Source organism: Dermacentor andersoni, chromosome 1, assembly GCF_023375885.2.
Source record: "Dermacentor andersoni chromosome 1, qqDerAnde1_hic_scaffold, whole genome shotgun sequence".
NCBI lineage: Eukaryota > Metazoa > Arthropoda > Arachnida > Ixodida > Ixodidae > Dermacentor > Dermacentor andersoni.
The window spans coordinates 331,592,371-331,736,549 of NC_092814.1; the positions used below are offsets into that span (position 1 = coordinate 331,592,371).

General features: G+C 44.6%; 2 protein-coding genes and 1 long non-coding RNA gene across 4 annotated transcripts; 2 read left to right on the forward strand and 1 right to left on the reverse strand.

The window, feature by feature from the left end:
• The first annotated feature begins 20,420 nt into the window (after window positions 1-20,420).
• LOC126516800 (uncharacterized) lies at window positions 20,421-88,891 on the forward strand. The gene is made up of 9 exons (XM_050166905.3): window positions 20,421-21,162; window positions 26,333-26,497; window positions 33,952-34,167; window positions 39,511-39,673; window positions 51,091-51,222; window positions 59,277-59,396; window positions 63,710-63,760; window positions 65,024-65,204; window positions 79,280-88,891. Exons 2-9 carry the CDS (start codon window positions 26,460-26,462, stop codon window positions 79,480-79,482), a joined length of 1,104 nt encoding a protein of 367 aa, XP_050022862.1. The 5' UTR covers window positions 20,421-21,162; window positions 26,333-26,459; the 3' UTR covers window positions 79,483-88,891.
• A 13,848-nt stretch (window positions 88,892-102,739) lies between these two features.
• Thor (eukaryotic translation initiation factor 4E binding protein thor) lies at window positions 102,740-135,913 on the reverse strand. 2 transcript variants are annotated; one of them, XM_050166913.3, is made up of 3 exons: window positions 135,595-135,913; window positions 110,647-110,844; window positions 102,740-104,364 (listed from the first exon to the last, which is right to left on the reverse strand). In XM_050166913.3, exons 1-3 carry the CDS (start codon window positions 135,734-135,736, stop codon window positions 104,327-104,329), a joined length of 378 nt encoding a protein of 125 aa, XP_050022870.1. In that variant the 5' UTR covers window positions 135,737-135,913; the 3' UTR covers window positions 102,740-104,326. The 2 variants fall into 2 exon arrangements, with proteins under 2 accessions (XP_050022870.1, XP_050022869.1); XM_050166912.3 differs by having other exon boundaries at window positions 102,740-104,367; window positions 135,595-135,910.
• Window positions 135,914-136,415: 502 nt separating this feature from the next.
• On the forward strand, window positions 136,416-139,802 carry LOC140214242 (uncharacterized). The gene is made up of 2 exons (XR_011891197.1): window positions 136,416-136,587; window positions 139,636-139,802. It is a non-coding gene; the product is annotated as an uncharacterized lncRNA (long non-coding RNA).
• Window positions 139,803-144,179: the final 4,377 nt, after the last annotated feature.

The following is a 144,179-nucleotide window of genomic DNA, read 5'->3' on the forward strand; positions in this document are numbered from 1 at the left end:
CTTAGCGGAGAGACGAGAACTAGGAGTCGGATTCCTGATTATTAAGGATATAGCTGGTAACATACAGGAATTATTTCTATAGTATTAACGAGAGGGTGGCCGGTCTTGTTGTGAAACTTAATAAGGGGTACAAATTGAAGGTCGTACAGGTCTACGCCCCTACATCCAGTCATGATGACCAGGATGTCGAAAGCTTCTATGAAGACGTGGAATCGGCGATGGGTAAAGTCAAAACGAAATACACTATATATATACTGATGGGCGACTTCAATGCCAGGGTAGGCAAGAAGCAGGCTGGAGACAAGTCAGTGAGGGAATATGGCATACGCTCTAGGAATATTAGGGGAGAGTTATTAGTAGAGTTTGCAGAGCAGAATAATATGCGTATAATGAATACCTTTTTCCGCAAGCGGGTTAGCCGAAAGTGGACGTGGAGGAGCCCGAATGGCGAGACTAGAAATGAAATCGACTTCATACTCTGCGCGAACCCTGGCATCATACAAGATGTGGACGTGCTCGGCAAGGTGCGCTGCAGTGACCATACGATGGTAAGGTCTCGAATTAGCCTGTACTTGAGTAGGGAACGGAAGAAACTGGTACATAAGAAGCCGATCAAAGAGTTAGCGGTAAGAGGGAAAATAGAGGAATTCCGGATCAAGCAACAGAACACGTATTCGGCCTTAAGTCAGGAAGAGGACCTTAGTGTTGAAGATATGAACGACAATCTTATGGGCATCATTAGGGAGTGTGCAATAGAAGTCGGTGGCAACGCCGTTAGACAGGATGCTAGTAAGCTATCGCAGGAGACGAAAGATCTGATCATGAAACGCCAATGTATGAAAGCCTCTAACCCTACAGCTAGAATAGAACTGGCGGAACTTTCGAAATTAATCAACGAGCGTAAAACAGCTGACATAAGGAAGTATAACATGGATAAAAATGAACAAGCTCTCAGGAACGGAGGAAGCCTAAAAGCAGAGCAGAAGAAACTAGGAATTCGCAAGAATCAGATGTATGCGTTAAGAGACAAAGCCGGCAATATGATTACTAATATGGATGAGATAGTTCAGGTGGCTGAGAAGTTCTATAGAGATTTATACAGTACGAGTGGCACCCACGATGATAATGGAAGAGAGAATAATCTAGAGGAATTTGAAATCCCACACGTAACGCCAGAAGAAGTAAAGAAAGCCTTGGGAGCTAAGCAAAGAGGGAAGGCAGCTGGGGAGGATCAGGTAACAGCAGATTTGTGCAAGGATGGTGGGCAGATCGTTGTAGAAAAACTGGCCACCCTGTATACGCAATGCCTCATGACCTCGAACGTACCGGAATCTTGGAAGAGCGCTAACATAATCCTAATCCATAAGAAAGGGGACGCCAAATACTTGAAAAATTATAGACCGATCAGCTTACTGTCTGTTGCCTACAAAGTATTTACTAAGGTAATCGCAAATAGAATCAGGAACACCTTAGACTTCTGTCAACCAAGGGCCAGGCAGAATTCCGTAAAGGTTACTCAACAATAGACCATATTTACACTATCAATCAGGTGATAGAGAAATGTGCGGAATATAACCAACCCTTATATATGGCTTTCTTTGATTACGAGAAAGCGTTTGATTCAGTCGAAATCTGAGCAGTCATGGAGGCATTACGGAATCAGGGTGTAGACGAGCCGTATGTAAACATACTGAAAGATATCTATAGCGGCTCCACAGCCACCTTAGTCCTCCATAAAAAAAGCAACAAAATCTCAATAAAGAAAGGCGTCAGGCAGAGAGATACGATCTCTCCAATGCTATTCACAGCGTGTTTACAGGAGGCATTCAAAGACCTGGATTGGGAAGAATTGGGGATAAGGGTTAATTGAGAATACCTTAGTAACTTGCTATTCGCTGATGATATTGCCTTGCTTAGTAACTCAGGGTGCCAATTGCAATGCATGGTCACTGACCTGCAGACGCAAATCAGAAGAGTGGGTCTAAAAATTGATCTGCAGAAAAATAAAGTAATGTTTAACAGTCTCGCAAGAGAACAGCACTTTACGATAGGTAGCGAGGCACTGGAAGTGGTACGGGAATACATCTACTTAGGACAGCTAGTGACTGCGGATCCGGATCATTAGACTGAAGTAATCAGAAGAATAAGAATGGGCTGGGGTGCATTTGGCAGGCATTCTATAATCATGAACAGCAGGTTTCCATTAGCCCTCAAGAGAGAAGTGTATAACAGCTGTGTCTTACCAGTACTCTAGTACGGGGCAGAAACGTGGAGGCTTACGAAAAGGGTTCTGCTGAAATTGAGGACGACGCAACGAGCTATGGAAAGAAGAATGATAGGTGTAACGTTAAGGGATAAGAAAAGAGCAGATTGGGTGAAGGAACAAACGCGAGTTAATGACATCTTGGTTGAAATCAAAAAAAAGAAATGGCCATGGGCAAGACATGTAATGACGAGGGAAGATAACCGATGGTCATTAAAGGTTACGGACTGGAGTCCAAGAGAAGGGAAGCGTAGCAGCGGGCGGCAGAAAGTTAGGTGGGCGGATGAGATTAAGAAGTTTGCAGGGACAACATGGCCACAATTAGTACATGACCGGGGTAGTTGGAGAAGTATGGGAGAGGCCTTTGCCCTGCAGTGGGCGTAACCAGGCTGATGATGATGATGATGATGATGATGATGATGATGATGATCATGATGATGATGATGATGATGACTGAATACTGAACAGGTTTACAGTAGCCGTAGCCATTCCCGCACCCACGTATGCTTGAACCAAGGTGCGCATGAATACGCCACGTTCTAAGTAGGATGCAATACCTAGCGATCTGTGGCTTCATGATATTAGGGGTAAGCATCCAAGCAGACGGCGCATTCTGATTGCGCGCGTGTCTGTGCGTGTGCGTGTGTGTCTGTGTTATGCGTGTGTGTGTTTACTCGATTTACTTCACTACGCATGAATTATCTGCCCAGGCGGACACCATCTGCAACAAAAACCTAAACAATTTATTTAGGATAGGATAGGGATAACTTTAATAAAGTGCCGGCAAACGACGGTTTAACGCGTCGTGACGCTACCCGAGCTTCGACCCGGGGTTATACCCTACTCTGCACTGCCCCAGTTGGGCCCGTTTGTAGTGGGCCATGAGGCTTGTGCTTTTCGAGCGCACCCCGGGCCTGCTGGACGGCCCATAGTTGTGTGTCGTTGTCTGCAGAGTGCAGTGCACCTTGAAGTTCGGGCGGGTAAGTCCTGGAGGTATAACTGCCGTCGGGAAACTGGCACAGTCCCACATGATGTGCCATTGGTCCGCCGTACCCGCTGCACACACACCGCACAGCCCACTCGGATAGAGTTCTGGGTGAAGCACGTGCAGCATTGCGGGGGTGAGGAGTGACGCGGTCTGTATTTGCCTTAGGATTACGGCCTCCTCCCGACTGAGTGCCGGGTGGGGAGGCGGCATTGTCCGTCGAGCTAAGCGGTAGCACTTGGTTACTTCGGCATAACTGGTCAATATGTCCTTGGTTTCGAACCACCACACGGAACGGACACTCTCGGGGGCGCGGAAGGTAAGCGCTCGCGCCGGGCCGTCTCGTTGTGGTTCGGTGAGGATTCACACACGCCGGCGTGCGCCGGGAACCACTTGATACGGACGGTGCTGCCGCGGTCTTGAAGTTGGAGCTTGCCGATGATGGCGGCCGCCGGCGCGCATATTCGCCCCTTCGCAAAGTTGCGCACGGCATTCCTCGAGTCGCTCAGCACGGCGCGACACTCGGCCTCGGTGATCGCCCGAGCAATGGCAACCTCCTCGGCGTCTGTAGCTTCCGTGCACCGCACGCTCGCTGCCGTTGTCTTGGTGCCGGTAGCCGCCGCAACGACCACTGCCGCGAAGCCTTCCCGCTTGTATTCCGCGGCGTCCACGTACCGGGCGTGCGGGTCTTGGGCGTGTTGTTCGGTGAGAGCCTTGGCGCGCGCCTGCCGCCGTTCTTGGTTGTACTCTGGGTGCATGTTCTTCGGGATGGGGTCCACGTGAATGTGTGCCCGCGCCTCATCTGTGATTATTTATTGTGACAATTTATTTAATATCAAGCGAATTGCCATAATTAACTTTCTATTTACCTATGTACGGAACAACTTGTTCAGGAAAATTATCATGAAACGCTAATTACATTTTTCTACATTTCAAAAGGGGCTTTGTAGAACGGAAATAACTGCCGCCAAATTATTTGTTCAATTTACCGGATTGCTCACACTCGGATCCGCAAAACACGACTCACTCCAGTCCCTGTGTGACGTAAAAGCGTGGCGTAAAATGAAGCTGCCGTTGCACTTGCTTCTTCCTACGGTCTTACTTCAATTGGCACTGCACGCAATTTCTGATTGGATGCATAGTCACTTAAGCAGCAGGGCCTAAACGGAGCACTTCTTTATCAGGCTTTTTACATGGGCTTTATTTTACGCAGGGAGGTTCCATTGCAAGCCACGCTTCGCAGTGATGCGTGTTTAATCAGGTAATTTGAACAAATAATTGCGTAGATAGTTATTTCGGTTTACATGGCCGTTTTGAAATGTATAAGCGCGGAACTAGACTTTCATGACGAACCCCTTAAGATCAAACCAACAGGGACGTGCAGGGACGACGCCATTGGATTGGACTGTAGCCAACTTTATTTATGCCTGCTGTTGGGCGCTCGCGCGCCCCAACGAGGGCCTACGTCATCCTCGAAGTCGCCATTACTCGGCGCGGGTCTCCGCTCGCCGTTGCCGGCTCGCTGGGTCCGTGCCTTTCGAGCGCCTCGAGGACCTGCTGGACGACGCCAGGAAAAACTCCAGGGCAGACAAGCTACGCCAAAAGCACAAGCAAGACCAAACCGCGATCTTCGTCGATGCCGTCAACCAGGGACACAACACATACACCCCGAGCGCCGTGGATGGAGAACTTAAAATCGTAAATGCGCCCTCAACTAGAGCGGCGTCAATCGGAGAGGCCGAAGAAGCGGCCATAGCGCTGGCCATCATGAACCCAACTATACCCACACTGTCTTTAGCGACTCTATAAGCGCTCTATTCTCAACTTTATGAGGGGCAGTGTGGGACGCAATACAGCCAAGATCGTGAGAAATTTCAATCAGCAAGATAGAACCGAACTCAATCTAGTGTAGGGGCCCTATAACGTAAACCAATTCCAATATGTTTTTATTCTTATCTCCTGACGTCAAATTTGCGTAACCGCCTAAGCAAGCATCTGGCGGTGACCCTCAGGGTTGCCTGAAGAGACCAATTAAACGCTGTCCTGATTTATAGGAGGTCACTTTTGTTGGCTTCAAAAACGAATAACGTTAGCTTCACTGAGCGGCTTGTCTTAGCTAATTGGCTGACAAGGCGCGAGGAGCACGCTATACTGTAGAGGTATTCGATGGGGCCGAGCCAGCGCACTGAAAATCGATAACCGAATGCAGAGGGTGGTTCCGGCATCTGCGATTGGTCCGCTTTTCCTCACTTAGCTTGCGGTGACTGGTCGAAAATCTTGGCGGCATGCAACGGAAGGTTAAGAATGACGCTAAAACGGATCCTCAGCAAATAAGAGTTGGCAGAGCAAGGTCGTAAACGTGCCGAAAGTGCTCGAAAACGTTACGCGGCCACGCAAAAAGTTTTATTGCACGCAAAATAAACCCATGCTCTCCGGCCAGTGCGAGTAGCCAGTGTGTGAGCGACCGGCGGCAGCCATCTTTTATTCCTTTGGAAAGGGGGCTATTGAGAAAAAAAACTTCCGTTTTGTTCGGCATTTTAATGCATCTTTAACTCGTACACGTCACTCTGAAGCGGTGAGTTTTCGCGGTTTTGTGACGTCGCGTGGCAGGCAGGTGAAGTGGGCGCCGACGTCTAATGGTGAAACGGCGTCAAATCATAAATACCTTTTCTTTCGGTCCAGTCATGCATAATAAGTGTATACGCGTCATATCAGATGGGTTATCGCGGTTTTCGTGACGTCGCCTGACAGACAGGCGAAGTAGGGATGGTTCAAAAAAGTTCGTGACCAATCGCGGAAGGCTGATTGCACAATTGGAATAGAAAAGTTGGAAACAGCTTTACGTTATAGCGCCCTAGGTCTCCGCTCACTCGGGAAATCCCGGGACCGAGGAAGCGCATTAAGTGGCCCGAGCTTCCACAAAAAGGGTCGCGCTCTCCTTGGAACCGGACCCCCCGATACGAGAGGCAGTGGCTTCCTAAAACGAACCTACTAACTTATACGCTGAATTCAAAATAACACCATTACCACTCCTCACCGCTTCGCGATCTTCACAAGTGGAGAGCTTGACCCAATTTGCAAGAACTACAATAAAAACGCCATAGCAAACAAAAGTCATATCATCTGGGGATGTGAGGGCCTTCCCCCGCCCAGAGAGCTTCTGCCGACTCGCTCAGGACATGGGAGACCCTATTACGGTCTCCCGAATAAAAAGACAAAAAGCAATCATTGCCTGGGCGGAAAAGGTCGCCGCAAACAAGCGGCCTGAAATTTCTATTGAATAAAGTTGTTTCCTCCTGCAACTTTTCTGCCGTAAATATTCTGTTAATTGTGCAGTTCTTATTTATTTATTTATTTATTTATTTATTTATTTATTTATTTATTTATTTATTTATTTATTTATTTATTTATTTATTTATTTATTTATTTATTTATTTATTTGTTTATTCTAGTTTACGTTAGACACTCTTTCACTTGTCTTCGTGTTGCCTACACAATTACTATAGGGCACAAGAGAGGAAGCTATGACCCGTATCAACACTACCGTGCTTCATAACATTCACGTCGCCTGTTTAGTTAACTTTAATTGAATAGCGAAAAAATCGCACCCCCGGGAACCTTTCCTACAGAGAGCGATTGAGCAACAGTAACAACAGTAGAGTGCATCGATAGTGAAATTTATTTGACGTTGTCGTCCTGTTGCGCGGGCCAAGTTTTATTCATTGACGGCCGGCATCTCCCCGTTTCATTCCTCGATCGTGAATGGTAGGCAAGGCTGAGGCCAAGTGTAGATTTTCTCTGTATCCGGGCCACTTGTTATCCCGGTCACTGCGGTCTTCTTTATTTGCGCTTGCCTCTCTTGGTAGCCTTGCCAGCAGTCCCCTTGGCCCGACGAGACCTCGACGAGGAGCTGCTCGCCGCCTTCTTCGGTTTGCCCCGCTTTCCTCCGCGGCTTGACGACGAACGCGTGCTACGGGCGTGGCGGCGCCGTCTCGCGCCACTCCTGGTACTCGCGCTCGCCGCAGAGGTGCTGCTCGTGGAATGGCGTCGGCGGCGGCTCTTCCTCTTTGTTCCGCGGCTGCTCTGCGAGGTGGTGGTGGACCCTCCACGGCGGCTGCCCTTCCGCTTGCGGCCACCGTGACCGCTGCGGGACGAGTGCGTGGATTTCGCGCGGCTCCTGCCCCTCTTGGCGCGATGACTGCTGCCGCCGTGGGAGCGACTCCGCGAGCGGTGCCGACGCTTCGGTGCCTTGGCCGCAGCAGTGTGAGCGTCGCTCGGGGAGGAGCTCCTCGAGCGCGTCTTCCGGCTCACCCTGTGCAACGTGGGTCCCTTGCTGGTGGACGGGACATTCGCATCGGCGCCGGGTGTCGGTGCCTCAGCGGCCTTTCTCGTCTTTCCGGAAGCCGTTGCGGCGATGGAACGGGTCCTCTCATTAGATGAAGACTGGTCCTTGGCGGTCCTTCCACGTGCTCGCTTCACAATCGGGGCCTCTTGAGAAGGACTGCCGTCATCGTCGGTAGCCGGCGGTTGCCGCTTCGTCGTTCTGGTCCTGCTCTTGGGCGTGGCCGCTCCCTTCTTGGCGGGCTCCTCCCCCATGGTGGTCCCCGCTCGGTCCTCGGGCCTCCGTCCGCACTCGCCGCGAACCAACCTGTCGCTGTCGTCTGCCTAGGAGCGGACAGCCAAACGGTGTCCCGGGCGAGCTTTCTGGAGGAGCCGCGCCAGCGGTGGGAGCACGGCCTCCTGCCGGGGTCCGAGCCACCGCCGCTCTGATAGACGTTCGACCCGCGCGCTCGAGGCCCGTGCAATGGCTCGTGGAGTGCCGGGCTTCTTTTTCCTCGGTCGAGCCCATTATCTGGGTTTGTGCCATCAATTGAAGCTTCACCATATTCTCCGCAAAAGAGCTAGGCCTTCTATAGAATTCCAGTGTTTGGCTCTCAGTTATTGATGTACATAAGTGTACCGCAAATAATAGGCCAAATCTATTTTTGAGAGTATGTTTCTGAACGAATGCCTTCTTTGTTAACTCCCGTCAGTTTGGTGTGCGTAAATAATATTTCTCGAGAAATAAACAACCACTTGGGCTGCTGGGTATCTGAAACCATAGGTATGTGCCCATTCTGTACCATTCCCTCAGATTTGGTACGTGCTGCTTGCTGTGACACAAAGTGTGTGATATTATGCCTTAGATGAACTCGCATATCTGTCATAATTCGCTGTTCACGTACGCATCTCATCAACGCTCTTCCCTCGACAAGCAGCATACATCGCCATTGTCCTCGTGGCACAGTTGCCTATATAACCGCTACAGGCGACGAGACTGTGCGCGTGTAATGCGATACTGCACAGTACACCTCGCTAACGCAGACTTGGTTCGCGACGTCTAGATTGTAACACTGCGTTGCATCTGCGTGTTTTAATGCGTCAGCATTCTTTAGGTATATCACGCACTTTCCCGGGGGTATCTATCTATCTATCTATCTATCTATCTATCTATCTATCTATCTATCTATATTTGTATCTAACCATTTTCCGGCCTATACCTGCGTCACTGGGTAGATCGTGAGCGGACGAGTCGCTCATGGGCTGATGGGCTGAGTTAACTTGGCTTGAAAACAACCATAGAACAAGCTTGGGTCACCGAGCATGTGGCGGTGTGAACATTCGTGGCGCTCTTCAACGAACCTCTTACACGCCAGCATGTGTCACCGTACACGCGGGACTGGGTAGGTGCAGCTGTTCGAAAGAACTTTTTGACGACGCCTCAATGAAGCACTCGGTATGCGCTACTTGGTCTGTGATGGTCTGCAATCAACCTCTTTGATGCCAACTTGGGTAACTGGGCATGTGCCACTGGGAAGGTGCCGCTCTAAAGTGACGAAAAAAAAGATGCCTTAAATGTCCGCGATGCTGAGAGGATTCGAACTCGCGTCACAGAGGTTGCTGCAGAACAGAATCCCGGCGCTTTTGCAGGCTGCGCGACAACTGCACTGGGAATTCGCCGCATTTCATGAACTCCTTTCACGCCGACGCTTTGCCGAGCTGCGCTATGAATGCACAGAGTATGTGCTGCTCTTGAATGAAGCCCTCGCCAAGTTGTATCACCATGTGCCACTGAGCAAGCGATGAAACAGTTACCAGCGTCCACACGTACCAGAGGGCCACGCTTCTCGTCTCGGAGGCCAGACTCGGACGTCTGGGCAGTGCCGCTAGATAGTGCAGTGTCTCCAGAAAGAATCTCGAGAGAGACATCCCCGTTGCCGCATGACGCGTTTCTTAGTCTTCGCACCCACCGGAGCACCATGCCTTTCGGAGACCACGTGCAGGCTTCACGGTGGCAGCCACAGATGGCGCCGAGTGTTTTTAGGGAAGCGCGAAGGAGAAACTACGTTGCAGTACACGCCTCGTGCATAACTCGCTTCGACGATGGCAATACGTCGTGCCGCTATATTATTTCAAATCCAGGGCCGGTTCATCTAACTCGGCTAGACGCCAGCCGAGCAGATGCGCCCAGACCGGGGAAAGAATGCATAGAAACCTTCGCTTTATGAAAGAAATAATGAGCTTCAAGGAGCATATTTTTTGCGCTTATATTTAGGCTACATTTATTAATGCGGTAGGACTTTATGCCCCATCAGGCGAAAATCTGTCGGCGACGGCGTGAGCGAAATATGGTACCAAACATGGCCGACAGCGCAAAGAGTAAAATCACGCAAAAGATACTCGGATAGGCATCAAGTTTCTCAGGGAGATTCCTGTAAACAAGGTAAAGTAATGGCTTTGAAAATAAAAAAAAATCACCGATGATTACGAGACTCCCAGATGCGAAAGTTGAGCGTAGCTGTATACGTGTTTTCATTTTGCGATACATTGGCTGGCGCTGACAATCTTTCTCGTGCGGCACGTTGCAAGCGGAGAGAAGTGTGGCGCGACTGCCTTGCTAATCAGGAGATCGCGAGAGGCAGCGCGTGGGTGACGCGTGGGCGACGCCTGGGCGCGGTTCACAACAGCCGCCGCAGACAGAACTCCGCCCATGCAGCACTTTGTTTCCATATATGGTATCGGTGGCGTCATCGATGAACAGACGACGCACTAAAACTCCTGAAAATTGGTAAAATTAGGGACTCTCTTTGAAGGAATACCGCCCCCTCCTCGCGCGCCCGTGCCGAGGCCGACAAAGCGTCGCTATTGGCCAACTGGCTTCACGCGGGCGCTCAAGAGAGCTTCGTTTGTTCATAGTCGTTCTCCACCATCATTTATGCTTGACAAGCGTCTACCAAGTGGCGAGAAGCACATGTTTGCGCCGTTGCTATTCCGTGTTGTGTTGGTTTGCGAACGCCTTGAACCAAGTTTTGTGGCAAGTGCGACGTCAGTTAACGGCATGTTCCATCACAATGACCTGCTGCGCCTTCGGATGCCAAAATAGTTTCAGCGAACGCAAGAAGCTCCTCGCGATACCGTCCAATAAGCGCAACGGGTTAAGATGAAACACATGTATTCATCGAATTGGGAGGGATATCACTTTCTTTCTTTCTTTCTTTCTTTCTTTCTTTCTTTCTTTCTTTCTTTCTTTCTTTCTTTCTTTCTTTCTTTCTTTCTTTCTTTCTTTCTTTATTGTTTCCTCAGACACAGTCTAAGAGGGGGCCGAGGCTAAAGGCGACAGAGCGCCTGACAAGGGCCCCGGCCCCCTTGCACAATATACACAGACAAAATACATCAACAAAGTTCAGCCAGACAGACATCATAGGTTCAGACAGTGGGCAATATTAAAAAGGGAGACTAGTCACTGCTCGAATATGAAGTCAGCAAATAATTGGAACAAAATATTTACATGCGCAACCTAATGTCTGCAACGCAAATACAGAACACAGCAATTCAGTTATCAGTCAGCACGTTCAACAACATCATTCATAGCCATGGCACTCATCACAAAAACTAAGACACAGAAACCAAGCACAATTTCACAGCCGTGTATCAAAATTGCAGTAGCTGAGAGGAGCATGGCAAGGGAGAACAAAGCGCACTTTTTGAGGTAATTTACACAAATGAAAACATAATGTCACTGTTCACAAGAAACTTCCTACAGTATTTCTTAAATGTATGTACACCTTTATTAAAGTCGACTTGCATATCTCTTCTGTTTAGAGCATTGGTTATTTGAAAAGATAATGCTTGCCTTCCATAGTTGGTTCTAACTTGCGGCATTTTTCGTTTTGGGTTTCGGGTACTGTATGAACTTGAGCTGGGCACTGCGGAAATATGTAACTTGTACTTATTGATCCATTGCAATAGCTTAAAGTAGTACACCTGGTCAGCCTTCAACATGTTATATTTGATAAATAACGGCTGTGTTCTCAATAACTGCTTGTTGCCTTTAAAATTTTCCAGTATGCGCAAAATTTGCTTTTGTAATACATTAAGTTTGTAGTAGTTAGTAGCTGTTGTTGTTCCCCAAGTCAAGATTCCATAGCTCATTCTAGAGTAAACCAGTGAATAGTATAGTGCCTGCTTTAAACGTTTGGGTATTAGATGTTGTACTTTGTAAATGCACCCAATGGTGCGAGTAAGGCTTGATTTTAGTTGAATAACGTGAGTATTCCATGAGAGGTTGTGGTTAAACCAGACACCTAAAAACTTTTGTTCAGTAACCTGCTCCAGCAAGCGTCCTTCAAATCTAATGTTAACCGGGTAGCAGTCATGTTTATTAATTGGCTTAAAAATGACGTACTTTGTTTTATTTATATTTAAACTCAAGCGATTTCTTTGAAGCCGTCAAGATAACTATAATAAGTAGTCATTAACAGACGTCTCTAAACATTGCATACATGTATGCATACATTATTCGTCTGCATACATTATTAATTGCGGGGTCCATGTATTGCTATAATATCATTTCTGTAGATAAGAAAAAGTAGGGGTCCCAGAATAGAGCCCTGGGCAACGCCCTGTTGTACTTCGAGTTTGCTGGAGGACCAATTGTTAACACGTACATATTGATAACGTTTCTCTAGATAACTCCGGATTAGTTTTATTGCTACTCCTCTAATACCATATTTTTCTAATTTTCTTAACAATATATTATGTTGAACAGTGTCGAAGGAAATCGGACTAACATCCTCCAAACAAGTATGCGAGGTTAGTTGCGAGTTTCTCATATTTGTGAGTATTGCGTAACTTTTGCGGGACATAACGTAGTAGATATTGCACAGTTAACTGAGCATGTTGCCATTTAAGTGGACGTTCTAACGCGACAGCGTTAAGGACCCCGTGTCGTAGAAGATCCGGTGTCGGTGCCGGTGGAGTTCTCCGTAAGCGAAAATTTCCCTACATATTTAGCCATGTGTATAAGCCACGCCTTGCTTATGACATGTAGTATGTAGGGGCTATATTCCCACACATATTATATCACTAATTTTGCACGGACCTTGTCTTACATTCTAGACAAAGCTATTCCTCGGAATTTTGAGAATGACAGCCCACAAGCAAATGTCATGAAGCAAAGGACAGACAGAGCATGCCTTTTAGGTTAAATCTTCTCAGACCTAAATATTAAAAGTAAGAAACAATAACAGAAACCTCAAAATGACGCTATTCTTCTGACGCGGTTCCAGCTGCCCAACCGCCGGGATCGGTCCACGCAAATGGCAGCGTTTCTACCGGAAAGCTGGCCTTCGTGCATTACACTACGGTTACTTATAAGCTGCACTTGCCAGATTCTGCAGATTCTGCACCGTCAATTTTTCAGTACTGAACAGTCCATGCTGAGCGACTGACAAAGACCGTCTTTTAAGCATGAAATGCTTTTAGCTCCCGTTCTAATCTTAAAAAATACTAAATTATGGGGTTTTACGTGCCAAAACCACGATCTGATCATGAGGCACGCCGTATTGGAGGACTCCGGAAATTTTGACCACCACCTAGGTTTCTTTAACGTGCGCATAAATCTAAGTACCCGGGTGTTTTTGCATTTTGCCCCCATCGAAATGTGGCCGCCGTGGCCGGGATTCGGTCCCGCGGCCTTGTGCTCAGCAGCCCAACACCATAGCCACTTAGCAACCACGACGAGTACATCCTGCTCTCGGCACCTACAAGTGAACTTGAGCCAAAAGCCAGAGCCGTTATCAGGGCACTCAAGCGAGAACATCCTGGCATCGATTACTGCCACTCTTTTAGCAAGAAAGTGGCAGCTCTCCAACAATTTATACAAAAACTCTGCAGTCGCTCTGGATGTGATATGCCTGCAGGAGGTGGGTGCTAAACCGGCCAACCTGAAAGGGTATTGCACCCTGAGCGATCCCCAAAATCTATAGGTCGCGACACTGGTGAGCAAATTATTCTCACGGCAACTAACGCACAGCTATAGCCTACCGATTGACAGAGCAATTATAAGCTGATCAGCGTGATTCCGAATAAAACAGGAAAGACTCACATGCTGATAATGAACATATGCAGCCAACTAAAAGCAAGAGAGAAGGCATTCCCAGCTTTCTGCGCGAACTAAATTCCTCGCGGGCACCAGAGACAGACTAGTCGTAGAAGGCAAATTCAGCCCTCCCAACACAGGATACGGTTACGCTAAGGATTCACTCAAGGATCGACTGATGGAGTCCGCGATCGATGAACTTGGTCTGAGACTCGTCACACACCCGGCGACTCCCACTAGAAGAGGGAATACTGTGAGCAAGGACACAAAACGTGACTTGACACTAACCTACAACATCAAGAGAGTCATGTGGTCCAACCTACGCGAGAATCTAGGCAGTGACCACGACATAATCAGCCGGCCAGTACCCTCCCCCAATATCCCCAGGATCCCCCTGACGGACTGGACAAACTACAGGAAACACCAGGTACTAAAAGGCGAAGGCACCCCGACGGACATACAGACCCTGATTTTGTAAGGCAAGCACACGAGTTGTCGTCCGAAAAGGTGACGAGGACAGCCGAAACACCGGCAGTGGACAGGCACCACGTCAACCTATGGGACGAATGGCAGGAATTGGTTAAAAGATGGGAGCGACAAAGATATAACAAAGCGCTCTGAAATCGCATAGCCCATTTGACCAGAGAAGCCAACGAATATGTAGCAAAGCTGTCTCATGAGGGCTTGGTACAGTTTTGCGGCTCTCTACAGGACACTCTTGGAATAGTGTACTATCTTGTTTACCGAGTATTTAGGACCAGATTACCTTGAGGTACGTACTCTAACCAAATTTCCTCGCTGAAACTGGGGAAATTTGGTTGCGCGACGATGACCTACATACTTTTTGGTGTTTTCCTGTTTTTGACGTACTCTACTCTGCACTTCCTGGCGCAGCTTCGGAGAAGCAAATTCAGGATGAATCGGAGGCATGTTTGTGACGACCAGACGAGTTCGCGATTGACGACTATGGAGCAGCATAGCTGGAGACACACCGGTAGTCATGTGTGAAGTAAACCTGTAAATTGCCACGTATTCTAAGACCGACAGCCTGAGGTCACGCCGTTCCAAAACAGCAGTCTGTATGAACTCTTTAAGGACACGGTTAAATCTCTCTACCTGGCCATTGGCCTGTGGGTAGTAAAGAGAAGACAAGAAATGCTTAATGCCTCTCTCTTCAGGAAGTTCTGAAAATCTGCAGAAACAAATTGTGGTCCATTGCCACGGACACTATAGCATCAGAAAATCCCTCTCTACTGAATATGGACATAAGACGGCGTATGATGGCTTGGGATGTGGCAGAAGGCATAAACGCAACTTCAGGCCACTTGTAATGATAGTCAACAATTGCTAAAGCAAAACGTGCATACTGTGGAGCACGATCAAGAGGGGCTATTATGTCTATGGTTAATTTTTCCAATGGTCTCAACGTCCATTCGACAGGTTGTAATGGAGCAACCGGTTTGGCAGATTTATCTGCTTGTTGACACACAAAGCAGTTTCCCACAACTTCCTCAACTTGACTGTCCATGTGAGGCCACCAGTAGTCCGCTCAGTCGGAGCTTTGTTTTGGTGATGTCTAGATGACCCTCATGAGCAATAAACAGGAGCTTCTGACGCAAGGAAGCAGGAGGAACGATACGTTCACCTCGGAGAAGCAGATTATCCACGTGGGACAATTCGGATGGTACGGCAGGATATATGCCTGTAATACTAGTGGAAGATCCGCAGGATTCCTCCATCCTTTGACCATGTCTTTCTTTTAATCTTGGCAAACAGGACCTGCCTGTGTAGTGGCTTGGAAGTCTTCCTTTGTAATGCATACCGAAACCAAAGGCACCACTTCCTCATCTAATGCTGGTTCAGATTCGGGAGGAACAGGTAGGCGCGATAATGCGTCTGCAATGACATTTTGGTCACCTTTACAGTACTCAATGGTGAAATTGTAATATAGTAATCTTGCACTCCACCTTGAAATCCTTAATGGACGCTGTCCAGAAACATTTGAAGACAGTAATGTATCAGAGCTTGGTGACCAGTTTGTAGTGTGAACTGTCTACCCCACAAGTAAATATGCCAATGTTCACATGCAAATAGACATGCCAATGCTTCCCGTTCGCCCGCGGAGTACCGTCGTTCTGCGGGAGATAACGTACGAGATGCAAAGGCTACTGTAAAGAGCTCATTTCCACATTTTTGCTGGAGGATGGCTCCGAGACCAACGTCAGAAGCATCAACCGTTACGAAGAAGATTCGGTTGAAACATGTGTACCACCGGGCGGGATGCAAGTACGTCTTTAATCGCCTGAAAGCTGTGTTCAGTATCCCGATCCCAGACAAAGGCTTGTGCTTGCCTTAGGAGTTTCCTTAGCGGTTCCACTAAGTCGGAATACTGCGGGATGAATTTAGCGTAATATCCCGTGAAGCCCAGAAATGAATGTAGAGCCTGTTTGTACTTAGGCTGTGATGCCTCCACGACTGCCTGGATTTTGCTATCCATCGGCGAAATGCCGTTTGCAGAAATTTTATGTCCTAGGAAAGTTAATTCTGGGACACTGAATATGCACTTATGGTTAAGCTGCATGGCTGCATTACTTATGTATTCTGGGCAATACAATTTGCAAGTTTCCATCGTGGACACGTTGAGTGTGACTCCACACAAGAACATCAAGGTAGCACAAGGTGCCTGCACAATCTTTCAAAACAGAAGACATTATTTGCTGAAAAGCGGAAGGCGCAGATGCCAATCCGAAACACACACGCTTAAAGTGAAAGAGACCGCCGTGAGTGATGAATGTAGTAAGCTCACGGCTTTTCTCGGACAATAAAACCTTATGATAAGCGGACTGCAAATCCAACTTACTGACAGTATCATCAGCGAGTCGACGCTACTGTTCGTTAGCCCTCGGTAGTGGAAAGGCATCGATGATGACAGCCTTGTTAGGCTTTCCAAGATCGACGCAAAGTCGAATGGAATTGTTTTTCTTCCGAACCACGACGAGCGCAGAAATCCACTCGGACCCTGAGACTCGTTCGATGATATCAGCTGATTCCAGCCGTTGCAGCTCGGCGGAGACTTTTACTCACGGAGAACAAAGGGTAGAGGACGCAGTTTCGCTGAGACTGGTTGCACTGAAGCTCGAAGACGAACGTCGTGGATGAAGCCCTTTACAAATCCCAATTGTCCTGAGAACAGATGGGCGAACTCTAGTGGAGCGTTGTGTGGTAGAGACGAAAGCTGAACGCTTGGGTCAACTGTAACTCCTGATACTTGTTGACATGCGCGCGAAGACCCTTGAATGTCAATGCCCAAAGCTTGAATGGCGTCTAAGCCTTTCAAGGGAGAGGTGATGTAATATCCCATTTCGGTTTCGAATGGTTATGACCGCTGGCGCCACTCCGCGCCTAGCGCTGTAAGTGTGCCCTGATGTATTTACCCTCACAGGAATAAACGTATTCTTTGTCTGGTCCCCCGGGTCCCCCCGACTCGGGCAGTCCGGCCCTTCATTGCGGCGCTTCGCGCCAGGCCGTTAGGCTTCACGTCGTAGGTCCCGCGTCCGGCTGTCCCGTCGAAGCTACTACAAATATCCCAAATGTGGGCGATCCCCAGAAGTTTGCTGGATCCGGACAACACCATAACCGCAGACACCAACGGATAGCGGACGACTTCACAAGCACAGATCGAGGAGCTAATTAGCAAACTTAAAGGGCGCTGTCGGCATAAAAGACAACGGCAGTAGCAACAACATTACACGGCAACAACAAGAACCACAACAATAACATTCCAAAGATAACCATAGAGAGATAACCAAGAACTCTGCTCCAGGGGCAGACAAAATAACAAATGCCGTGATCCGTTCTCGATGGCAAAGTTTTGGACCAAATCACGGAAATATTAAACTCCAAGTATACTTGGAGAATGGATCCGCTCCGTTGGAATGGAAGGATGCCAAAATCATCACGAACCCTAAACATGGAAAAACCCCATCTCTCGAGGCGCTGAGACCCATCTCGCTCACGTCCTGCAAGGCCAAGCTCTCGAGAAAGTGATAGAAACCAGGCTCCAAAACTGCATGTATAAACACAGTTCCTTCCCAAAAACAATCATCGGCTTCAGAGTAGGACTGTCGACACAGGATGCTTTTCTCTTGGTTAAGGTGGAGGTCCTGGAAGTGATAGCCCGGGAAAACGTGAACCTAATACTGGCGCTCGAACTCAAGGGTGCCTTTGACAATGTTTCGCACGAGGCAGTCCTGCAAAAATTGGAAAATTCCCTTTGCGGAAAACGCGTATTCAACTATGTGAAATCCTTCTTAACAGACAGAACTGCAATGATCGGCATCGGCCAAACGAGATCGAGCCGATTCCTAATGCCCAACGAAGGAACACCGCAGGAAGCGATAATTTCGCTACTCCTCTTCAACCTAGCGATGTGCAGCCTGGCCAGGAGACTGGATGCCATTCCGCTGTTGGGTTACACCCTCTACGCGGACGACATATCACTCTCTGGGTCACGCATGGATCGCTAGGGAAAAAGTAAGAAACACTACAGGACGCAGCAGACGTCGTATCGGATTTCGCCAGGACGAGCGGGCTTACTTGCGCACCGGAGAAATCGTCATACGCGTCCACTCCATTGCAAATACTGAAAGAACAGAGGTGAAGTAAGTCTAAAAGTGGACAGACACGCAGTCTCGGAAGTCTCCAAAACCCGAATACTAGGGCTTTGGGTCCAAAACAACTGCAAGGCATCACACACAGTCAAAACGCTATGAGTCACTACAAAGAACATAGCGAAAATGATCCACAGAATCCCACATCACAGTCAGGGGTTGAACACACTCCGACTCGTTCAAGCCATAGTCATGGTCAAAGTGACGTACCGCTTGTACCACTCACTCGACCAGAACGAAGACAAACAAGTAAACTTCCTAATAAGGAGTGCTTATAAGGCTGCTTTAGAGTTACGCAAGTGCCCGTCAACCGAAAAGTCGATGGCACTTGGATTACGCAACACTTACGCCGAACTCAAGGAATCAGTTCTCATCTCGCAGAGGGAACAGCTAAACCCACATGTGCAGGGCAGTTCTCGCGAGAGTGGGAATTCCTCACTATCCCCAACACTTGAGAGAAGTGTTGGTCTGTTTGAGGAAGTGTCGACCGAGACCAAGAAAATAATTTCGGTGGCACCTATACCAAAAAACATGCATGGCTCGACGTCAAGCCAGAGTCAAGTGGCTCAGGAAACAGCATGACAAACCACAAGATGAGGGAACACTACGTGGAAGAGAGCGTGCGTCTCCTCTATCCCGGCCGTGGCTGCGCATGGCTGTAAGCCCGGCTGAGTGCGTACGAGACGCGCCAGTCCTACTTGGAAGGTAATCTACAGTGGGTGCAAATAGATTGGGTGAGCTGATATCGCCGTTGTTTCAGGGTTCTGTCTTCCCGCTCGTTTAGTGTTAGAGGTCGCATAATCTAGTGTGTCAGAGACGCGTTGAAGCAAGAGACAGACGAAGCGGTCGCTCCCCTCCTGCCGGCGCTCGTCGTCCTACTGCGGGTGACACTATCAGTCGCCGCGGCAGAGTGGACGCGAAAGCGTCGCAGTCTTCTGGCTTTGTACTGCCGATTTGAAGATATCGTCGACACGGCAGGAAAACGTATCTTTGGCCGCCGACTCTCGAATTCAACAAAATGTTTTCTTTCGCACTGATATTCGTTTTTTTTTTTTAGATTGCCCGATAAATTGAAAAATTTTACGACCCGTCCCGCGTAAGAGAAATTCGATGGCGTCTGTACTTATAGCATTGAAGGTCGAATTTCCATGTAACGAAATTTCGATATAACGAAGTAAGGTACCGATTTTACCAACTTCTTTATATCGAGGTTTGACTGTTAGTCGCCACAATGATCAGGTTGCGTTAACCCGCTGCAGTTGCAACATATGTGTGTCTGTCTATTTGTTTGCGTTGGGGGGTTGGGATGTTCCAGGCTATTAAGTATTGTGAAGATAATGTTGTTTCAGTAATGCTTCCTAACAGTTGTGGTGAACGGTTGTAACGTATAGAATTGCCTGCACAGTTTGGTGCAAAATCTAGCAGGTTACATATCGCTAAATTTTGAGATTTAATACACGCGATTCCGTTGTTCCCATGTCCTCACTCAGGTTAAGTGGTTCCGACGGACACCCGCTTGTAGGTACACCTACAAGCCCCGTCTGTAGTTTTGTGGACTTCAAAACGCAAAAATCACATGGAGTTCAGACATATTTCAACATACTCAGACTCACCGGCACCCGTTCGTGACCCGCCACAGTAGCCCAGTGGCCACGACGGCTTCATTTCGATGGTGGCGAAATGCAATATCGCTCGCGTAATTAGGTGCACGCTAAAGAATCCCAGGAGGTCGAGATTTATCCAGAGTTCCTCACTACGATGTGCCTCATGATCGGATCGCGGTTCTGGCCCGTAAAACTCCAGAATTTAGTTTTAAATGTAACATTTCGACTCACTCGGGCTCACACCCACTTCTACTCGCCTTGACTCGTAATTCACAACTACGCAGATTCATCACGACTCAGACTGAGACTCGCGCCCACTCGAACTCTCTCGGACTCGCACACACAGAGACTCACGGGTGTCTCTGGAATAATTTTAATCATCTGCTATCCTTTAGCGTTCATCGAAATGTCAGCACCCACAAGCGCCTTCGCACTACGTACTTTCACGAGCATTGTGAATGCAGCTGTTGCACCCACAAGCGCCATCGCACTACGTACTTTCACGAGCATTGTGAATGCAGCTGTTGCGGTCTAGGAGTTCTTTCAGTACAGATCAGACAAACGAAGTTTTCAAACTTTTCCCGCCAAAATATGATTATGTCACATAGGTTCCAATTGGTTCTAATGCGCTGCTTACGCGTACAACTACAGTCCTACGGTTTAGAGTAACATAAACATATCTCAAGGATGTAATCTTTTGTTACTTGAGCTTCAAACCTTCAAACACGAAGCTTCCTTGGCAGCTTGTTGGCAGCTATCCAAACCGTACGAAATGTTCTTTAACAACTTCTATCTTTTCTTTTTTTTTTTTGACGAACAAATATCTACAGAAGACGCGTATGCAAATTTTCAAAAATATTGAAAACACTGATGATGATAATGATGAATGTAGATGTTGCTGCCTTCTGGTGTGCGTAAAAGAAACAGCGCAACAAATTGCATGTGCTCCGAGATTGAATGCCATTGCTGCTCTCGTACGTAGCATTGCCATGGCGGGAGCTGCGCTTGGGCTGCGTGCAGTGTCGCCGCCACGGTCGCCGCTCTCGTCTGTGCATTTGTCGCCAGCTGCTCCAAAGGCCTTATTCTGAATGCAGCTGCGGTGGCTCAATTACCATGGGGCCTCGCTGCAGAAGCCGAGGGAGGGGCTGCTGGCTCCAGGACGCTGCGACATTGAGGACGGCAGCGAGTCTCCCATCCCAAAGCGAAACGGCGCTGCTCAGGTGAGTGCTGGAAAAATCGCTTAGGCAAGGTTTTTTCAATCCGCGGCTTATATATTATTGCACATAAAATAAATACTGCAAGACGTTATCGATCACTGCACGAGGCATCTGACGTATTTGCAGAGCTTCCCACTCCCTTGTCGCTTGGTGCATCACCAGCAGCGTCCAAGTATTTTGTTGACGCCGCGCTTTTGCGTGAGTGCCAGCGCGTTCGTATGCGAATGCGTGTTTACGCAGTTGGCACAGTTGACACATTTGATGCGTGTATGTGTCCTACCCACAGTTTCGTTATTATGAAGGACAAATATTCAACTACAGCTTCGTGCGCCGACTCAGAAATCTGCATGTTGTTTCTGTGGCAGCATGTTCTTTCAAAATCAGAGTGCAGATTTGTGAAGGCCACTGAAACTCATACACTGTATTCACTACGCTAAGCAGTTCCGCGCTCTTCACAACCTGGAAACGTGTGCGCCTTCTTTATTAATAATATTTACTCTTTATTTTGCTGTGGAGTAAGTTTTTTCTTGATACAGGATATTCATCAGTGTAGAAACTACAAGATCATGCAAGCAAATTGCCAATCCTTCCTGGGCAAAGCATACGTTTCTATATCAAGGAGATCTGTTATAATACAGCTTGGCGCAGGAGATGATGAAAGTTCAAGACAAACCGAGAATGCTTTTTAAATCTAGAAGGGGGCCCGCGCTTACTAGAGACGATAATTTCGCAAAACAATTGCTGCTTCTCATTTCATTTTTTGTGGTAACTGTAGACTGAAGCAGCCTAGACTTGTCTTAGTTGCGAAAAAAAAAAAAGGAACGTGGCTGGTTGCTACTGTACAGACGTGCTACTTTATTCTGCTGCTATTTGTCATGTAAGCTACTTGTTTGCCTAGGAGTTGCACAGCAGGTCAGTCACTCACTGAGGTCATCTGGTGGCATATGTGTCACATGAACCATATCAAATAGAAACTTGATATGCTCCTAAGAGCCACACACAGCTATGGGACATAACTTTTTCAGCTACTTTATATTGTCAGCTGGTATGCTACGAACGTGAAAGTTTCGTTTTATTATTATTATTTAAATACCACAGTTAGATGCCAAAAGCTGCATCTCCATGTACATGGAAGAAGTAACCATCGCCTCATGTTAGCTATGTTAAAAACTGTATTTCATTGCCGAAATGCAGAGATGAAGATAGAGCTAATGTAGTGCATTGCCATGTTGCTGCTGCATTCTGGATTTTTATGCGATCTCGAATAATTCGAAACCCACTTCAAGGTTGCTTTCCACCGTCTGTGACAACACAGAGGTTTAAATCAATTTATTGTCAAAGTTCTCGAAAGCAGCTGACAAGGATATGAGTAAACCTCTTCCATACGGTCCCATATGCACTGGACTTCATATCCAGAACGAATATTTTGAGTAATCGCTTCCGAGTGAATTTTGAAAAATAAAATTGAAGGCAATGTGCTATATATTATGCAAGGGAAATATGTGAGCCAGATGGGCTATGATGGTCATTTCATGTCACAGGAACCAAATACATACAGGAAGAGGACCTAGGTGTACGCTTCTATTATAGGTCATTCATTTTATTTGTTCGCATGTACCAATTTATTTGTAAGTTGGGGATAGTGACATGGTTTTTGCCAGTTATGAAACTTTCATTTAATCATTTCACTTCAAAACACAGTTATAAAATGATCGCAACAATGAATAAGGCTCAAAAGTAGCTATATCTCATGCTGATTTTACCTGATGAACACAAGTTAGTTGTTTTTAGCCATTCTGTATATATCAGATTACTCTTAAGCAGCTTACATCTCAACCAACTGAAATTCAGGCAGTAGATGTTGGAAGGGCATAAGCATCTACTTGGGAATCAAATATGTGTGCCTCCAGGTGAGCAACGATTGACAAACCAATCATGTGGCTTGCATGATAGGAGAGAAATCAGTGCTCAATATACATTATTATGTTTATGCTCAATTTGCCCACACTGCATGTGTGCCTGTATTCTCTCTCTTATGTGACATAAAAAGCTCCACTTAGACTACTGAACTATCACAGGTTTTAGATTGTGCTGTACAGCATACTTTATTTTGGACTTGTTAGCACAGATAGAGAGAGAGATCATTTAATTGAAAGAAGGCAGAGAGGTCGGCCTGAGCTAACGCGCTCTAGCCTGCTACTCTGCACAGGGGGAGGGGCAACGGGGACATAAAGGTGTGATGAGGGATGATGATGACCTAGAAAGAGGGATGTGCAACGGTGAAAGCAAGTTCAACATTATGATGATAAACATTCAGAAATCTCATCCATGAAGCCACTATCGGGTTCCGTATTGGGTCTGTAGTCACCAATTCAAGTGAACTTAAAGATAAAGGCGCTAGGACAAAGCTGGTGTGTGGGCATCCCCTGCGTGATCAGCACAAGCGCCAAACAAAAGCTTTATAGCATGTAAAGAGCTGCGATAAGCGGCTCCAGCACGGCGAGCACCTGCAGGGCACTTTTAGCGGCCGTATTCTCGAGACCACCGAGAATCATGTGAATTGACTCTACCAGGTGCATCAGCATTTTCTGTACGCTCTCCTTTTCATTGTGTCCAACTCCTTGCTTGCCCGTACTGTCACCGGTTTCATTGGCCCTATAATTCTTGGCTTCATGGCGCAGAGGACCACTAGGGCCCGCTGGCATGGCCGTGGGCCTAGAGGGCAGCAAAGGCCATTCCGTGTCTGTATCAGCTGGTAGAGGTGAATGTTTGCTGCGTGCTGTCATCGACCTTGAATTAGCACTAGGCGCCGTTACCGTCCTCGATGCACGCACAGGCAGAGGTGGTCGTGGCGCTTGTGCCCCGCCATGTACTTCTTCTGAAATAGTTTTGCCACACTTCTTTCGCGAGTGTTGGTCTATTTGGCGAACAGATTGAGCAGCCTCTTTACGTGAAGATTGATCTCTTGCCATTTTTTGAAGAATACGAACTTCTTGTTTCATCTTCGGGCATTCCTTTGAAGTCGTAAGAGCCAGTACAGTTGGGGCATTGAAATGAAAACGCTTCACAATCAGTGGTATTATGCTCTCCGCCGCAGCGTGAGCAGGCGGCTTTACTTCTACAAACAGCGCTCACATGTCCTATCTTGAGACATTTCCGGCACTGAACAGGCCTCGGAACGTATGGTCGTACACAATGTATCATGTAGCCCACTTTGACAGACGCTGGTAATGTCGAAGAAGCAAATATTAACTTGATACATCGGGAGTGCCCCAAGCGGTGAATCTCAAGAATGCGCACCGATGACCTCAAAAGACTCTTGAGGTCCGCATGCTTGATTTCAAGCTCCTTGTTAGCACAAGTGCGTACAGGTACACATAGACAGTTAAGCATGTTCAATTGCATTGTTTTCTATAAACAGCTGCTATGTTAAGATTGATAGGAGTACTAGTGTTATCGTCTAATTTTTTTTTTGTTTTGCAGATAAAGATTGTTAAACACATGAGCACTGAAAATCATGGTCATGTGTTCAACTGTGGTATAAATGTGGAGTTATACCTGCGTGTAACCATTAAGTGTAGTGACCTGTTTGCTGTTCCTCTTCAGCTTTCTTTTTTGCTGTTTCCTTAAAGGGACACTAAAGAGGAATAATAAGCTGTATTATTCAGTTATGGTGCTGCAATATAAAAATGGGCGCTCTTACTGTCAGAAGAGGCTAGGTAATCCTGAAAAAATGCAAGAATGGAGATGGGTGACTCTGAAGTTCCTGCACCAGCTGGCTATGTCATGAATTTCGACAGTTTCGACACCATCCTGTTGGGTCTAGTTAATTTATTGTGGGTAAGAAGGACGAAACAGCATTCTTAAGGAACCAACAACACAATTTAGCAAGGTTCCAGAATGCCTAAGCTAAAGCAGCCTAAATATAAACTACTCTGAAATCTATGATGTCACACTGATGCACTGGCACTGTAGTATCAACATCAACTTCAAAAAAAAGGAAATTTTGCCTTCATTTGGTTCACTGGCAATCAAATTTTTTACTGGTAATTGAATGAAAACTTATTTAGTGTTGCTCTTTAGTGGCCCTTAACTGTTATCATAATTACACTGTGACAAGAATTCATCAGAAGCACTCCAGAACATAGTCTCGAGACATGCTGATATTGTCGTTCACTTCTGCCATGACGTCATGAAAACGAGTGAATATAATCGATTGGCACATCTGTACACATTGTTGTAAAGTTGGACAGTGGTGTATTTGTCACTTAATTCTTAAATTGTCATTGACTGCAGTAAAAATTTATTGGTCCTTCAAAAATATGTGCACTAGTTGCAAAGCCCAATTCAACCCATACATCACGTGATTGCTAAAAATTATGTTTACATTGAAATAGATTACCTGGTTGTATTATTTTGTCATAAAATTTGTGCTTTTACTTCCTTTATCGGAAAGGTATGTCATTCCATTTTGTTGACAGATCAGTAGTCTGCTAGGTGAAATGGCAGCAAATCTACCAGTAAATGGGGAATAATTGGCCATGCTGAAGAACAGTATTAGAGCTTTGTGTTGGGCTCTGCGATCAGGAATGCAGCAAAAGCGTTCACTTTTTTCTGTCTTGTTCCTGCGGCAGTCACTGGAGTGCAATGCCCCGTCATGGCTATGGCATTGCATTGCTAAACTGAAGGTCGCGGGTTTGATCCTGGCCATGGTGACTGCATTTCAATGAGGGCGAAATGCAAAAATACTTGTGTGCTTAAATTTAGGTGCACATTAAAGCACCCCAGGGGGTCAAAATTAATCTGGAGTTCCCCACTACAACATGCCCCATAATAAGATTGTAGTTTTAGCATGTAAGACCCTAGAATTTATTAATTGTTTAATGCCCCACAACATCTGATAATGTAATGGCATTCCATTAGCTTGACACTTCTCTCTCTCCCTTGTTCTCTATCTCTACTTCTCAACATGCCTCCTCTTTACGCTGTGCTCTTTTTTCTCTTCTTGCATGTGCCTGCATTATCTTCTTTTTGTTGTTGTTGGTGGTGGTGATGGGGCTACCAACAAATGAAGAACAGTTGGTTGCTTTCGTTGACTCATTTGCATAGCTCAAAGACCACATTTGTCATTCTGATAAAGCCTGGATGTGACACCTTCCTTCTTCCTTTGCAGGCCCTGCAACAATGCAGTGAGACAAGTGGGAACATGTAAGGCCAATGGTGCAAGGTCACCAAGACAGGCTGCAGCATTTGGGAGATGCATTTGCATGAACTTTGCCTGACTAGCGTAATGAAGAAGCATGGACAAGCCCACTCTTAGGAGAGACGCTGCAAGGAGGTTGGACTCGTTTACTAACTCATTAATCGCTGGCATGAAATGTTTATCCCTCCTTTAGATGGGCCACTGATGTCTGCACTGTAGTGCCAATCCTTGCTTAGTTAACTGCGGGTGCTGGATCTCAGCACACTTTGTGATGCCCAGATGGTATTGAACGCTGTGTCACTGCTTGTTAACTGTAGCTGCCTAATAAGTTTTTTTATCTTGCGAAGCTTGGTTTTATCCTTTTAGGCTTGCTTAATACTGTGCAGGTTTTCTGCATGCTGCTCTTTGGTTGTGATGGCTGTGTTGTTGAGTGATTTTCATGTGTGGCAGCCAGCGCAAGAAAAGTGCAAAAGCCGTTTTGTTTGTGAGCAAAAACAAAGTCATAAATATTCACTTTGAAGTGATTGAAATTGTCATAATATCTTGAGTCATTGCCTATTCCATCACCCACCCTCCTTTATTGGCAGAATATCAATTTCACAATATGTGCCACATCCACAAAATGCCCTGCAGACTGCAAACATTTATAAAAAATGTTGGTTAATGGCCGTTTTCAATAATTGTTCATGTTCAGTTCATGAGTTTTTTTTTTTTTCTTTTTTCATACTCAAACATAACCTCATCGTGCTTTTCATGCTGAATTATGTGGGGGGCAGTCACCCAGTAGATTACAGTTATGAAAAAAAGTTTTTGTTACTGGCCTCCAGCAATGAAAACTGCCACAATTTACGAAATTGTATTACGAAAGGTTTTATCCAAGGTATTTTCTGTAGTAGTTGTCTATGCGTCTCGGCACAGGGAAGCATGTTTTTGTTGTGAGGAAGTACACTGACTTAGAATTACCAAGACAGAAAAAAAGATTGGTGACTCATTTTCATATTCTCCAGTAGAGTCATAGTGCCTGATTTATGTGTTACCAAATTGTCAACTTATGACCGATCTCATTATAATGTGACAATGGCAGCATCCTTATGCACTTTGCAACCACAGTTGTTAGATGACACGCAGGCTCTGTTTAGGACTCTGGGGAAAAGGCATTGTACAGCTGTTCTTCCAAAAGACCTCCTTGTTCATGCAGACAAGTATTTTACCTTTGCTTCAGTTGGCTACATTCCTGCATACCATTACAATATCAAATGGGTATTTCTGCTTTGTCCTATAATTTACCCATTTATTGTAGTACTAGAAAGAAAGTTATTCACAGGCAAGCGTATGCCAGATTGTAATGTTTTTTATGGCGGATATGATGTAGGACTCGGCTTAGCTGTACAGAATGTGCCATGTGTCGTACCAGCGTTTCGTATATGTTGTTTCCTCATTCATTTGTGATCCATAGCCACTGCAGTGTCTCTGTTGGGGAGTCGCTGTTTAAAGGGACAGACAGCTAGAACATGAATCGAGATAACCCCGCTGATGGAATGATTCCCTATCATAGTGGCCATAACGAGCCATCTTTTTCTCATTAAACGTGGATTTGTATTTTTAATTCATCACTAAAAGTCACAAAAAAATTGCCTTTGGCACCCCACACGACGAAAACATGATGTTGCATGCGACCCACCACGTGACCTTCTATTAGCATACACAGTTCCTGGTCTTTTTATTAGTATTGAAAGGCAGTATGCTTTTTATTTTAAGGTTTTCTTGACTTACAGTGTGCAGATAAGCCTTCGTTTGTAGTAAGCAGAAAAGTGGCGTCTTTGCCTTCATTTTCGATGAGTTGGCTTGGCTCGTGTATCGACAGAACAACTATGACGGGGTCCAGCCAGCCATGACGTAAGCGTGTACTTTGGGAAAAACACGGTACAAATATGAGAAATGTCTGTACAACAATGCAAACTTATTGCACCAGCTTTTTATTTTCAAAAGTGGTTGAAAAAGTTAAAATGTAGGTGGTTAACCACAGTTACACTCACTTCTGTGAAAGCAGAATGATGGGCAGCTTTCACAATTTGCGAGGCAGGCTATCGACATCACTCTCACTTCTCAGCATTGCTGGAGGAGGGAATTTTACTTTTTTAGAGGCTGCTCAGATCGAAAAATTCTGCTTACTAAATATCCACGGGCTTTTGAAAGTAACCACTGCAGATGTAAATACTACCAAAGATGAGCTTTCCATTGCACCATAAAAAACTAGGTCCTTAAAAATTGGTTGTCAGTCCCTTTAAGTAATACATGCTTTGTACACTTAGTTGATTTCCAGGGCAAGGAAGAAGTACTTGATTACACTACTTGTCTTATGGCATCCTCGACAAACTGCACTGGTGCACACAAAGGCACCCTGGTGCGCCATTTCGTCTAATAATCCTTGCACCAGGGCGTCTCAGTGCACACTGGTGTAGTTGGTCATGGATACCATTAAAGAATAAAAAAACTTCTTTATTTCTGTCTTTCTTTTTCTTTTCTTTTTCATTTTAAATAGGTAGTTGCCAGATGATTATCCTTGAAAAGCTCCCATTTCTCCAGCTTGTGTCAAATAAAAGTTGTGTTTTTTTTTTTTTTTGTGCAGTTCAAAATGAATGCAAAGTGGAGTGGAGTTTTGTGGGTTGAAGGCATAGTCATAATAGCAATTGCAGCTTATAATTAAACATGGTGTCGCAAGCTGCTGAACACACAGGTTGACCCAGTTGTATGGGTATTGGGACTCCCCATGCTGCCAAAAATTTAGTGTGTCGCACCATCCTGCACAGCACAATCTATTCTCTGTACACAGGATAAGCTTTGATTAGAGAGGTCGTGGCTGTCGTCTCTCTGGAAATATGGAGCATCCTTCTCACCCTTCCCTGTGGCCTTTCTTATCCTATGTCAAAATGTGAGGAAGCACTGAGTGAGCAAGAATGGAAGGCTGTATTTGGTGGCAGAAGAGATTGTTCAACACGTAAAACCCCAGAAATCAATCAGTCAGTCTTCAGCAGCACCAGATTGAGGAGGGTGCAGCCCTAAACCCCATTTCTTTTGGATAATTTGATGTTGGGCTAGTTGGTACATAGTTCTAAAATCAAAAACATTGCAAGGAATGGGACAAGAAAGTGAGACAAAGAGTATAGAGACAATATAGAAAAGCAACCACTATTAACTCTCTAGCTGTGGGAGAATGGGCTTCTCATAGGGGCCAGTAGCTCTGGGCACGCAAGTTCATTAATCTGGACCTGGTGGGTGGCTTGTGATGCCGCATGAACACCTCTGCAGCTGCCATGACATTTCTTTGACCCACTAAGCCACACTGTAGTTGACGTTTATTTTGAAAGCGTCATAAAAAATTAGTCTCATATGCTGAGATTTTATACCATGATTATCAGGCTGTTAACTGCCTCGTTGCTTCAAAAAAGAAAAAGGGAGATCTTGTGTCAATACTTCTTTCAATAAGTGCTTTATTATTTTAATCAAAAGGCACCTTGTTCTTTTTTTTTTTCATTATAGTTTATTTTCAAACTTCACACCATTGAAAACCCTTCTAAAGCTTTTTCAACCAATTCGCTTCATGTTTTAAGCATGAAAACACTGCACCACTGTCGAGCCAAGTCAATGTTGTTTTTGCTTTCCAAATCATTACTTTCGGGAGAAGAAGCAATGTGAACACTATCATCATCTTCTTAGCTCGACGAACGAAACTCCAGTGCATCACTTTCACTCTCACTTTCACTGTCAGAGTCTAGCAGCAGCTTATGTTGGCACACGCAATTCACATGCGAGCTGTCAGTGGCAGAGGCCATCATTCCAAATCTGCCAAAAGGCGCAAGAAGTGCACAATTCCAAAAAATGTGGTCTTTGACTGTTATCCTCCTCAAAGTGCTGCTGCCATCTATTTAGTAGCAAACAAATACTGCAATAAATGCGCCCCTCTAGTGCTGATGAAATGGCTGCCATCTATGTTGTAGAACGTGAAGGTTGAATCAATGCGGCCTTCGAGACGCTGAAAAAGTTCTGACATCTTTGTAGTAAAACAAAAAAGAGCAAAATAAACACGGATTTCAAATGCTTGCACCGCAGCAGTCTGTTTAGTAGAAGGAAGAAAAAGACTAAGTGGATGTGCTTAGTTTGTTCAAATCGCTTTGAAAATGGGATTATTGCTGTTGACAAGCTGAGCTTGTCTAAAGCAAAATTAAACAGTGTTGCATTGATGAGCCAAGCTAATCCAAAGCACTTAAGGGGTTAAAGGTACCCTCACCAGGTTTTAGCATTGCAAACAAACAAGTGCAATGCATAGATCATGCTCTGGCGATCGTGCATGCAAAGTATTAAACGGGCCTGTGGAATGAAAGCGGTTGAAAGTTCGAAAGGAAGGCTGCATATGGGAGAAGGCAGGGAAGGAACGCTGCTTACAGACTCTAGCCAAGGCAAAGAGGGAGGGAGTCTCTGTTGAGAGTAATGCTCACCTCCTGACGGCATGGTAGCAGGACAGTTCAATTTCTTCTATCTCCTCCAATTATGAACAGATTTTAAAAATTATTTCTGTAAAATTCTCCCTAGATGGCACCATACAGCCTCCTGTGTATAACAAAAATTTGCAATGGGGCCTGGTGAGGGGCTCTTTAAAGAAACACAAAAGGCAAATATGGAGTCGGGCTAAAGTGTTACATTGGAGCTGCAAGATTTCCAATGCATGACTTCTTTGTAGAACATAGCTTTTGTAATAGAGAAAATTACATATACCCAAGGCAGGATTAGCTTCGCCTTTGTGAAAATAAGCTACCATCTCTTATGATGTGTGATGCCCCATTGATAATTGGTAAATTGTACACAGCCACTAGTAAGGAAAAAGATAACTACATTGCATTTTTGGAAAAAATGCAGTTTAACCGGTTTTATAATTGCAATAGCAATTATATGGACACTCCAGGCAAATTTTTGCCACTAGTACCATATAAAGGCCAAATGCAGTAAGAATGAGCGGCCCAAACACCTTATGCTGGCAGCACATTGGCAAGCATGCGAGGGTTAGCCAAGAAGGATGGTGGCTTGATGTGCACTTTATGTTCAATGTCACATGATCAAGCATGCGCCTTTCTCCAGCCTGGTCATGGCTACACATGGCTGTCTGCACAACTGAGCACATATGTGGCCTGCGTGCCATATCTTGGAGATAGTCTGTGCACTGGTGGGTACAAAGATTAATGGTGAGCCAAGATGGCTAGTGGCTTCATGCGTGCCCAGTGTTGTAAGTCACATAATCTCAAGTTTTAGAGATCCAGTGAAGTAACAGGCAGCACAAAAAATTCGCTCCTCGCTGCCGGTGCTCTTCATCATGCCAGCGTTGTGACAGCAACTGCTCACAGTCATTGAGTGAGCTATGTTTGTTTGTCTATGCACATGTAGCACCAGCTTGCTTAGTTCGTAAACAAATGTTCACTGCACTTTATATGGCCTATAAAGCTACGAACCTTACTTCATGTAGTTGGCTAATACTTTGCTATCGCTATCTATGCTTCGAAGAATGACAGAAACTCAGAATGGACACAGGTATTTGCATAATTGAGAACAGAAAAAGCATTTACCATATATACTCGTGTATATGCTGCATTTTCTTTTCATCAACTTTTCTTGGGTGCAGGTTATACACGAATCAGGCCTATAGCTACACATTAACACACTGTAGTGTAACTGTGTCAGATAATTAAAAAAACTACTGCTGATAATTAAAAACTACTGTCAGATAATTAAAAAAAACTGGTGACCGATATCCACATTTTGTTTCACTATTTATCACCGCTTTCAAGCTAATCACTCTCGGACGAGCTCAGCTTATCGGCACTCTCACCACTGTCGGACGAGCTCGCCTCATCGGCGTGCTCCCAAAGCCAGTTGTCCTCTGTGCCATCCATGGCATTTGATACCCCCGTGACTCTAAAGCTCTTTGCAATGGTGCCCACCTACATGGAATGCCACGCATCCAGAATCCAACTGCACACTTGCTGAAGAGACGCTCACTTCAGTCGCCCTGTTGGAGTTGTTTTGTGGTTGCCTGTGGCCATCCACTTGGTGTAGCACTGCCGAAATTCTGTCTTGAATGGCCAGTTTACGCAAACATCGAGTGGTTGCAGCACGCTTGTCAAGCCACCAGGAATCATGGCCAAGTCCGTTCGGCAGTTGGCCAGCTGAGCCTTCAGCTGAGCTTCTGTTGGGTCTATGTGCAACGATGATTATAATAGTATGCAGTGAGTAGGAAAAACTAACTGGGGCCATCTTGTAGCACTTTGTGGGACTAGGCACGTTTTTGGCGTGGGTATTTTGGCATTCGAAAGCAGGGGGTGCGAGCTATACACGGGTGCAGCTTATGCGCGAGTATTTACGGTGATTAAATAAAACAGAGCGAGATCTATAAACAAAGGAAGAGATAGAAATGCACTCTACATAAGAGAAAGAAAATAAAGACAAAATATTCTACGAGATGGAAGGCAGTGAATTACATGTATGAAAGAGAAAAAAAATTTGGCTTTATAGAAGTCTAAGAAAGGGTTACCTGCACCACGTGGAGAAGCAGGACTAGGCCTACGTATGGTGCGATGCAGCTTTCACTATTCTAGTCAAAATTATACATGAAAAACAGAACAAAAGAAGAAGTTCTGCATGGACCATCAAATTGTCCGTCCGCTAATTCTTGCATACAGGAGCTGACTCGATGTTGAAGGTGGACTGGGGACTTGGGTCGACGACAATGATAAACCTGTGAAACGGGTGACCACACTCCTCGTGGATACTGACCCACTGCTGTCGCTGCTGCGAGCACGCATACCCCTTCAACGACCGCACCTATTGAGGTCCAAAGGTCAACTGCCAGCACAGCCAAAAAGTTCCTTCACACTTCTGTACTGACATCACATACTAGCATCCTATTGCATTCCGTAGTCGCAAGAAAAGAACACCCCGATAGCACCAGTGTTGTGAATGGGGGGGTGGCAGGAAAAAGAAAAAAAGGAAGGTATGCGCCAAAGATATGCCAAGAAAGGGGCCGTAGGACAGGTTCTTGAGCCAAATGTCTTCCTCGTGGGATGGAGGGCACTTAGGGACATCAGCCGTTTGTGACAAAATGTAACACTTGCAGAAACCTGTCAGCATAGCTAACCTGCTGTCGTAGCAAAGCAGCATGTGGTACAACGTAAGGAAATCAACTCAGGAATCAAATGACTGTGGAAGCTAAGGCACTGAAAATCTCTATTTTGCCAATAAAGTTTTTATACCGTACACCAAAACAAGATAAACATTTACTGATACTGTTATCTTTTCTCCTCTCTATCGTGCACGGGCTATGGTATTTAAAAACAATTGACTTTCTTATTCAGGGCAACAGGTTGGTAGCTTATACAATTTATGCTTGCACATGCTATTTCAACTGCACATGAATGACCAACAATCCTAGGTCACATTCTTTGGGCAACTTTCTTGTGTCAGTGAGCCCCCCTCCCCGTACTGCTTGTCATTTCGTGAACTGCTCTTGACTATTGTGCCGCACGCGGGGCTGGGTGGTACAGGCGCCGTTGCAGAGTGGCCCTGTTTCTGCTGCTGGGCTATGCATTAATTGTCGAGTGGCTCGTGTACTTGGTGGCACCTTACTGGAACTGGCCCTACCTCCCGCTGACTGCTGGGATCGGCACCAGGCTCCTGTTGGTGGCAGACCCACAGTTGCTGGGGCGTGTCAACACTGCACCTGGATTGTTCGGCATCATTGAGCGCTGGGATGCTGATAGGTGAGTCGCACATTGGGTTTAAGCCTGCAGGGCCAAGCACACTCCACAACACTGGCTGTTGTTTTCTTTTTTGTCAAGATGAGGCACTAATGCACCCGTTTTAAGGTGAAGCGTTCTTTGTGAACCCTCCTGGACTTTCCTTATCATGGCTTACCATGGCTGCTGTCCTGCCAAATATACTTGTGGATATGTATACAAAGACTATGTGAAGGTACCCACGAAGTAACTCGTATAAGCTTTGTATGCTGACCATGCACATCCAGCTCTCCTGCATAAAACTTCCTGCATAAAACCTGCACAGGTAATGTCGGCTCACAGGCATCTAAAACACACCGATCTGTTAATGGAATGGTGAATTGTATTTTACGGTTTCCTTGATTTAGCAACTTAGTATGTGCCTCTGGGTTCTGGGCCAATCCTCCAGAATCTGCATGTCCCACTGTGGCACAAGACGTCCAGAATCCCTATTTGTTTCTTGATGCATGTCGTACTTTTCTGTGCATACGCCTATCTTTACCAAATTGTATGCATCATCATTAGTTGTAAAGCATATAATTAACCGCTTTACTTAAGCTTCTCTTCACATGTATTCCAACATGTGTACTGGATCTGCCCGAGTTTTTTTTTAATGAAAATTCGAGTAGCTTTATAGCTTCTGTCTGCAGATAATCATACCTGTACTATGATTTACTAGGGAGGCATCAGCAGTACCAGAGCCACTTGATATAGTGTAAAATCATACATTGTAGTGTTTTTGAGTTTTGCAGTAGTGCAGAGCTTAATGCTCTGTTTACTGCATTAAACACAGTGAGTATAGTACGTCAAAAAAGAAAAACAAATTACACACTGCCATTACTGTTTCACACAATCACCACATGCCGCCTAACTCCACTCCGCTTGTTTGTCCCACCTTTCTCTTCATGAAGTGTGCCTTCTGCATTCTAAATAGGCTTATTTCATTTGTGTGGTGTTACATATCAACCTGCTGATGCTGCTTCTAAAAAATGACAACTTATAGGAGTGGCATGCTGTTTACTACCGTATAGACTTGTGTAAGGGCTGCAATTTTTTTTTCCACAATTTTGAAGAGGTGTTGCCCTTACACGTGTGGGAACGCTTGACTCTCACACATCCCCTGATGTTGTTCTCCCCGCATGGCCATGGCTCTTGCATCTCCTGTAATCTCTCTTGCCCACATAGCTGAGCACAGCCGGTGGTTGGTGTAGTTGCAGATTAGTACGAAAGATGGCACGAGTGTTGCTGCTAATGCCACCTAACGGCAGGGTTACTCGAGTGCAAAAGGAAGTATAGCCTGTGCCTCTTTGGCTTGGGGCCGGCGGCATGCACAGTCGTCTCGCACCTTGGCCAACACACTTCGCGGAACCGTCCCAAGAAAGGCTTTGAAGCGGGACACCAGGATGGACGAACATCATCGTTCGAATGCACCACCGTTTGCGTGACTGTACAGTCAATCAACTCTAACAGAACTGCGTGAGCGTCGACTGGCCGGCCGATCAGCGCCTTCTAACAGCACGAAGCGACGAAATCAGCAAGAGTAGCACATGCACAGTAGTACACTGGAAGCATAAGTTTCATCTGCTAGGCTCTTCCCACCAGCACGACACAGCCCCTGGCACGATTAACTTGGTGCAAGCTCCCCGGCTTATCGGAGATAACAGCTTCCAGTGAACGTGGTGCGCAAGCGCTACTCTTGCTGATCTCATTGCTCCGCGCGGTTAGAAGGCGCTGACCGGCCGGCCCGTCACCGCTCGTGCGTTACTGTTAAAGAAGGGGTCGACTGTACACATGAACATTGAGGCATTGGTGTCCAGCATGGGGGTGAACATATTCACTCAATATCCTGTCGTGGTGAGTTGGACTTCCTCGATTTGTCCGTGCCTGTCAGCATGTCCTATTGGTGGTAATTCTACTAGCTGGCATTGGTGTATGAAAGGTACACTAAATGCCCTTGTGATAGTCTGCATTGCTGTGTTGTCATTCCTTTTTCCCAAGAGCACATTTGAGACCCCACACAAGGGACTGAAGCTTTTGGTCAAAATTGTGCACAGCCCAGATCCCCGGATGTACCATTGCATCAGAGGTTGATGCGCAGCTCTCGCCATCTAGTGGCGGCACGCAGAAGTATGCAGTGAACGAAAATTCTCCGATGTGCATGTAACATTCGTGCACTGAACATGCTTGCTTTTCAGTTGGAAATTTGTTTTTCGAAATGTTGGGCTGGCAATTTGGCCGTGCAGCCCTTACACGAGTCTATACAGTAATCTTTGCTCACTGAGGCCAGGCTGTTGCAGAAGAAGCCATACTATTTAATTATTCGTTAATTCTTCCATCCTTTTCGTCCGTCAGCATTAGATCACACTGTGCTACATTGTTGTTGTTGCCAAAATCAGCCACTCAACACGGAGGATGATGAGAAATTAATAGACCAGTTTCTGGGTTATCAGATGCACAAACTTGCCTTGTCACAGCCAGCTGTTGCCTGTGATCAATATCTATAGAAGTTCTGTGTGAAAGATGTAGACAGAGGAAGGCAATGTAACAAAAGAAAAGAGCATGAAAGGGAAAAAATTTTTGTCATTCGCCTGAATCGTAGAACAAAGCTCCAAAGGAAAGCCAAACAAGTTTCCCAGAAACCCACTTGGGTTTCTGTTGTAGTTACGTGCTGCAATTCAGGTGCATGACAATTTTTACTCTGTCATGTACTTTCCTCCACCTTGCAGCCCGCAAGGTGGAGGAAAGTACATGACAGAGTTCGTGTTTAGTTCTGCAGAACTAAAAGCTAAGAGATTGAAGAAATTCCTTCATTTTGGACTGCCAGTGTGCAGTACAACAGTGGGTGGTGTTCGGTGCCTGCTTGCATTTGGTTGCATTTGGAGAGTCACTGCACCAGTGTTCTTTAGTACAGAGTTCACACTTTTGTTTGCATTTTGTGCTTTCTGTGTCACAACTGAAGAGCACTTTTTGTCCAAGCAACATTTTTAGGAAAACTATAGTTTCCGAACTCCTTTGCCAAAAGCTGCTTTCAATATGCTTTCTAGAGTGAAATTTTGCCAAGAACAAGGTAAGGTACATTTTAGGTTTCTTTATTTCTTCTAACACAATGAAAATATCAGATATTGACATATGCTGACTACCCAACAAGAAAAGCTTGGTTTTTAAGTGGCAGGATCTTTACAGAAGTAGAATTAAAAAAAAAAAAAAAAAAAGAGTGGCTGCCCATAATATACATTATAGAACACCTAGAAGATTTCTGTTCAAAAATAATTATTATATGTCAATTATTTTGGAAATGATAGTTTTTTAAAAGGGCCCTGAACCACTTTTCCTCAAAGTCGAGAAATGCATTTGAAGTTAAAATAGACTGTTTCAGCAATACTTTGCCGTGAAATTTACTTCAATGCATTCAGAAGAAGCGGAGTTATTGGCAATCAAAGGTCGAATATGAGACCTTCCTTCAATGCTTTGCACTGCGAAGGCTACAGTTCAGTGGGGCATGCCCACAACGTTCTGCCTACTGCACATCACCATGGCGTGCAGTTCAAATTTGATTTTGGATGTTCATGTAGAGGCCACTACTTCTGATTCTGGTGCCTACAATGCGCCAAACATAGCCAAACGCAGTTGTCCTCAGCAAGCCGCCGTCCACTCAGCCAGCAGACTGGTCGCGACCCCCGGCAACGACCGCAGTATCTACGCTACGCAGCTGACCGCAGCTACATGCAACTGTAGTGCATATGTGCAGCATTTGCATTGTGTGCGACAGGGCCTCGATGCACACTCATACTCATATGCTCCAGTCCGGCTGTGCTTCGTAGTGCGGGCATGCTTTTTCCTGCACCAACTTGACCGACGCATAGTTGGCACATCCAACTTGTGCAATTTTGAAGTGCCATCAATAACTCATTATGAAGCAAAGCCTGCCAAGGCATCTAACCAGGAGCGGCCAGGAGTGAGCACGCACTGGCAAGCGTGCATGTTGTCTGAACTTAAGTTTCCCGTGGTTTGAGGCTAGTTGGGTATTCAATAATAGTCGAAATTAGCTTTGCCTGATGGCTACAACACTGATAAGCAAGGTGGCAAAAGTTTAATTCCTACACGGGCAGCTGCGGCTAAACCTGAGAAGATGATAGTCCACTTTTTCTGGAAGTACGTGATTATCAAAATTTGAAAACAGATTTTCTCTTACAGTCTGTTTACTAAACTGCATCAATGAATATATGCAGTAACAGTAGGAAGAAGTACACTGATCCAAACAACCTTCTTGATCTATGTCAGCTATTGGCCAATACCAACCACGTATGGGAATCTGCTCTATTACGAAATGAAGCATCCAGAAAATAGTGAGGAGCGGGCTTCTGTTGAAAAGAGAGTGTTTGAGAGAAAATTTTGCAGTCACCTTGCGCACAGCTGCAAAATTTGGCTGAGATGTTCACAGCAGTGTATGCTATCTGTGGACTGCGTTTCTTCACGCAAGCTCGAGGGGTGGTTCAGGACCACTTTAATTGTTCAGAGGAAAATAACATAGAAGCAATCTATTACTTTTGAGTAATTTTTTCATTACATTCTTGAGACAGTAACTTGTAACTGTAATCAATTGCATCATCACCAACTAGCCCTACTCTCTTCATTAATTACGCTGACCTTCAGGACCCCTTTAAGCTGACACACTCAACTGCTCAATATGATGACCATAACTTTCCTTCTGTTTGTGTCAAAGTAATGAAATTTAAAACGTATTCTAACGACAAGAAGGTAAATCATCCTACAAAATTTTGTTATGATTGGCTGAACAGTGCAAAAGCTCACCCTTCAGCACTGCATCGAGACTTTTGGTTCTTTCACTGGTGCCACGCATGAGTGTGCATTGGCCAGTCATTGCTAATTCAGTGTTCATGCTGAGTTTTGTTCTTTATTTTAGCTTGTGGACATGCGCTTGTAGGTTTGCTTTGAGCAGAGAGGTTGTATGATTAATCACTTTCAATATTTTCTATTACTTGTGCCTGTAGTGTTACGAGCACTATATTTTTACTTCTTAGCATGTATCTGTGATACTTTGAACCCCTCAGGGCTCCTCAGAATCCTTTTTTTTTTTGGGCGGGGGAGGGGGGGGGGGGGTTCATGGTCAAGAAATGTGACTAAAGCATTGATTTTAGCCAAGCCTTGGTTTTGCCTAAAAGCAGTGATATTTTTATAATTACATAATTGTGATTATAACTGACTTGTACATAGGCTGATATGTACTTGTGGCTTTCAGCAGTGTATATTAGGAGTAGTTAACGTAAGTCACTAGAAACTTTGAATGTCTTGGCTTTGCAATTGCAGGTACATCAGCAAAACATTTGCCCTGGCCAATGACTACTTCAAGCCACATGTGGTCATATTTCTTGGAGACCTCTCTGATGAGGGCGAGTTTGCCACTGATGATGACTTCCGGTCATATGTAGAGCGCTTCTTTGACATCTTCACACACATTGACTACAAACAGGTACAGTATGAGTAGAGCACGAGCATTTTGTTTTACTGATTAACATTTTTGTCTTGAGATTTTCATAATGTAATATGTCTATGTGTAAATTTACGCTTTATTGGGAAGGAAAGTTATTGTAAATTGTCATGATTTTGTTTAAAGCCTTGTCTCGTGCACGCTTTATGTATAACAAGAAACTGACATTGTCTTGTATTGCAGAATAACCGTATGTTGCACAGCACATGCTAGATCCTTGTCAACATACTCCATTCAGTACCTTTTTTTTGTTTGTTCCTCAGTTGTTCTCAAACTAGGCAGTATATTTAGTATATTTTGGCAGCACCATAATTCACAAGTATATTTAAGCCTTGATTTTAAGTTATTACAGTAGAACCTCATTGGTATGATCCCATTTCGTATGATTTCCCAGTGCAGTGTTCGCAATCAAGAAAGCAAAAAATTCCCTTATACAGTTACGCTTCTTTTTTACCAGTTAATATATTCTTAGAAAACAAGATCTTTCGGCACCACCATTCAGTATGCCACCAAACTGCGATCGTATGACACATTTTCCGGATGTTAGACCCCATGTAAAGAAGAAAAGATGCGAGGCATGCACGATTGAGAACAGTAGGTGCCCGCAGTGTCAGCTTCATCGCAGAACTCACCTGCTCGTGTCATGTTAAAATGGCACCACGCACTCAGTTTCTTATTTCGGTACCAGCAAGTCTCCTTGGGAGTCGTCGCATGTCGCCATTCACAGATTTTGCTGCCAACCCAGTGCACTAGGCATCTTCACCTATCTGTCGCAGCGCATGTGAAGTAAGAAGCGTATTGCATTGTGATGACCCACTTATGGGGGCAAAGGTTCGTGTTCTCAATGTTTTAACGGTTCTCTTAGGCGGAGCCTCCGACAACCCAATTGAGGACAAAGCCGTTGGTTTGAACACACACACAAAGACTTTTAATCAAACTAAAGAGGCATAAAGCAATTAGAAAGAAATAGAAAGCATGCATAAAATAAACACTCAAGCGGACATTGCAGTAAGGAACACACATAGGGCTTTAACGAGGGCGCGAGTCCGGGCTGGGACGCGTCCCCGGGCGGGGACGCGTCGCAGTCTCGACGCGGCAACGCGGTGAGAAGCTGGCAGAAGGAGTGGCGCCGGTCTCACCAAAGGTTGCGGCGTAAGCTGACCGACCGGGCGCCGGGAGCGCACCAGCTCTGGCGAGGCGAGGTAACGCTGGCGGCTGGGTGGCAGGAGCAGGCGGCGTCGACGTTCTGGCCAGGCAGCTGGCGTAGAACTCGGGCCCGTAGCCCGACTGTTCCCGTCTCGCCCACGGGCACGGAAGCTCGAACGCCGGCCTCGGGCAGCAGGCGGCACGGCAGACGGGGGTGGCGTTCTGGCCGGGCAGCTGGCGTAGAACTCGGGCCCGAAGCCAGACTGTTCTCGTCCTGCCCACTGGCGCAAAAGCTCACCGGCCTTGAGGAGCTGACGGCACGCTCAGGTAGACGGGCGACGCACAGGAACAGGTTGGCAGGAGGCCCCGGTCGGGTGAAGTCCTGGTGGGCTCGGGTCCGGAACCCGACGGCCCGTCTTCAACGCCCGCTCCGGTGGTTGACCTCCTCCTGCCGTTGCTTCCTGGGACTCTCCTGGCATCTCCCCGGCGTCTCCCTGCGTGTCCTCTTGCGTGTCCCCCTTGCGTGTCCCCCCCTTCTGCCAGCACACCACGCTTTTTCTTTTGGTCTGGCCGATTTGGCATTTTCGGATTGGCTGCCCGACGCTCCGTGGTCTTTCTTGATTGGTGAGGCTTTTCTTCTTTTAGTTGTCTTTCATGCGCCGCGCGTTCTCGTGCCGGACACTCTTCGTCGTCGTTGTTTTCCTTCTTCCACCTCGACGCGCGTGCACTCAGTGTCGTCTGCTCTTGACCGTCGCGATCGCCGCACCATGTCGCGCACCACACATCACATGCATGCTTTTAATAGGCAATAACCCAAATGTGCTACTGTTCCCTGCTGCAGACATTACTAAGTGAGTGTCATGTTTCATTCTGGTGGCATCGTATTCCGGCGTTACCCACCAGCTCGATTTTGTTTAATTCCCATCGCTGAACAATAACATGCATCAGGGGTCGCTTGAGCCCCACGAACTCTATGTGCATTGGCAGCTCATGCTGCAGTGAATCTCATAGAGTGGGCACGTCAAAACTTCCCGCCAAAATGCTCTGCCCAAACAAGTCCCTTAGCCAGGCCAAATTCGAGGAGCATGAACATAAGCTTGCCGAAGCTGCAAAATGTGTGTTTCATCAATCTACCTGTCACCGCTTGGGCTCCACGAGATAGGCACGTGTTGATGTCTCGTGCTGCAATAATTCACACACTTCGCATTATGTAGTACTAACTACAGTTCTGTGTCGAATTTTTTGGTAACTTTGGATCGTATGTATTCCCAGTTAGTAAGGTTTTCTTGTTTTTTTTTCCCTATAATGTATTAATGAGGTTACACTGTACTTCTTTCTGTAACATTAGTGTGTGAAAAATTTCCTAGCTACTTTCATTGTGAGTATAGCTGAACACCGTTATAATGGAGTGATTGGGCCTCCAAAATCCTTCATTGTACAGGTCACTTCATTGTAAAGATTGTGCAACATACTGCTCACATAAGAACTGGCTAAGCACATTCAACAAAAAGAACCCTTTATCTCACATGAATTTTAGAATGACTTAGTGAAATAATCCGTTAATAATTTTGGCCACACTTCATCTCACAAAATGTGCGTCTACGACTGACCTATTGCGCCCAGGTATACTGCATGCTCTGTTGCGAAATGCAGGAGTGACGCAAGTTAAAGCTGCAGTTTGTGGAACATTCAAACATCTTATTTGGACAGAAAGAAGCACAGTCGAACCCACTCACAGCATTACCAGTTTTAATACAAGAATGTAACAACATGCCACTATCTTACCCTTAATGCTTGTGTATGTTTTATGGTAACATAAATCTTACTACAATGTTCCCATGCCACATTATTGGATATTGGGGGCGATGAGTTACGGAGTCGCCATCTGTCAGAAGCGGGCTCCTAATAGGTTTCGCTTACAGCGCTCAATAAAAACACCACGCGGCCGCCCTCCTGGACATTTATGTAGGTACTCTCAAAACGAGGGAAGTTTTTGACTGTCAATATAATAATCGTGGGCAAACTTAAAGAACAGAATCATTTACAGACGCTATCTCTTTACCGAATACGTACAGCGAACGCTACTACGCACGGTCGCCACGATGGAGTCTCCCGAACCGGCTTCTTGCGTGAAAGGTAGGCAAGCGCTGAAAGTAAACTATGTGAAATATGTTCTTCTAGTGGGCTGTCTGTATGACCAAATGGGGCATAACAGAATGAAGCCTCAATGCAGCGATCGCACGGGTTCACAGTGACGGACTGCGCGTCTGCATGCATGTCCACACACCATGTTTTGCTTTCGCTGTGAACGCGTTTTCGCACCATGCCGTGAGCTTTAGGCCGCAGCATATGAGCATTTGACAGTACACTAGCAACCATTGTTGCATGGATGCTATCAGAACTGTTCAAAAATAATTTCGTTATGAAGACTTCGGTGCCTACGGCGACTGTGATGTGCCGTCGCGACGATTCAATCTTTTTTTGTCTTCTAAATTCTTGGACATTTCAATATTGTTTCTCAAGTTGCATCGCACTGTATGTTTATCGGTCTTCTCACCGTGCGATTTCCCTCTGCTTCTTTTTTGTAATCCAGTGCATTAATGCTTAACACAAACATGACCATATGCCATGCCTTTCTTTAATGTGCGTCTTCCCGCTCCCTTTCCCTTCCAGTGAATTTGCCATTATCTAGCATCAACAAGTTCATAGACCAAACCGTCCTGACATTAGCGGGCGCAGGCGAGCATCTCGGTGCATGTTTTCTTCTACTCACCGAACATCGCAGTCCCGGCGCCGTAGCAGAAAACGTCCTCGCGTCTGTGCTTGCTGCATACCCAAGTTGTAGCCGATGGCTGTCTGTCGGTTCTAAGTTTTGCCAGCCGAGCTTCACGCAGCTCCTTGCCCTGTGGCTATGTGTGAATAAGGCTGACACCAGGCTCCGTTGCGTACGTCCGGCACTGCGGCACCAAGCAGTAGCCTACCATGCCGCACGCCTCCAAAGGCAACCACTACCTATTATAGTAGTTTCAAATGTCAAGTTGACACCCAAGGTGGTAAAGCCTCACCACTTAATCAGAACCACGGCGCAGGTGGGACTTCAAGCTTTCGTTTTCAGCTCGTTTCGGCGCTTCCGACGCGGCTGCTGTGTCCACTTGATCCCAACAAGTGGACACAGTGGCGATAGTGGCGCCAGCTTTTCCAGTGGTGAAGCTCGCCCCCAATAGCAATTAAGTCTGGCTACTGGGTGTTGGCACCAAAAAGAGAAGAAATGCAAAATTCAGAAAAAGAAAGGAGTCCAAGCCACTTTGCCACTACCTTTGTGCCATGCACCCTGCAAGGCACACCTTAGTTGCCTTTCTCCAGTCTCCCTTCCACCCCTCTGACGTCATTCAGAAAGTGGAAGGGAGAGGGGCATATCATGCAGGGTGCATGGCACAAAGGAGGGTGTGGCAAAGCCGCTTTCTTTATCATTATTATTATTATTATTTTCCAGGCAATGTGACATGGGGGTGCACGGCAGTAAGGCAGGCGTGAGAAAGAGGCACAATTTTTTTTTTTTTTTCAGGATTTTGGGTGTTTTTTTTTTTTTTTTGGAATGCACACCCTGCGGCCAGATTTATTTGTTATAATGAATAATGTGAATGGGAGCATTGTAGTAAGCTGTTTATTTGACCATAGAACACATAGAAAAGTTAACAGTGCATCAGCTGCTCATTGTTTAATCAATATTTTGTTTAAACTGGTATCATTTAGGTGAGTTCGCCTGTAGTGGTCTTTGTTGTAGAGGCATTCACAATACATATGAAAGATAGCAATTTGGCCAGGTCATAGTCGATCCTTCGTTATACAGGACATTTCATAGTGGAGGAGTTCACTGTACCTTTTGGTTGCATTTTTGCTTATTTCTTTTGTACTTCTTTTCTAGGCCTTTGACAAAATAACAATACAGTAATACCTTGTTAAGTCAAAGTAGTAAAAACCAGAAAACTTTTCGACAGAAGTGGATTTTTGAAATAAGCAATGTTGCAGAAATTGCAGCGAAAAGTCAAGTTCTTTCTTAAAAATTCACCAGGACTAACTAGGTAGCTTTCCAGCAAGAGCTTCTAAACTGGCTCTTCATAAAGGTTTCAAAGAAAAAATAAAAACACACCAGAGATATCAACCAGCTCTGTTTTGCAGCACTGCCATTTTATTCCGTGCAGAAAAACTGCGTAAGGCTGGTCTGCTTTGCGACAGCACCTGGATATAGAAAGGTACCCTCGAGCTGCTTCACACATCGCATGAGCCGATCATTCCCACTGCTGCACTCAACTTTATTTTGCAGCAAGCGAAGCATGTTTCTTGTTTCACCTGATGTCGGCAGCTCTCGAGGTCCTTCATCGTCCCCTCCATTTGTAGCCATTCCAGCGATTTCGGCGTCGGTAGATTCACCTGTCACTGGTATATCCTGCTTGCATAGCGCATACATGTTAAGGCTCAGGTCACTTTCTGCGGCACCGTTCCTGGTAAATTCGTGCCACGTGCGTTACGTAAAATAAAATTCTACACAAAGCATGTGCATATTTATTCTACGTTGCATAGAATAAAATTAAACCGGAAATCACACCTCTGATGGTAAATCACGTGCGTTGCATAAAGCAAACAAAATTAACTGCATCAAGCATGCTATTTTGCAGGGCCTGCCTCTGCACATGTCTCTCCTGTCACATGATGTGCCCATGGTTCCTTGACATTGTTATTATGCCACTAGATTCCGACTTCACATTCGGGGAAAGCGTCCGCTTGGTGGTAGGTGCAACCGCCTCGCACGAAGCTTGTTAAACAGTCCGACGGTGGAGTTTTTGTTCCACTCTCAGTCAAGATTTTGAGATATCCGCAATTTGGCCCAAAAATACTTCGAGATGCAGGTCAATAAGTATATGGCACATATGGAAAATGGCTCAGTGCCAGGGAAAATTTCCACCTTAGGCGATTATTTTGAGATACGAGAGTTTGAGTTCACAAGGTATTACTGTAGGCACCAAAATAGCATTTCAGTTGGCCGCCAAGTCCACAGCGATGTATTGGCATCCAGGCCCAAACACAGTCCACTGTAAATCACATTTTATTCTCAAGCACACAACTCAAACGGCTAAGGAAAAAATATTTTACTGTATTTTACAATGAGCGCATTCCCTTCCATCCCAGTCTACTTTTAGGAGATAACCCACTTGTAGGAACTTCATCTGTTTTTAGTTTTTTGAAAGACGCAGCGATCCTAAACAAAATATAATATATTGCAGAACTACTAATTCTAAAAATTATTACCCAGTTCTTTCACGCATCTTATGATGCACCTCACCCATTTTCTCAGTCCTGAGAAGAAGGCTGAGGTCTTCATTTGGTTTGTTGGGCTCCTCAGAGTCCTTGTCCGGACAAGGACCTTCGCTGAGGATACCCAATTTTTGAAATAAATTATACCATGTGTTTGGCGCATGTTAGCCTTAGTTGCTTATGCGCCATAAAACCCAATACAATACAATAATACAGTCCACGCTTGTATTCGACTTAGCACTATCGAAGATTGCACTGTTGGGTGTAGGCCCTTTGCTGGTCCTTGATGCACACGTGGGCAAATTGTTGGGCTTTTTCACCAGGCTGGAGGTAACATTGTCATACATAAATTCTTTAAATTTTACTGGTGACCGTTTTTCACTGTCTTACCACTGTTACAAGGTTGTCACTTGGCACAAGACTTGCAGGGTGTCTACCAACCAGGAAAACTGTGAAAACTGGGAATTCTCAGGAATTTTGAGTAGTCTGGAAAAACTCGGGGAAAACTCAAGGAAAATTACCTGTAATTTTATTGAAAGGGTCTAAAGTCGTGGTAATGCTGACTCGAGCAACAGACAGGAATCTTAATGAATCGTCTTTGATGCCCTGTTGTCAGCTGGAGGAGTTGCCAGTGTACAGTCAATGACCGACTTTCCAGATGCCCGATAATTTGCACAGCTTCACGGCACCACCATGCACCCCATAGAGTCAATGTATCAGAACATCTGAAATTTCGGATGCAAGAACCCTTTGCCGTCCGATTTTCCAGCGCTGTTTGCCGTGACCGCAGGTCCAGAAGGGCATTAATCAAAGCCACCACCGCTGCCGTTTTGATTACCTCGCCGCCTCGAACCGGCGCTCTCGCACGCAGATCCGCTGGCACCCATAGCCACCACTACGGTAACGCTAGACCTAGCTCCTTCGATGTTCACTATTAAGCTTCTTGTCGTTGTGTGCCGTGTTTTCCATTGAAAAGATTCGCTGCTGTCAGCAATGCCACCGACTCCGCCTTTGTGGTCCTCGTGATTGGCTTAGAAGCTTGCAAAGCACGGTGCGTTGCATAATGCCGGTTCCAGAGAGTCAGCTTCGCCTCTGTACACAAGGTGTACAGTGTACAATACTTTTGCATACGCAAAAGTATTGCCGTGAAGTGTAACAAGCGTGGGAAGGGGCTATTGGCACAGGACACAGTATGTATTCCTTAATTATACACGTGTGCACCTGGTATCTCCTGTCACAGTAGGAGCACTGATATGCGTAATACGTGTACCGACAGGCCTTCAGAGCGTTTTAAAATGTGCCTGGGGCGGTTTGAGCCCTTAAGGGCAGTAAATGACATGCATTTATTTTTTTCCAACTGGTCGATTTTTCAGATATTTTCGCGGCCCCTAGGGAGTTCGAAAAATCTGATGTGTACTGTGCATCTGACCAAAAATATGCTTCAAATGGTCCGTGGGGCGAACGAGTGGCGGAAGGAGCACAAGAACAAAAAGGACATACGCATTGAGGAATGAAAGGGAAAGGAAGTGTGCTGCCGCTGTTTTGAAGGAGCTTGAGCTCAAAAGACAAAGTGTTGGCGGATGCCGAGATGCAGGTGTCCCTCATCCAAACCGAAACAAACTTTAAAGCAATGAAACACAACACTGAGGTGTCGTGCATGGTCTGAGAGTATGTCAGGACAGTTCAGGTTGACTTACGAGCTGTTGAGAGAGAATCTCAATTGGGACAAAGTTCGGGCCTCATACCACTGAGCTTGCTGTCAGTTGATACAAATAGCTCGTATTTGAAAATATTTGCTTCTGTTTGCATCTCATCTTTAACTTTTTATTTTTATTTGAGAATGTCCGACTCCATTTGCGATTTTTTTTCAAAGACATTTTATTTGCTGCGCATTTTACTAACCCCTCCCTTCTAGTCTCTTTTTGATTAACGCAAACACTACTGCTTAGTATTCAAACTGGATTAAATCTTTTTTTTATTTGTTTTTCATATGCTTACTAGAGAGTGACAGCATCGGGCGACATGGTTTCAGCCCGTCTTGACATAAAATATAGTTCTGCGTCACTCAGGGAATTTAGCAAAGGCACTCAGGGAAAACCTGAAAAACTCTGGGAATTTGGAAATGTCAACTTGGTAGACACCCTGACTTGGCACTTGGCACTGTATCCAAAAATTCTTCAATGTTGTTCCAGATTCTATAGTAAAAAAGTCTTGCCGAATTAGATTGCATGCTTGTCACGAGTAGCATTGTATGTTTTCGAATATAACAAGCCCCAGTGATTACACTGGAATGTGTGACGAGTTGCATATAAATAGCTGACGCACTTGACCTGCCAGATCAGATTTGACAACCAACGCAGGTAGTGTAGACAGGACTGCACTGTGCTTATCCAGGGGAAATTTCAGATGCAGTAGGCTAGTCTTTACTGAGTGGTAATTTTGTAACATTGGTTAGCTGATGAAAAAACGGTCACTAGCACAAAGTTTATAACTTATATGTGTCAATATAGTTGAAAATTCAACCTGTTTGAAACAAATACTTAATTCATACATTTATATGTATGTTTGGGGAGGTGCTACCTTTTGAAGGCATTGTGGAAAAATGACTAAAGACCAGTTTTCACAATTGATTACAGCAAAGCTTGCATTAAGAAATGGTGAGACAGTTTTTTACTTGCTCTCTTCATTTGTGATGAGGGTTACAGATCTAAATGAATGCATCATTCCCTAGCATCTACCTGTTTGCCCATGTGAAAGCACTCGCAAATCCAAGTGTTCACACCGCTTTACTATTTTTGGCTTCCCAAATCTCGAATGCCACGAAGTCAAATAAAATGCATCAAGCAACAGAAGTTTCACAAATGACTCAGCAAAAGTGAAAAACTTTAATCTGCTTATAATAAGCATAATAGGTCACCGTGATGACAACATAATAGTTTTGTGAAAATCCCGGTCAAAGTCCATTAGCTTACAGCATGCTAAATTTCTAATGTTGCAAACCACTTTTCACACCGTGGCAGATATAAACAATCGGCCCTCCGCGTGATCCCTGGCAGAGCCAGCAAGGAAGCCCAGACATGCCGGTAGCACAGGCCAGCTGAGCGGCCGCACTGATCACGTTTCTGTTGTCAGGGCAACCTACGTCACTCCACCTGGACTCCCCCCCTTCCCTTAGAAAAAAGCTTTTTTGCTTTCAAACACCTTGTAACTTTATCAGGAGCTGGCAATCAAACGCGGCCCAGTTTGGCCAGGTCAGCAAGATTGACTGCATTCACTTCCATGGGTAGTCTTTTATCTGTATTCCATGCCTTCCGCTGTCTTCGGCACTGGTTGAGAATTTGAAACTTTTCTACCGCTGCACCCGTCAGATTGCACAATATCAAGTAACTTGGCTGCCACAAAGAAAAGTAAACAGATCCCTTATCTTACGCTAATCATGTCCTTATCACCATCGGGTAGCAGCTAGGGTGCAGCAACAAAAGAAATTCTTGATAACCAGGCAGCTCTTGAAATGTCGGCCTCGGAACACATGAAGTGTGCAACTCGCTGCTGCCAGAGTGTGCACGAAACGAGCACACCAATGATTCAAATTCACGTCGGCCAATAGGAGCGCTACCTGCGCACCTCATGACTGCAGTAACAAAATTCAACTCAAGTTTTCCTTTTTCTCGCTTGCTTTTGAATGCTTTTATTTCTTCATGGAGAAATAAAGCACTGCAGCTATCTGAATCTTTGATCTCTTGTGTTTATGGAAACACTAAGATGGCAGTGCTGCGTTCATGGAAAGCCACACTCGTGTGATCAGCGGTATGATGGCACTGCCACAGCCCAATTTTCTTCACAATTTCATAGACAACACACTAAAAAAAGTGTAATTTTCTCATTCTGCTTTGTATTTCTTCCAAATATTTTGCCATGGGATAAGGGAAGGTCTTGAGATTGCAGGGGAGGAAATGTTATTCCCCAATTTTTTAATGATCTTGGGTGGTACAAATTTCGGTTCATACAAATTTTGTGCCGTCCTAAGAGATTCATATCATTGAGATTCTATTGTAGTGGAGACCACAGAAGAGTGGTTGTTTCAAGGTAGACATGTATAGTGGTCGTTTCCTCAAATAACTGTGAGGCTTCAGATACAATTTCTCATGTTTCTGAACAAATAAAATGCACCTGTGGTAACAAATAATTGGTAAAAGCTTGTATCCTTCATGTTTTTCACAGTTGTTTTCCAGCCACGATTTTTTTTAGCCGACATATGCTAAAGTGGTGTATTGTTTTATGTTGCTGACCTTGTGGCATTGTGAATGTCTTTGTGTGACATGTTTCCCATAAAAATATTATTTGAGAAGGTGATTGGTGGCAGGTTTGCAAGAATTTTGCTGAATTTGAGGAGTCTGGCCAGCTCTGCAATGCATTGATCACTGTGTTGTGCCACTGACCTCAAAGTTGTGGGTCAGGTTCTTTGTTTCTTTGCCAGTAAATGCAAAAACTCTAGTCTATTGATCTTCTGGCAGTACACAGGAAAAAAAAAAATCGAGCACCCTGGCTAAGTTGCTTTGTAACATAACAGCAAAAATTTTGGCTTTAAATCCCTAAGTCCTGACCCTATAACAAGACAGGCGCTTGCCTTCTATATTAGTTGTAGAAGTTCATTTAGCATATTTTATACTTTAAAATCTGCCTGATAAAATGAACTTGTGGATTCAATGCAACCGATTTAGTGTAATAATCTTGATAAGCCGTGGAACTGAAAGCCATAGCATAATTACAGACTTTTCTGCACGTGAAGTTTCACTGTGGTGTCTCTCACAGCTTTTTGTATTACTGTAGGATGTCAAGCGCAATTACTCAAGGTATCACTGTACGCAAAAGTACATGCAAAAGCATTGTTCAGTGGCTCAGTATCAATCCTTACAAACTTCTTCCGCTACACTGTGCAGGCTATTTTTCTTCCTGGAGACAACGATATTGGCGGAGAAAGAAAGTCCGTGGGCAAGGCTGAGCTGGAACGCTTCAACTCTTATTTCCGCAACGACACCTTCTTGACTTATCGTGGCATCGACTTTATCAAGGTAAGCGTTGTCAATAGGCAGAGCACATTTGTCTGCAATGTACACACCTAAGGAACTTTCATTAGTTGCCCCTGAAGCTTGACATCATTTCAAGAAGTCAAGGGGTATGTGGCACTGTGACACAAGGGGCATATAAGCCTTAACCATATTTACATGCATGTGCCAGTGTGAAGCAAGGAATATAGAAGTTGTGACATGTGCAGTGCATAAACACAACCGTTGCATGCGACTACACGTTTGCATAAGATGAAAGTAAACACATCGCTGTTGTATAGCATTTATTTAACTGTTTCACTAAAGCTTTGCTCCACGTAGACTACAATGTGTGCATTGGATCTGCATAATTTTTCGCTGCTTGGCAATGTGCATTGAGGGACAGAGTAGTATAGGTGACCATGGCAATACTACATAGTGTGTAAGCACACCATCAGCTGAATAACTAAACTTCCTGTGGACTGTTACACTACCGCTGCTCTATATGAATGCTAAAGTTGCTCATTTGGCAATGTACAGTCGAACCTCGATATATCGAACAGTGTGGTGATACACAAAATAGTTCGATATAGCCAGAATTCGATAGATAAAATCACGTAAGAAACGCGTCAAAAACTTCTGCAAATCAATCAATGAACCAAGGGCACGATCGGGGATCGCTGTTCGGAGCGCGCGTGTTCGGTTGCGCCACGCGCAATTGGCCTAGGCTGTGCCAACTTCGTCAGCCGGGAGCGCGCGGTCGATTGCGCCACAAACCCTAAATCATGTGCAGGAGCACACGGGGTCTAGGGTGGCGGAGTTCAATATATCCATTTTACGTCCGACTTCGTTCGAAATAAAAAATTAAAAATGCATGCGATTTTCCAGGTGATATAGAAAGTGTTCGATATACACAATAATTCGATATATCCGTGTTCGATATATCAAGGTTTGACTGTAAATACTCACTTGAAGCTTCACACAAAGTATTTATTTGGCTAAAAGTACTGCAGCAGTGTAGCCTGCTTCTTATTGGCAGCTGCATGCTTAAACACAGAGTCCTCAACATAGTTTAAACAATCCACAAGCGATAGGCCAGTGCCCTCTATGGCACCGCAGTAGGGGCGTAGAAGGGATGAAGCAGCTACAGCCTCAGTTGAAGTAAGGAGCGGGGCAACATCAGCACTTGCAGAATCAACCTCGGCAGCATCTTCATTTAGTCGCTACTTAATCTGCGATCTCCTTATCCGTCAATCAAAGCATTTTGAAACACTGTCAATAACAAAGTATTAAGTGGCCAAGGCGCTAATGAGTGAGCCCAGTGAGCCATTTGTGCTGTTCGCACACCTCACCACCTGCGACATACGAACGCACACTTCTGTCGAGTCTCAGCCACCAAACGCGCTCCTATGCCTTGCACAAGGTGGCTCGATATCCCACATGGCCTCCTTCAGGTGTATCATTTATGGCACGCAAAATGCTTGAGCGTAAGGAGCTAAGAATGGCCAGAAGGTGGCGTTCGTCTTTCTTATTGACCCAATGACAGTGATACGACATACCTTCGGGCAAAATAAACTTGGAATTGCGCCCCGTATCTGTTAGGGAATTCATAATCGGCACCAAGTCTTTGTCAACACGTTGGGCCTTCAAAACGTCATGCTGGGAGAACATGAGCCAGCCTTTTCAGTTTTGTAGTGAGCCTTCTTCAATCGGGTTTCGTGATAGAGTATCCACAACCTGGTTTTGTGCTCCTGCATGGTGTCGGATGTCGTAAGTGTAATCTTGCAGCCGAACCTTCCACCGTGCAAACTTGTGCTTGCGTTATTGTTTTACAAACATCCATGCAATAGCGGAGTTATCCGTTACAACAGTGTATTGGCGGCCAAACAAGTATGTAGTGACGAAACTTCTCGTCTACACTCCAAACAACGGCCAGGCACTCCGGTTCGTTCGAGTGGTAATGGCGCTCCACATCCGAGAGTTTACGGCTGATGTAGGCAACGACGTGCTCACGTCCGTTAGCATCGCACTGGATCAGAATTGCCCCAACACCAACCTGTCTAGCATCATTGTACACTTCTGTCTTCCAGTCTTCATGGAATTGGCACAGAACAGGACTCTGTGTCAGCTGGTGGTTTCGGGTCCGGAAGACGGCATCCTGTGAAGGTCCCCATTGAAATGGAGCTTCTTTCTTAAGCAAGTCCGTGAGTGGAGCAGCAGTAGTTGCAAAGTTGGGGACTTGCTTGCGCAAATACGACGCAATTCCGAGGAATACCTGCAGCTGTTTCGTACAGGTAGGTACGGGATAGTTCGTTACGGCTGCAATTCTTTTAACAAGGAGCTGGACGCCGTCCTGAGGTACGGTATACAGTCTAACCCACTATAATGGTGAAGAGACCAGTGCTCCTCCCCACTGCCTTCCTCCATCCGGCTGCTGATTGTGTTCACTCATTTAGCTACTTCCTGGGCGCTCCGATCGCGTGTAACAAGCCGTGGCTGCCGGCGTTAAAGAATAGCACTGCTATAACAGCTGCAAAGAGGGGTCACGGGTGGCAAGAAATTTGCAGGCACCGCTGTGGCATCACTTTAGTGGCCCCAAAAGAGGCCTTTTAAAAATTGCGAGAAGGCTGCTGCGGCAGCCTGTCGTCAACTTAAGAAATCCAGAAGAAACGCTGAGGCGAGATCACCACAAGCATCTCACCACATACTTCTCACCGGCTTCCTGAGCTTTGGATTGAAGAATGCTCCCTATTGTTTCTCTAGCCTTATGAACCAGGTGCTACGTGGAGTGGAGGACTTTGCACTTCCGTATCTCGATGACATAGCAATCTTTTCTTCATCATGGGCGGACCATATGAAACACTTGCAAACCGTGTTGTGTCGTCTACGAGAGGCCAACTGAACCGTCAAGGCTCTCAAATGCCAATTAGGGCGCGCGGAGGTAGCCTATCTAGGTCGCATAATAGGGCAAGGCCATCATCGGCCTTCCGAGGTTAAATTGGCCGCAATAGACAACTTCCCGCAACCACGCACCTAGTGGGACATCAGGTCATTCTTTGGCTTGGCAGGTTATTACCAAAGATATATCCCGCGTTATTCCGAGATTGCAAGTTCTTTTAATAGATGCTCTCAGAAAAACAGAACCGCAAACGGAAAGTGGGATGTCGCAAAAGAATAGGCTTTTAGTATGCTAAAGAAAGCACTAACGAGTCAGCCAGTGTTGAATGCGTCCGACTACTCCAAGTCATTCATTCTTCAGTGTGATGCCAGCGACAGGGGTGTAGGGGTAGTGCTTTGTCAAAAGAGAGATGACGAAAATGAACACCCCGTACTGTGTGCCAGTAGAAAGCTTTCAATTCGTGAGGAAGCATACAGTGCATCAGAAAAGGAATGCGCCTGCGTGGTATGGGCGGTGCAGAAGCTAGCTTGCTATATCGCTGGTTCAAGGATCACCATAAAGGCTGACCACTCGCCCGCTCTTCAACAGTACACCTTCGATATTCGCTACAAGAAGGGTAAACTTAACGGCAATGCCGACGGTCTGAGTCGTTGCCCCTAGAGTAGCGGAAGCCTCATGCTCACTCGGGTTTCCGTGGCCTTTTTACGTTGGTATTTTTTTTCTAAGTTTTTTTAAATTATTATTATTATTGAGAAGTTGTAGTTGATTGTTAGCTTATTTTAGCAACCACGTCTTAACGCTTTCAAGAAATGGCTGTTTTTAGTGTTTAAGGGGGGAGGACGCGTGAAAGGGATGGGAAAGCAGTAGCGGATTTTCTTTTTTTCCTTTTCTTTCTTTTTTTTTTCTTTTCTTTCTTTTTTTCTTCTCTCTCTCTCTCTCTCTCTCTCTCTCTCTCTCTCTTTTTTTTTTTTTTTTTTTTTTTTTTTTTTTTTTTTTTTTTTTTAAAGGCTTGGTATATCTTAGGGGAGGGTGGCCTTGTGCTCGCTTACTTCGTGGTTGTGGGTCCGGCACTGTTCTTGAGTGATTGCTTGCCGAAACAGGAGACGAAAAGTTGCGAGACCGGTTTGCAAGTCCAGTTTCACCGGGCCGGACCAGGGAGAAAAGGCACAACTGCGCCACGAGGACTGATAAACGACTTCTCGGAATCTATCGGCTACGAACCAAGGGTTCGTCACCCTGGAGGGAAATTCTGCTGGTGAAACGCCGATCACTCGCCCAGTGGCTGCTGGCCCCTACGCGTCGGGATCTTCCTCCCCCGCCGTGGATGCTCATGATGAACATCGCCCAGATGAAAAGCAGCAGCCGCAAAGCAATGACAGGGACTCAGTGCATGTCACATGACGTTGACGTGAGCAAGATCCCGCCTACGATTTTAATGGGCCTATTTAAGGGGCCCCGCAATGTACTTTTTCAATTCATTCATTCTCTTCTTCTATGTCCTTCACCAACCATCGAATAAACAGTGCAAGTTTCGCACTAGAAATCGTCTCGTCCCTGCCTGGTCGCCATCGTCTACCGGACGCCTGCAGCCTGCCAACATCACCACGCTACCCAATAGTAACGCCGGTCGAGGTTCGAGAAACAGGCGTCGCAACATACCGAACCACGCCAAACTTAAGATCAGACCGCATGCAAGCTTGCCAGCGTGCGCTCACTTCTGGTCATTCCTGGTTAGATGCCTTGGCAGACTTCACTTCGTATTGAGCTATTGATAAGCACTTCGAAATGCGCAAGTTGGATGTGGCTATTATCCATCAGTTAAGCTGGTACAAGACAAAGCCTGTCCGCACTACGTAGCACTGCCAGACTGGAGCATATGAGCGCGAGCACGCACTCGAGCACTATCATGCACAAAGCAAATGCTGTGCCTATGCACTACAGTTGCATGTAGCTGTAGTCTGCTATGTAGCGTAGATACCGCGGCCGCCACATGGTGCCACGACAAGTTTGTTGGCTGAGCACACAGTAGCTCGCTGTGTCGTAGGCACCTAAATCGGATGTAGTGGAGTCTTCTACTTCTGCTGAAAAGATGCTGAAAGTTTTAAGGACCTCACATGACCCAAAGTGGGAGATGTATGTGCCGAGCAAAACAGTGCATGGGCTCAGGCAGAGAAGCAAGTTGCACCAATCAAAATGTGCAGGCAAGTGAAATATTCAGCTTGTGAACAATGCACTGAATGTTCTGAGCAAAATGAGGCTCAAGCAGAGAAGGAAGTGGTGCAGATCAAAACACACAGGCAATTCAAATGTTCTAGGTGCAACCGCTTCCACGAACGTGGCCAGTACCTAGCATTCGGCAAAATGTATTTTCTATGCCGTGGAACTAACCACTTTTCAGTTAGTTGCAAAAAAGGGCCTCAAGTAAGCGAAGTACGCGACGAGCAAGTTAGCTTCAAAATCCTCGATGTCTGCGTTCACATCAAAGCAGACTGGGTCATTCTTCTTGTTGCTTCCATGTCGCGTATTCTTTGCTGGACACTGGAACAACGTGAACATCCATAATCAATTTCAAATTGTGCACCATGGTGACGTTCAGTAGGCAGGACATTGTGGGCACACCCCAATTTGCCGTAGCCTTCACAGTGCAAGTCATTGAAGTAGCGGAAGCACCAGTTTGGGGATGTTTGATTGCCACTAACTTCGCTACTGATGAACACATTGAAGTGCTTTTTGCAGCAAAGTGTTTCTGAGATAGTCTATTTAAATTTCAAATACATTTCTCAGCTTCGATAAAAAGTGGTTCAGGGCCCCTTTAAGAACCTTGCACGTATACAGTAAACAGAACATGCTGGCCTGGAACTTTGAACACATTCTCTGCAGCCCTTCACATATTCCTCATCTTCACTAACAATTGGTTTCCGGTTAATTCGTCTGTCATCTTCCCTTGTTTTTCTTGTGAAGACATGAGCAGTGTCACTGAAAACTCGCTCAGTGTGCACGCTGGGGGGTAAAGCAATGTTGTAATGTATACAGATCTCGCACACAACATTGTGGTTTCTCAGCGTCTGGGTCCTCAATGAAGCGCAGCCGCTTCATTGTTCAGGAAATGTTCCCAGCTGAGCCAATGAAAAGATGAAAAAGTTGTTTGTATTATACGATTTCCTGGCATTAGCATCCTAAGTAGCGTTCGCTATCAGGCTGGGGGTAAGGCGATGTTGTAACATATGGAGATCTCGCACACAACATTGTGGTTTCTCAGCATCTGGGTCCACAATGAAGTATAACCACTTGATTGTTCACAAGACACTTCAGAAGGTGCTCCTAGCTGAGCCATTGAGAAGCTGAAAAAGTTGTTTGTGCTATACGATTTCCTGGCATTAACATCCTGAGTAGCGTTCACTATCGAGACATACCAGCACCGCTTCAATTCACTCACTAACATTTGGTGGAGCCGTTCAGATGAGGAAACAAATACTTAGCTCCCGGGTTTCCCACCTCAGTATGCGCATCCACAAGGCTGCTGCATGGCATGACCTTAGGCGTTCTGCTGTAGCTACCGCTAAATTCAGGTTCACAACGCTGCATTGCCTTTTAGAGCTTGTTTCGTCAAAAAGGTAACTGTTTACATGTAACTGGTTTCTGAAAAAATGTAATTGAATTACAGTGAGGTTACTTAGTAAACAAAGTAATAGTTAAATTACAAAACTACCAGTACATATAATTGATTACAAGTAATTAATGACATGTAATTTGTTATGTACAAGTCTGCTAGCACCAGACACGTTGACCAGCGGTAGCATTTCCGCACTCTGATAATATAGCGTGCTTGGCACTCTGCCAAGAATGACATCACTTGTAAATGCTGATGCATATCACGCTAGTCACATGAAAGATGGTATGCTTGGCACAGTGCATAGATGCCGATGCATCTTGAGCTATAGTCAAGTGAAATTGAAGGTATTTCTGAAAGTTATGATCCGAGAATTTGGCCCACCATTTTTAACCGCTTGTGGAATAAAGTAACTTATTTTGGGGTGAATCTGGCATTTCGGATTTCCGATAATTCTGACGTTTTGGTGGCCCCGTCAAGTCCAAATTATCAGTTGGTGACTGTTTAAGAGTACGCAGATGGGATTTGTTTTCTCTGTGAGGAATTCAGCTCTTAACCATGGCGCTACATAGTTTACTACTATGCGACGGCATGTTCGGCTCAAAGGTGCAGTGCACAAGGCCTATAACCTCAAGCAAAGCTTTCCAAAGTAGGCGAATGGAATTTAGGCAAGTTTTGTTTTGCAACACATTTTCTGTCTGTGCTGTCTCATTTTGCAACAGTGAAATTCTCGCGGAAGTGAATTTCTACACTTTTCCCACTGATTTCGTTATTGCAGGGCTCAACTGTAGTAATACATGACCAACATGCAATAAACACTTACTGATGCTAAAGGAATATCATTTTAACTCTTATTGACAGTAATTAATATTCATTCTTTTGTTGACTCACAATATGTATGGAATGGAATTATCTCTCCAGCTTTGTAACTAGCAGTAATTCTTTAGTTGAGTTTTTATCTTTACTTGAATACCAAATACACAATTGGTAATACATATGAGCATTAGCATTTATCTTTTCTATAGCCCTGATTAATATGCATTCATACTTTTTGTTGGATACCATCTATTGTAACATGTAACTTTTGTTGCTAGCATTTATCTCTAAAGCCACCATGTTGACATAGTGGCTTTGGCATTGTGCTGCTAAGTCCAAAGGCATGGAAGTGAATCCTGGCCGCAGTGGCTGCACTTTGATGCGGGCAAAATGCAATAATGCCCCTGTACCTTGCATTGGGGGCATGTTATGGAACCCCAGGTGGCCAAATTATTTTGGAGTCCCCCACTATTGCGTGCCTCATAACCATATCGTGGTTTTGGCATTAATGACATGTAATGTGTTATGTACAAACAAAACCCCAGCATTTAATTTAATTTTAATTTGTCTGTTAAAGAAATGTACTACTACTTTTTTTTTTCGCTCATGCCATACCTGTGTTTATCAACTCAGAAATGTGATATCTGTGAAAAATATATATATATTTGCAGCCAGGTTCAGCATGATGAATACATGGGGACGTAGTGTCTGCATTCACCAACAGTGTGCCTTCCAATCTCTGTACTGCTTGCCCAGGTGAACTACCTGACAACCTCATATGCCTACCGGTCTCACCTGTCCCAGCTGGGAAGCAATGTTCGCTTCGTCCTCTCTCATGTGCCTTTATCCACAAGTTACGGTCACTATATCAAGGATGTAAGTGTGCTACAGTTTTTCTCACACAAGATACTAAGAAAGCATTGTATTCAGGAGATGGCCAAACAGAAAAAGACAGTAAAGTAGAAAAGTGCCTCATCCCATTACAGGGCAGTGGACGCTGTAAGTTTGAGTAGGTATGAGCTGTTTAATGCAGCTTTTGTGCTGAACAAGTAATTGTATTGCAAGCTATTGCAACCTTTTATCTCTCTTTTGTGGGTGTGGAATGCATTCTAGCTTTAGAGGTTGGTTGTGAAGATAATGTCACTTAAACTTGGTGTTAGCTTTTGAACATTTTATCACAATAGCTTAAGTTTTAATGAATTTCTTTCAATTATTCCAATATGCATACAGCTTCCTTGGTGTTATCTTCTGTGAAAGCCAGCTAGTAAAGAAAGTTGTGTTAGAAATCAATGCCAGCTATGTTGTTGTCTGATTTTTTTATTGGCCCACCAACAGCCCACTTGTGTACCTTACTAGGTTCTTTCTCCTGGATGCAAAATGAGGAGGTATAAACAATACTCGTACCTTACCAAAGCTGTTCTGCTTTCATATTGTGCTACGCTCTTGACATCCATGTGCATGATATTTTTAATAACACTGTGATCTTTTTCTTTTTTAACTAAATTCTATTGAACAGTGCACAAACATGTTCCAGAAGGATTACTTTCTGTTTCTTATTTCAGTTTGCTTCACTCTAGAAGTATTTGCTGCTCAATGTTCTGCTTTTATCTGATACAAAAGCTGCTCTTACAGGTGAAATGTCACTTACATCATCTTTATCGACCTAAATGGGCTATCTTGCTACTATAACCTCACTCAATATAGTTTCATTCTAATATAGTGTGAAATAATAAACTATAAAATAGACTGCAAGATGGCTCAAACTCGTTATGGCAGAAATACATGCTGGTATCAAAAGGTTCCAGGCTGGCTGTGTTTTGAAGAAAGTAATTTATTTATGTGCATTGAAACGCTATCACCTTTGAAATAGCCAGCAATACAGCGCTCCCAGCATTCTTGCCACTTTGTGAATATGTCCTGGATGTCTTCTTTCCGGAAGGAGTTGAGCCCCCTTTTGCAATTTGAGCTTGATTTGAGCAATCTTTGCAAAAGAACTTTTGAGCTGATTTTTTTAATTTTGTGAAAAAAATTAATGTAGCACATGTTGCGCTATGCACACTACAGTTGCGCGTAGCTGTGTCTGCTGCGTAGCATAGATACTGCAGCTGCCATGGGGAGCTGCAGTGAGCCACACCAAGTCACGAGACTAATGTTACTATAATAACAGCGACCGTAAGTTTGGGGTTGCCAACAGCGGCCGTCAATTTCCTATCAAAGAAAAAACACGACATTGAAGCCAGCTTACGTAACGCTACAGGCAGGACACCGCCACCGGTGGCCCCTTTAAATGTACACTGAAAACGTGCACTGGAAACTCGCATTCCACCATGAAAGTGGCCACATACAACAGGCCACTGAACAATTACGCCAGGCAGAGGACACATTCGGCACCTCAGTGACATCCTCATATGCCTGCAGGTCTCGCCTGTCCCAGCTGGAAAGCAATGTTCACTTCGTCCTCTCTCGTGCCTTTATCCACCTTTATTCAAATGCACATGCAACATGCTCCACTGGCATCCTCAACACTGTGTATACACTGCCCCATCACTGCTTAAGTTTGCCCAGTACCAGTGCCGTGAACTGTGCATGAATTGTTGGCCATTAGCATGCAAGTCATACTTTAAGTGTCCTCTTATTCTCTTTGCCAATAGTTTCCACAATGTTGGTGGCATCGCATGCTTCATGCTGAATGAAAACCAGACAACTGCTGGGCCCGGGGCGAAACTTTTCAGGCATCTTTTCATGCAAATATGATACGTGCATATAACCACTATGCACTCCTACATCCCACTACTCGCATGTACTAGGTGAATTTCTTTGGGAAGTGTTATCTCCAGGATTGACAAATGGTAGCACCAACTTTAATGCACCAGTTAGCCTGCTTTACTTTGTTGGGAGTGCCACCTAGTAGGTTTGGCTCTGCCATTTTAAAAAGCATTGTCATCAGCCCTGGAAATTTTTTAAGTGGCCAAAAAGAATTCTGGTTTGCATTTTGAAAACTGATGTGAATGACCCAAAATAATTTGAGCAACATGGATCCTTTCATGTAGACTGCTGCAATCTGGATATTAAGAGTCTGCTTTCACAACATTGTTTCGAACTTTGGGAACAAATAAAGCCTTGGCAAGGGGACACTAAAGAGAAAAATAAGTTGAGCTGTATTAGTAAATTACCCTTTTACAATACAAAAAAAAAGTCACTCTTATGGTGAGAATAGGCTTGGTAGGTGAGAAAAGACGCAGAAGGAAGCTGGCAATGCCTCCTTGAAGTTCCTGCACCAGCTCACCGTGATGGTGTGTATTTTGACGGGGTCAGCTCGGGCCTAGTTAGTTTTTCATCAGTAAAAATGGACTGCATGGTATTATGAAGGAGCCTGTCAATTAGCAAGTTTGCAGAAATTTTACTGCACAGCAATGGCCAAATGTGAAAGAATGTGCTGAAATCCGTGATGTCATACTGATGTACTGGCACTGAGGCTTAGGTATGAAATTTCGAAAATGAAAATTTGTCCTTCATCTTTTAAAAATTGACCTGTTACCGTAAGATTAATGTAAATAGAGTTTTGAAAGAATTTACATTACAAGTCTAAACAGGTTGAGTGTTTCTCTTAAGTGTCTTTTTAAGAGTTGAAGCTTGAAGCAGGGCATTAGGGGTGAACCACTGCCTGTGGTGCCCTGTGCTTCTTAAAGCAAAGCTTTCTTTGCCCAACCCCTCTAGGTGTAATGGTGTGCATACGTAACATTTTTTGTGGAATAAACAACTTGCATAGCCCTGAATGTTGACCAACAAAGTAGTGCCAGTGAGCACACGTGTGTTTTGCATAACCAAACAATAAATCGCCACATAAAACCTGTGCATATCATGTAGCCTCATAGGTATCTCTAAAGCGTACAGACTTCTTAGTAAATGAGTGCACAATATTGAACGGTTTATTTGATTTGCTTAGTTGGTGCTACTCGATTCTTACAAACTGTATATGTGCTATCATCAGATACTCTGGCTTGTGTAGGGTGTCCCAACTAACATTAGCCAAGCTGTTCAATGCAAAAACAATTTTAAAAACATAGTGTAAGATTGAGTTATAAAACCTATGGTCTTTGGTTGTCAGAGACCTGACAAACGAACATTGTAGGTCTTATAACTGTATTTTACCCCATGTCTTCTTTTTTTTTTTTTACATCTTGGGGCAACGTTAGCTGGGGCACGTGGCGTAGCATGGAACTTTGACCAACAAAGTAGCGCTAGTGAACGTGCCTCTGCATTTTCAAACAATAAATCTGCATAAAACCTGTAAGTATAATATCAGCTCACAGGTATCTCTTAAGCACACAGACCTTCCAGTGGAATAGTGCCTGATCTTTAATGGCTTTTTTATCTTATTATTTCTTATAGTATTTGCCCGACCTCATACATGGGCCACTGGGTATGTGCCACTGTGAAACAAAGGTTATAGAAGCCTTAAATGTATTTACATGGGTCGCACTTTTCTTTGCATGCACCCCTCCTCACCATCCTTCCTTCGACAAACATCAAACATCACCTTCATCCTTGTGACATATCTGCATCAGCATCTCACATTGTGCAACCACGTGAACTGCTGTTTGCATTTTGGCATGCAAACAGTCCAACACTCCACCTTGCGGGCTTCCGCAGAACTGATGTGCCATTTCAGTGTCCCACTGCCTCGAGTTGTCGATTAATTCCTCCTCATTCTGCAATTGGCTAAAATCCTGGTTAGCTCCGATGGTAGAGTGACTGCCCCGGAAAGGCATTGGTCCTGCGTTCAAGTTCCGGACCAGGACAAATTTTTCTTCAACTGCAAGGCTTTCTTTTCTGAGAAACCTGTATTGGTTCCCTTTGTAGCTTCGTGCTACAATTCGGGCGGATGCCAATTTCTCCCTTTCACTGGTATTGTATCATGGTGTTATTCTTGCAGAGAAGTCACAGCCATAATGCATTGTATCTGGTTGCCAGCAACCACAAAGCACATTCTCGCTACAACTTCAGCATGGTCATCATGCTGTCGTGTAAAGTTAATTTTCAAGTTCATGTCATGCCAGAACTTGTTTTATGCTGATGCCAATCTGTTTTGACCTACCACTCATCTGTTGTATTGTGGCTTCTGTGGCTTAGCACACTACTCACAAAAGTTTTTTTTTTTTTTTTTTCTTTTTTTTACACATCCACAGGTAGTGAAAGAACTGAGACCTGACGTGATGCTGGCTGGGCATCGTCATGAGGTGAGTATTTCTTACTCTGCAGCTTACATTTGGAAAGGGTTTTTGTGCTAAAATTGGCTGCACCCTATCAATGATAAAGGAAAAATCAGACACCCACCTGTTCGTAGCAATTGCTACAAAGGAAACCCATATGGGTTCCTCAAAAGAAAGGCCTCACAGTTGAAGAAAAATTCATCCTGGTCCGGGACTCGAACCCGGGACCACCGCCTTTCCGGGGCAGCCGCTCTACCATCTGAGCTAACCAAGCGGCTAGTAGATGGTAGGGCGAAGTCGAATTTGTCAACAACTCAAAGCAAGGGCAAGAGTTTGACGTAATAGTTCTGCGGAAACCCGCAAGGTGGAGAGAAATAATTAATAAAGGAAAAATCAGACATCCACCCCTAGCAATTGCTACGAACTGGAAAGGCGGTGGTCCCGGGTTCAAGTCCCGGACCAGGACGAATTTTTCTTCAACTGCGAGGCCCTTCTTTCGAGGAACCCATATGGGTTTCCTTTGTAACAACTGCTACGAATGGGTGTGTGTCTGATTTTTCCTTTATTAATTACTTCTCTCCACCTTGCGAGTTTCCGCAGAACTATTACATCAATACCCTATCAATTCCATCACTCATTGTCTCCAAATCTGGAATGTTCGAAACTTGTTTCTAAAGACGATGTATTTTCATATTATGTGCTATTGAGGTAGTTTTAAAGACAGTGCCAAATGGGAACAGTGTACATCCAAACAGAGAGATGCACATTCGAAGCACATTATGAACCTACGATGTGAGCAAGACGAGTCCCCAAGCTGCTTTGTTACTTGTAGCTCAAGGCATATATGAACACTTATGGAGCAGCGGCTCATATCTCTGACCAGTGCATCGGTCGTAGTGTGTGATGCACAGATGTCCATTTTTGGCTTACATCTGCGCTGGCAATACGTGTCAACCAAACTTTTATGTGTGCTTGCATGTGCTTCGCTACGATTCACCTAAAGCCGTTGCCTATTTCAGCTCTTTCCTCTGCCTCAGCTTTTCGAAAGTCCTCTGTAAAATCAGTTTCTGCTGTTAATTAAGTGTCGTTTGATGAAGCTCACTAAGGCATTGGACACATATTCAGGCATAAGGCACGTAAAGGCAATGACACAGATAACATACACACCAGATGTGATTGCCTACTTTGGAGGAGTTAGAATTTGCTCACGAAATTGTAGAATGCACAAAACCACAGTTCAAAAGGTATGCTTCGAGCTGTAATACAGTCTGTCTCCTCTGAATGCCGCAGTCCGTGCACCTAGTGGCCGAGCAGAACACCGGCAGTGTAGAGCACCTGGAGTTGCGCCTGGGCTCCAATCGGCGGCCCGTGAGGATGGACCTATCAGCAGGACGCCTGCACGAGCTCCGGCTGCCCCCTTGCTCCTATCGCATGGGCACCCACTGGGTCGGTTTTGGAGCAGCCATCCTCGGCAAGTGGTGCATGAGGAGGGGAAGGGACTCCTCAAGCATTGTCCTTGTTTGGGCTTCTCTCAATTTGCTCTTTGTGATTTATGCAGCTGTAGTGTGAAGTAAGGGTACAGGCCTCACACTTGTCAACAGTGCATAAAAAGGTTGTCAGCAGTTACGAGCTGTTTTTGAAGCAGATAATTTTCCCCCAAAAGGTAAGGTGGTAGTCACAAATGGAAAAAAGCAATACATAGAAATGCTACCGGAACAGTTTTTAGCTCTCTACTGCCGCCTTGTATTCTCCTTGGAGCCACATTCTTGAGGATCACTTTTAGGAATAACACAGTGTCCATCATACTGCCTTGCTGGAGAAATGGCCAGTCCTGTCAGGGCATCTGAAAACTTGACATGAAACATGAAAACACATGAAACCATGAAAATATGACATGAAATCAATGTTAATAGGAGGTTTGCCCTGAAAAGGTTGTGCTCCCCTCGTAATCTGCCTTTTTTCCATGAAAATTTGAAAATACTGTATTTAATTACTCATGCAAGGCTACTAGTGTGCGAGGCCTGCACCCCCACTTTGGAACACGAAAATTGGTAAGAAAATCTTGCACTAAGTGTCACGTGCATACCTGCATGCTGGTTAATTTCCACATGCCACTACCATATGGCAATAGTTACAGTCCTGTTGACAACCCACCATCACGTAATCACCAGATCACACGACATTGGTCCAGTGTGCTTCAACGATATGAGCTGTGCTGTGGCACATTGTTTAGCTGCATCATACTTTCAGGTGCATTTCACTAGTGACAATGGGGAAGGACCCAACGCTATATACAGTGGAACCTCGTTCATGTGTTTTGGAAAAGAATGCAAGAAAAAGCATATTAACCGGGGAAGCGTTCAGTCCGAAGTCACTAAAACATTTGACAGACTCAGCTGTAGTTCACATCTCTGTAATGCGAAGCGTTGCGCGAATCAATGCAGCACAAGACACTGATGTGCACCAAACTGGTGGGGCCCATGCAGTCTGAGACGAACATTGCGTTTGCGGCTTTGGGCAAGCTTCCATTTGCGCTGCTCAAATTTGGCCTGGCTCAGCAGCTACTTCGAGCAGGATATTTTTGCGGGAAGTTTTGACTTGGTGCCCACTTGGTGCTAAAACGTTGCGGCATGAGACGCCGGCACGTGTCAAGCTAGTGGCATGTTTAGTTTACCGCCTATTAAAAGCATGCAGTATACTTGCAACAGCACTACACCCCATGTGCTGTGAAACAGATATATGAAGATGCTTATCGCGGTAGGGTTGGCAGCAATAGCTGTGAATGCAGCATGCAACAACCCGGGAGGGATTTGCTGGTGCCGGAATAGGAAGCTAAGTGTGCGCCGGTGTTTTCACGTGAGATGGGTGGGCGAGTATTGTGGGGAAGCCGCTGCGGCAGACAGCTACTGTTCTACATTATGCGTGTCTCGCGCCTTTCCTCTTGTTTGCATGTGATGTAGCAGCCATAAAATGTGTCGTGCTATCGCAGTTTGGCGATGTGCTGAACATTGATGCCAGAAGATCTTGTTTTCTGGGAATGTGTGAACCAGAAAAAAAATAAGTGTAGTTGTATTGGGTAATTTTTTGTTTTCTTGATCACGAACGTTGGTGCCGGGAAATCGTACATAATGGTATTGTATCAACACGGTTCTACTGTACTGCGGCCTTCAAAGGGGTGCTAACAAAATTTTGTCTCGTCTTTATTTGTTTATTAAATAGCCGTCTACCCAGTAATTGCTCTTTGGAGCCTCAATTCCACAAGAGCGCAACATGTAATTAGTTACATTACCTTTTAATGAGAGCAGTTCGCGCGCGCGCGCGCGCACACACACGCACGCACACACACACACACACACACACAAACACACACACACACACACACACTATTAATACCGTGCTGCCCAACAGCTGAGCCCATTCGCCACTCAACAGGACAAGATGGGAGGATATGTGCCCCTTTGTTTCCTATAGAAGCCAATAATTGGAAGATCCAGTTTTGCAGCTTTTGGCGACATAATCACTGTATGTCCTTCAACCATCCCACCATGGCTGGCGGACTCTTGTTTGTGATACCGCATGACCGTGACCTCCAGTTTTAGTGACGAGATGAGTCTTTTTTGTGTCTGCTACACTTGGTGCATGTTTTGAACAGGTGGTATGAAAGGTGCTGTAATTTGGTAGTTATTTGTGGTACTCTGGAGGAATGGAGGCTTTGTACTAAAGTAATGTAGTTGACGGATACCTAAAAAAGGGGAAAAGGTGGGAATTTTTTTGCCAGTGCTCCTTCAAGCTCCAGGTGATTGCATATGCATGCAGTTTCATTCGAGACCATTGTCAAGAGCTTGAAGGTGACATGAGTCTCAAACATATTGGACAGCATGGAAGATGACCAGCTTTGTGAGGGCGCTGACGAGGCGAGCTCATTAAACGACAAGGGCAGTGGAAGTGATGAGGACAACTGAATTAAAATGTTCACTGTCAGCCTCCTCCAGAGATTGCATTATTCTTCGTAGCGCTGTGAGCGCAGTTTGAGGCTTCACTGAGTAACCATAAGCCTGCCTCATCTAAGGCCCACACCCTGTAAAAAAATGTTTAGAAGTGCAGGTGTCATCACACAGGTAAATGCAATAGTCTTGAGAGAATATTACCACTTTAAATGATTTAATGTTGCCCTTCAGTGTACCTTTGATTAATAAGGAACTAGCAAACCTTAGTTAATTTCTCATACACTGGGTCACAAGTAAGGTGTTGTTGTAAAATTATATTTTTATCTCTACTAGCTCTGTTTAAGAACCATTAAGTCTTCATTAAAACAGCCAGTATACTATTTGCAAAATAAAAAGCGGCTGTTTTTATTTTTGTTTTCAGTTCAAGGTCTGTCCTCTCCCATCTAAGGAAGCAGTCAAGATAGGCCTCTTCTGGCTGCTTTCTTGTTTGAATTAGTGTTTAAATGTTAGGAAGGCATGCTTTTTCTTCCTCACCTCTCTCTGTCTCTTTACTCGTTTAGAGTCACTGACAGAGAGACAAGGATAAAATCATCTTGTCTTTAATGTTTTGTCCCAGTCGTCTGCATCATATTTATAAAACATCATGTCAGAGGAAGGAGTTCTCCTGTAGCATAGTTTTTTTCCTTCCTAGTTTTTTGTTGCCAAGTAACTGGTTCCTAAAATGAGCTTCTCTGCATGTTTGACACATACATCTGCCATCTGTCATGTTTTTGCAAGATAGACAAGTGTAACTCTTGTCATTTGCAACCATTGTAAAATGGTATCATTAGACATCTTACATAAAGCGGAAGCTGACAGAACAAAATTGCTTGCATTTTGACTGAAACCTAGCAGGACAGCAGTGTGACTGCTTGGAGAGTGCTAGCTGATGGGCCACTATGTGCAGGTCTGTTCCTGTAATGGAATGATTGGGGGGTGGAGATTTTTTTATTTGAACTAATAATGAAAGGCTTTATATGCAGACAATTTTCATTCATTTATGCCACTTGAGATTGTGTTCACCTTACACATGTACGAGTGCATTACCCCTGTGTAAAGCACTACGTGGTGCACCATGAAGCAAAGAAAGCACTGTCTGACCACAGATGCTGGTTTTTAGGTGTATTGTATGTATTGATGGGCAACCTCACACACATGTACACCACAGAGACATGGGCACTGTACCTTGAACCCAGCAGTTGCTTTGATCACACTTTCTGCACCCTCCTGCGAGATGCTTGAGACCTTCATACAGGGTTGATTCAATGTGCACATCTTTCTTTAACCCGTTGGGGGTAAATCTTTTCGAGAAAGGTGTCCCTCCATGCAAGTCATATTTTCTATTGCATATTTTAAATTCAGTGACTTATTCCAAGAAAAAAATTAATAACTTTAGGCGACATAAAATCAACTTAGAAAAAGAGACCTCTTAGGTTACGCAAATCGGTGATAGTCAACCAGCACACTGCTTCTGTTTGTTTTGTAATTCCATTCCGTTTTCTTTTGTTTATTACGTATTAACTGATCTAACCACAATCCCTTGTCATAGTCTTTTGTTGCCTTGCAGGTACATGTACAGTTGCAGTGTATACAGCCAAACCTTAATTAAACTAAATTTGCAATGTAGCAAGCTATTTTCATTTCTCTGTCATGGTTCCATTGAAAAGTGTGTGTGTGTGTGTGTGTGTGTGCGTGTGTGTCCGTGCGTGTGCGTGCGTGTGCGTGCGTGTGTGAAACGCAGCTCTTTGGCGGTCGTTCCCACGTTCCGCGTCGCCGTCGGCCTTGCCGTAAGCAAGGTCATCATCTGAGCGCTGCTCAACCTACACGCACTCCTGCTTCCTGCTGCCATCTCTCTCGCGCGGCGCGAGTCTTGCTCTCCCCTTATCCTCCAAAGCCGGATCACATATCCTCGCCTATCCGCTCGCCCCCTTCCTCCACACAGCACCAATGTCGTGACTCTCGCCGCTACCGTTCACTCCGCCCTCTCCCTCCCTTCTCCCGCTGTCGCAGCTTTGCCACGGTGCCGGCAGTGGGCGCTCCTTGCTGCTTCGCACGTGATCCATGGCTCTCTGCTCCTCCGTCTCCTCGTCGCGTGGCTGTACGGCTCTCAGCCATGTCTCTCACTTCCTCGTTTGCGGGGCGTGTTTCTCAGTGGCCTTTGTCGCCTCTGGCAGTGCTCCTGGCACAGTGTCGTTGCGGTGACTCGAAAGGCAGTTATAGCGTTTCGTCCCTTTACTTCTGCTTCCCACCCCAACCTTGTGTGGCCACATTGAGGCTTGTCTGTGAGTGAATGAGTGTATGACCTCTACTCAATACCCATGTTCTCCACCCGTTTCCTCATGTCACCTTAGAAAAAACATTAAATAATAATTGGTAATCTCCCCCCCCCCTCTCTGCGGTGGTGACCCACTATAAAATGGCGCAATGGCGCGACGCCGGAGTGACGGCTCGATAGCAGCGGATCACGGTGTGTGCTGCCCAATCCAAAACACAGAACCGCCTCCATTCGGCACTGCGTGTTCTGTATGCGGTTGCCTGTTGTTGAAATAAGGCAGCAGCTGCTCTCAAAGATCGCATTACCAAGGAGCGTAATCGTCTGCCTTTTTTTTTTTTTTACACAATATAAGAAATGTCATGACATGGTTTCGATTTAATGAAGTTTTTGGCCATTTCAAGCATGTCGTTGGGGTCTGTATGGCTGGTAAATCTATATAAAAATTATACAAAAGCTATTTGCAAGCATCCTTCCACATGAAACGTTTGAGCGGGCCTTCGAAGCATCCGCGGTAGGACATGATATGCAGGAAACTGCTGCGCCATTTGTTGCATTCATAAAAACTTGCAGAGGGAGGCCGCGGGGAGTGGAGGAGAGGTTGAACGTGCGGTAATGTGATCAAGCACATGCTAGGGACGGGGGGACATTACAGGAGACAAGCGCCTGTCTGGCCTTACCCCCTTGTGTGCACATCTCCTCCTCTACCCTTGCCGTGGCTGCACATGGCTGTCCATACATGTGCCATGCACCATATCTTGGAGGTAATTTATGGCAAGTGCAAAGGCCAAGTCGAGATGGTTGGCACTTCGATGCGCATCATGTTCCTGCATGTCTAGTGCTGGCAGTCAAATAATCTCAAGTTTCCAACACTTAATGTGAAGCATTCACTTGAGTTGTGACAGGGAGTGTTTGCGGTCATCGAGTGAGATTTGTTCATGTTTGCCTGAGCACCCGTGATACCGATGTAACTCTGAACCTTACTTTGTGTAGTTGTCCCTTTGCTATCACCATCAGTGCTCATCTTTCTGGAGGAACTGCAACATTTTTTTTTTTTTTCCTGTCGGTACAAATATCCGTATCGTTTCACACTTCTGTTTCCAATTTCCGGCCACCATATGACAACAGCTGCGAGCACTAAGCACAGTTAGCCATGACATCCAAGATTTACAGCGTCGCGCAACGCAACACATGCAAATCTCCGACTCTATGAGCAGGGCCGATGCATTGCTCTCCGCGCAATCTACACCGCACGCGCTGGCGCTCTTAATCGCACTATTATGGCCCAACCTTTTGCAATTTGTTTATGAGTGCTTACAGACAAGATGCTATCCACCGGGAATGTTCTGGGAATTTTTAACATTCTTTTGTTGCTGAAACTTGAATTAACTTTGAATTAACAAAATTCGCAATTTTTCAAAGTTCTGTGTTGCATGAACAACTTCATTATATCAAGGTTTGACTTATTGAGTCATTCCTTCAAAAAAAAGTGCCACTTTTGATAGTCAGCACTTGTGTTGTGTCTAGATCATTAAAGAAGACAGCGTAAGGACATGCACAAGAGAGCAAGGCATGCCATGTGAACGCCCGCTAGAAATTTCAAGGGTTGCGCACTTGTTAGAAAAACGAAGCGAATGAGAAGAGAAGATATGGTCAGCTCTTTCACATTTCACGGCAATAGACATACATGTAGAAGTATCGTTGCTTTGCAGGCACTCACCTGTAAACAATGATCATGCATGTACGGGAGAGCCATGTGGGCAAGCATCTCACGGCAGCTTCAATTAGGAAGCAAGGTAGAAATAAATTTTCGTGGCACCTTTAACTCAAAAGGACACACATGACAATGCCGAATCTGAAGCGTACAAGCACGGGCGTTAGCACATGGCAGTAAATTGAGTGAACAGTAATACTCCTAGGCCACCATTATTGCAGGCCGCATAGCATGAAGCAAAAGCTCAGTTCTGGCAAAAGCCAAGGGGTGGTAGTGCATAATACATCATTTATGACTCATAGGAAGTTGCAGCTCCTCCATAGTGACACTATGGGCAGCACTTTGTTCTGAAAAGGTACGCTTCTTCAAACGTTCAGTCATTTCCTTAGTACGTCAGTATTCCATGACCATTTGGGACTTGTTTACACCAATGTACGTGTGCAGCAGTGACCTTCAGAGGGTTAAACAGGAATACAGTAAAAGCTCGTTAATTCACTACCCGTTAATTCGAAATTTCGGATAATTCGAACTAGTTGCCGCGGTCCGTCCCACAATGTATTGAAAGCGATATGTAACACATCCCGCTAATTCACAGTGAAATCCGCACCGCCACCGATAATTCGAACTCCGCATCATCGTGGATGGGGAGAGTGCTAGTGCGCGGGAGCACGCTGGCGTCGCCGCGCGGGTCGCGCAGCTTTGCTTTTTCGATCAGCGGCAAGGACTATAACACCCTCGCCGCGCGCCATGTTCTTTGCGTACGAGCGTGCGAGGGTGAGACGGCGAACGCGGCTCAATCTCGCGTGCGCGAGAGGGGAAGGTGGGGCGGAGCGCGCCCTCTCTTGTCGCGCGCGAGGCGAGGGAGGGACCGGGGGACGATCTTCGGCGGCTGAGGCAGCTGCTGCTTACGGCGCGGCCATGCGGCCGCCGCATCTTGAAAGCGATCTGCGTCGTGGCCAAAGTGCGCGCCCGCGTGGGCCTCGTCTTCAAAGCGATCTGCGATGTTTGCAGAGTGCGCGTATTGCCGGTAGCTTCATATGCGATGTGCTTTCTACGTTTCGTTCGCGTTAAAGCGAGGGCTGTACGAACGTCAATTCGCTCGCTGCTACTGCTGCGTGCCCTCACTCCAGCGTTTTTCAGCGAGTTTCCGCGGTCATCGAGCGAGATGCGTTCATGCTCACCTGTGCGCGCGTGACACAGTGCTTGTTAATTTAGTTAGTAAGCAAATGCTCACAAGTTTATACGTCCGATAAAACTATTATCCTTACTTCGTATAGCTATCTACTAATTTTCTATCGCAATCGATGCTTCGCTTTTCGCGCGAGACCGAGACTTTTTTTTTTTTTTATCCGCCCCAGTCAGCGCGACAAACGCGCGGATGGAGCAAGAGCCATATCGACGTCGGGCGCGTCGGACCGCGCTGGCCGCGTCCGGTTACGTTGGCTGCGCCAGAGCTTCGAAGTATACAGGGTGTCTACCAACCGGGAAAACCGGGAAAACCGGGAATTCTCAGGGATTTTGAGTAGTCTGGAAAAAGTCAGGGGAAACTCAGGGAATTCGGGCCTCTATCAGGGAAAATTAGCGGCAATTTTATTAAAAGGGTCGAAAGTCGCGGTAATGCTGGCTCGAGTAACAGACAGGAATCGTAATGAATCGTCTTTGACGCCCTGTCGTCGGCTGGAGGAGTTGCGAGTGTACAGTCAACGACCCACTTTCCGGATTCCCGATAATTTGGACGGCTTCGCGGCACCGCCACGTACCCCATAAAGTCAACGTATCAGAAGGTGTGACATTTCCGACGCAAGAACTCTTCGCCGTCCGATTTTCCGGACGTTTTGCCGTGACCGCAGGTCCGAAACGGCAATAATCAAAGGCACCACCGCTGCCGTTTTGATTACTTCGGCACCTCGAACCGGCACTCTCGCACGCAGATCCGCTGGCAGCCGTTGCTGCCATTGCGGCAACGCTAGGCCTAGCTGCTTCGACGTTCGCTATGAAGCTTCTTGCCGTTGGATGCCGAGTTTTTTATTGAAAGAATTAGCTGCTGTCAGCAATGGCACGGACTCCGCCTTTGTGGTCCTCGCGATGGGCTTAGAAACTTGGAAAACACGGTGCGTTGTGTAACGCCGGTTCCTGAAAGTCAGCTTCGCCTCTGTACAAGAATGTTACTTGGTGAAGCATACGCAAAAGTATTGCAGTGAAGCATAACAAGCGTGGGAAGGGGCTATTGCCACGGAACACAGTATGTATTCCTTAATTATACACGCGTGCACCCGGTATTTCCTGTCACAGTACGAGCACCGATATGCCCAATATGTGTACCGACAGGCCTTCAGAGCGTTTTCGAACGTGCCTGTATGGTTTGAGCCCCTAAAGGCACTAAATGACACACATTTTTTTTTTCACCTGGCCGATTTTTCGTACGTTTTCGTGGCCCCTAGGGAGTTCTAAAAATCGGTTGTAGACTGTGCAACTGACCAAGATGCTTCAAATGGTCCTTGGGGCGAACGAGTGGCGGAAGGAAGACAAGAACAGAAATGACCTACGCATTGAGGAATAAACGGGAAAGGAAGCTTGCTGCCGCCGTTTTGAAGGAGCTTGAGCCCAAAAAATAAAGTTTTGGCTAATGGCGAGATGCATGTGTCCCTCATTCAAACCAAAATAAACTCTTTAAAGCAGTGAAACACAACACCCAGGAGTCGTGCGCATGCTGAGAGTATGTCAGCACAGTTGAGGTTGACTTACGAGCTGTTGATAGAGAATCTCGATTGTGACAGAGTTAGGGCCTCATACCACTGAGCTTGCTATGAGTTGATAGAAATAGCTCATATTCGAAAATACTTGCGTCTATATGCATCTCCTTTTTATTCGTATTTGAGAATGTCCGACTCCATTTGCAATTTTTTTCGAGGACACTTTACTTTCTGTGCATTTTACTAACCCCCCTGGCCTTCTATTCTCTTTTTGAATAACACAAACACTACTCCTTAGTATTCAAATTGGATTAAGGCGCTTCTTTATTTTTTTCATGTGATTACTAGAGAGTGACAGCATCAGGCGATATGGTTTCAGCCCGTCTTGACATAAAACATAGTTCTGCATCACTCAGGGAAATTTGCAGTGGCACTCAGGGAAAACCTGGAAAACTCAGGGAACTTGTAAATGTCAACTTGGTAGACACCCTGGTATAGACGTTGTTCACGCCAACGTGACGTAGCGTGTGCGCGCGTGCTCACGCCACGTCAGACTATATACGCGCCTTAACCGAGCGATTTGTTTCTCTGACTTTCATTAGTTCGAATTTTGTATAATTCGAATTTTCATAGCATCCCCGCGGAATTCGAATTAACGAGCTTTTACTGTATACTCAAATGTGTATTCTTTGGTACAGTGTCGAGGCCAGATTTCAGATCTGCAGAATTTTTGTGATGGTAAAATCAAAAGACGAATTGGTGCACAATCTTCCTGCAGTTAAGGCACAAATAGAACTTAATGCTATGCCACCACATTTTGCAATTCTTTGAAAGAAATAATGCTCGTGAATTAAATAGAGAGATTATTCTGGTTTAAGAAGGATGCGTGGCGGAGTGGTTAAAATCATACATGCACACAACCATTGCACTCGCTGCACGTGCAGGAATGCTGACAAAATAGTTGAAATCGCAAGACAAGCTATCAAAAGCCAGAGAAACCATGAGCAAACCAAATCAAAAAATTTGAAATTTTGTGAGGTAAAACTGACGCAACGCTAATGCAGGAATCACCCTTTTTTCTTTATCTGCAAGGCTTCTAGCAATTCTCGAGCCAATGCATGCCGGCTCTTTCCTAGCATCTGTGTGTCATCAAACTGTGGCACTCAGCTACACGAGGTGCATTGGAAGAGCAGGTGTGGCCCTGTTACATTCTTAATGAACTATGTACCTGGTTATTAGTGCAGCGTCCTGTTTGACCAATATACACTCTGCCACAGCTCAGAGGTATCTCGTATACTGTGGCCAAGGCGCAATGCAGAAAAGGCCTAGTGTGCTTCTTTTCACACACAGGCTTAGCACTTCAGCAATAAAAGCAGGCACAGGGGCTCAGAGCCCCAAGAACTTTTTTGGAGCAGAAAGTACCAATGTCACATTGTGCCAGTTTGCAACCTTTCTCTGGTTATGAGATATGGTTATGGGGATATGGATAGGTTATGGAACTTCCCCTGACCCTTTCAATTTCAATATCTTTGGCAGCTGGAATATCACGCTGAACATGATGATGAAAAGGTGCCTGCTTTACCGGCAGTGGCGACCACAGTCGACCCACACAGCACCAACAATAGCTACACACGGAGCCATAGAGTTGTTATAACCAGCTCTAGAGGCAAAGCTCCCATAGTGCCCCCGGAATTTGTATCGGTAGCTGCAAGAGCACTACCATGCTGCTACGCAGGCACAGACAATTAAATGCGATTTAGACGAAACCACAATGAGATGCCTAATCAACACGATTCCAAGCCTTCCTCGGAATGGTGGATCTAGTTCAGGTGGCTTCAAACATACCATTTCACACACCGTAAATATGACATAGGAATTTTATAAATAGAAATCGGATGTTAAATATATATGGAATGAACTGTAAACCTTGTCCATACGTACATGCTCCGTGTAAATGCTTGTTTAATATTTTGATTATTTTCAGTGCTAAAAACTTTAGTAGCAGCAACATGGCAGCACCTTTGTGGTTACCACTTTTCCCACCCAGCTTTTTCTATATGCAGTATACTAACTGTATGCACAGAGTGGTGATTGAGTCACATGATGCACGTTCCACACTTTTGTTTGTCATTCAGATTGGCCATACGATAAAGATGGGAAAGACCTGTATATTGAAGGGAAAACTGGAAAGCAGAGCTTTCTATGCAATAAAAGGTTGCCTAATACACAGGTCTACTATTAAACTAAGAGCCTGATTGGTATTCAATACAACATAGCATCACTAATTCTTCAGCTTCAGAGGTAAAAATATCACATTATTCTATTCTACTGACATTCTATTGATAAAAAAATATTTTCGAGACCTGTATGCTAGAATTGAGCTGTAATCAGTGCTGGTATACCAATTTGGAATTCCCTTTAGTAAATGTAGACCAAAATGTATATCTTGATTTTCTATGTGCCCAAATGACTAATAGCTCGCTACATTCTTGTTATTCAATGCTAGGAGGGTCCCGAGCATGTGCATTGCAGTGTTTATTTGCCCAAAATTTGTAAGCACTATACTTTGTAATATATTTTCTGCTGATTTTTTTTTTAATGTTCAACTCTATATTTGATTTGAAATCTACTATTCAATTTTCACGCACCCCCTACTTGTTACTGTTCTCCATCTCCACAAAGTATCGCAATGTATTAGAAGTGAAACAATGACAAACATTTTCAAAGCAAGGCAGTAACAAAATGGGTAATGCAGCAGTCTAGTCACATTGCAGCTGTAGCCTTTACACTACAACCAGTGATGTTTTCCTTGCAATGGGCCCTTTTACATATGTTTATGGCACACAAGTCTTTTAGCAGCTTTATTGTTTTTTCTTTTTACACGACTTCTGATATTTTTCAGTAACCATTTATTTATTGCTTTTTGAAAGCTTGTCATACAGCAGCCATTCATTCTTCGAAAGCTTGTTTGCAACCAGGAACTATAGAAGCTGAGATGCTATTTCTGCAGTTATTTTAGTGACAATTAGTGATATTGTGTTTAAAACTGATCCTTTGTCCCTGACAGTTAGCTTTTTTTTGTGCTATTCAGTAGAGGTGTGGTGCCTAATTAAACCAAACTAAATATTCCTGCTGTAAAAATAAAGTGCATTTGACCATTCGATACCTACTTACTATTACTATACTTACGATTTCTATCCAATTCATATTCGGAAAAGTTAATATTCACTCATCTCTAGTAATACGGTATAATGTTAACTTCTATAATTACAATCAATGAAGAAATGATTACATAAAATATCTTGGAGATAGGATTCTATTCATCATGGACCAAGCTGAATGACACTTGTATTTGCATAACATAACATGAGGATGCACAAACAATGGTGCTTTGATCTAACATTAGCTCCCCGAGCTATAATTGTAATACTATAATTGTAATAGTATAATAGATTCACTCTGTAGGAGGCATTGAAGATTGGAAACCACTATAATGTGAAATGTGTGGATTCAATGATTTCTGTGATTGCACTCCTTCTGTAGGTTCTGCAGTGTTGCCTGCTAAATATGAAACACGGTACAGTGAAACCTTAATAATGTGTACCTGGTGAGAATGTGGCATAACTACACACTAACAGTGGTATTCACTGAACTGCCATCTACAAATTTGCATCTTTTGACATGCGCTGCTGCTGTCAACAAAGAAATAAATGGGATGCCACTATAAGTGTTACCTAAGTTTTGCACTACAAAGTTTCTTTTTTCTTTCTCTTTTATAAAGCTGTGAAAAAATTGTGCCACTCTCACACAACCAAGCGGCATTTCAGAACTTTGGTCGTCAGGTTTTCTCCAATGTGTGCGCACGCGTTTGTACAAGACTCTGCTGCCAAGTGAGAAGCGACACCGCTTTATATATTCAAATATGTTACCTGCTGCTGCATGGTGCCAATCAGCTCGTGCGATATATGTGCAACGCGTGACATTCTAAGCGCACGCCGTCATTGTACCTGGATGCTTGCTGTAACATATGCATGCATGTTTGTTGGCAGACTGCCCCCGAGTTTCGTAGGAGCGTCTGTGCAGTGAGCTTTCTTCATGCTGCTGCTGATACTGGCCCTGCATTGGTCTGGTGCGCATCTTGTCGAGCCTATGTGATGATGGCAGGCTGCTTTTGTTTCTGCAAGCAATGTGTACTTGAAGCCATCTCAGTCAAGAAGGCGGCTAAGAATGGAAGTGCATATTTGTAATCGTCTATTAACAGTGTGCAGTATGTATACAATGGGTGTTATGCACTATGCCACATGCACTGCCAAGGAGATAGTTAAACGATAGGTTGGCAGCGATAAGTCATATTGCCACACGTGATGATGGTTACATTCTTTGCTGAGGTTGCCACCATGCCTCAGTGAATTTCCGATGCTTATCCATATAGGTATCACCATATTCATGCCAAAGCAGGAATCATTGCACTTTCTGAAAAGACCGAAGATCTTTTCTGGCATGGCATGGTGTCAGCCACACTGCAAGTCAAGGCGGTGCAGTTAACCTTTATGCGACAAAAAGTGAGCGTGGTGCACACTAACCGATAGGCATGCGACAAGCCACTACAGCTTAAATGGTTTATGGAGATTGGGTCATGGGGGATTCATTGCAACTACATCTTGACCGTTGGTACAGTTTAAGCAGGTACATATTAACGAGGTTTTGTTCTGTAGTAGTATGGTAAACTTTAGCCAGTGACCTCGAATTAAACAAGGCAGTGTACAGAGCTGAGAACATGACAGCTATGCACGATTGCACTGTTGACTTATTAGTCCTGCGCAAGTCACAGAGAAAAAAAAATGCATAAATAAAAACTCCTGCTTGTCTCTTCCATGGCAGATCCTGATCGCGTCCTGACATACGGTGTGCTGTGGTCCCCGGACCGGCTGCTCTACCTGGCTGGCTACCTGGTTGTGCTGTTTGTCTGTGCCGTCCTCTGCCTTCCTGCTGCATGGCAGCTGTGCGGCTCTGTATGGCGCCAATTGTGCCCAGGGAAGCCTTCGCGGTTCTATAGTGGAAGTTTTCTGCCAACTTTCCACTGATGGCACGCATGTGTGTATGTGTGTTTGCCAGTCACATAGCCAGGGGGTGGCCACAGGCAAAATGGCAGTTGGCTGCACTGAGGAGCTATTATTTAAAGTGATAGACTAGCATACACCTCTCCCACTGCGGTGGCTGAGTGGCTACAGCATTCTGCTGCTGAGCACAAAATTTCCAGTTTGTTTCTGGCCATCACAGCTGCTGCTGCATCACAGTCAAAGGGAAATGCAAAGATGCTCATGCATAGAGCTTTGGGTGCCCATTAAGAAGAGCCCCGAGTGGTCAAAATTAATGTCAAGCTTTCTATGCAGCATCTCTTATAGCCGCTGTGTTGCTTTGAGACATTAAATGCAGCGATTCAGTTGATCAGTAAACTTCCTATCCAGAAGAAAACCCTGGCTGTGTGCCTGGTGTGTGCCAGCTGTTGAAGGCATTTCCCGTTGCAATTTCTTGTGGTATTTTTTTTTTTTAGCAATGCTGCAATACTTGCTGCTTCCCGCTTCATCCGCTCCTTGACTTCTGGAAGTATGCACGTGATCTCTGTAGTTCTCACAGAGGGGTTTTATGACAGGCATGTGATGCAAGTAGGGAAGCCACAAACTATAGCAATGTTACGTTTTGTATGCAGAAGGGCACTAAAGGCAAACATCAATTTAGGAAAACTATAAGCTGGTGCTGGGCATCAGTCATATCAGGAGCAGGGCATTTCTAAGAAAATGACAAAAATTTTGCATAGTTGATCATCAGGTGAAGTCACTTCCTTTAGAGCACTTCTGTTTGTGTGGTTATGCAGTCAGCACTAGTGCCTTGATTTCTTGGATTGATTACAATAATGAATACTTCAATGTCGGGTCCCAGAACAAATGCCAGGAGCATCTTCAAGAGCCACACTGTACAGCCATCAAAAAGAAAAGCCACAGTTTAATTTGGGTTGGAGGGCCCCTTTAGTGCCACTGCTTGGTTGTCTTAGCTGTTGCTCTGTTTTATTCCCACAGCCGTTGTCGCCCACATTCATTTTTCGACTCTCTGGATGTTCTGTATATTGGCAAGTAGCCTTTTTGAAGACCTAAGCTGGGCTCCAGGAGAAATGGTATTGCAGGCAGTGTTTTGGGCCCCTGTCTGAACCAGAATTAATACAGGCGACAGCTCTCTCATCTCAAACACCTCTTACATCTGGTGGTGAGTGGGTGGGCTGTTTTCTATTGTCACAAAGTGTGCTATGACTTAGCTGTTCTTGATCCTATCCACTGTGAAATTTAAGTACTGGGTGCGCAAGGTGTTTGACTACATAATGATGACTTCAAGAATAGCAACATTATTTCAGTCAAGAATATGAATATTTGTTCCGAATTAAATTGTTTCTTTTACCACTGTTTTCTGAGGCTGTTGAATAAAACCATCTTCAGCCTCAATTATTTACTGAATTCGACTTTGGTAACGGCTGCATGCTTGGCTCACATAGTGCAGGTTAATGTTGGGCAGTTCTTCCACAATTGCAGCTTACAGCGAGTTTTCAACATTGCGTGGCTGCTTGTCAGCTTCCTTCTCAGTGACGCTACCCACACATAGCAGCATAGTAGATTTATGTTGGGAACCAGGGACAGCACATTGAGGGTGCCGTGGCCGTAGATGTTCACAGCCAGCCACTCTTAGGTCACGCAGGCCCTGTGGGAGTAAGCAAATCTATTACTAAAGAGTGGTGCTTAGTGATTTCATGCACAGAACGCCTGGCTGTTGGCTCTGCCACTTGAAGCTGCTCGGCAATGGTCATTATTGACCTTTCAGGGTTCTCGCTCATCATGGCCTCCACTTGCTGGAGAAACTCAACTGCCTGAGGGGTGTCTGACCACTGGCAGTGCTATTTTGTCTTTGTCTTGGGTGATAATTGGCCAAGGCCATAAAGTGTTGCCTCACACCCCCAAAGAAAAAAAAGAATTTGCCAACATTCAATAAGGAGGTGATGTCCAAGTCTTCATTTTCTTCATGTAAGGAACTAGGACCGCATACGGATTCATCTCTTGTGTCAGACTGAAAGGTGACACCCTGGAATAAGTGCGCTAGAATGGTGACAGAGGGGTTGGTGAAAATGAAGTTGCCACCTAGACAGATGGAATGAAAATGTTGGATGTCTGTGGTGATTTGAAGCTGTGTCTTCAAGTACCTTGTGCACCCAGTACTGGAACTAACTGTAGATATAGCAGTACACTTGAGGCTTGTCCAAACTGCCCAGTGACTGCTTGGTTAATGAACCAGGTGCACTCTTTGATGTAATACAAGTGCTGTTTTCATTTTTATTTCAGTGCTGTAAATGTGGACATTCACAAAGAGTCCATGCATGTGTGTTATGAGGAGCAAAGGACATGGGTTCCTCAGTACTTTTCAAAAAGTGGTGGGGTTACCCTATGTGGAATGTGTGGGAATCCCTGATATCTACTGTCTGTGTAGTGCAGCCAAAGCTACACACTGTGTAATGCAATGATTGGAGCGCAGATAGTCCTGCACAAGCACAGGAAGCCATGCTCACCACAAGCAGAGATTGAAGCGTCTTGCAATACTTCATAGTGGTATCCCGCTTACTCAGCATGTGCAAGTCACTCACAGATGCTGGCACCAAGCCAGAGCCCCTCACATAGTCGCTTTGCTGTCATCAGCCTGGCTGTTAGGTGTCATTGCTTGGCTTCAGCCAATGATGCTACAGTGAAATCCTGATCATTTGAAATCTCTTAATTCGAACTGACAAAGTCCTATGTTGTATTCGAATTGAGAAGAACTCCCTCGAATTCGACCTCAAAAAACCACGCAGCAGTTATTTTGAACAAAATTTCTCATTTCCATGGAGCACTTTTCAAACAAACCTGAGCCAAAGGCGAAGGCTTTATGCATCGCTAGCTGCGTTCATGTTGCACACCGTAAAAATGACAAGGAAAGGCGCACTAGGAGCCGAGACCGAACTGGAGCAAGCAGAGCAGCACATGCCTTCCTTTCCCTTCCGGCTTAGAAGAAGCAGAAAGGAGACCTTAGTGCGAGCTTGATCACGTCATCGCCAACATTTGGCATGCAGGAGAATGACGTGCATCAAGCCACCATACTTACCGGCTCACGTTTGCACGTTTTCTCTCACATCCACAGCAAACTGCACACGAGGCGCGATCTTATCCGATTTGGACTTTATACGGAACTTAGGCTTCTTCCAGCACATGTCGTCGTGTGCTGGAAGAAACACACGACGAAAGAAGAAAGATGACTTTCAATGCGAGCTTAATGACGATTTTGTGTGCTGTACTGCACAATTGATTGGGTGCTATATTTGATTGGGCTCTCCTTAGTTTGAACTCCATTTTATTTGAATAAATTTTCGGTCCCCTTGGAGTTCGGATTAACGAGCTTCTACTGTGCTAAATACTTCAGTGGTCTTACAAGTGACACATCACATCCTGTAGCTCTGGCTGCACTGCACAAGTGTCGTGAGATGGAGTGTGGTTATATGTGCCTGGCACACATAAGTGGCCTGGGCTGTTAAGCTGCTTCGGAGGTTTACTGGCACTGGTTTTGTCACGAGTCAAGACAGCTGAAAGTGTGCACATGGCTCACCTGACAGCATGAGACAGCACCTGACAACAGTTCCAAGTTACTTCACAAAGTTTTACTTGTTTATCCCTGCAAAAGAGCACAGCACTTGTGCATATTTTGAATGGCCACCTACAGGCACACTGCTTATTATCACACTTTTTTATGTAAGCAGTTTTGTTTGTTACCAAGGTGGCACTTGCTAAGAAAATGCACAGGATTATTGGGTCACTTTTTGAGTTGATTGCTTGTTCTGCACAGTCCAGTGGGGCTGGAACAAGCAGAACAAGCTTTAGAAAGCTGTGGCCCTCAGTCTGAAGATATGCATGCGTCTCACAGGGATAGTTCACAACAGTCCCTGCTCTGAAGGTGCTGCAGCACAAGTGTCTCTGACTTCAGGCAGGCAATACTAGATGTCATCTCTGTGACCATGATATGTCTGCTGAACCATGCTGAATTTGCAAAAAGTGCAGCCAAATGGGACTCTGTGTAAAGTAGAACAAGCCCTGGTTGTGCACTGCAACACATACAGCCTGAAGCAGTTTGGAGGTGGTCACTTTTAGGCTAACTGTACCAAATTAGGCATCTGCCGCAGAGCTGATTTTTGCAGAGAAAGTAAGAAAATGGCATCTCTTCAGCTAGCCATTTATCTCTGCCACTGTGTTCATTACCGTCACAGTAAGGCAAGCCACCACTGCTGCGAGAAGTGGCTTGGACGTCTGGTTTAGTCGACGTTAATGCAGTCATCCTCAGGTCACTTTATACTCTGCACTTGCACAGCACGTATGTTTTACATGTTACAAAGCTCAGTGTCAGGAACTTTAGATTGCATTTGGTTGAGTATTTAGTGCAATGTTTCCTCCTTTTTCTACTTTTGTTAAGCATTTTGTTAACCATGGAAAGTGACTTATTTTCATATTATGTACTTACAGCCTTTGCTGGAAGGAAACTAGTCATGATGACCTTCCTGTTATGTGGATGCTGCATTTTCTGAATTCCCTGACATGCACTACACTTGTGCTGAATTTTGGCGTACAGTTCTAAGGGAAGAATAACGGTGCTGCCCTAAGAGAGCACGATGTCTACAGAATACTTCGCACTGACAGTTTGGGCTGTTGTCAATGCATCTGCACATGTTGCAGAGCAGGTAATCTATAATGCAGACTATATATAGTACATTGAGATCAAGCACTAAAGATCTGATTTTAGTTTACATTCTGTCACTCAAGCAAAAGAAAAGGTATACTTAAAAGCGTTCATTAATATTTCGGTTCCACAAGCATTGTTTAGATGTAGTTATGTCCTCTTATTCAGTTCAGTTGTGGGCTTTTTAATCTGAAACATTTTGATGTCCATTGTAGCACTTGACACATGTCAAAGTTTGTGTTCTTTATCAAGTATCCGGCAGGGCTGTTCTAAGACTTTAATGTCTTACTAGAGCTGTATGTGTGTGGTCTGGGGCCATTTTCCAATTTCAGTTCCTGCAGGGACTGTCCTCCAGCTGCATGCACTGATTGGTTGGGTCAGTGAAAGCAGTTATACTGATCCACTTGTGGTAAAAAGTATATTTCCACTTACTACGCTCTTTTACCTTAAATTATAAAGGCACATCTGCTGAAAGTGGAATAACTGACCATCTTATTTTACATGAAAAATACAACATTCATTCAAGTTATTGGGTGGGAGCCCTTTAATGGTATCAACTTCTTTAAGTATTATTTTTAATAATTTCTATCGTTTTATTTTTTTCCCACAGCTATAGCTTCTACACTACAGGCATGGCTTCATGTTGTGGTGCCACATTTAGTCGCTAAAGCAAATCATCCAAGATTATCATGTGTGACTGATCGTTGAAGCTGCAGAATGTACCGTAGAATAGATGCAATGGAACATGGTGCTGCATCATGCTCATTAACAGCCTAATTCAATATGTTTCAGTGCTGTAGAACACGCTGTGTCAGCCACTTAGTGCATGTACCTGAAGAACGAGTCCTCCGAGGCATTAGGCTCATAGTGCACGTTTCATCATAGTATTCATTGTGGATCTTTTGGCACACTACAACAGCTGTATTTTAGCTGGGACTCCCTACATCATCATCAACCTGTTCAAACCCACTGCAAGATTTCCTGTTGCTCATTCTGTGTCAGCCGACACCTTGACCTCTGCCACCTTCAACTGCATATCCCTTCTCTTCGCATCCATTCACCTACACCAGTGGAGTTCCGATTATTTGCTCTGCGCATTACGTGACCTGCCCAGCTCCACTTCTTTCTCTTAAATTGCACTAGAATATTAGCTGGCTGTACGTGTTCTTTAATCCACACTACCATCTTTCTGTCTCTCTGTGTTATAGATATCATTTGTTCTTTTGCTTATTGCATGCTTGATTATTTTCATTTGTTCATGGGTGCATTCATTCGTCACACTTTGGTTCAGGCTCGTGACGTAAAAGAATGCGGCACGAGATATTCAATCTTGGTTCGAACCAACGAGTTTGCATTTTCAAACCAAACATTCTAACCACTACACCACAACTGCTTTGCATGAGCTAACAGATAACACCTGCATTGGGGGCTGACAAATGCAGATGGCATTCCATCAGGCTCATCCCATGCGCTGTGCCATGGTGCCCTGTCATATGCAGCACTGATAAAGACGTGTTGCTTGTGTCATTCCCACACATGCACTGTGATGCTTGCATTGCACATAATCGTTACGAGGTTTGCAGGTTTGTGAAGCAAATAAAGAAAAATTTTGCCAGGTCTAAAGGCAAGCTCAGTAAAGGCAATCTTAGAGAGCTCACTAACTGAATGTGTACTTACTGATGGACAGCACATCTGTTCGCTGATGCATGCTTCTTGAGGTTACGGAAGGGAAGGGTCATCTTAGTGTGGTCCAGGAGTTTCCAGTTGTTTGAGTGGTACTGGACTTCTCCTAATGTTCTCCAGGAGTACCTGGAGTTTCTTCTCGAGATCACTTGGTATTCTTCAACTGTATCGAGAAGTTGAGGGCTCATAACTGCTGTTTTCTTTTTTTTAAACTGCCAGGTCTCTTTTTTCCAACTGCTTCTCAGCCCCTGCCAGTTTTCTTTCGCATGTTGGTTTGCAGACATTTTATTTTACATGCGAGCTGGTTTTTCATAATCGCTGCAGGCCTGCCAACTTTTCACTATTTCATCATTGTGATCACATTGGCCCACTTATTTCCTGCACTCTGCACTTAGTGATTTGTGCTGATGCATTGCACACATTTTGCCACACACACTGTCTTGAATAGGGAAAATGGATAGGGAAAATGCCAAACAATTTGCATTCTGGCAATGTTGTTGAAGTTACTTATCTTCTGTAGTTGGATTAGCTGGATACAGATTTGTGAATTGATATTCCACATAACAATAAGGTCATCTGTAGGCTTATTGCAAACTGGAGGATGTTGTGTGTGATTATTGTTCTCATGTATGTCCTCGTGTAGGTTTCAGTACATCCAACTGTAGTTGAATCTCATGTATGCGCAAGAAAATGTAATGGGAGAACCAGTTACAATCAGCTCAGCTGTAGAACTTGCAGATTGAGAGCCGAAGCCCCAAGTCCTTTAACTGTAACTTATTGGTCTAACTTGGTCATTCCATTTCTATTTGTAATGAGCATAAGAAACCTGTAAAAAAAAAACACTATTGACTGAATTTACCAGTTATAACACTTCAACTGAGTAGGTATTTTTACCTCAGGAGATTATGGAACCATACCATGCTCAACAGGTCATTTGAGGGGCACAGGTTTAGTCCATGTACATTGAAAAAAAAAAACAGAGAAGTGTTGCTACATTTTACTACTAATATTCAGTGGAAAGTCATGCGCCTTCCTGTTACCTCAGCCCAAATGGCCAGGTTATCGAGATTGTGGTGGTCTTCTATTTTATGTATAGTATGCACACATGGACTACCACATTTTCACAGACAATGATTTTGGCTGTTATTTTGTACTTGTTACTGCAGCTGTACATAGTAGGTGTATGGCTCAGAGATTTAGAGTTTTAATGCAGTGTGCACATTGCTGTAGAAGGTACACGGTAACATTTTAGCCACCAAACTGCAATGGGACCCGCCATGGTTGCTTAGTGGCTATGGTGTTGGGCTGCTAAGCACAACATCGCAGGATCGAATCCCTGCCACGGCGGCCGTGTTTCGATGGGGGCAAAATGCAAGAACACTCGTGTACTTATATTTAGGTGCACGTTAAAGAACTCCAGGTGGTCCAAATTATTCCGGAGTCCCCCACTTCGGCGTGCCTCATAATCAGATCGTGGTTTTGGCACGTAAAGCCCCATAATTTAATGTTTAAACTGCAGTAGGACATGCAATTGCTTTGACCTTCTAGAGAAATACTGACCTGCATCTTTGGTATAAAGTCTGTTAGTTAGGTTACTTGGGTCACACAACATAAACTGTCTTTGTCGTGCAGGCTTTGCTTTGCACTTTCTCTCTCACAAAAAGGACAAGTTCTGTTCAGGCTTGAAGATGTTGTGATCACAACTAGATGTTGCAAGGTTGTTTTAGAATTTGTACAGCATGCCGTGGGTTCTGTCCTTGTGTAAAAATATGCATTACTGGTTAACTCAGTGGTAGAATCTCATTTACTGCATCATCTATCTTTTGTTTTGCACTGATGACACTACAGGGTAGGTGTGACATAGTGCACTGCTACTGAAGCCTGAAATACACTGTTTATTTGCCGGTTACTTGCTGGCAGTGATGAGAAAGGTGCTTAATCTTGTGCTCTTGAATACACTGTTGCTCAGCATAATTCAAACTCCTAACTTAATTCAGCAGGCTCTGGCACAAAGAGAAGTATGTCCGAAACACCATGGCAGTACACTGGTGGGTTAGTACTATAGCTGTAGTATACTATAGCTGATGCAAGGTTCTAGTATTCCATGGTTACAGGCTCAAGTTGCGGCTGTGTTGCTAAAGACAGAGTCTGGTCTGTATTACTTCTCTTTGTCTTGTAGAAAATAAGGAATATGCCAACAGTGTAACAGATTTTGCAATTGTAAATGGGCACCATACTGACGGGTGGGTACATACAGACCCTGCTTGTTTGTCTTATTATGGGCACGTCTGAACCTGCTTGGTTCTGTCCACATTTTTTAACTGGTTGTGACAGTTTGCTCATGCAAATTGGCAAAAGCCAGAAATTTGTCTTGGAGGACGTATAACTCATGTGTAAAACAACCTAGACTTTGATAAGCTTTGCTGTTGAGATAGCATTTTGAATTTTACTTTCGAACTTGCTTGTGTGTCAGCAAAGTGCATTGTGGTGCAGTGACAGCATCCTTTAATTGCACACTCTGTAATAATGAACAGCACTTTTATTTGTACTTCACTGTGTCTACTTGCAGGGTTAGTTCCAAGAGGCTCAAGCACAAATGTTGCTTGCTTTTTTAGTAACCTTGCTACATATGCCCTCCACACTTGTTTATCTTACCTTGTTGATTTGTTTGTTCAATCTGATCTCATGAGATCGGTTGCATAATCGCACTATACTTTATGTAGTGTGTTGAAGCAATTTTTGCTGCAATGATTGTCAACTGTAGTGTAAGGCTTTTAGCATGTTTCTTCCAAGCAGAACAAGATATAACAGTGCCCATTTGGCATTGTTGATGTGTAGTATGCACTATATAGCTTGGCTTGCAAGTGTTCCTTGTACATAGAATGACTACAAGAACATGTATGAAACATCAAGATACAGAGATTTCAACTCTTGAAATTATGAGTGAGATCGTTGCACGAGGCTGATTGTGTGCAAAATATTGGTGATGGAAATAAAATATGGAGTCTGCAGAAATGTCATTTCTTTACTGGATACTTCCACTTTGTGATACAGTAGATGCTGACAATTCATAAGGACAGTAAAGACAAGTTAGGCAATTCTTTATGGTGAAATATCATTTGCAGCAGCTAAACTCACGAAATGTGTGGTAGTCACCAATGACCTCATTAGCTTACTAGAATTCACTAATCTCTCTCAATTTTAGATCACATGCTGCAAATGTAGGCTTAAAGCCAGTCATTTCTCAGTACATGCCACTATACAAGGAATGTCAGACTGGCACCACTTTTGAGATATCCAGCTTCTGAATGTACAGCAATGTAGCATGCTTCTGAATCTGACATGAGGCACTTTCTTCAGCTGGTAATTTTAAAGAAACTCTAGCATTTGTAATGATACAGGGGAACACCAATTTATATCAGTATTTTAATAGACACATTTGGGATTGAATGGGTCGAAAGTAGTAGTAGGGCGTTTTCAAGATTCGTAGCTTATGGCCATGCGCTAAATGCCAATAGGCTTCAATTTTGTGATTACAGCAAGTACCGTGAGGTTACTCATTTGCTTAATGAAATTTTTGTCAATTTTATTGGCAATTATCATGCAGTTTCTAATGTCCTCTGCTACATGTATATAATCGAAAATACCACTTCTTTGTATCTTTACTGCACTGACTTAACCTTTGTTGCCTCTATTGAAACACCCCGTATTTCCACTTACAGCCATCTTCTAAAATAACGGCCAAGGGACAGGGCATTAGAGCACTTAGTGCAAGGTTTTCCAGTTTTTACTTTTGGACCTGCTTTGTTATTTACTTAGCAAAGTTTCAGTTTACCATAAAGAGAAATTGGTTCAATATTTTTGGCCATATTAGTGATTGACCATGCACATTAATTTACAGGTTGTGCTGTGTTCAGCTTTTATAACCTGGAGAAGATTTGTTCCTTCAAAAACAAGTCTTGCCTATTTAGCAATAAATATGCCAGTTAACACAAACTAGGCCAAAAAAGAGTTATTCTGGATAAACCACCAGCATGCAGCTGTACAAGGCCACTACATTTTGTAGAATTGTATAGAACACATTTTCATTTGCTTATCGTCAAAGCTCGTGCTAAGTCCATTTTGCAAACAGGTGGCCTGCAGTCGTGGCAGATGCATCATACAAAACGTATTTAGCGCACCAATTCCATCGATTGTCTGGCTGGCTTTAAAAGTTACTTGTACTTTACTTGCCTACCCCCCCCCCCCTCTACCCACCTTCTCAGTTTGAGAGGAGTGTTGTCTTGCATGGTTCATAATGACAGGACCAAATCTGAATGCTGACTATGTTAAAGCATGCATTCCTTCAAAGAATTACTCAAAATGGGGCAGTTGTGGATAACTGCTGCATCTATCCCCTTTGAGGTTATGCTGTTGAGTTCATTGTTTAAATTTCATAACTCCTTTGCATTATATAATACACTTGCATGGTGGAGTTCACATAGCAGCAAAGCCTTTTTTTCCCCTCTTCTAATAGTGTAGCATAACACAAAATGCCCTGTACTGTAAAAAAGGCAGTGGACTACGTGAGGCTAAACCCCAATTTTACATGCATTGTTGCCACAAGTGACAGATTGACCGCCTCGTGACCTGATAGTTCACTTCAGACAGCTTTGCTCATTGCCCGAAAGTGCTTCGGTCGACTAGCCATTGAAGCACCAGCTCCTGTACAGCATTGCTGCTCTTGACGTTGTGACCATGGAGCAACATGGCTGCAACAGAGCAGGTTTTCTCCTCGGCAAGCACAGTTCGGATCATTTTGCATACCAACATCCACTGCTGGTATGATTGTAGACTGCTGCACCAAGAGTTGAAAGCTGAATAAGCCCCATTCCAGTTTTTCTAGATTGGGTTGCATGGTTGAAAGTTGTGAACATGTTCTGTTTAGCATCCAAGCAAGCACTAAAGGTGAGATGTGGCAGCGAAGAGCAGCCACTCGATGCTCAACACCATTTTTTAGTATGGGTGCAAAGTATTTGTGCCACGACTGCTGGCATTAGCTAGCTCGGCAAGCAAGTTGCCAGGGAAACTTTAAGCCTTGCCATAAAAGGGACACTAAAGAGTATTATTTAGTTCAACTCTAAGTAAATTATGATTTTGACAGGCCCCAATTACCTAGGCCTATTGGCCGCGATATTGAGCAGAGTCTTCGTCTGCTAGCCACTATACTTGTTTACATGTACGTGTACAGCGCACATATAATTTATGTTTAGAAGAACTTGCTGGATGAGTTGGTGCATGGCTATGTTGGGAAGAGTTGCGCGTACAAAAGGACAAACACAAGTTGTATTTCAGTCTGTTTTTTTCCTGCGTTCGTCCTTTTGTATGCACAACTCTTCCTAACATATTTAAAGTCTGCTTGTTCCGTGGTTGTAGTGCAGTTGTAAATGGGAGTATTTATTTTTTGGATGATGTAAAGCCTCATTTGGCTTGTGCTGCTATAAAACCAGTGACTGCACATATTGAGCACGCGATTGTGTGATTGTCACACCCTCCATTCGTTGCATTCATTCAAATTTTATTGCTGCATTGTGATTGAAGCAATTAGCAAAAAAAAAAACACTGCATCATTTTAAACAAAGAAAGTGGTCCCTGCAATACGTGAACGTAGCACTTTAAGGATTAACCCGCGGTAGTTGCTTAGTGGCTATGCTGTTCGGCTGCTAAGCACGAGGTCGCTAGATCGAATCCCGGCCGCGGCGGCCTCATTTCGATGGGGGCTAAATGTAAGAATACCCGTGTACTTAGACTTAGGTGCACGTTAAAGAACCCCAGGTGGTCTAAATTTCTGGAGTCCCCCACTATGGCATGCCTCATAATCAGATCGTGGTTGTGGCACATAAAATCCCATAATTTAATCTTAATTTTTAAACTTTAACAATTCCTCGTAGCAATATGTCGATAATTGTGCAATGTTTGGGATACCACGAAACATAAACGAGGTGGCGCGAGGTCAGTCAGCAGTAGGAAATAAACTTTAACAGCTCATATGATGTCAAAGGATACAGTTGATCTTAAGCATACATTTGCATGACTCGCTTAGTCGTTGTGCGACCATCCTTAGCTGTTCTTGAGCTGCACTTCCATTATGTGGATGTGCCACTATGCAGAACTTTGCCTCATAAGTAAAGTTTCACGCTTTCGTAGTTTTATTATCTGCTATAAAAGGAAAAGCGGAAATTGTGTATTACAAGAGGATAGCATGTAATATGGCAGTCTGTATGCACAGTACGCGATGAAGCAGAGTTGCTGCCGGCTAATATATGCACTGTTTAGCGAGGTGGTGTTAGTTTGACGGAAGGTAGCAGCCCTTATTTTCTACAATAAAGAAAACTTCATCAGGCTGGCTCCTAAGAGGAAGCCTTAGGTCAGGTGCTCCTATCTAAATACATGTAAAAGGAGAATTCGTTGTTCTCGGCAACCACTTCACCAAACTTGACGAGGTTTGTTGAATTTAAAATAAAAACTTAAAACCTACTGACTGTTGGTTTTTAATTTAGGTCGTCAATATTTTACTAAAAATTGGCAAAAATCGTAAATTTTCAGAAAACAAAACTGTCAGGTTTACAACTCCGTAACTCGGCAATGAAAAATGATATAATTCTGTGAATTGCATCGTATAGTACATCTAAAGCAGACAAACTTGAGGCATTGCACATGAATCCCAAAAAATTTAGTAATGTGTAAATACAGCCTTTGCAGAACCCTTGCACACAACAAAATCATGTAATATATAAATTGACATCGAATTTGTCCGCTTTGAATGATATAATGAATGCCGTTTACAGAACTGCGATATCTGTTCTTGACAGAGAGCTACTAATTTCTAAACTTCTATATTTTTCGAATTTATGAAAATTTTGAATGAAAATCAGGCCCTAAATCGAAATTTCGCTTCCAACAGTCACTAGAATTTAACTTTCTCTCAAATGCAACTAATTTCATTAAAATCGGTCCAGGGGTTATCTCAAAAAAGCGTTTTTCCATTTTACATGTATTTGAATAGGCCACGTCAGAGTTGGGCCCGAGCTAAAGCTTCCTCTTAAAATAATTGACAATTATTCACACTGTTCTCACGCACGTAATCATGCAAAAATATCCTTGTGCTAAAATGCTACGTTTTTAGTGTTACCACAAAACAAACCTGTGTGAAGCCAGATGGTGATTCTGCCACTGCACTGCCTCTCATAGTGGCATAACTTGTATTTGACAGAAGTTAAAAAAAAGTTGCAGTTTCGCCCGAAAGGCGAAGAATCGATTGCGATAGCAAATAGTAGACATCTATACGAAGTAAGGATAGTAATTTTACCGGCTATATAAACTTGGAAACATTCGCTTACTAACTGAATTAACGAGCATGGTGTCAGCGCGGACACTGTCAAAACGCTGGTGTGAGCAAGCGCGGCAGTTGCAGCGAGCGAAGTGACCTTCGTGCGGTCTATCGCTCCAACGCAAGAGCGGCGAGAACGCAGTGCGCAAAAAGGTGTGAGCCGTCTGCAGACCCCTTTCAAGATAAGGCGCGCGCGGCCGTGCACGTACTTGTTGGCGGAGTCGAAGCCGCCCCCCTCCCTCCCGCGCTGCCTCCCCGCTTTCCCCCATATATGGCGCACGAGATTGAACCGCGATTGTCAGTTGCCTTTGCGCCCGGTCGCGTATTTCCAATTGCTAGTAGGTACAACGGGGCATGGCACTCTCGGAAACAACGGACGTTTGCGCGCATACGCGAGTAAGAGCGGGTGCGAGAGAAGAAATGTGGGGACTTTTGCTCCTTGAATATACGACTCCGCCTAGGCACTACGGAGGAGTTTCTTAGCGCGTGTTCTATGCGCTTGTCCCTAGGCGCGCCAGCAGAAGTCGCGGGGCGCGGCAGTGCTGAACCTAGCATTGCAATTTGGCGGCTCGACGCATCATATTTATTCAATCGTGTTGTTTGCTAATTAAAACAACGTGTCACTATTTCGCATTATTGGTGGCGCCTCCAGGACACCAAAGCGGCAACGGGGACATCAAAGCTAGAAGCCGGACTGGTCCGTGGGTTGGGGCACGCTTCGGCCTCCGCGGCCCCAACCCACAGGCCGCCCTGCTTCCAGCTTTGATCCCCCCTCTACCGCTTGCGTGCCCCGGAGATCCTGCGCCGCCTGCTTTAATATAAACTCAGGTGCTCTCCTGAGGCCTCCGTTTGCCGGTTACATTTGTCCTCCTGGAGCAGTGCTTGTAAAAAATGCAATCTATCGTCGCGACTAACAAAGTGGCCCGCGACTTATACGACACCAGTCAGAACCTTGCCCCTTCAGAGACAGTGATCACCAAATGGGGCGTCCGTGCCCACTGCCTCACCGCGCGGGCAGTCAGCGGCGGAGCGTAAACAAACTTGAACTCCCTCCGCCATGCCGGCACGCCTAGGGACACACGCACGCTACACGCGCAAAGCAACTTCTCCACCGTAGTGCCCAGGCAGTCACATATTCAAGGAGCAAAGGCGCCCAGATTTTCTCTCTCGCACCCGCTCTTACTCGCGCCTGCGCAGAAAAGTCGAGCGCGGTCAAAAGCGCCCCGCTGTACCTACTAGCAGTTGTAAAAACGCCGCCCGCGATATGCGCAGTTCCTACCGGAACGCAACGCCGTCCCTCCTCCATCCCCCCCCCCCCCCCCCCGCGGCCTTTCGCGCGATGGAAAACGGCGCGTTTGCTCTCCGCTTTCGCGCGTACTTGCCTGAGCCGCGATCGTCGGCTTCCCTCGTGCGCTTTCACTCGCACATACAGCATACGCCGCGTGGCGACAGTGTTATCGCCCTTGGACTTTATACGGAATATCACGGCGACTGCAAAAATGCGCCTGGACTGTCCATATGACTGCTATCCCAATAAAAGAGGTAAAAGGTACTAATGTATGCGGTGCAAGTGGTGAAGCATAGTCATATTAACTAGCTCTTCTAACTTCACTGGGGCGAGCTCCACCACTGGAAAAGCTGGCGCCCCCGTCGGCGTGACGTGGCATGAGGGATCACGTGGACACAGCGGCCGCGTCGGCTGCTTCGAAAGCGCCGAAGCGAGCTGAAAACGAAAGTTTGAAGTCCCTCCTGCACCGCGGTTCTGATTAAGTGGTGAGGCTTTACCAACTTGGGTGTCTGCTTGACAACATTTCAAAGTACTATAATAGGTAGTGGCTGCCTTTGGAGACTTGCAGTATGGTAGGCTACTGCTCGGTGCCGCAGTGCCGGACGTACGCAACGGAGCCCGGTGTCAGCCTTATTTACACGTAGCTGCAGGGCAAGGAGCTGCGTGAAGCTTGGCTCGCGAAACTTAGAGCCGGTAGACAGCCATCGGCTACAACTCGGGTATGCAGCAAGCACAGACGCGAGCAAGATTTTTGCTACGGCGCCGGAACTGCGATGTTCGGTGAGTAGCAGAAAACGCGCACTGAGACGCGCGCCCGCTGCCTGGCTAATGTCATGACGGTTTGGTCTATGAACTTGGTGTGGCAAGTGCACTGGAATGGAAAGGGAGCGGCAAGACGCACATTAAAAAAGGCATATACATATGGTCATGTTTGTGTTATGAATTAATGCACTGGATTACGAAAAAGAAGCAGAGGGAAATCGCACGCTGAGAAGACCGATAAACATGGAGTGCGACGCAACTTGAAAAATAATATTGAAATGTCCAAGAATTTAGAAGACAAAAAAAGATTGAATCGTCGCAACGGCACATCACAGTCGCCGTAGGCGTCGGAGTCTGTATAACGAAATTATTTTTGAACAGTACTGATAGCGTTCACGCAACAATGGTTGCTAGTGTACTGCCAAATGCTCATATTCTGCAGCCTAAAGCTCACGGCACGGTGCGAAAACGCGCTCACAGCGAAAGCAAAACATCGTGCGCGGACATGCATGCAGACGCACAGTCGGTCACTGCGAACCCGTGTGATCGCTGCATTGAGGCTTCATTCTGTTATGCTCCATTTGATCATACAGACAGCCCACTAGAAGAACATATTTCACATAGTTTACTCACAGCGTTTGCCTACCTTTGACTCAAGAAGCCGGTTTGGGAGACTCCATCGTGGCGACCGTGCGCAGTGGCGTTCACTGTACGTATTTGGTAAAGAAATAGCGTCTGTAAACGATTCTGTGCTTTCAGTTTGCCCAATATTATTATATCGACAGTCAAAAACTTCCCTCCTTCTGAGAGTACTTGCATAAATGCCCAGGAGGGCTGCCGCGTGGCGTTTTTATTGAGCGCCGTAAGCGAAGCCCACGAGGAGCGCGCTGCGTGATCCCTCATATTACGCAAGAGAGGCGCTTCCGACAGATGTCGACTCCGTAAGTCCTCGCCCCCAATAGGAAGAGGCATTTCTTATAACCAGTGCAAGAATCGCAGAAGGCTGAGTTGCAGAACAGCGCTCTAAGAATTAAAGTTTACACCCTTTAGTCGTATCTTGCCACACAACGATAAACGTCATCTGTCTTGCCCGCATTTCCTTTCTTTAATGCTGCGAGCCCGGTACTTCCCAGTAACGAGCGGCATGCGCGCGTTATCAGCATGATATAGCATTGCCGGCAGATGGCCGGCAGGAAAGTAGCGGGCGCGGCGTTTTTCTGGGAAGGAAACGCAAGCAAGGCAGATGACGATTTTTGTTGTGTGGCAGATATACACCCCAAAGGGTGTAAACTTTTTTTTAGAGTCAGCAGTGCCAACGCACATGCCAACAAAAAGCACCATGTATGTATACCGCAACAGCAACTGCATTTTGCGCTCCTTTCACACACAGTAAGAATGTTCAGAACGTTCCGCGTAAAAATGTGGCATTGGAGGGCAATATATCACCAGTACACTGCAGTCAACGTGTTTCATTACCAAGCAATCGGCCCAAATCATTCGCAGCGCAGCGTCGCCGTGTACATTTCAATGCTCGCCACCGACTGCCCATCCACACTAACGTGGAGAGGCTGCTCCGGCCAATGGTTGGATCTAGTTAATTTGTTATTGGTAAACAAAGGGTTATTCTAAAGGAACAAAGAACAATCTAGATAACTTTTCCTGTGCCGAAAGGGTAGAAATGCGAGAAAATACTCTGAACTCTGCGACATCACGCCGACATACCTACACTGAGGTTTCAGTGCGAAATTCGAAAAAGGAAATCTGGACTGCAATTTTCTTCAGTAATAATGAACGTTTCACTGCCAAATGAATGAAGAGTTTTTCTTAAAAGAGTTCCTCTTGGTGTCCCTTTAGCAGACATTTATGAACTAGAGGCATTTGACTTATAGCATTCCTGGTTGCCATTCCAGCCAACCACTGGGGATGTAGGTGGCTGCATCGCCAGTAGCAAAGCATGCATTGTTTTACACGCCATGTTGCCATCTGCTGCAGCGTTAGAATGCATGCTCTGTTACTTCAACCGGTGGAAACAAATGCAGAACCTCGTGCACACGTTTGGAAAAAAAAGAAACCTTGAGAAAAAATGTGCTAGCCGGGAAAACGTACAATCCAGTCACAAAATAAATGTTGCAGACTCAACTGTAGTTGACATCTCTGTAAGAGGCGTTGCGAGACACCGATGTGCACCGAGCTGGTGGGGCCCCGAGCAGCCCAAGACCACGCAGTTTTGTGAGCTTCGGAAAGCTTAGTTCGCATTCATCAAATTTGACCTGGGTCGACCAGCTTCTTCGAACGGGGCATATGGCAGGAAGCTTTAACAGTGCCTACAACCGCACTCCTCTCTTCTGCCGTAGTGCCTTTGTTTTGATGTGGTGCATGAACGAGTGAAACATGTTTACTGTAGGCAAAAATTACAAGTGATCAACTAAGCTTCCCACCCCATGTGTGCACAGGCGACATAATTACAAGTTTGCAATCATGTATCAGCTATACTGTGGTGTGTACGGGCCAGAAAAATGTAACCAAACTAGCTAAGAAAAAGTTTTTGATGCTAAAGCGTCAAATGGCCCACTGAACGAAAAAGCCGACACCTGTCGTCTGTAGCAGCGGAATGGCAGGTAAATCCCCACTGGCTGCGACGCCACGTCACGAGCGCGACTCGGCGAAGCAGAGCGGGCAAGAGGGAACACCTGCTGCCGCGATAGCGCGCTAGTAGAATGGGCATCACCGCGACACTTGTCCGCACAAGCTCTTGCCTGCGTTTTAACTGTGCCTCGGTAAGGCCAAATCAAAGCGCGTGAAGCGTCTCAACACGCTCGCTTGCCCACGAAGATTTCATAACTCGGAAGGACCACTCAGCAGCGTTCAAATGGACAATTCTTTCACATTCACAACTCATAAGTGCTTAGGTGTCCTTTCTTAATTGAATTCTGAGGTTTTATGTGTCAAAACCACCATTTGGTTATGAGGCAGAGGACCCCGGGTTAATTTTGACGACCCGGGGATCCTTAACGTGCCCGCAGTGCATGGGCCACGGGCTAGTGACTATGCTAAACAGCATAGGAGCCTTGGGGAGAAGAAAAACTGGATCATACATGCGTGCAGGCCGGCACTCATAGCCAGTACACTTAGATCTGTTTTTATACCAGTGGATGACAGCTTCCACAGCGGAACACTCAACCGGTGTGATGGCACTGATAGCACAACTGATTCTGCAGTTCTCTAGCGTCCGCTAGTTCACACATGCATGGCACAGACAACTTAAAAAAAAAAAAAAAAAAAGAGCAGTTGGCAACCAAGACCACCAACTGCGCGGGGTTGTGCGAGTCCACCAGCCAATCACAGAAGCAGACAAAATCGTCATGTGACATTTTCAAAATGGCGTCGTACTTGATGCCTCCGGAGCATCTGCCTAAATAAAAGAAATTGAAACGGTCACTAATTTTAAGCCTTTTCATCGGCAGAAACGATGGGGTGTGCAACAGACGTGGGCAAAGTGTATGGAGACTGAGCATTTCACTCTTCAAAAGTCTGCGGTACACTTCACTTCATTGCCGAGGCTGTTTTACTCATGAAACTTCACTGCCCACTGAAGTGAAACTTCACGATAAATAGTTGCAGCGAAGCAAGCGTTTTAGTCCAGTTTAATAAAGAATTAGGCTTCCACCATTCCACAATAATATACGAGTGGACACATATAAAATTACGCGCTAATAATTTTATTTTTGTGGTTACCGCCTTATTTAGGTAACAGGGAAAGTTTGTAGTATGAACTATTGGCAGCCTCGCGGAGGAACGGTGGCTAGCGTTATGAGGGCGTGGAAGACGAGTTGTATCCGACTCGGTCTATTAGCGCAATGATGGCGCTATGTAATAAGCGCCATCAAATTAGCAAGTTTTCAGCCGCAGAAACGGCGAACGACACTCCAATCCACGGGTATAAAAATATGTGTGAACTGGCTACAAGTGCCGGCCTGCACACGTGCGTAATTCAACTTCCCGTTAAGGCTGCTGGAAGGCCCTCTGATGCATTTCGGCCACAGCTGTTCTGTTCAAATTACTTTTGGCTACACCTGTACAGGGCAGTCCAATGTTAAAAGGAAGCTTTAGAGCTTGGGCCCAACTCCGACGTGGCCTATTCAAATACATGTAAAATGAAGGAACGCTTTTCCGAGATAATCCCTGCACCGATTTTATGAAATTTGTCGCATTTGAGAGAGAAAGTTAAATTCTAGTGACTGTTGGCAGCAAAATTTTGATTTAGGTCCTGAATTTTGTTACAAGAATTTTCAAAAATTCGGAAGTTCGAAAAAAATAGGAGCATGAAGTTTACAAATAGCTCTGCATCAAGAACAGCTATCGCGGTTCAGTAAACGGCATCCATTGGATCATTCAAAGCGGACAAACTCGATACGTCAACGTATATCTTACGTGAATTTGTTACGTTTAATTTGTACAAGGGTTCTGCAAAAGTTGTATTTCTTTATTACTAAATTTCTTGAGATTCATGTGTAACATATTAATTTTGTCCGCTTTACATGTACTATTAGATGCAATTCACAAAACTGATATTTTTATTGCAGAGTTAGAGTTGCAAACTTGATAGTTTCGTTTTTGGAAAATATGCGATTTCTGCCAATTTTTAAAAAAAAATTGACTACCTAAATTAAAAATCTGAAACAATAATTAGATTTTACGTTTTTCTTTTAAATGCAATAGACAGTTAAATTTGGTGCACAGGTTGCCGAAAAAACTATTCTCATTTTACATGTATTTAGACAGGAGCATCCGAGCTAAAGCTTTCATGCAAGTGGGTGAATTGCACTGTCGGACGTGCCAGTTATGGATGCTGGAAGCAAGTGTGAGCGCACGGCACAGGCATGCAGAGACGAACTGGAGCTACCCGCAGCAAATTTTTTTGCAAGGCTAGGCAGTTCCAGGCTTGTTGCAGAGAGTTCACTTGTGGCGTGTGTAGTCATGTACTAACCGGTCCACTATTAAAGGGAACACCTGAGTGCGTGGCGTCTGCTCGGTGCCAGTGGCTGGAACGAGTTTCGCGCAGACGAAGGAAACGTTGCTCTGTCGTCGTCTGCTACCGCGCTCCGGATCCTCTCGAAGCAAGCAGCTCGCGTAGTTCATATCTGAAAGCAGCCACTTCTCTCCCAGCTGGAAGGAAAGCGACTGGATTGATCTATGCCCTGATAAATGTCACCCTACACATCAGCAGGAATGACACTACCGTCGTCTTTTGTTGGCCTTCTTGTTTAATAAAGAACTGCTCCTCTCAGAAAAAAGTTTACTGCACACGTCGACTACTGACTAGTGACTACTATCACTCGATGGCTCGAGCGATAGCTCTTGAAAAATTAAAATGCTCTTTAACGGCGATTGCGGATTCTTTGTTCAGCCTACGCACTGCAGCAACTCGAATATGCATTAGTGCACAAAAGATGGGCACTACAAGGAGAAACATTCTCTAATATAGCTGTGCCACCACGGGACGTTCGCAAAACATATATATATATATATATATATATATATATATATATATATATATATATATATATAACGTTTAGTTGAAAGGAAAAAATATATGCGAGGCACTATACTGCATTATCTAATTTTCTTTGAGCTTTGCAACGGCTGGCTGTCAGAGCGTGACCACGCACACTGCGGCCGACTTTACAAACGCGTAAACGGCTTGCTTCGCGACGATCTTAAGCGCGGCAGCAGACGATAGTAGATGACGAAAGAGCGCCGCCCACAGCGCCGGTGCAATACTCGTTGCTGCAGCCAAGCGGTCTGGCGTTCCCTTTAACAGTGGACGGCTCTGTACTTAATTGTACAGCTAACCAAAAAATTAAGTACCGATGTTAAAGGAGCGACATTTGCAACACTAGACAGTTTTAGCAGAGCGTTTGCTTGCGCTCCGCTCTGCACACGTTTCACGCGCACCAGTAGCTGCATAGAATACATTGATTTCGCTTATCTAACAAGCGCGTCTCCCAGAGACGCCACTGACGTGTTCTCAGCTTGGCGGTAAAACGATTACGAAAGCAACAACACACCCCCCGACGCACCGCTAAATCAGGTTCCTAGCGGAACGTGGTCAGCGTCCCACGTTCCGCTGCCGCTATGTATGCTGTGCGCACGCGCGTCAGTGGTAGCGTTTTGCTGAGCGGCTGCGTGCCAATTAATAGAGACTTTTAGCTGAGCGGGTTTACGTTTCGCTCCGCTCGCGGTCTCCACCGTTGCGCCAGCGGAGCGGCTCGCGAAAAAAGAATTTTAGCCCGGCGGATCACGCTCCCGCTCGAGCGGGGTAAAGAGCGGGGCGCTCTGCTGCCCCACCTAGTGGTCCGAATAGGAGTTACTGAGAAATGAATTTGAATTACGCTTGCTTTTATTATGCAAGAAATGTTTGAATAAAGATATATTACATGTTCTCAGTACATTATTTGTTAATAATGTACTGAGTACCAATGTACGGGTCAGCGCCGCCGTCGCCGTCGTCGATGCAGAACTACCGGCGTTCATGTTCGCCGCTGCCATCTTGCATTTCCCATACACGCCCGCGCGCGTTTACGCACGCTCGCGCGCTGCGTATACCCTCCGCTGGGGAGTGCTTTTCAGCGGGCGTAAACGCTGTTCCGTAAAACCGCTGGCCGCCTCAGCGTGGTGCGCATGCGCAGTCGCGTCTCCGCTCGCCCGCTCCGCTCCGCTGGCCGTAAACGCGCTGGGCTAAAACTCTCTATTGTGATAGGCCGGTCTGAGCGGAGCGGACCGTAAACGCTCTGCTAAAACTCTCTAATATGTCGGCACAAAGTGAAGTCGCAAGCGCTGACCAAAACGGTTCGCAACACTTTACATCACACATTTTGTACCTCCATTCATTTCAAAAGGGTCACATTCTCAATCATCACTTTATGGGACACAATTTTAATTTCTGCACGACGCCCATTTCTGTGGCGAGCACCGGAGCTGCCCTCGTAACCGAGCGAACGAACACAGCGAAGCATGAAAACGAACACAGTAGATGAAAGACTGCGATAGCAAAGAAAGCACAAGGAGGAGGACATGGCGAAAGCGTGAGATGAGCAAGATGGGCTTTGCGTAGACGATGGCCACGACATGGTATCAGAGTAGCGCGCAGTCTATATGGAAACAAAGCGCTGCATGAGCGGAGATCTGTCTGCGGCGACTACAGCGAATCGCACCCATGTGCCGCATCTCGTGATCTCCCGATTAGCAAGGCAGTCGCGCCACACATCGCTCAGTTTGCAATGTGCCGCATGAGAGTCTCTGCGCCAGCCAATATATCACGAAATGAGAACGCGTATACAGCTGTGCTTAAATTTTGCATTAGGGAGTACTGTAATCGGCGAATTTTTTCCCCTGCTAAGTGCAGTTGTTTATAGCTGGCCGAAAGGAAAAACTGACAAGGCCGTGAGCTTTTGTATTTTTTATTTAGCCAACAAACTTTTGGAAAACATGTCTCAAAGAATTTCATTCCAAAAGCACATCTGAACAATACAAAGAAACAAGAAGAAATGGCCAACAAGAAACCAAGCTCTGCACAACCCTGCCATTGACATTTCTTCCCACCTTTCTGGTGCACTGTGCCATGTGGCACTACTCAATGTCAAGCTAATGAAGCCATATCATTTAGGAAAGAACATTACATAAAATCTGAGATGACACAAGCACTTGTGTCACGGTTAAATTTCCACCATACTGACAAAAAAAAGTTTCAAATAAAGAAAAACAGTTTTGCACCTTTAACTTTGTTTGGTGCATTTAAAAGATAATAAAGAAAGGAAACTGGAAAATATTTCTAAGAAAAGCTGTATCACCACTGCAGCTTATCTTAATGTGCTCGACCCAGGTTTTTCAATACATCATTTGCCAAAAAGCACATTATTAAGTTGAAAAATGAAAGCACATGCCTATTGCCTGCAAGCTTTTGCAGTGGCAGCTAGAAACAAAACGAGCACCCAGCTACAATGGCAATTACATGCAGACACCTCTACGGCTTGTCGAGTGTTAGTATTGTAATTAGACCGACCAGATCAGTCAATACATAATACACCCACATCAGAAAATAATATAGGAAGCTGCATTGGAATTCCTGAAGACCATCGTTTAACTAGTACAACTGGTCTTCGCACACACAAAGTACAGACAGTGACCCACAAATCAAAGAGAGCCTAATGTTTCCACCTTTGGCAGCAAACTAATCCACAACACTAAGCTTTCAGCAAAAAAATTATGAATGTGCTCATATGGCACAACTTATTAAGTGAAAATGAAAAATAAAATCACAAAGTTCCTTCACACTCCTCTACAAACTTTTCAAGGCTGTGAGCAATCCAAAGCCAAAGTCAACCATGTGCACTTCAATCTTAAGCACTGGAAGGCTTGAGTCACAGCTAAATTGAGCCACTCACTTGCAACTCCCCCCTCTACTTTGTTTTATTTTTTGTTTTGTTTTTGCTGAGCCTCCAGCCCAACTTAAGAAAAAGATCAGTGCCTGGGGTGCCACAGTAAGAACTGATTTAAAAAGATAAAACATAATATGCTGAGTAATCTAGCTTGACAGGAAACAAAAGAAGGCAATGTTCCACAGGCTACAACTGCAGGCGTTTCTTTCGTTGGCAAGAGAGAACAATAAGGATTGAAAAAAAAAAAAAAAAAATAACACTCACTGAGTGCATGCTATTGCTGCTGCTTTCTTTGCAGGCAAAAATACAAGAAAAAGTAACTTAATTTAAAAAGAAAACAAGGTTTTACATGGTTGCTAGCCCATTAGGACTTAACTGGGCGCCATGTTTTCACACACCAAAGAAACAAAATTTAAGAAATTGTGCGCCCACTTGCTGGTCATGCCCACCAAAGAAACAAATGACACAGCAAGGAAATCCTGCCGCTAGTTGACATGGACGACAGTCCGTACCGAAGAAACATAAAAAATACAAAGAGGCGGGGCACTTGGCTGAGGCGCATCGAAGAAATAGCTTGGCACTTGTTGGTCGGACTAGATGTCCATTGCAAACTGTGGCTCGTCACCCGAGCCTTCTGGAAAAAAAATTCAAAATATGCCAAGTCATCATAAACCATTGTGCAGCACAAACTGTCAAAACTACACATTCTAACAACCAAGCACACCTCCAGCTGATGCCACAGACACAACATAAATGAGGATGAACAAGATGCTGTCTGTGCATAAGACAACAAGGGAGGCAGAGCTCATAATGGCCAATGCCAGTTAAAAAGATGCTAAAGAGTAAACATTAAGTTAAGCTACGTTAGTAAATTACCCTTCTATAGTCTGGTACAACTTGAGAAGAAAGGGGTGTTTACTCCTCTAAGGTGGATGCACACAAGCCTCCACCAATGGGTGCGGATGACTGGTGACCCTGCCAATGGAGAAGATGGCCGCCCGCACTTCGAACTGAGCCAAATTGCGACAGTTGTGTGCGTCTGCCCCTCGTCAAAGTAAATCCCCAAACTGTTCGTGGTGGTCTACCATGCCGGAAATATTGTGAGCTTATGATGCACCATTTGTGCCGCGTGCATTTATTCTGAGCCGTGATCTGGCGACGAAATACTGCAACGAGTATCGCTGACACTAGCTACGCGAACGGGCGAGACTGCCGGCTTGCAAAAAAGTGAAAAGGAATGAAAAAAAAAAAAAAAAAAACCGAGATCGCATTCTTGAAAATAAGTTTGAAAACACACACACAAAAAAATAGATATAAATCTTCTACCATTTACTTGAAACAATTAATGAAACATTTATGTATTTTTCCTGCCTCGACTCTTCTCACCCCAGGTTTGTAATGGTTTCAATAAATGCATTGTTTTGTTCTTTTTAAGTACTTGTTAAAAGAGCAACCGATTCATTTTAAGCTCGGAAAACGAGTAGTAAATGTGCCGTGTACATGTAAACCAGTGCAAAGGCTATGCAGACCTGCTCTTTCTACTTTTGTCCCATTTCACTTTCAACAGGAGTGAAGCCGCAGGGTGCCAGAAAACAGAAAACTAAGCAATGAACAGTGACGGCCCCTTGAATTTTCCTGCACTGGCATCTCGGATTTTGAGTTTCTCCTTTGGTTTAGATAACTGTGTATGGATAAAGATTATATTGCTTGCTAAATAAGTGAGAGACCCATCATGGGAGGTTTGGATGACTTCTTTTGTGTTGTTAAAATGGCCCAACTGCATGAAAATATCTCAAAATTCGTGAAGTAACACAGATGTACCAGCACTGTATTTTGTACAAGAAATTGCAGTAGTTCAACCCTTATCTTCTTTTCTAGTAATCAACATCTTTTTCTGGCAAAGGAATGAAAATGGAGTTTCCCCTAAAGGACATTTCATCCATCTAAACTCATCATCATCATCAGTCTATTTTATGTCCACTGCAGGTTGAAGGCCTCTACCCGCGATCTCCAATTACCCCTGTCCAGTGCCAACCGATTACGACTAGCGCCTGCGAATTTCTTAATTTCATCGCACCACCTATGCTTCTGCCGTCCTCTACTGCGCTTCCTTTCTCTTGGTACCCATTCTATAACCCTAGTGGTCCAACGGTTATATATCCTGCACATTACATGGCCTGCCCAGCGCCATTCTTTTTTCTTTATGTCAATTAGAATATCGGCTATACCCATTTGCTCTAATTAGCATTACTAATTTAGCATTACTTTTTAGGATCCTCTTAAAGCACTCTCTACAGTCGAACCCACTTATAACGATACTGATTTTAACAATATATAGGTTATAACAATGCAAAGCTACTGCACTGTCAACTTTTGTATTTTTTCTATGGGGAAATAACTCGCTTACTACAATGTCCCCAAGCCGCATTATCGGTTGTAACGATGAAGTCTGGCTGCTGCGTGTCGGTGCCGAAAGGTACAGACACGCAGCAGGAATGCGAAATCCTTAAAAGAAAAGGTGAAATGCAAGCCGCTGCACGATCGCCTGCCACCCCAACTGCCGCTGCGCGCTTCTCTACACGAGATGCACGCAGCCTCACGCACATATCTCCCGTCCCTACGAACACGAATGGGCTACGCCCATAGCTCTGCACCGCGCCACCCTCCTAAACACGAATGAACCACGGCAAACTGCGCTGACAACGCTGCTGGTGCTGCTCTCGTATTGTTTGCTCGGCCCTCACAGTTGGTTCTTTATTCTATGGCCTTCATTCTGTGCAATTCTGCTAATGTATTAAGTCGCTCGTGCTAGTCTTTGTAGTGTTGAAGTTGTTCCTGGCCACATTGTTTCTCAGCCTCGTTTGATTTGCCGCCAAAACAGAAAATTGCTGATCCACCCGCTGATCATTGGCAATGCACGATGTTGCCGGTGGAAAGAAAGCGCATTGCTATAGATTAGGAAACGAAGTGCTTGTAACCAATGAGGCGATCGTTGCGAACGTGCTTGCATCGGATAGCAACAGTGCCGGCCACGACAGCAGTGCTGATGCAGTAGGGCAGGCTGCCTCAACATTGTCCCTGCGGGAGGTCCTGTAGATAATTCAGTCCATCACGGATTTGCTTTCGCGAGGGACCTTCCGCTTCACTACATGGAACATCTGGATGCCTTGAGAAGGATGTCAGAAAGCTTCGCGAAAAGCAAGCAAGGTTGACGGACATGCGGTTTTCTCTTGCAAGCCAGTGGGAAGTACATGGGGAGATGCCTGTGGCGTCCTCGCTCCAGCGTTTCTTCTGGATTTCTTAAGCTGAGACGGTGCCGCAGCAACCTTCCTGCATTTCTTTAAAGGCACCTTTTGGGGCCACTGAAGCAATGCCTCGGTGGAGCTTGTATGTCACTTGCTGCCTGTGACCCGTCTTTGCAGTTGTTATAGCAGTGCCATTCTTGAACGCCGACAACTGTGGCTTATTACACGATTGGAGCGCACAGGAAGAAGATTTAAACAGTTAAACGAGTCAACACAATCAGAAGCTGGATGGAGGGAAGTGGTGGGGAAGTGGCCGCCCCGCCATTATAGTTTTCTCGTAACAGCTACGCCATCCTCCATTATTTTTTCATGCAACCCGGTCATAACAATTATCGGCTATAACAATGGAATTTTCGTGGCACTTGAATATTGTTATAAAAAATTCCACTGCATATGGTCTTCCCATGCTCCACATGTGCAGGTCTGTCGTGCAATACGCTTGCTTGCTTGGTAAGCTACATCAGTGAATGTGGCGAATTGGGTGTTTTGGTAGACATTTGAAAAGGCGACAGTGCAAAAAAGACACCGACGGAGACAAGACGACAAGGACGAGCGCTGAACTTCCAACAACATGATTGTGAATGGCTCACCAATATATACATGCTCTCCGAGCCAGGGTTTATCTGCACATGCGTAAATATGCCACCTCTTTGTCTGAAAAGAATCGTGGAGGTCATGCTGTCACATCCCTCCCCAAATATATAAATCTGTTCAGATTCTGGGATTTCCCGTGTCACACGCATTATAATCTTCTTGATAACGGAACTGTTTTCAAGGTCGGGTAAACAGCCTTTGCAAGTGAGATAATGCCTTGCCAGAAAAACCTTCAAAATCTTTTCCTTCACACGCATTTTTTTTTACATTGTTAGCGTGCTCCTTTAACCTATCGTTACACAGCTCCCAGTTTAGCCAACGTCCACTTTTCCATACCTTAAAAGAATTTCACAGATAGACTGCACCTACTGCGCATTCAACAAAAGACCGCCTGTGCTTTGTGCCACGGTCACATTGCTGGGTTGCCGCCGGGTCGGTCAAAGCTTTGCAGGTTGACCGATCCGGCGGCAACCCAGCCGCGTGACCGTGGCACAAAGCACAGGCAGTCCTTTGTTGAATGCATAGGTGTAGTCTATCCAATTCCTTTAAAGGGCCCCTCACCAGGTCTGGCCATTTTGAACTGACAAGCGCCGTGCATACAATGTGCACTGACAATCATGTCTGCTAAGTATTACATTGCTACGCGCCGCGGCAAGAGCCGATTTCAAACCGAACGCTGCTTGCCCTTCTCCTTGTGGGCGCCGCGCTCCAAGCTGGAGGGATGACAATCCTTAGAGGGCATGTAACAACTTCCAGTGTATAACCAAAATTTGCTATGTGGCCTGCTGAGGAGCCCTTTAAGGTGTGGAAAAGTGTACGCTTGCCAAACTGGGAGATGTTTACCGATAGGTTAAGAGAGCATGCAAACAACATAAAAAAAATGCATGTGGAGGAAAAGATTTTGAAAGTATTCTGGCAAGTCATTTTCTGACTTCCAAGGACTGTTCGCTCGACCTTGAAAGCACTTCCGTTGTCAAGAAGAGCAAAACCTGTGTGACACGGGAAATCGCAGAATCTGAACGGATTTATAGACTTGGGGAGGGATGTGTCAGCATGACCATCACACTTTCAAAAAGCTGGCATATTTACACATGCGCAAATGATAACTCTTGGCTCTGACAGCACGACTATATTTATGAACCATTTACAATCATGTTTCAGCGCTCATCCTTGTTGTCTTGTCTCCACCCACGTTTCTTTTGCACTGCCACCTTTTCAAACATCAGTTAACTTGAGAAGTGTGCCTCCTCCAGTAGTTCAACAAAGCTGCATTCAAAATACATCACCGACAGAAGGTTGAGATCAGACAGTGACCACCACATTTTATGAGGTGAAAGTGGCGAATAAATTTTCTTTGTTCTGCTAGAGTGCTCTAAAAAGCTTCCATATTAAAAGATGGCTAATGGTTTGTAGTAATTCATTAATTGATGTAATAGATAGTGTTCTGCATTTTTTAACCTTATTTCAATAGGGGTATGCAAATATTTGAAATTTCAAATACAAATCCAATAGTACTTGCTATTCAATTCATATTCTATTCAAGAATTCTTTCTTTAAAATTTTCAAATACTCAGTTCTGTTCGAATATTTGAGACTCCTAACAACACTTTGAAGCCTTGAGGGAGAGAGACACCTATGCAAATGATGACTGTTACTTTGCGGCAAGAGAGCCGCGGTTGTTGCGCAGAGGACCAGCTTCTGAAAGGGCTTACGGGGTAGATGACTTCTGCTGAATAAACTGCAGTCATTCAATAAAAATGCCTCACTTTTAGGCAGTGTATATACGAATTTGTCATCTTGATTTAGGCAAAGAAATGTATTATTTGGCCAGTCTCACCGTGTTTGATTGCGTGTACTATTTATTATACTTGTCTCCTTCAACAAACAACAATTATGTGCATCTGGTGACATGCTGCTCACTTGTTTTGTTACTGTCATTACGGTGCTCCAGGTAACTGAAAGCAGTTGTTTATCATTTACAAGTTTATTAGTTGACAGGGTATCCAGTTGCAAACAGTAAAAGAAATATGAGGTTTTACGTGCGAAAACCACGATATGATTATGAGGCACACCTTAGTGGGGGACTCCAGATAAGTTCTGACCACCTAGGGTTCTTTAACAAACACTTAAATCTAAGTGCACTGGTGTTTTAGCAATTCACCCCCATCGAAATTTGGCCGCCGTGGCCAGGATTTCATCCCGCGACCTCATGCTTAGCAACGCAACACCAAAACCACTAAGCAACCACGGCGGGTCAGTTGCAAACAACATTACATGCATGTATCAATGAACTATTTTAAATAACCCTTTATTTTTTTTAACCAACACATTCATGGAAACTCATCTTTCAATTTGCTTAGAAAAAAATATATTTGATGTGATATTCAGGGGTCATTCTTCTTCAATAGTCAGATTCGATTTGACAATTTCGTTATGCCAACAGCTCTAATTTTGGTGCAAAGTCGGGGTGGAGTTTCTAGAAGTTTACTATTTCTACAAAATCCTCAGTTCATTGGAGCTTTCTTTTTCTTTGGGTCCAATGAAATTTTGAGTTCTTTCACTACCTTTACTGTTAATTTTCTCTTAGTTTGACCATGCACTGAAAACAGCTGTTCTTGCAAAAAATAAAAGGCAATATAGCACCACAGGAACGCATTCTATTAACGGTCAACCACGATTACAATTTAATCTAATAAGATGCATATTTACCAATGTTGTAATTGGTTTGAGAGGACACCCTTTCAATGTTTGCAATGCATACGGTAAAAGACAGTAGATTCAGCAAAGTACGTGAAAGGACAGGCTAGTCTGTCATTTCTGTAACAGCATATGCCCGATATTCTGAGAACACCTTTGCCAGCAAGGCAATGGCTCAGTGGTACGATGATAGAAAACAACTGCTCATAGGTGTCAAACGCTACTGGCAGTTCTACCTATGGCAACAACATAAAATTTGGCAGCCACATACAATTAAAGCAAAACAAAGTGCAAAATAAACATGACAACTGGCTCACCAGGCTTGGCACCTTTGGCTGGAGATGGCAGAGCACCATTCTCCGTGGGTTTCATGGGGGACCCACTGGGCTTGCAGACATCAGGGCTGCTGGACAGGGTCACCCCAGGGATCACAGGCAGGTTCTTCGGTGGCGTTCGAGCCACTGGAGAGTGGCGCATTTGCATCAGGAAGCTCCGGTCATAGATGATGCGTGAGCCTGCGTCACAGAGAGAGGAAACAGTTACCGAGAAAGCCCAGTGCCACAGCAAAACATCTGTCACAGGCTGCAAAAGTAAGCACTTTTCCAGTCACGAGCTAGCCTTGGCCATAGGCCAAGACATCAGCAGAAAAACCTGCTTGCACTTGAAGCAAGGCTTTTACACAGGATATAGTTTACATGCGACTTCACATTAGTATGGCCTTGGGGCATGGCACACGGGTGAAAGCTCATACAGCTTTTCTGCCTCGAGTCTCTACAGTCAGTTCCTATGCACCTCAGCAAAGCACAGTTGCAACTTCGGACCTGTGTGGACTCCGGCAGCAATCAACTCAATGAATTTGCCCACAGGAGGAATTAAATGTACACTGTTTTGCTGTCTGAGCTCAAGGCCTCAATGCAGTAAGTGCTTCTTAGCATTCATCACCTGTCCATGTGATTCATGCCATCACTGCCTGCAGGTTTTATCAACGCTAAGCTCCCGCATCATTCGTTCTCACAAGTAGCAGCATAAGAGGTGAAGCAGCAGTGAGTGTCAAAATGTCGCAATGTCTTGTTCCCCACATGACCACCTTCAGCACGATGATGTCACAACACAAACGTAATCAAAACTGGCTGTAGATAAGCTTTTATATTAAATTATTTTGAGCACTCCGAGGCTTGCCACTATTTTTTTCTAGTGTTTAGAGGGCTAGGACATTCATTTAATGCAAGAGATTGAAGAGTCGAAAATATGATGTAAGTACTCCTTTAAGTAGACACAGTTTAATGCCCTACGGCAATGTGCAGGCCATGACAAGTACACACTAAAACACATGCATTTGTGTAGCACATCCAAACAAATACAGGACCGAAAGTGCCTTAGTTCAGCAGCGCCATGCCTTGGGCAAGTGGCACACATGTCTGTCATACGACAGTTTTAGTACAACATTTTAGCCATTACTATGGCTACAGAAAGAGCAGCTATAGCCTGCTACACATGTTTCAGAAAGGCTTTTGCAGTGTGTTCCGCATGGCAAACACTAAATGCACAGCAACAAATAATCCCTACCACCCAAGTGGGTCAAACGTTTGAAAGCAACAGGAGGGCTATGATGAAAGATGCCATAGCAGGGGGCAATGCTGGAATAATTTTGAATACCTGAGGTTCTTTGGCGAGCGCCAAAACATGGTACACAAGCATATTTGCATGTTGTCCCCATCGGAATGTGACCGCCATGGCCAGCAATTGAACTCGCGGCCTTGTGTTCAGCAGCAATAATCTCACTGCTATTAAGCCACGATGGCTCGAGTCTTTCTGGGACTCAAGCGGCTTCCATAAGCAAGCCGTTTCATGTCCCCTAATCTGAAACTTGCCAGAATCTTGCAGCAATACTCCACCAGTGCAAAGTCATTTAGTAATCCTTTATCACTTTCTCAAAAACTATGAATGCACAGTTAGGAAAGAGTTAAGGTGACCCTGTATAGATTAGATTTTTTCATATTTAGCAATGAAAACAAATAGGAAAATAATCCACATGTGTCACAGCAGTACAGCAACTGGCAAACCTCCAACTGTCCTCAAGGATCAAAATAATGTGCAGATTTTATTTATAGCCAGAGTTTTCAAAAGAGTACCACAGTGACAAGCTATATTTTTATATTCTACTGTTCGGCAGTTACTGCCTTGTAATGAAAAGCTTGCAGCAATAATGCAAAAACATGTTTTTAAATACAAATTCAGACCCATTTGTACCATCACAGCACTAAATTTTTTATGCCCCTGTCGTCTGTCAGTGACGCACGCGGCCTCCCCTAACGCGCTTTGTCCTGCAAGTTTTCATGGCCTTCAAACTCACAACACCACCACCTCACACTTCTCAGAGCGAGACACCTTTCCCCATATGTGGGCTGCATTTCCCTGTGGATTTCGATGGGCGTTCGTCCCTTGCCCCATAGAAAACTAATCATGCTTTGTTGCTCGTACGCCGTGGGCGTGTGAAGCACAACCGCCATCTTCAACAACTGACAGCAGTGCCGTGCCATGAAGTTACCGGCAGATAAGGCTGGGCCAGTCCAAGAAAAGTCCACCACTGGGAATGGATGTGTTGACTTCGCATTTACAACCGTAATTTGGCTAAAAAAGAAAAGGGGGGGGGGCACAGACTTTCTGATTAACCCTTGTATATGTTGCTTTCACTCATACTTTCATGTGGTTAAAGTGTTCTAGAGTTATGAAACTGATGCTTTTAGAAGCATATGCCGTAAAGTATCACTGCAACACTTGGGAGTTTCAGTCAAGAAATGTGGCAACAGCCTCAGAGCCACCTGGACCAATATAATGTAGAGATTCCTTTTGCTCAATTCTATTCCCTTATCATCCACTGCTCACAACTGCATACCTGCTAGCCTGTGAACTTAATTCACAAAAATCCCACGAAGGAAGAGGGATAGATTATTTTTTTAATGTTTGCCCTAAGCACAACCTTGTGTTGAATATGCACACACTTTATTAACAATGACCTTTCTTTAGTCGCAGTGCACAAGCATCAGAAAACTTGTAACAGCAAAGACTGAAAAAACTATTATAGCACAGTGACGTTTTAAGTGACTTTGGTGCAGCCAATTTTGCCTGCTTCAGTAAGTTTTCAGATTAAACTTGCTCGATGCAAATACCTTCCTGGTTTATGGCACTTCTCACTGCTACAAGAGGGCAGCGCACATACCATCACACTTTGTTTTGTATGCATTCTGTCGCAACCTTGAGACACTCCCCATCCCTCAACACCTTTAAAACCTTTTCACAAAGAATTTATTTTTCATAAAACGATGCATGATTCATAAAATCATTTAATCAGCCCAAAATTGTAAACATTACAAAAATTTGAGGATGTTGGCAGGTATGAAACTGGCCAACCCTGGCGATGACGTAAGTGAAGTGCCTTTCGAACCACAAAGTGAGAAATTGAAAATAAGTGGAATCAAATTACATTATTCTGACCCTGCTCCAAGTAATATTTACGACAGTCCTTGCATTATTTCTGACAATCAATAAATGCTAAAACAACCGCCTGTTCGAGCTAATCCCTCAAATTATGCAAGTTATAAAATGTGAAAGAACATAGCGGCCAATTTTCAGAGATCACAGTTCATACTTGAGGCTTCCAAGCCTGATAGCAGGCAATTTGCATACGTCTTCCATTGTCATGGAAACAGACAGCTTGGCAGAACCTTAGCAATGTGCAGTCAACATGCACTGAAAATAAAATCTGGTGGGGGCTTGCTTTAGTATTTTAAGGTATTTTCTAAAGGAGGTGTCAATGTCAATGGCTCAAAGTTTAAGGAAAGAGCCTGTTTTCTCAGTCTATACAACCTGAACCAGTTAATGAGGAAAGGAGAGAGTGCCAAAGGAATGGCCCCTGAATTTTTCATTTTGGCTAAATCCCCCCAAAATATATATTTCTTTTATGTGAATTGAATTGTGGGGTTTTACGTGCCAAACCATGATTTGATTATGAGGCATGCTCTAGTAGGAGACTCCGGATTAATTTATATTCCTTTTAGGATCATTATTTTGCAGCAAGATACATGGCAGTAGACTTAAGCTATTTGCAACAGCGCTTTTCTTCCTTTGAAATCCAAGAGTAACTAATTGTTTCCTGTTCAGACACCATTCTGCAGCACTCGGGAACTGACAATGCATGCAAGCCCACAGTGCTTAACGTAGATGCAGTAGACATTTTAATGAGATAGCGTCAAGAGCCCCATGTCGCAGAAAATAGAGTGTCAGCATCGTAGCCGGCGTTTGCGTCCTACGAGAAAAATTGCCGTATGTATTTAGATATATGTATATGCAGCCTATATGCCTGATGTTGAAGTGACTGCATTTAGCATGGTGGTCAGCGTCTTGAACGGGCACTGGCATGATATTTTTTAATATTAATTTCTTGCGTTAAATGAAAGCCCTAGATCTCTAAACCATAGAAAAAATTTCGACATGCCTCAGAGCACTGTAAATAATTTAATATAAATGCTTTTATACGAGTTTTGGTTTTGTTTCCCTGGAGGATACCGATTTGAGATTTAAAAAAAAGCCATCTAGAGAACTTTCTACTGCAATGCTGTAAGTAATGCCGGAGATAGAAGCAAATGAAATGTTGCATGGTAATGATGTTAAGGGGCAAGTTACCCTCTCCACAGCAGAGGCTTTCTCCCACTGCATTGACCTGCAACACCACAAGTGGCATTCCTTAATTTGCTTCTCCCATGACTGAACCTAGGCCCACTTTACATTTACTTAGCAATTCCGTGTAATTTTCTCTTCCTTCTTTTCTTGCTATGCAGTGGATTTCGGCAAGTGGTTTTGCATGCCCTACATTTCACGGGAATGCTCAGAGTCGTTACCAGTGCTACTGGGATAAGTGAAAATTTAACAATGCCAGACTTACCAGCATAAGTTCATCCAGTGTTGCCGCTCTAGAGTCCCATTACCTTATCTTGCGAACATGACAGATTAGCGACACCTTAAAACAGACGCAATTGCTTGTTTTAACCCCTCTCTGTATATCCTGCTCCAACTGCAATTCCCAAAGTTTATGGTCAATGGTGACTCACAGTGATTACAGTAACGTCACTGTTTTCCTACTAAATTCAGCAACTTTCCTGCAGTGTTTATGTTGAGAAAGCATTTGTTTATTGGTGGCGAGTGCCTTTGGTGGTTCTCAGGTCATGTTGGCTTTTTTTCTTCATAGTAAAACAATTCATTTTCTTTGATGATGTGTAGTGTTTGGTGGCACAAGGACCAGGTATGGCCAAAGAGCAGCATGGTAGTGGTGATGGATTATTAGTGAATTTTCAATGAGATGGAACAATGAATTTTCGTGGGTAGATGAAACATGGCTGTAAAATGGCCTAAGAATCAGTCTATTAAAGTGCGTCAAATTTATTAATAAAATAATGACAATGAAAGTGGGGTGTACTATGACTATAAAATATGTATTGCAAAGGGACGACACAGCAGCACTACCGAACTCATGTTCTTTATACAAATAACATCTGAGTTGTCATAAACATGCCCTTTGTAGGGAAACTGACGATCATCATGGAATGATACCATGCTCCCCATTTCTTCCTTTGTGTGCCCATGCCTTCCTACAACAAGTGCTCCAGCAGTTCAGACTGTTTTGCATTTAGAAGCGATTTCAACTTGCCATTTCTTGCACGCATGCTTTACAAAAATTGTCTCTTAGGGGACAATCCTGGTGGAGTACATGCAAAATTGAGAAAAGAAAGGCTGGAAGAGGCAATAGTAGCTACTAAAACTCCTTTAGTGGCAATAGATAAACAGTTAGAAATTATTTCTGGGGTTTTACATGCCAAAACCACAATGATTATGAGGCACACTGTAGTGCGGGAACTATGGATCAATTTTTACCACCAGAAGATCTTTAACGTGCCCCCAATGCACGGGACACAGGCGTTCTTGCATTTCGCCCCCAACGATATGCAGCCACCACGGCCAAGATTTGATCCCGCGAAACGGATAACAGTCCAATAGACTGCAAGCCATCCACATTTTCATTAATTTGTACAATATTTATTAATATTTATTATTTATATATTTCATTCCCTGCACTAGAAAAACAGAGCCTTTCCCCCGATACTGCATTCAATGTAAATGCAATAAAATTTACGTGCTGGATGCCTGATAGCAACTTGAATTTAGCATTTATTGCATTTTTCAGTGGTCTTGGGAAGGTTAAACAGTGGGTTACACTGATTTTTCCAGACCCAATTTCTGGGTTTTTCCAATTTTCCACAATGCGAGATAGTGGAACAGGAACTTCTGAGACAGGAAAATGTGGTATTTGCTGTCGTTTTTTCCAATTACCTGTACCAACATGAAGCAAATTATGGTCAACAAATGGTTTTAAAAACTTCTGTTGTACTTGCGGCATTCCCCTGAATTGCTTTCCGCACACTTTGCACACTTCATGCTTCAGAAAAGCATCAGCAGCTCATGAACTTGCTGTGCGACATGTTTGCATGTACAATGTAATTATAGGACCATAAGATTCTTAAAGACAACTCTCCTACCTAGTGACAACAAATGTTCTACTGTGATAAGAACACCTTGATGGACAGAGTGAATTTGGCCCACATTACATACTCACAAAGCCTCTAAGAATGGGTTGTTGCCTGGCGCCACCATATGAAGCACTCTGCACAACATATTATTGACAAAATTTATAACTACCTTTGCAGATTTTTTATGTGAGGAGGTTGAATCAAATATGAGGCCCAAAAATATGTTTAATGGCTTTTGCATATGAGGCAGAACACTCCTCTTCCAGACACTAAATATCAGCAATGTTCGATGTTGGTGCTGCGAAGTAGCACTTGCACTGAAAACAGCAATTACCTGCCTGACTTCCAACAATCCTAGACATGGCTCCAGAAATGTCAGCATGCTTTTATACACTGTGTGTACACATAGTTTTGCTTTTGAGCACCTGCTGAGGGTGCTCAACTGCACATGGTACTGCACATGTATGGCATTGGGCAGCAGATGCTTAGCCCACTGTATCATTTCACCACTGTTCCATGTCTCTATACTTTTCTCTGCACACCCCTTCCCCTTTAACCGATTGTGGAGTAGTATACTAGGGCCACAATTATTTAGCGATGCCTTTTTCGATGCTATTTTCGGCACTTGTCGCTGTTCGTCAGCAGTCAGAGTAAGACTCTCAATGGGATCAGCCATCTGTGAACGGTGGATGATAAGAGTGGCACAGAATCAAGTGGAAGGTATTATTACAATATCGCACCACAGGAGCATACTCCTCTAGCCAACCTTTCCACCTTCCCCTCTTTCCTTCCTTGGATTACACAGCTGGGTTTACAAACACTTCAGCAAATTTACAACACAAGCAAACTATGGCATTACATGTTTACATAGTACCTTTTTTTTTATTGATTGATTTGATTTTTATTGAACATTTCTACCTATTTGTACAGTATATAAATAGTTCTCTTTCCCATACTCTGTCTCTTCCTTTACCTCTTAAACCCCACTGCTGAACGCCATTCAGGTGTCAGCAGGCATAGCTAGAGAGTTACAGGGTAGTCAGCAGTACTTAGCTTACTTCCCTTCTCATATTTAAAATAAATGATTACTAATACTGTGCAAACCATCACAAATGCCATCTGCTCACAAACAGCCTACAAATGCATGGCAATTGGTGAAACTCGGACTGGTTAATGCAACATTACACAAATCCGCAAAGCAATGCAAGGGAAGCGCTGAATTGATGGGGTCTTTACAACCCTAAGCAACACTGTGAAGCCTTTCGGGATGCTATAAAGGAGGACTTTGGATAAAAATTTTGACCCTCTGGAGTTCTTACAGAGGCTTTTGTTTCCCCAAGACCATTGACACCAAGACTATCGACCTCACATTGAGCAGCAGAATGCCATGGTCACCATGGCAGGCATGCAGCAAATGTTGCCTGTACAGATTCAACAAGCCATCCTACGAAACAGTGTTTCTCAGCCACACATCAGCACTAAAAGCAGTGTTTGAAAGTCAACTGCCATCAATGAATGACTGCTGTGCAGTAGGAAGCTTAATTTCTAGCAATGATCTTCATGGCCAAAGAGCGCCATGCCAGTGTTGATGATGATGGTGTGTGGTGTTTTATGGCGCAAGGGCCAGTTATGGCCAAAGAGTGCCATGGCACATTGTAATGTTATCGATGTACTGCGGATGGTATGCACAATGAATTCCTCATGGTAGATGTGATATGGCTGAAAAGGGGCCTAAAATACTCGCTGTAAATGACATAAAACATAGGTACTAAAATAATGACACTGATTAGTTAGTGATGATGGCTATGGCAGTTAGGTTTCGTTAAAAACATGATGCAACAAAGGTAACAGTGACACTAGAGCTTCAAAATAGCCCTTGAATACAAGGGCTGTTAGTCATGCGCTACAAGCTACCTGGCCAAATGATTTTCAGAGTCTGTTTCAGCTAAAAACTTCAAGACTAATTTCAAGTTAAAGAGCGGTTCGTTGCTAAGAAAAAATGCCAGGTGAAGAGGTATATTTTCATTATATGCAGAAGGAAAATACCTTTTCCTCTCTGCTTCTATTGCAGGGCATTGAATAAGAACATGCAGGACTGTGAGAATATTGGCGCACTTACTACGAGTTGGAGGATCCGCCCCAGTCAAGAGGTAAGAGTGAGTACCGTGTGTCCTATTCTTAATTGGCAAAGAAGTACTTTCTTATATCGTGCCATTTTTGCAGTTATCCAGTTCCCTAGTTATGGTTTCATCACGTGAAGCTTACTCAATGCTTCTCCTTGCCAGTGGTTCCTCAGTTTACGGCGTAGAAAAGGCTTTAGGTCTGTGGCAGGGATGGGGATATTTCCATCCGTGTCGCTAAAACTGGCTGACTTAGTGTTTTCGTCAGCGGCTGCGTTGCCTTTTATACCTTTGTGTCGAGGTACCCAGCATAAGACAATCATTTGGTTGCACATATATGCGGAGCACAACAAGCTGTACAGTTTATTAAAAATTGAGTTCTTGTGTTTTCAATAACTAATTAAGGCTATCACGACACTTAATGAGTCTGTGAAGACAATAGCCTTAGCAACATTTGCGAGCCTTATGCGTTGAATAGCCGAAAGTATACCGCATGCTTCCGCTGTAGAGATACTGGTGTGTGGGTTTAACGCCCCAGATGTTGAAAATGAGGGTCCCAGAGCTGCGTAAGCAACACCAGCCCAGGAGACTTCTTCTAAGCATCTGTATAAAATTCATCACAGGAGCACTCCTCCTTAAGTTCAAGAAAATGAGAATGTATGTGTGCCTCCGGTGCTCGTTTTGATAGTTTTAAGAAAGAGATGTCACATTGGATAATCTGCCATTCCCAAGGCGGTGTGAAGGAGCCATTAGGACATTCTCTAAAAGAGGGACCCGTTTTTTCTGAGAGTGCTTCCAACCGGAGGAACAGAGGAGGCCTAGTGGCTGGGCGGTTACAAAACAGCCTAGCAGTGGATAAGTCGCGAATAGTAACATGACATGGATGCTTAATATCTGATTTAACTTTCAGGGTGTAGGAGAAAGTTAAATATGTCCTTCGGTAGTATAATGACCATTCGTTAGATTCGACATACACGCTTTGCACAGGGCTAGTCCTAAAGGCACCTGCAGCAAGGCGGATGCCTAAGTGGTAAATAGGATCTAGCATTTTCAGTGCACTAGGTCTAGCAAAATTATAGACTGTTGCTCCGTAGCCAAGGCGTGTTACTATTAGACTTTTGTACAACTTTATAAGGCATAGCCTGTCACTTCCCCAAGATGTGCGTGACAAGAGCTTCAGCAGATTCATAGTCTTGAGGCACTTTGCCTTAAAATACTTCAGGTGTGATACAAAACATAGCTTACTGCCTAAAAGGATCCCTAGAAATTTGTGTTCACGGCTCACAGATGGCCATTCTCCATTGAGACCTATTGTGGGGTCCGCCAGTATACCTCTCTTGCTAGAGAACAGGACGCACATACTTTTTTTTGAGGGTTTAGTTTAAAACCGTTTTCGTCCGCCCACTTAGACAATTTATGCAAAGATGTACTTGTTGCTCACAGATACACAGCACTGCTACAAGCAGGAGGGTCCAACTCTCATGTGCTCAGGTATGTGGCGTCGCAACACACCAAGCGCCTGCTGACGTAGACACACCAGCCCACCCCTGCGGGGGCCACGTCAGTGTTGATGAGTTCTGAGATGTAGATGTGACGTTACTGTAAAGGGGCCTAAAAATATTACTGTGAAGTACGTAAAATCTACATTAAATAAGATGATGCCAATGACTAATGGCATGTACTATGAACATGAAAATACAGTGCAAAAGAATGATGTGATATACAAAATATGTCAGATGAAAAAAATTGGCTAGAAACACTACTGCCTAACCAGAGCCCTTGAAACACTAGGGCCTGGAGGCATGTGCTATACTAAACACTATTGCAGCAGCATCCTCTAGCAAGAGGATGTGCTACAAATTTATCAGGCTAATTACATGTAAACAATGTCATTCACGAAACTTAGGACTGCTTTAGTATTAAAAAGTGGTTCTTCACCAAGAAACATAATGGGATAGAGAGGGACATGATAGTGGTATGCCAGAGGAAAATGTTTCCTTCTCTCTAATTTGGCTTCCCGACACTCGAGAAGGATATGGAGGACAGTCAGCCTCTCACCACATTTACCACATATTGGTGGTTCATCACCAGTCGGCAAAAAACTGCGGGTGCCATATGTGTGTCCTATTCTGAGACGACAGAATAGGACATCAGTTCGTTGTGTTTTCGTTGCGGAGGGCCAGAAACTTTACTGTGGCTTTAGTGAAGCTTATTATTTGTTTCAGCGTCCCACAAGCGTTGCCAGTGGCTTCGCATATCTTTCGTAAAAAAAGGGTTTCTGGTCTGTCGCAGGGACAGGAATAGCTTGGAATGTAATTAATGCAGCTATTTGGTCTGCCAGTACATTGCCCTTGTTGCTCCTATGGCCAGGCACCCAGCATACAATGACACGCTGGTTAGATATATAGGCTTTACACAGAATGAGAACGGAATAGAGCTCATTAACTACAGGCCTTTTGTGTTTATAGAGTGACATCGATGCTTATACGATGCTTAGGGAGTCTGTAAAAATAATTGCTTTCTGAAGTTTTGATTTCCTTATATGCTTCACAGTTGAGCCGTAAAGATACTTGTTTCCGGGTGCAGTACACCGGATTCCAAAAAGACACCTCGGTATGAGACTTAGAAGAGTCTGTGTAAAACTCTGTGCAGAAGTACTTCAGCCAGAGTTCGAGGAATTGCATTTTAATATGTGCCTTTGGCTAGTGTTTAGTGACCTCTACGAACGACGTGCCGCACTATGAGCTGCCCCTGCCACAGCAGTAACAGTTTCACTGGAGCAAAAGGACAATGTTCAAGCACTGGAATACCCATTTCCTCGCTAAGGTTCCCGACACACAAAGAACGGCTTTCTGGCTGCAGGTCTGTTATGGAAAAGTTTATCGTTTATGGCTGAATAATAAAGGCGTTCAATGCTCACGTGTATTAAAAGAAAATATGTAAAACTACTATATGACAGCTGCATGAAGTGACCACTGATTCGACTATGAGAGGCTCTGGATCGGACTTGTCCTGAAAGCACCAGTCACGAGACGGATACCCAGGCGGTGAATGGGGTCCAAGATTTTTAATGCACTAGGCGTTGCTGAATTATAAATTATAGCTTCATAATCGAGGTGTGAACGGACAAGACTGTTATAGAAGTTCAGGAGACACTTTCGATCACTACCCCATGTTGTGCGTGAAAGACGATCTAGGAGTTTCATTGTTTTCAGGCATTTAGCCTTCAAGTATTTGATACGCAGGATAAGTGTCAGTTTTGAGTACAGTATTATGCTGAGAAACTTGGGCTCTCTGCTTACAGGTAATGTGCTGCCAGAGAGCTCAATAGCAGCATCTGACACTATTCCTCTCTTATTTGTGAAAAGGACACGTGTGCTTTTCTGTGCGCTCAACCTGAAATCGTTTTCATCAGCTCATTTAGACACGTTATTTAACCCTTTACTGCACCTTGTTGCATTTATGCAACATTCCGATGAATGGCGTTAAAAACAGAAGCAAAGTCAGTTTGGAGCTGCCTGTACACGTTGCATTTCCGCAACATTCGTCTAAAAATACGGCGCCCTGTGCTGTCATCTGTGCTCATCCTTCGCATCTTCTAGCAAAACAAACGTGGCGGAAGCTGCACGCGCCCGCGAGCAGTGATACAGGCAAGTTTTGCCAATTGTAAATGCATTTCTCCATAAGACAAAGCGCAAAAAAAAAAAAAAATCCTTACGCTAAGCTCCACATCATGCTGACTCTGTAGATTCAAAAAAACTTTGTTATCTCGGAATAGTTTGTTCCTGGCGACGGAATGTTGCTATGTTGCACAAATGCAACAACGTGTACATGGTTTACTTCGGAAAAGTGAAATGGCTCCCAAACACTTTTATGTCCGAGCAATTCCTCCTGACAGTGAAAGCAGCGACCTTTCCAGTGACGACAAACAAGAGGGTAAGTCCGTCTCGATTCTATATGTGCGCAAGCTGTCTACTGACCGAATTTCCTTTTTTTTTTTTCTAAAGAATGCGATGCATCCGCACGCTGCCGTGTCCTGTCGTCACGGGCAAAACCTTACGTCTGTGCTTCTATGTTCTAAATTTTGACAATAACGCAAAAACACTGCATTGTTTCCTGGCTGCACAGGGATCTGCATGACATACTGCACGAAGTGTGGGAACCACCTGTGCTGCACAAACAAAAACCATTGCTTCTTTTTGTTCCACACTAAAACATACGTGCACAAATGATCGTCACGTGCAAATAAACATCCGAGTATGAATCACACTAAACCCTATCTTTCATTTTCAACTTCTTTATTTGCACATTGTTGCAAATATGCAACATACCCTTTCTCTGCAAATTCAAACCACAGAAATTCGCTAAAGTTAGTTTCCATGGGAGTGCAGCTACTTTTATGCTTCCATACAACTCCACGAATAATATTTTTTTGAAACAAAAAATTGTGCAGTAAAGGGTTAAGCCATGCTGGACACGTCATTCGCAGATAGTAAGGTTGCACGATTTAAAAGCAATCTGCACGCCATCTACATATACAGAGTAGAACATTGTTCGTGGGATAGCTGTGTGCAGAAAATTTTCACAATAAACAGTTACAGCTAAGCACACTGCCTTGCGGGACACCAGTTTCCTGGGTGAAAGACCTCGACAAGGCCTGACCAACCCTTACACGAAAGGTGGGGTTAGAAAGGCAACTTTAAATGGTACCATATTTGCACAATTATAATGCTTAGACTGTTTTAATAAAAAATGCATTCAAATCTGCATGTGTTACAATCTTAACTAATTCTTCTCAAAATGAAAAACGAAGCAGATTCTTACTTAAAGAAAGAACTCAACACAAGGTACACACACTGCCATCAAACAGACGTTTTTATTTGCCTTGGTTTGTGGTCACCATTTTCCAGTTTCCACCAACGGTTTGTCTGAAGCCAGCGAGGCTCTGAGATATTGCATGGTGCATGGAATGCCCTCCTGCTTACAATAGTTTCGCAAGCCTTCAGGAATTGTAACATTTCTAATGCATTAGATGAAACTGAAGACTTTCTGTAGTCAGTAGATAGAAAAAAAGGAGGTGTCGTCAGACTGTGATAGCAACTAGCCACTAAGGTTCAACTATGTGCGTGTCTGAGTGCCTCTGCATGTTCCATAAAATCGTTTCAACACAGTATGCGTCGACCAAGGCTGTGTTACTTGATGTGCCCAGTAGAATCGGCTCAAAGTTATTTTGGGGGATATTTGGATGGTAATGGAACTGCACATTACAATTGAGGGTGCGGCAAATCCTGCAAATATGGTACATAACATATTGCTGTGGACACCCATGGCAGAAAGGTCTTGGATAATACCAAAGCGTCATGTGGTGTCACATGCTTTCTCCAAGCCGGAATCATACCAAGTCATAAGGAGAGAAAAAAACTGTACGAAGGCATCCCTTATATTTGCCTCAATGCAGACAAGATGGTCTGTAGTCAACCTACCTACCTTCTTAGAAACCGCACTGGTACGGATCTAGTATTTCGTTGCTTTCTAGGAGATAGAATAGACGCCGGTTTATCATCTTTCTAATCAGCTTGCAAAGACAGCTTGTCAAAGCAATAAGTCTAGCTGCTAGTCAAGGACGGGTCCTTGCCTTGTTTCAGTATGGGTATATAGCTTCTTTCCAAGAAGATGGAATGTACTCAGCAGCCCACATGGCATTAAAAAGAGAGGAGGTCCTTTTTTTTTGCTTCAGGGCGTAGCTGCTCGATTGTTTCATATGTGATACGGTCACTGCCTGGTGCCGAGCTGTTGCAACAAGGGAGCGAAGTTTTAAATTCAGTTAAACTAAATGGGCCGTTGTAATCTTCATTTCGTGCAGATTTCCTACCAAGGGGCTGTCGCGCTGAGCGTTCTTTGAACCTCAGGAATTTTTTTGTGTAATGGGATGCACTAGAGATATATTCAAAGTATTCACCCAGGCAATCTGCCTGGTCTTCCAAGCTATCTCCTTGGGTACTTACTAAGAGAAGGGGGTTCAACTCCCGGCCTTTTAATTTATTCACCCTATTCCATACTTTCACCTTGTCTGTGTACGAATTTATATCAGATGTACCTCTCCCAACTTTCTCTTTGCACATCAGCATGTCATTCTGCCTTTTAATTTAACCTGTTTGAAATTAATAAAGTTTTTGGCAGTAGGAGAATCGGGAAGCAATCTTCAAGCTTTGTTTTTATTTTTGCACACTTTCTGACATTCATTGTTCCACCATGGGATGCGACGCTTACTCTCCAGTTTATTAGTTTGTTTAACCCTTTCAATGCCGAGTTCTTTCCCCACCGCTGCACACTCCCTGCCAGGTTTTCGTTTTTACGTTAGTTTCTTGAAAATCTTATTCTAGTAACACACTACAATGCTCTGAAGGTCATGTAAACATTTTTATTCAGGATTATCTTATAGGTATTCGTTTTACTGAATACAAGAAATTTGCACTTAACTAATTAGCGACTATTATCTGCTAATTAGGATGTCCAGGTGTTTAGAAAACTTTTTTGGTGTGGTATTCTTCAAAACAAGGCACCACACAAAGCGGCACCTGGCAGCTAGAACACAGATAGCGAGACTCTTTTCGTTGCTTTGGTCGATGCTGTGTGTTAGCACAGACGCAGCAGACTCGTGTTGGGTTCTGCTTCGCGGTAGTCGGTGGTATTAGAGACAGGAAGTGGCGCGCTGTCAGCCATGTTGATCTTCACCCTTCGACGGGCGTCCTCACTTTGGCTTCGAGTTTCCTTCATGGTACTTCTTGATTAGCTGGCGGACAAGTTCAAGTCGAAAGTCTGCCATGCTTCTTTTTTTACCAGAGGCTGTAATTTGCAGTATATTGCTGTTGAGGATGGTAATGTCCAAGAGGTGAAAGAAGTACTTCTTGTACCACTTCACGCACTTCCTTGTGACTGTGCCGGTCACGGTCACAACCATGTCTACCTTATCTACAGCACCCATGCATAAGTTGTACTTGGAGACGCACAGGGGAATCTTTCTGCTCTCGCCCATCTTCCTGTCCACCTCCCCGGACTCTACCATGCCACTCTTATGCTTCGTTGTGAGCATGAGCACTTAACATTTGTGTTTCCAGCGGACGAAGAGAAGCTGATCTTTGCACATCTCGCTGGTTTCCCCTTCTTCCAGTCTTTTCTCGTCGCGTGGGATACCCTTCCTGTTCTTCCGGACTGTACCGCAAGCATTGGTCTTCTTTTCGAAAAGGTAGGTGAAGAGGGCGGGACTGGTGTACCAATTGTCAACCCAGAGGACGTGTCCTTTGCCCAGTAAAGTGATAACAACTGAGGCTCCATATCCCATCTATGAGTCATTGATCTCAGTTGAGGATCCGGTGTACAACACCATGTCCAGCACTACTCCTGTCTTCACATCACAGAGTATGAATGATTTCAGGCCGAATCTGCTTTGTTTGGATGGGATATATTGCTTGAATGCCAATCGCCCTTTGAAAAGAAGCAGGCTTTCGTCAATACAAAGATCCTGGTATGGAGATACACCCCTTGAAAGTTTTTCCGAAGCGTCAAGAGAACCGAGCGCACCTTGTACAGCCTGTCACCATGAATTTGATCTTCATTATTGGAGAAATGAAGAAACCTCAAAATGAGGAGAAAGCGGTTGCGACTCATCAACTTCGAGAATGCAGGTGTACTCAAGAGGGGATCCATAGACCAATACTGGGCAATGCTGCCTTTTCTTGCATGAGCCATGAGCATTACGACAGCAAGAAATAAATAAAACTCACATGGAGTTACATCTTTCCACTGGTGTATATGGGATCCGGGCACCGGTGTCAGCGCGGCATGTACTTGGCACTGGAAAATGTTCGTTTGATCCAAAATTGCTTCCACAATGTCCAGCGTAAACAAACTTTCAAAAATCTCGAGCTCACTGGATGCCGCTGTGATGTCATTGCAGATTCCTAAGTGAGATGGATCGAAAGCATGCTCCTGGGGCTTGAAGTCTTCTTCCAGCAGAAATCCCACTCACCAGGTTTCCTCCTCTTAAGCGGATTTCTCGGTGGTAGGGGCTCTTCATCACTGTCATCACTCGACAAGGCACTTAGATTGGCTGCTTCCTCGCTGTCACTGTCATCGGAGTCCGAATTCATAAGCAGTTCTTGAATTTCTTCATCCGTCAAAGCGCGGACACACGAGGAATGCTGCCTCGCCATGGCTGCTCTGCTGAGACGAAGATGAAGCGATGCGGACGTAGAAACATGCGCTCCACCTGCTGAAAAATCATCCTACAAGCTTTATGTTATTTATGTGGCATCTCCATAGATGGCGCGACATGCTTGCATCGTTTTGGTTTACCCGAGTATTATCGGGAGCGGCAGGGAGTGAGTTAAGAAGCCAAAACGAGCATACTCAGGAGAGGCAGGGGGTGTGCATGTGTGGTCGCCCGAGTTATCTCGGGAGTGGCAGTGAAAGGGTTAATACATGTCGCAGCAGCATAAATAATAAAACCTGTTACATATGCCTCAGCGTCGTCTACACTAAAAGCAGCAATATCACGTCCTATGTACCCGAGCTCTTGGAACAGTTCCCAGTTAGCAGAGTCCACGTTCCATCGAGGTAAATGTGGTAAGCATCTATCTTGCTTCGTTAAGTTTAACAAAATTTGCAAGTAGTCGCTACCGAAGGAGTTCTTGAGAATGGACCACTCCAGATACGGAATTAGTGTACTCGATATTATGCATAAGTCTATGGATAACTATGTGTTATGTGTAACGCTATAATATGTTGGCTCTTTCTTGCATAAATGCACCTGAAGAAAATTTTCTATCAGGTGTCCTCGCGCATCGCAAGGATAGTCGCCCCCACAGGGGGCTATGAGCGTTTACATCGATGAAGCTTTGAAACAATGAATTGGAAAGTTGATAGCAAGGGGGGATGTAGATCGAACTAATTGTGACTAGCTTACTGAACAGTACTGCTTGTACTACAACTGCCTCAAGGAAAGTTTGGAGGTTTAATTTCTAACAGGCAACACCTTTATCGACTGTTATGGCCATATCCCCTGACGAGGTGAATGCCTTGTCGGGGTCTTTATGGAAAGTGGCATATTGCCTTAGAATGTTGTGTGTTAACTTTAGGTGTGTTTCCTGGGCACACAGCCCCTTTGGACTGAATTTGCGGAGGAGGTCTTTTAATATCTGTGTGTCCATAAAGAAAAGAAAGTTACAGTGTTGAGAGTCTAGAGGAGAAAAATTAGCTAACAGGGCTCTTTGTCAGCCCCGTAATGCGAAATTTCTCTTTTTTTGGAGCGGTTGACAGATGGCTGCCGCTCCTTAGGCTCTTGTGGCACCATTTGGCTGGAAGATGTGCCCATCGCCTCCTCTGGGGCGTTGTACACCCGCCCTTTCGAGCGGTTTGTTCACCTCGAAGGCCTCGCCTTAGGAGACGAGACCCTGGGAGCCACGAACCCGGACATTGATAGCTCCTTCTGGGATGGCGAAGCTTCTCTGGCAGCAACTGCCAGGGGGACAGATGGCGTTGCCGCCAGCTCACTTCGTGCAGGCCGGACAGCCGCCGGAGGCTGTTGTGGCACTGCCCTCTAATGCACCACTTCAGCAAAGCTGTTCTTAAGCAGGTATAACACCCACCTGCGTGCCTCCTTAAACGATATGTTTTCCTTAACTTTGACTGTTACTATTTCCTTTGCTTTCTTCCAAGACGGGCAGGACTGCGAGTATGTGGTGTGGTCCCCATCACAGTTCACACAGCGTAGAGTTTTCACAATTTTCAGAGGAGTGTTCGTGAGCACTGCATTTTGCACAATTTTGGTGGCCTCGGCAGTTTTGTGAACTGTGGCCGAATCGCTGATGCTTAAAGCATCACAGAGGGTTTTGGACATCCGGTCTGATGCGGATCTTCACATACCCTGCCTTGATAGTGTTGGGAAGGATGCTTGAGCCATATTGCAAGTATTAGGTGCTTGGTATGGATCTCTTTTCTTTTTCGCCTCATTTTAATTTGCTTGACATTGATCACATTGTGATCATTCCATCCTTCTAGAAGTTCAGCTTCAGTCAACTCCATGAAATTATCATAAACAGTGCCCCGAATTGTGTTCATGCTACGGTCTGGGGTCACTGTCACTGGGAGTTCTCCGAATGACACTAGCTTAGGCAGATTTTCACACTGCTTCTTTTCACGGAGTTCCAGAAGGAGATCACCACTCACCATCTTTGATGCTCTATAGCCTGTGCCAAGAACTTCAGTAAGTGATTTGGCAACAACGAAAGGTGACATCATTTTCACTGTCTTTTCTCGTTTCTTGGAATGTATTAAGGCGCGCTCACACTAGCGGGAGACTTCCCGCAGCGGCACAGCGTCAACGTCGATGCTGCGTCGCAGCTGCTCGGAATGACGATCACACTGCGCGCGTCTTCTCGCTGCGGTTGTCTTGGAATGTAGAGAGAGGAGGCGTTGAGGGAGGACCCTAACGAGCAGAGAGAGAAGGGGATAGTCATGTGACACCAGATTTCCCACGTGGTCGTCTTGACAGTCTGCTAGCTCTCCTCGCGTCGCCCTTTTTGTCACGAGGATGGCTGGTGGCAAAGCAACCGTCGAGTGTCCCGCAGCACGCGCGCAGCCTCTGCCTCCGCCGACGGGGTCACTGAACTGGGACCGACGTCACGGTTCGCGGTCGGCCCCCATTGGCTGTTCTCGTCAGCGGCGCGGGAAAAATAGGTACCCGACCCATCGCTCTGCGGGACGGCACAGCAGCCTGTCTGCGGGAGAAAAACCGGTTTGTGCAGGAGGCGGCTCGCGGAAAACGTTCTGCATTGCCCGTTTTCCCGCCACTGTGAACGCGCCTTTACATCATAGCTTGGAAAGTCTTCTTTTCGCCGTCCAAAAAAACTGGAACACTCATTGGTGCACCCTCTTTTCTGAGAGTGATCAAGGAGTGGGGGGGAATGAGCTTTCCAGTAGTAACCTGGAGTTTTTAGCAGCGGTGCCAGCATGAAGCCCAACAAGTGGACGTGACAGGATTTGTGTTTAAACAAGCCCTGCCAATGCCAGCTAAACACAGGCACTATAACCAAATCTCTCATAAATAAGGGTGGCTATACCATACAAGGTTAACGCTTTCTGCCTGGAAAACCTGGAAGTAAAAGGAAGCCAGGAGACGACAGGAAAGATGGAAAGTAAGAGAAAGACGAAGATTAGAGAGGAGGATAGGAAAAGGCAACTACCGATTTCCCCGGGGTGGGTCAGTCCGGGGTGCCATCTACATGAAGCGGAGGCCAAAGTAGTGTGTTGCCTCCACCAGGGGGCCGTAACGGTCAAGCTCCTGGCATCGGCTCAACTCCCACAATCCCCTTATCCCCGGACACGGCTAGGTCGCGCACAGCTAGAAGCAGAAGGGTCCAACCCCCATGTGCTCAGGTACGTGGTGTTGAAACACAAAACGCCTGCTGACGCAGATGCCCCTGTGGGTTACCCTCTACATAGACAACTTCAAATAAATTTATACAATGCTATGAAAATGCACGGAAATATAAGTGGTAGTTTCTAAATCTGCTGTTACAGAGGTATCACACAGCCTAAAATGCCAGCATAAAAGCTGAATAACATTATAAAGTTAAGCTGTATTTCTAAATTATGTTTCTAGAATACTGAGTTCACTTATGAGGGGAGGCTGAGTAAGCCAGAAAAGAGATTAAAATGGACAAGTGGAAATGGCACCTTAAAGGGACACTTAAGTGAAAAATGATTTCTTCTGCATCAGTAAATTACCGTTCTACAACATCAAAAACACCACTCTTACAACGATAAGACGTTTGGTAAGCCAGAAAAAGCGCAAGAACGAAATATGGGTGGCGACGCCTACTTAAGTTCCCGCACCTGGGGGCTGTGACGTCTTGGATTTTGATGGCATCTTCTAGGGCCTACTAAATATATACAGTGGTAGACTGACTACATTGTGTTCTAAAGGAATAAAATATTAAACATGACAAGTTTCGGGAACCTTTATTCAGCCAACGCGGCCCAAATGTGAAAACATACTTTGGAATCCCTGACGTCACGCTGACGTACCGGCACTGGGGTTTCGGCGCGAAATTCAAATACTGATACTTGGAGCTTCATTTTCTCATCTAATAATCAAACTATTTTTTTGAAATGACTGCCTACAGGGTTCTCAAGCAATGCTTCATTAGTCTAAACTGAATTATTGTTTCGCTTTAGTGTCCCTTTACAGTACTCGCACCACCTTCCTGTGGCGCAAAGTTTGATAGCATCTGCTCAAGTCATCTAGTTCATAGAATATGTTGTCAATTTGCAAGTGTGCTTCTCAGCATTGCACATTTGCCCAACTAGTGATGGCATCAGTCACATTTAAAATGAAGACGAAATGCTAGCTGCAGATGCTGGGACCTGTTTCTTGTGCATGGTTTCGTCACAAAAGCCACACCTACATTTCCCATGTCATAAAAATAAAGCGAACTGTGCACATACACACCGACAACAAAAATGACTGCCACCACTGGCTTGGCACACGGCCTTGTAGGAAATCTAGGGGGGGGGGGGTATATCTGTAAGAGTCCACCTATTGGACTGTCCATCTCGGCCGCTGCTGATTGGATGCAGCTGTACGAGCAGCCTCAGCCAATCAGCAGAGGCCGAAATGGATAGTCCACTAGGTGGACTCCTACAGAATACTTCCCCTGGCCTCACAATTACAAAAAGGGTCAATTGTGTATAGATAAGGACTACATTGCATACTTAATGGATGAACTCAACCTACAAAGTTCTGACATCATTTATTTTTAAAGTCCATGTCATCACACTGATGTGCTGGCACTTCAGTTATGAGGCAAATTCCAGAAACGGGAGCGTGGCTTTCCATTTACCCTGCTAGTAATCAACTTTTTTTTCTCCATCAAAAATGTTATGAAAAAATATTCTAGGAGTTTAAACGAACTTAGTGTTCTGCTCTAGTGTCCATCTGAAGACCACACATACAAAACACAATTTGGACTGGGAACTAGTAAGTTCTAATATCATGCAAATTCACATCAACCATGATTCACATCAACCACCTAGTCTGGTATGCATACCTTGGTATCTGGCAACTTGGTACATGATAGGTATTTGATCAATTACCCATCACAGTATTGCTATGTTTGTGCTGGTACCTAACATGAACCAAGTGCAGATGTTTCAACTAAATCAATATAACTATATAATTGTAAATTAAATGCAACTTTTCAACTGCATGAATGCAGGGAAATGTACCCTCTGAAAAATGAAGAAAGAACCGAGGAGCAGCACAGAGGCAAACTATAAGCAAATTCAGCCAACTTTTTCAATATCCTGTGAGTACTAACTTGTGCTTCTGAGGGTCATCCTAATGCTCATTCACCACAAATAATTATAACATTATATTTATTCACAATTTTCTAAACCTTTACAGCAACAATTTAGACAATGCAATATAGTCAATCGGAACGGCTCTGGCGAGAATGGAAAACTGACCCACAATGTATGCATCCTTCACTTTCTATCGTGTAGCATTAAGACAGCTCCATACCCGAGACAGCACCAAATGTTAAAACAACACAAAATTCTGTCATGTCCTAACTGCTAAACTTGCATGCACAACTTCATGTCAACAAGCTCTACACAGCTGCACAACATGAAGTCCTGCATGCATTTTGGCTACTTGACATAGCAAACAAACAAGTTGCAAACAGTAACAAACATCCTTAAAAATGCCTCATGCAGCACATTACAAAAACCTAGAGGACCACTGTGTGGCCTTCTGAAACAAGTCAGCTCACATGCTTTGCAACTGTGCAAGCTACACTAAGAGTATATCAGCCAAATCGTGTACACAGGTCCTAATATTTCTTGAACACACAAGATATACTATTAAAATAGAGGCAAAATACTTTTTTTCTTTCTCCTGCAGAACTACACTCGAAAGCTACGTTTACACCTGCCATTCTCGCGTAATAAGGTGAACTTGCAACCCTGATCAAACACAGCCATGCATATCATCTCCCCAATACTAGCATGTCACACACACTGTTAGGCTTGCTCACCTCCCTTCCCTCTCTAGACACGATAGGCATGCACACCTCTTGCAGCTCTGATGTCACAATATACAAATTAAATATGTCTCATCTTAAATTCTGTCGTCCCTTCTTAAACACCCACATTGACCTAGTTTTACATGAATGCACATTCCACTTTAAAAGTAACAGCCTGACACAATGGCAAGGATAGCAACAAGTGCTTTATGACCAAGTCAGGTTAGGTTGAAGCTTTAGTGCTGGGCGACAGGCACTAAAATTTAAATAACCTGCGCCAGCAACAAAACAAAAAGACCTCGATACGCCGCAACTTTCATCAGCCGCCACCAGCAATGCTGAATAAATGAAACGCCTAGTTCACTACAACTAGTTCGAACGCCATAATTTCCTGCACACTGCTATACCTGCAAGCCAAAAACAAAGCTGAAGCAAGAAGAAAACACGTTGCGCGAAGCAGGGTCGGCAGAAAAAAAAAAAAAACGAGGGTTTCCTGCTACATGCCCCCACTGAGCTGCTTTTCAGCTGGCGTACGGCCAGATGTCTATCAGCTGAACACAACTCGACCGGGCAGGAGCTATTGGTCGAAATTTTCCGCTAGCGTCTACACAGCCTCGTTTTTTTTTAAAGAAGAGATACCAAGCAAAACAAGAAAAAGGCTTGCGAGCACACTGCTCGGCCTCGTGGAACTGCTTGCTGCACTGACGCGTATGGCGGCCTTTTATAATCGTTGTTCTTTTTGTTTTCTTTTCCCACCGTTAAAGGAACATAGATCGCGGGGAGCTAGGCCGCGGTGGCCTTGACATTGTTTCCTTCGTTTGTAGCGGGCACTTAAAAAAAGAAAAGAATTAAGAAAATAATCGCTAGTTGCGTATCGGGCAAAATTTTTATCTCGCAGCCAGTGCAATGGAACTGTCCGCCCGCTGCACTCCTTCGGCACATTTCAATCGTTGACTGACCGTCTCGCACCGAGAGCAATTATTCGTGTAACGAACCAATGTTAGGGCATCGCCGAACCCCGGGCACGTCAGAAAAATGTAAACGCCGAAGCCTGGCGAAGCGTATGGCAAACTGGATCGAAGCATGGGAAACTAAAAATTATGTGGTTTTACGAGCCAAAACTACGATTTGATTGAGGCACGCCGTAGTGGGGGACTCCGGAAATTTGGACCGCCTTGGGTTCTTTAACGTGCACGTAAATCTAAGTACACGGGTGTTTTCGCATTTCGACTCCAAAAGTCAGTACGAAAATGTGCACATGTAGTGCAAGACATGCTCGCATTTGGCCACTTTTCTGAAGTCTGCCGCGGTGAAGATCGCACGTATCACTTTCTCACGGAATGTCAGCTACGCTGCGAGATTACGTGATCGAACCGTTCAACCCCAATCGCCTTGTTTCACGTTTAGTGCATCTGACCGTGCTAGCAGCGTACGGCCAGATGGGGGCAAAAGCAACCTGCGACTTCAGGGCGAGGCTTCAGTGAAAGCCCGCAGGACACGAACAGACTACGCGCGAGCGCTCTCGACGTTGCGACACAGGCTGTTTTTTCGTCGCCTTGGTCGCAACCACGCAGGAATGAGGAGAGTGTTTTGCCAGGGCACGGTGGCAGCAAGCACCACGAGGCGTCCGCCTTCTTTCGAGTGTGATGAAACCGTATCATGAACGCCCTTAAGTAAAAAACGGAGCACGTACTATAAGCTCGGGTCTTGCGAAAACGCTCGCTGGCCACGCTGACGTGCACGGCCGGCAGCTCCCTATTAGCAAAACGAATAAAGAAAATCTATGCGCAGCAGCAATCACTAACAAAACAAAAATGTAATAGCGCGAAATGAAACGAACAGCAGGTGACGGTGACTCAGAGGCACGCACGTATACGAGATGTTCAGGAATGACTGCATTCGAAACGCTCGACGAACGGCTAGGCGTTATCGGCGTAGGAGCACAAAGTGTCAGAGGAAGCAAAAAGATTTAGCAGAAGAAAGGCGCCATTGACAATTTAGAGCAGATCTAGCAAGCGCGACGCATCATCGCGTTCGGGGGACGCCTTTCGTGACGTGACCTTCAAACTCACGGGAGAAGAGCCGCGCGCGGCACGAGACGGCAGGGCGACCACGTGCTCTCTCGGCGGCTCGCGGAAAGGAGTCGTCTTTCGAACTTTTTGACGCCTTCGTAGCGCGGCATACCGCTGTGTTTGGCGCGTCGTCATCGTCAACTCATCAAGCGAATGCACCACTTTTAGTGGCCGTACATGCGATGACGATTCCAAATTAGAGCATTTCCAGGCCTTCGGTCGTCTATATTTGGGGGATCAATAAACAAAAGAACTGCAGAGTCGTATCATATCACGCTGAAACTGAACAAAACGAGCAGCTACAATACTTCAAAACATGCAACGGCCAAGTTCATGTGCACTGTGCTGCTCGTTATGCAAAGTGCGTTGATATCTCAAAAAGCATTTGTGCAAAGATGGTAAGGTTACCTCCAGGCGTAGTGGAGAATATGGTACCCCCGGGCGTCGAGCTGTAGTCGTGGGGCAACTGACTTGCATCGTTGATGACAATCCGTCGCGTCGGTATGCTGCGGCTAGTGGCCACTTTGTGCTCAGGAGAGTGTGCAGACATGACTACGACAGCACGTTCGTGCAGGTACGATACGAACTGGTGGGGTTGTTCTTGGAGGTCTACAGCGTTCAACGTATGCGAGCGGTGCGTGGTGCGTCTCAAGCCTGTTCCAGTTCTCCACGAGCGCCCACAAATTCTCCGAGGCAGCAGTGGCGGCGCCGTCGACGTTTGCTTCAGGGCTTTTTCACCGCTCCGGCAGATGGCGACTGTGAACGGCCTATCAACTTTTCTCGGACCACCACAAGATGACCGCAAGGAAAGCTAGTGAGTGTGCATGGTAGTTGCGTAGTTGTGTCTGCTTTACGATTCGCCAGCGAGACCTCCCGGGCGCAGAATATTTAAACATTGCGCGCGAAGCAAAACGTTAAGCTAAATCCTTTAAATTCACTTCACTTTCGTTCTTTTTAACATCAACACACGTGTCGCGCAGTGTCACGCGACTGATAGCACGCGAGGAACGTTTGCAATTTTTTAAAGGGCGGAGATGTTTCAGGGCGGCAGCGAATCAATGCGAAAGAATGGGGAGGGATACGGGATAGTTAAGGTAATTGAATAAATAAATGTGCTGAAGCGCAAATGAAGGTGAGAAGCTGTAGCGCATCTCAATGACAGCTATGCAAACGAAGCTTTTATAACTACATCTACGACAGTACAAATACAGCTCGAGGACTTATGGGCCGTGTCTGCTGTGCCCGGGGCACAGCAAACGAAAGGTGCCCGAAATGTCTACGTTCACCCATGACGTCACGTCCGCTATAACCCATGATGTCACATCCGCTCATTTCCATGGCGGCCGTCTTACGGAGCCGGCTGCGCTGCGAAACGGTCCGTATTCCGTGCCCACTTAGAGCGTGAGTAATTCATCTTTCCACGCTATATGCGTGTAATAAAGGTTTGGGGCTGTGAGCAGTTTGATGCGTTACCATTAAGTACCTTGTGCGCATATTTTGCCTCCTGGCCGCGTCAAATTGCAGCCGGCATGTGGAATGGGCCGTGGCATATTATATGGAGCTGCTCATGTGAGTGGTATTGCCTCCGTCAGGATCGTCAGTGCGTGCACAGAACCATTCAGTAGTCTGGTTCAGGGAGGATGCGCGAAAGAACGAGGACGTAAGAAAACACTGGCATGACGAGCTGTTCCGTCAGATCGCGTTACATCGCGCTTTTTTTCTAAGACCATCTCGCTCGAGCGAGAGGATCTTAGAACAGCATTACTACTGCTTTTTTACAGCTTTGCTGCGGCTCATTTAATCGTCACCTGCATTCTTTTAATAATACAAATGACATCGCTGCGCGGAAGAGCGTCTCTTGAAGTTTCCAAACAAGAGCCAATGCCGCCGTGCCTGCTGCATACACGCTTGCCTTTCCTAACGCAGTTAAGACGCGGCACTAGCTCTGCTACTGCGTGATACAGGGTCACTGTGATAAGAAAATTAAAAAAGAACAAACGAAATTAAGGCAGAAAATGTCAAACGTTGCCAAGCGTGATAAACGGACCTGCCTCGCTAGATGAGTTGAAGAAATCGGGGTCCTGAAGTCAGCTTCGCCGCAGTAGACTAGTGTTACGCGCTGAAGCATGTCAGAACTGAAGAGTGACCGCTTTCACCGACATAAATAATATGTGTTCCTTAATGATGTACGCGTGCACCTGTCGTCTCCTGTTACATTACGCGCGCCGAGGCGCCTAAGTGTACTGGCCGGCCTTCAGCGCTATTTCGGACGTGGCTGTGATGCTTTGAACCGTTGGTTTGTCGACCTCGTAAGCCAGTTAATGTTTACACGGCCATTTTTTTCTGAGCTGTTGATTTCTTCCATAACAGCTACGTAATTTCGTAGTTTCCTGTTCAACTGCTTTGGTCATATGCGAGTCAAGGTTGTTCTCTTTAGCCGAGCGCAGTTTTCGAAAGCGAAACGACGCTTTTGCATCAGCATATAGTGCCGTCGCCCATTTACAACACAGTCAATCAATGTAATTTTGTATGTCACTGGGAAACCGCCGAACGCAGGGAACTCACTCGCATGCGGGGAACTGCATAACTAACCACGGTATTACCGTGCCTCTTGGGAAGCTGCTTTGCATCAAAGGCCGGGTACCCTTGCTATGATTCACCGCAAAATATTTTGTATGTCTAACCGCTTAACATATTTGTATTGCGGTGAAGCTAACCTTACGGAACCGAATTTCGCAACGCTTTTTAGACTCCTGCATCTCTACCAGCGACTACCAAACGCTGGTCGGTACGTCTCTTGGCAAAGGTCCAGGTAAATCTCCCCTGTTGGGAGTTGGGGGCACTCACGTATATGAAAACTGCCAAGGAAAGCAGTTGTCCTGATGAAGGCATGCTCCCGTGTCGAAACATTTGCACCAGCCTGTTCGACCACCGTTATCACCGCAACATAGTTGTGTGTTGCGGTGAAACATGCCGATATTGGGAAAGATTTACGTGAATCTGGAATGTATGGTTTCTGTCAGCGACGAACCTAATGTTCTACTCTCATCAAAGCAGATTTTCGTGGCAGGATGCATGATGTCTTGAGAACTTTTGTTGGCTAAAGCCATACGTGCCAGGTTAGTTCTTGTCACAATAATACGCTTTACCGCAATACACAAGAGGCCCCGCTGTAGGACACGCCCGCCGTAGTTAGCCAAAACCTTATGTGATGGTTCACTGCAAAACACCTCCTGTATTGCGGTGAATCGTAATAAAGCACATTTGTCAGTTTAGAATGTAAAGACCCTTGCCCTTCGCTTTTGTAATAATATGACTCAGTTTAATGAGAACATGTATTCACTGCTAAAAACATCCACATTGAAATGGAGATATGAACACTGTTGGCAGCTTGTGTGATGTTTTATCCCTTTACTTTTTTGTGTACCTGTCACGCTGCCATTATTAAATTTTCCTGTACTTCGTTAGGTGCTGGCGTACATAACATTACATCACAAAGAGCCACTGTGTAATTAGTGTTCAAGGACCAGTGTGATGGCTTTACTCAAGAAAGGTTTGGGTTATGTTGTTGTGAAGGTTTTTTTTTAGAGGTAGCTTTCTGAGAAGAAATCAGATGTCAGGAAATAGATCTCGTTGGCACAGTAATCTTGGCTGCCTTTTGCTCAAACGTGCCCTAGACATAATTGAGTGATTTGCACTTGCAACTGGACAGCAGCCGTAGCTTGGGAGACCAGTGATATGGCATATTTTATCAAACTAGGTGACACATAGCATTATCAGTCCGAATAGAGACCTGTTTAAATGTTTGTCACCTTTAACACCTAGATTTTCGACCATGAATTCAGAAAAATCTGTAGCACATTTAGAACCTAGATTTTAAATGCTGTATAAGTTGGCTTCTTGTTCACTGCAGCTGTGCTCGGCTTCTGTCCAAACGGGAGAGCACTTCTGCACAGCTTATTAGGGAATATTCTTATTTACATACCTTCTTTTTATTTATCTCGCCTACAATCACAATCAAATGTTTATGGCACATGAATGTGCTGTGCATGAATCTAACTTACAATGCCATGTTCAACAGCGCAGTGCATGTAGCTTGTGTTGGTTCATTCAAGCTAAGCATTGCTACAGCCTTTAAGTGTAGGTATCATGGTATGAGAGCAGAGAAATGGATATGCAAAGACAGTTGGGCACATTGAGACATCATCTTTGTTGTGTGTGAAAAGGTGACAGATACAAAATATGGGGAGAACACATGCACTTTCATATTTTCTCGCGCGCACAAAAAAAGCTGGAGGAATAAGGTTTCTTCACTGTGCCATAGAAACTATATGTTTGCTCTCAAGGGTAATTCTGATTCATTGGATATGTTCCTGTGCTGTGTTTATTTTCTTGAGTGTGCTTTAGTTTTTGCACGTTAATGTTTCAAACTCGTTTTTATTTTCACAGACTGAACATCCCACGTCTTGGTTTGACTTCCTGGTACAGGATACTTGCACTTACCATGGAGTGATGAAGCAAAGCAGTGTACTTTTATTAAATGTGCAGATTTTAGCAGTATAACAGCAGTTCATTAAAAAAACATGTGTGCTGAAAATAAAGTGTTCTTACCCACATTCCTCGTTGTCTATTTATTTATTTATTAATACTATCAACCCTCATAGAGGGTCATAACAGAGAGGACAATACAATTACATAAATCAAATATGGACAATGTCAATGTACGTAAAGTTGCTTAACACTTGTCAATTCACAGTTAATAAGATGTTCACTTGAATGCTGTTCAGCACACTTCTGACATTTATCAAAATACGTACAATGAATATCAAGTCGCACATATCACTTGGCACTTCAAAACTAAATCGAAAACTCCCATAAATATGCCTCAGCAGCATTTTCAAAGTCGGTGACATCTTTTAAGCTAACAATAGCGTTTGGCAATTGGTTCCACATTTCTATCGCATCCAGGAAAAATGAGTATCGATATGTATCACTGTTGGTGTGGTCCGGCTTTATGACATAGTCGTGGTTAGTTCGCGGGTATCTTTTGCCTGGAGCATGTAGATATTTGAGCTTATCAATCTTAAGTTGATCCTGCATTATTTGATAAAGCACCTTCAGCCTATATTTTTTCCTACGTACCTCAAGAAGATCGAAGTTGCAACGCTGTAACATAAGCGTGACCGATTCCTTCCTTCGGTATGTCGAACAAATAAAACACGCCGCCAGACTCTTTCCAACTTCCTCTTAAGCGTCACTTGATGGGGACTCCAAACAACGGCTGAATATTCCAGTATCATCCTAATGAAGGCGGTGTATGCAATAAGTTTTACATTACGCGATGCACGTTTCAGTTTTTTTTTTCTAAGAAAATATAACTTTTGATAGGCAGTCATGCAGACGTTATCTATATGTTGGTTCCATGTCAGTTTTGCTCGTATTCCTGTATTCTCATCAGCAAAACCACTTATATGGGGAACTGATCATGATAAGTGCTCATGAGCATTTTAAAGAACAGCCTTGAACCCTACTCATGCACTGGTAAAATGTATAGATGCAGTGAATTTGAAACAGAAGGCAAAATAGCAAACATGATGCAGTAGTTGTCAGACAATTATGTCAGCAATTTTTGCATAAAACAATTTACTTAGAGCATACTAGCACTACAAAGCACCCATCTTTCTTGTTAGGCATACATTACCACAAGCGCTTTAAATGTGGTCACAAGAGAGATGCTGGCTTTAATGAGGGACTATAGAGGTTAAAGGCAGCCATGAAAATGTATTAAGAAATAATGCAATGCATAGCATTTACTCAGTTCAGAGAGCTTCCAAAGTTGCCATAAGGCCTTGATAGCTGTGGATGAGGGAACAGTTGTAGTCCAATTGGAGTATGAGAAATGAACATTAAGATCGAAACAAGTAACCACTCGTAATGCAATTAAAAAATCTTGCTATACCTTTAAAAAGACAGTGAAATGAAATTAGTGTGACAATTTCCTTTTACTTCATTTAGGTTCAACATACTTATTCTAGTAACACAAAAAAGCAGAGGCGTGAAGCACATAAGAAAGATGCTAGTCTGTGTTTATATTCTGCCTTGTCTAAATTCAAAGTTCAGTAAAGTTAACCTAGAAAGCTACAGTGAAGCCATTGCGTCTGCCTGTATGGTGCATAACAGCAGCAATCGCCAGCCTAACTGCTTGGGTTTACAGTGCCTTATTTGTATTGTATACCTTTTAAGTGCTGATATTGGAAGATTGATTAAGGTGGCCAACATGCTGAACCAGTAGTTTACTGAGTAAAATACATGGAGAACGGTGGAAAGATAGGACAGAGCACAGGGGATGTATTCTGTGTCCACCTAGTGGAAATGTCCATTTCATCCGCTGCTGAAGTTCTGATTGGCTGGGCTGGGGTATGCATGAGAAGGAGACATGCTCCCCCAGCTAATTCAGCAGAAGAGGATATGGAAATGTCCACAAGATGAATACTTACAAAGCTATTTAATAAAGTACTTCTGTAACCAACATGCCTGCTATGCCATCCTTGCTTTCAATGTCTGTCTTAGTAAAAGTGTGAAAGAACCAGGTTTGTGCATGAAAAGTTTTCCTGAGGGTGTTTGCCTTGAAGCCCGTAGTGGTAATCACAGGAAACGGCGGTGGATCCAGAGTAGCACCAAAGGGCAAGCCTTCATCGAAACAAATATGTAGGGAAGTGACTGCATGCTCAAACTTGTCAGCTTACAAGTTTGCCAAGACCAAGTGATATCAGAAGTTGATGAAGCCTACATGGTTAATGTATAACCGCTTAGGCCAAAATTATTTAGATACTTTTTATGAGGACTACATATTTACTGGAAATCTCAAAATAATTATGTTAGTGCAGAATACCTTCCACTAGTTGTGATGTCCTTGAAAGAATGAAAATGTTTGAGTTGTACTTGTGTGGTGCATGAAGTTACTTTAAAAAAAAACAACTCAGCAATGGAAACAAAATGCAAAGAGTAGTATTCGAAATAAATTGCCACCTCTTTAGGGCTAGATGAATTCAAATAATAATAATAAGCAAATGAAGATCGGGCATACAAGATAGATGTTTCAGCTCCCACTTGAAAGCCTCGTTCACAAAGATTGTGAACAAAGCTCCAGTTGAACCAGTTCTTATTTTTCATTTTTATGGCTGGCATCTAATTTTAAACTACTTACCGTGCCTCTTTTGACCAAACCAGACAGGCTGCCATCAAACTCTTCACTACTTCAATGCAAATAATTGGAGGTTGGCAAATACATTTTTCTAATAGGAATAGTAGGTAACGAATAGTCAAACACTGATGCATACAGTTACAGCAGGCATATTTACCTTGGAATTAAGCACCATGCTTATATTGTCTAGTAAAAAAAAGGACAGCTATCAAGGAAGATTAGGATTATTTTTAAGCAAAAGTAATTATACCTCATATACTTGAAGCAGATGTAGTGCTTCTGAAGAATCACGTCCAAACTGCACACACTAAAACATTAAGCTGGGATATTCAAAAGGACAAGTACATGTTTTGCTTGCCAAGTGACTTTTAGTGTGCTCAATTATGTAAAGTGTGCTATTATATGATTAATGTAATTTGCTAATGTAAAGAAAGAAGAAGCCAGGATCTCTTGCTTCATATATATGCGCTGAATCAAGAAGGTAATTAAGGAAGAAGAACACCAGAAATAAACACGAATATTTGTGTGCTTTCTGGCATAAAATAATTATCATGTAAGCCACATAACATGCTTTCCAAAGCATTCCCTACCTTAACTTACAGCTGCATCACGTGAGGGCACTTTCTAAGAACACACATGCTTCATGATCATTCACTGTGTTAGTGACTCCCACTGAAGTAGACTGAGAACATATCTGGGCATTGCATTCAATAGCTGATGTAAAGTGAAAAGACTGCTGCTTGTAGGTATGAATGAACCAAGTGAATAAGAAATATAGGTTCTCAAACTTCTAGTAGTAAGTGTGGCAGCACTTAAAAAAAACATATTACAACTAAAAATTGCAACACATGATGAAATAACTGAAATAGCTAGGGAGAGTTTAATAGACCAATAAACAGGAAACTGCAAATTCCCAACATTTGTGAATACTTTTCTTCACATGTACTCACCTCATAAGTATGACTTCCCTTAATGCTCGAACCTCTGCCTTAATTTCATAATTCCCCATTCTGACTGCTTCGCTCATGCTGATTGACATCTAGCACAAAGGTTGACGAAAGTAGCTGAGCATGTGCATGTGTTGTGAGGCAAGCTGCCCATATCTGGTAGCCGCATGCCAATTTCTCAGAGTAGATGAAAGGGAAGCCTTGAGGGTAAACCATAGAGAAGACGGACACCTTGGTTCAATGATAACTGAAAACACAAACATGGAAAATTTGGACAGCCCACAGAATCAGCAGAATTGACATAGTTTGGAAAAACTGAAAAGATGCATTATGATATTTATGTTACACAGGTTCCAGTCAAGTTGAAGATTTTCACTGTCTAATAAACTTATAAGACAATACATGACCAGCAATACTGTATGGAACCTAAACAAGTTTAATAAAGTCACCTAGAATTCAGGATGGAGAAGTGACTGAATTGAGGATGCTAAAATGGATGAGGTGGAGGCAGATTGTGAAGGCAGGTCTTAAAAAATTAACATTCAACACACACTTAAGTTGGCAAAGATTGGACTCAATGTTCACTAAGAAATTGACTAAGATAATTTATTGGTATATGTACATGAGAGAGCAGCAACAATACAGCAGAGATAACTGTCATGCAAGAGGAAAGGACGTCAGTCTAAAAATTAACATTTGATCAGAAGAATGGTTATGCATGGGCTCAGGCTCATGTACAATTCTGTATGGTACGCATGATGTCAGAGCTGCATAGCATAAGGAACTGTGGCCTTAGATGCCTCGATTATGAAATGATGTGGGCCAAGAGTGGAACAAGGATA

Excerpts from the sequence above, each read along its gene's own strand:
- Thor (XM_050166912.3), bottom strand. The coding sequence starts at position 135,736 with ATGTCTGCACACTCTCCTGAGCACAAAGTGGCCACTAGCCGCAGCATA. Across the intron at positions 110,845-135,594 it reads ATTCTCCACTACGCCTGGAG|GCTCACGCATCATCTATGAC; the intron begins GTAACCTTACCA and ends TCTGTGACGCAG. Across the intron at positions 104,368-110,646 it reads AGCCAAAGGTGCCAAGCCTG|AAGGCTCGGGTGACGAGCCA; the intron begins GTGAGCCAGTTG and ends TTTTTTTTCCAG.
- LOC126516800 (XM_050166905.3), top strand. The coding sequence starts at position 26,460 with ATGGACAAGCCCACTCTTAGGAGAGACGCTGCAAGGAG. Across the intron at positions 26,498-33,951 it reads AGGAGAGACGCTGCAAGGAG|GCGCCGTTGCAGAGTGGCCC; the intron begins GTTGGACTCGTT and ends TGGGTGGTACAG. Across the intron at positions 51,223-59,276 it reads GTGGCATCGACTTTATCAAG|GTGAACTACCTGACAACCTC; the intron begins GTAAGCGTTGTC and ends CTGCTTGCCCAG.